The sequence below is a fragment of the Phocoena sinus genome, chromosome 16, assembly GCF_008692025.1.
Source record: "Phocoena sinus isolate mPhoSin1 chromosome 16, mPhoSin1.pri, whole genome shotgun sequence".
Taxonomy (NCBI): domain Eukaryota; kingdom Metazoa; phylum Chordata; class Mammalia; order Artiodactyla; family Phocoenidae; genus Phocoena; species Phocoena sinus.
In genome coordinates, this window is record NC_045778.1 from 77,148,068 (window position 1) to 77,292,246 (window position 144,179).

Consider the following 144,179-nt stretch of genomic DNA (forward strand, 5'->3'; position numbering starts at 1 on the left):
CTAGAAGAATAAGGCATCAGCTGGGACACTAGGACTCCTCTGACATCATCCAACCCCTACCGGGCCCCCAAGAAGCCCAGCGGTCCCAACTCACCCTAAACTGGATGAGAAACCGCAGCCCCAAGAGGGAAACGCTTCCCCGTGGTTGGAGACAGTGGGACTCAGACGAAGAACTCCTCTTCCTTAAAAAGAGGCACCGAGATGGACCAGCCAACACCCTTTGCCAGTGCCCTCTCCAACTTCCCACGCATTTGCTTTCTAAATTTGGAACAATCCATGTGCTCCAAACCCAGTCTCCAAGACACCACCACCTAAAACCCTCACACACACATACCACCTGGGCCGTGGCTATCTAAGGGAGGCCAGCCACCCCGCTACTCAGGGACTCTGACCGGCTATGGCTTGGTTTGAACAGATGGAAGAACAGGTGGTGCAGGGGGTGTGGTCTGCGTGTCTACGCTGGGCTGTCTGCACTCTGCATCTCCAAGGTTAATATCCACCTTCTTCCAAAGGCCGTGGGTGTTTACAAGCTTCTGCTCCCACCTGATACCCAAATCTTCATGTCCTCTGGGGAGCACCCCTCGGGCTGAACCTTCAGCTACTTCAGGGCAAGAGCAGGCTTTCTTGGAAACATGCATCCAGGGTTGACAACCTCCTCAAGGGCTCTGAGCAGGGGCGCCCCCTCTCCATCTCCCCTGGGAGCCCTGCTGTCCCCACGGGGCTGGCCGAGGCTGCTGTCTCCCTGAGAAAGGTGCTTAGTGGTAAAAGATATACGAAGCACATTAGAATTTTCAAGAGTTTATTTGAGCATACATTGATTAAAATCAAAGGGGGTTAGGAGCGCTCCACGGACAGGAGCAAGGGAGGTTTTCATAGAGAAGATGTGGAAACAAAGCAAGGAAGTAATGCGACTGGCTACAGCCTGCCTTATCGGCGAAAAGCTAGTCGGCTGTTTGGGGTTGGCTGTGCTACGTCTCATCTTCTCCTATTCGAGTGCATTGTCCCCGGCTTAGGTTTCGGCCAGCTTACCTGGGCTACCGGTCTAACGGCCTCCTTGTTTAATTACTTTACATCAGTGACATGAACCTTTAATTCCTCACTCTAACCCTCAAATGGTCAGGACCTGTGAGTGGATGTCATGATAAAAGAACTGTGAAGAAATCGCAGAGATTTCTTTTTATCATTACAACACCGTGAAACAAGTTGCAGTATGAGCCCCTCTTCCGTTTGTAGGTAGAGAAACGGGGGTCCTGATCTGCCCGAGCACCCCGCCCCGCCCACCTCCCCGCGCATGCGTGAGTGTCACGTTCCTGACCTGCGCTCACGGGCACCGGCCACCAGCGCTGGTTCCACTTTCTAGTCTGAGGTGAGCCTCTGCGACCGGCAGAGCCCTCGCGTCACCCCTCCCCCAGCCCATGGCACCCATGACCCCAAGGTGTCCCTACGATGAATGACTCAAGCAGGGAAGGTAGGGATCTGTTTCTCCCCCCTTGTCCCACAGCCACCCCAAACAGTGGCTTCTCTCCACCCCAGGCTTCCTTTTCAAGAGGGTCGGAGCTCCTGCCGTGGCTTCCGGATTAACCAGAGGCTTCCTGCGGGCCTGCGTCCGTCGGGTGCTTTGCCACTTGCACGGAAATCGGTACCAGAGATGGGGGCCGAGTCAGCAACGGAATAGAAGGAAGCCCCTGGGACCGCAGATGGGTCTCCGGAGGCCCCGGTGAAGCCCCCAGCCCCACAAGGGGCTGGGAATCCAGGCCAAATCCCTCCCCCCACCCCAGGCCTGTTTCCTCCCTGTTAAATGGAAAGCCAGACCAAATCACGTCCACCTCTCTGCGTCTAGCCTTCTCTTTGTAATTAATATTTCAACTGATCACATGAGTCAGAGGAACCTAAACAGAATGAAGATGATGAAGCCAGAAAGGTTTGGTACTGGAACTCACACAGTGCACACACCATGGGATCATTCCCCCATAAAAAACCGATTGAAACGTGGTCCGACTCAGCAGAGGCCAGCCCGTATTGTTTAAGCAGAGAGGGAACGGGAGCTGCTTCCAGTGAACTTTGTTGGAAAGAATGGCCTGCCCAGGATGAGGTGGGGTGGGTCGGGTCTCAGGGGTAAACACCGGCTGGGGGACTAAAGGGGCCTCGTGCAGGGTCCAGTTTGGGTCCATTGACCCAAACGGAGGACGCTGGTGCCCAGGCCCCGCCCACCTCTGGACACGGCTGAGCCCCGGAGGAACGTCCCCTGTCAGTGCCCAGTCCATCAGGGCGGGCAGTGGGGAGGCTTCCCATCTCCCGGTAGCTCTCAGTAGCTTTGCATATCTCTGGGGACTTCTGGACCGATCCAGACCTATATACAATTTCAGGGTCTCCTTACTTTGCCAGCGTCTGGGACTGAAATTCAACCTCTAAGCATTTAAAAGAAACAAGAAGAAAACTCAATCCCCTTTCCTTCCATAGCACGCTGGGACAGAGCTTTGCGGTTTCAAATCTCCTCCAAGAAAATACAGCAACTGCGGTGGATGGAGAAGCCCAGAGAGCCAGGAGGGCGGCAAGTGTTGCCGCCTCTGCCTGCGGACTGGCAAAGCCCAGGCACAAGCGGGTTTCTGGTTGTTGCGTGGGTCAACCCTGGCTCAAAGTGTCAAGTGGAAAAACAGAATGTTCCACAGTTTGAGAAGACTTTGTATCTATTGTGAATGAAAAACGTTGCCCGCCATATCAGTAAACAAGGGCTGCTGCAGCCATCAAGCCACTGCCGCTGCCCCGAACGGTGAGCCCTCAGGGGACTCAGGATGGGAAAGAACAGAATACTGGCCCCAGACAGCTAAGGTGCACATCGAGGAAATGATTTCAGTGAGCCCAGACGCTTGCATCTTCCCACACAGGAAAGTGTTAAATTCATTAACTTGAGATGTCTGGTTTTCTTTTAATTATCAGCACTCTTTTGATGTTTCGACTACCCGGTATTTGTTGCAAAATCCCCTATATATCCTGGCTCTTCCCTTACCTCTTCGGAGCAGTCCCTCTGAGCGATGTAAGAGGCTGTGTCCTGGGCTTAAGTCCTCAGTTTGGGCTGCCAAATAAAACATAGTTCTCAACTTTTAGGCTGTGCTGTTTTTTCAGTCGACACTATCCATCCACCTCTCACAGATTACATAACAGATACTCTTCTAAGCATTTCTCAAATGTTAACTGATTTAGTCCCATTTTACAGATGAGAAAATCAAGGTGTGGGGAGCTGAGGTCCCTTTGCTACTGGTGGAGCCAGGAGTTGAGCCCAGGCAGGTCTAGAGTGAAGGCTCTGCCCTCTGTGCCAGGCTGTCTAGGCAGCTGGGGGCTGGAGCCGAGGTGGGCAGGGCTGGCTCAGGGCTGCCACATGGGCTCAGCGCCTGGAGCTGGCTAAGAGACACAGACACAGCGGCGACCAAGTGATTTGGCCTAGAAGGACAGCAGGAGGGAGGGAAGGAGGGAACAAGCCCTCTCACAAGACTCCAGTCCAGTACCCCAGGCCCCAAGAGCCAGGCCAGCCAGGACCGGGTGGTGGTATTGGACAGGCACTGTAGGAAGGGAGGGGGACCTGGCTGAGAACTGCCAGAGAAGATTTTCTCTTTGACGGGGAGCAAGTCTTTGGAGAGAGATTCCGGCATCCTTGGACCCTGCCTGGGAAGCAGCTGCCTCTCATTCCCAGCAACTCCAGCACGTTCCCAGGTTCAGCCTGCCCTCTGCTGGGCCTGTTGGGGGACGAGAAAACAGAGCATCCTCGGGTGACTTCTCAGAGGCCCATGCTCGTAAACTGAGTGATAATTCACAGAATTGCAGGACGGTACTGCTTACACGTTTATCATCATTCTAACTACTTATTTGGGCTGAGAACTTTTAGTTTATTCCGCTTGTCAGGGAAACCATTGCTTGAATTGTATAAAATGTGTGAATGGCACATTTCTGTCACAGCTGGGGTCAGGGAGGGGAGTGTTGAGGGGCAGGGGTTAGAGCATTGGGCTCCAGGTCACCTCCCCACCCCCAGCATGTCGGGGCCATTCAAATTTACATGGAAGCAAGGGTATTGCTCTGCTTTCAAAGTTAGAGCCACTTGACCCCCTGCTGGCAGGTCCTTAATAAGGGACCTTGTGATGGAAGACGTGGTCCAGGCTCCAGGGCCATTGACACCCAAGACCTAAGAGCCCAAAACACTTGACTGGGGGCTTAGCTGAACCCTGGGGAGTTAGGAACAAGGGTGACAGTGTGTTAAGGCAACAGCATGTTGCTAGTTGAGAGAGATTTTCCGCCCTGGTCATGTCATTGTTTAAGCCTGGCTCCATCTTTTCCAAGCTCTATAAACCCACTCTGATCCCACAGGAGAGTTACAGAGGATCAGAAGTCCAGCTGACTTGCCTCTTTTCGTGACCCAAACTTAATCACCAATGAAATCTCAGCTTCCAGACAGACTGGCTTCCAATCAGCTGCTAATATTTGAGTAACTGTGGAAGAAAGTCTAACTTGGCATTCCCTCGGCGAGGACCCTGGGTATTCGTTTTCTAAACCTAGACTTAATTTGACAGTCAAGTCCCTGTTTACCTAAAAGCAGCGAACAGAATCCCATCACCTCGGGCTCATGTCAGGAGGGACCCTGTGTCTCAGCTCTAGAGATGCTTTCTCCTTCCATGGTCCCTGTCTCCTCCTGGCTCACGTCACACCTTTGCTTAAACTCACCCATCATCTATTCCAGTGAACAGAAAGAAAATTCCAGTTCCTTTTGTGACCAACCAGGCCTCATGTTCATCCAACATTCAGCAACACCTTCTGAGCCCCAGCCATGTGCCGGGTGCTGACCTGGGGGCTTTGCAATAGGAGATGTCAGGGAGCGACAGTCCAAACTCCCCCCTCCATGGAGCTATTTAGTGGGAGATGGGAAAACAGTAAGCCAACTTCATGAGTAAATGATGAGCATGCAGAAGGTGAGAAGTGCTTGGACATAAAGAAGCAGAGGGATGCAGCACTATTTACGATAGCCAGGACATGGAAGCAACCTAAATGTCCATCAACAGGTGAATGGATAAAGAAGATGTGGTACATATATACAATGGAATACTACTCAGCCATAAAAGGGATGAAATTGTGCCATTTGCAGAGAAGTGGCTGCACCTAGAGACTGTCATACATAGTAAAGTAAGTCAGAAAGAGAAAAACAAATATTGTATAACATCGCTCACGTGTGGAATCTAGAAAAATGGTACAGGTGAACTTCTTCGCAAAGCAGAAATAGAGACAGATGTAGAGAACAAACTTACGGATACCAAGGGGGGCAGGGGGGGTGGGATGAACTGGGAGATTGGGATTGACATATGTACACTACTATATATAAAATAGATAACTAGTGAGAACCTACTGTATAGTACAGGGAACTCTGCTCTGTGGTGACCTAAATGGGAAGGAAATCCAAAAAAGAGGGGATATATGTATACGTATAACTGATTCACTTTGCTGTACAGCAGAAACCAACACAATATTGTAAAGCAACTATACTCCAATAAAAAGTATAAAAAATTAAAATAAAATTTAAAATAATACAATTTAAAAATTAAAAAAAAAAAAAGCAGAGGGAGAGAGACCCAGAATGCCAGGGGATGGCCATCAGGGGGCCTTGCTGCCAGGTGACGGGGCACATAGCGGTGCAGAGACCCCGAGATGTGGACAGCCCTGGGGACTGAGGACCAGCCAGAGCGCCCGTGGGCCTGGGTGAGGGCGTGAGGGGACATGGCAGGAGCCAAGGTCGCAGAGGATGACAGCAGGCCGTGCAGGGCCCCGGGGGCCACAGGAAGGACTCAGCAATCGTCCAGGCGAGGGGGAGTCTCGTCAGGGTTCCAGCAAAGTGACAGCCCCCAGCTCACCTCTGCCAGGCTCCCTCTGGCTGCTGATTGTAAAGACACAGGGGTGGGTGCTGAGGGCAGGGAGACCACTGCCCAGCTACTGGGGAGCAGCGTGGACGTGATGAGAGGGGGTCAGAGTCTGGGCTTAGTTGAGGGATGTGCCCACGGGATCCCCGGCCAGAGGGGTGTGGCGTGGGAGAGAGCCTAGGACGGTTCCCGGCTGGGGGCCTGGGCCACGGGAAGGACAGAGGGGCTGGCCCCTGAGGCAGGGAACGTGGTAGGCTGGCAGGTTTTCGGAGTGGGTGATGGGGAAGGTCAGGAAGCTGAAGTGCCCACTGGACCCCTGCGGAGGAGGTGGCCGCTCTGGAGAGAAGTCCGCCCCCCACCCGACACGTGGCCTGAAGGTTAAGTGTCAGCCCAGGCGACGTCCACTCCTCTCCCTCCCCTCACCCTGAGCCTGGCCACCCACACGTCCTTTATCACTGCAAACGTTCAAGCTCACTTCCCGCCCTGGCCTCCCATCCAGGAGCCCCCCATCTACCCGTGCTCTCCCGAGGCACCCTGTCTCCCAGCTGCCGTAGCACCCGGTAGCCCTTGACATGACCCTGAGTGCTTACACGGTGGTGCCCAGCACCCGCCCCCAGGACAGCATCGGCTCCCAGAAGACAGACACTGGTCTCGCTACGTTCCCGCCGCCCGTGGACACTCAGTGGCTGAACACAGCCCCCCGGCCCCCCCACAGGCCTCTCTTTGCCCTCTTCCCCTCCGCCAGAGCATCCCGGAGGTGACCTGGGCCCCCACGGTGAAGCCCAGGGACCCAGCTGGTCACCGCTGCTTTGGGGGATCCTAATGAAAAGGGGCCTCCTTCCCGCACGCTGCAGGACCCTGCCCCGGGGGCCTTGGGGTAGAAGACCTCGCCATACACACTCACACGCACATTCACACACACACACTCACAGGATTTAACTCTTTTTTTCCTCCTCCCCCTCCCTTTCTCAGCCCTGGCCCGAGGGTTTGCTGGGGGGAAGGGACTGGAGAGGCCTAAAAACCCAGCTCTACCCGTGTGCATTTTTTAAACGTAAAGAAGTATGTTAAGTATCAATTATGAACTTGATGTGTGATGGGGAGTGACGCTGACACTTCTTTAAACAGTGGAACCACTGAACAGGGACACAGCAGAGGATACAAGCTTGGCCTTTGGGAAGTGTGTCCTGTCCAGATCCCCGAGCCAATCCCACAAATCTCTCAAATTGTCAGGAAGACATTGAAAATGATGACAAACACAATAGGAACAGTGCAAACGTATACAAATATATTTTGGGAGTGAGGGGTGGTAAGGATGTTCTGAATTTCAGCATCCCATTGTCACTGCAAACCCCTGACGAGGGAATACCACAGTGCTCAGGGCTCCGGGCTCAGGGCAGGAAGCTTGGCCACCAGCTCTCTCCTCGCAGACCGCTTCCCAGGCCCCTGAGGTCTGTTCTCTGCGGAGAGGGAGCCAGCTCGGCGCATGGGGTGCTGCTTCATCTTTTCTCCTGGAAAGGACGGTCAAACTGTTTGGGTGCTATATTTAAATATTTAAATAAATGTTCCCTAATTCCCAGCCTAGGAAGCAGGCTCAGGGCAGAAGGGGAGGGGGGCTTCTGTGCCACCATCCCCCCAGGCTTCCCCGCCTTGCCTCGCACTGGAGACACAGTGGTGAGGACAGGGGCCTGAAGATGCTGGGCACCGAGGGATGTGCATGTACCACCATCAGCTGCAACCAGGGAGGTGCCTGCCTTGTCTGAGAACCCTGCCCTTTGCCCTGCTGGTCTGTGTTTATGGAAAGCTTTCCATCAAGTCCTTGTCCCTCCGCATACACTCAGGTCATACAGATTTCCGTCCAGGTGTCGGATGGGAAGTGGCAGCAACGAGAAGAGGGACTCTCTCCCCGTGCTCTTCAGGGACCAGGCTTGTCCCCCAAACGCTGCAGGTGCCCCCAGCCATGGGGGCTGCTGGGAGGCCTTGCCCCTCGAGTCCCAACCCACAGCCAGCCAGGTGAGCAGGACCCAGCAGAGGGACAGAACAGGAGTCCATGGCTCTCCACTGTCCTGCAGTTCCAGCCACCAGGCCAACCGGGTGACCGGACCAAGGGGGTTTCCAGAATGCAGGACTTTCAGTGCTGAATTCAAGAAAGTCCTGGGAAACTGGGACACGTAGGTCACCCTAGGGCCGACCTAGCCTCCATCCACCCCAAATGTAACTCTCCAGAGATTTTGTTTCTCTTGGTCTCTCTTTGTGTGACTCTTTCTGGATCCCGGCGAACTCTACTGGGGCAAGAATATGCTTTTGATTCTTATAAGCCCAGAGCCACTTATAAATTCCTTATAATTTGGCCAGTGGTTGCTCCAATTTAGCTCCTGGCACCAGGCCTGTTCAGCTCCTTGAAGTTCAAGGTTACTGCCGACAGAAGGACGAAGGAGGCCCTGTGCCTTCTGCCTGGGTTTTTGGCAAGCTCTCAGCGCTTCTCCTGAGTGCACCAGGCCTGGTCATCTTCCACAAGGATGGTCGCTGCCTTTGTCTTCAGCTCCTTGCCTGATGCTCTCGGTGAAGTTGACATGCTCAGTTCAGGAGCACACGTCCCCCGTTCAAGTTCAAGTTCAAGTTCAGCTGTTGAACATCCTTCTCTCTGCTCCTCCTAGGAGGTCTGGAAGGGGAGTTCCTGTTGATCAAAGAACATGTTGTTGCGTAAATTTCTGAATTTTTTGTTTATTCCCAGCCAAAGGCTCTTGAAGTTAAAAGCCAGGATTTTGCCACCTGCACACTTTCCTTTGTGACCTGCCCCCGGGGCAATGTGGGCCTCCTGACCAGCAGCCCAGTTCAAGGGTTTGGGGGTTAGAAAGAGCCCATCTGTTCATGTATCACAGGTCATCCTGCTGGCATGACACAGGAGGGCTCTGATCTGTCTGCTCCCCTGGCTAACTGGATGATTTCTGTGTCTTCTCCTCCCTGAAACAGATGAAATGCAGTGATGTCTCCATTCCTCACCTTTCCTGTACCCCACCCTTTGCCATGACACTTTCAGGGCCCCCCATTGTGGGCCTGGCATCCTGCCCCAGAGATTTCAGTCTCTACCCCGTGACTTGCTTTTACCAATGGGATTTTAGCAAACGTGACAAAAGCAGAAGCTTGAAGAAACACTTGCATCTCTCCCTCACCCCCTTTCGCTCCTCAGCCTTTTCCACAAGAACATGCCCAGGACAGCCTGCCAGAGGGTGGGCCATGTGGGGTAAAGCCAAGGTCACCAGTTGTCCCAGCTGTGTCCACCCTGGGTCTACCAACCTGCAGCCAACTGGCAGACATGTGGGTGAGCCCAGCCACAACCAGAAGAACCGTCTGGCAGAGCCCAGCCTAAGTCACTGACCCCCAGACTGATAACCTGCTAAATCAATGCTAACAGTGTGACACTGAGGTTTGGTAAGGTTTTTGTTATGCAGCATCGTCGTGGCAAGTGATGAAAGATTCACTCCAACTCCAGCTGCCAGAGGAAGCTTTCAGTTTCTCTGAAGTCTCAGGACCCAGCATGGGGCCGGGTATGGTTTGAGGCTGAAGGTGGAGATGGAAAGAGCCTGGGGTCGGGCAGACCAGAGTGTGGACCTCAGGTATGACTGTAGCAAGTTAGTTAACCCCTCTCTAGACTGGGGGCGCTACTGATACTACTGATCCTAAAATTCTAATAGCTACAATGTATTGTGTACAATGTATTGTGCAGTTATGCCTCTGGAATAACGGTAAGAGCTTTACCGTTGGATTTTCACCACAACCCTGTCACCATATGTCTGTTTTTCAGAGGAAGAAACTGGGGCTCTATGTGGTGAATTGGTTGGGCCAGGGGCACACAGCACATGCTATACTAAGTTTTGTTTTATGTGTGTTTTGCCTTGAGCAGCATATAGAATTGTCTATATAATATGACTCAACAAATCAAAAGTGTAGAAAAATAAGATTGGAAAAAAATATGACGATAGCAGTTGCCACAGAGTGCAAGGGCTTTTTTTTTTAATTTTAGTTTATTCATTCATTTATTAAACAAATGTGTTTTTTAATTTTTTTAAATTTATTTATGGCTGTGTTGGGTCTTCGTTTCTGTGTGAGGGCTTTCTCTAGTTGTGGCAAGCGGGGTCCACTCTTCATCGCCGTGCGTGGGCCTCTCACTATCGCGGCCTCTCTTGTTCTCTGTGGAGCACAGGCTCCAGACGCGCAGGCTCAGCGGCCATGGCTCACGGGCCCAGTTGCTCCGTGGCATGCGGGATCTTCCCAGACCAGGGCTCGAACCCGTGTCCCCTGCATTCGCAGGCAGATTCTCAACCACTGTGCCACCAGGGAAGCCCAAACCAATGTTTTTTTAAACACCTGTTTCTTCTAGGCATTGGGTCTGTGGCAATGAACAAATATATATATATGTGTGTGTGTGTGTGTGTGTGTGTGTGTGTGTGTGTGTGTATATGCATACATGTGTTTATAATATATGTATAGTGTTATATGTATAGTGCTGGGTGTAAATGCCCTCTAGAAACTCCCACGGGCCAATACTTAAAGGGATTTGTTGGATAAATAGCATAACTCCCTGACTCGATGAATGCAAAACGCTGAGCTTTGTGTTCTACGCCAGGGTCCAGAGTTTCCAACATGAGCAAGCTTCATTGGCTGAGTACAAGGTCTTGACATATTTTTCTTTATTTTTGTATTAACTTAAAATATTTAATAAATGTGTATTATCTTTTTAATAAGACATATCATTTTTAAACATTTCTCTTCACACGTGCTTAACTGTGTATTCTGTACCACGTGACCAACGACAGTATGTCCTTCATATTTTCTAATTGTAATCAGTATAAGGTCCTTTGGCTCAACCAACTGGAAGACTAGTTATTATGGATGACTTCCTCCTAAAAATATATAGAAATGCTGGTAAAATATGTATTAGTTAGGATAGGAAAGGTTGGGGTAACATATAGACCCCAAAATATAAAATGGTTGAAACATAATACAAAGGGACTCCTGTTTCTTGGAGATCTTGCAGAGGACCAATACGGAGGACAACAAGAAGGCTGATGACACACCAAAAAACATTTGTTTGAAGGCACTGGAGAAGCAATCAAGCCTAAAAGGCCAAGGTCCTGCACTGGCACCTTGAACAAGGTTCATTTGCTGAGTATTAGGTCTTGAAATTTTTTTCTTTATTTTTGTATTAAACTTAAAATTTTTAATAAATGTGTACTTTTCTACTCAGGGCACTTGGGAATCCTGGACAGAGCAAGAGGCAAGGGGTCCAGGTTAGAGCTACCAGGGGAATCAAGGAAACTAACAAAGATGCTGATAGGCTTATGGACCTGGAAAGACAAAAATGAGATTCTTGAGGGGTGGCAGTGGGGCAAAGAACTAAGCCCAGCTCTCAGTCAATTTCCCCCTCAAAATATCTGAAGATTTCTGAAGCTGAACAAGATGAAAACTAGAAAGGTAAACACAGAGCCTGAAAAGTAAGTGAAGTTTTTAAATTTTCTCACTGTGCTGAGGACACAAGGACTAGAGTTCAGGACCTATCATGGGGCAAGAGCCCTGATGAACACACCTTAAAACCATGCTGTAGGAGCAGACATGAGCAGAGGTGTTCCAATCCTGCCACCCAGCCCTGAGTAGCAGTACTTGAATAGCATCCACTCAGTTCCTGATTGGATTAAGATGACTAAGCCCCACCCCTACACACACAGTTTATCCACCCATCAGAGAAAAGGATGAATGATGCCCAGAATTCAATGAAAAATTACTAGGCATGCCAAGGAACAGGACCAAATGGCCAAATACCAGGGGGAAAGGGAAGGGGAGCAGACAACATAAAACAGGTACAACAAATAGAAAGCAAATAGTAAAAGTGTAGCTATAAATCCAAATATATTAATCGTTACATTAAATGTAAATGGACTAAATACTCCAAATAAGACTAAAGCTTCACATCAGATTTTTAAAACTTGTTTATATTTTGGTTACAAGAGATCTACCTCAAAAACAAGCAAAAAATAGTGAAAGTAAAGGTTGGGGAAAAAAACTATGCCAGATAAGCACTAAACCAAAAGGAGAAAGAGACAAATCTATAATAATGTTAGAAGACATTAGCACATGCCTCTCAATAAAAATAGGAAAGCAATAAGGTTATAAGTATGAACAGCACAATTAGCTTGAACTATATTACATCCAACAATGACAGAATACGCACTCTTTAAATGCACAAATATTTAAGAAAATGAACCATATGTTGGGTCACAAAGCCAACCTCACAAATTTTAAAGGATTTACATCATTCAGAGATGTCTTCTGACCACTGCAAAATTAATGTAGGAATTAATAACAAAAGTTGACTAGAAAATTCCCATCTCTGCCCTGCTAGCCATCTCTGCACACCCAAAACCTGTCAATTTCTTTCTAATTCATAGGCAAGTTTGAAAGAAGGAAAGAGGGCACTTCTTGAGCCAGAAATAAAGTAGGAACCACAAGCCAGAAGGATCATTCATGAGCCAACACCACAGAAGCCCAGGGAGGGGTCAAATATAAGTATGTGTCCTAAGGGCTAGGGGCTGGGTTTTAACACTCAGGGAAGAGAGGAAATACATCCCTGACATAGAAGAGGCAGAGGTGAACTGGGTACTCTGAATAAAGTCAGGTCCCTGGAAGACTGGCCCTTCCTTATAAGAAAGACTCAGAAAATACAAGCGCAATCTCGGGAGCAAAGCTTGACTCTGCTCAGAAAAGATGAGGGTGCATAAAAGTTCCCATTAAAATTGGGAGCTCCAAAATATTGGCTCTCAACTGAAAGCAGATATGAGGACCAATGCTGTTTTAGTTAATGTTAGACCACCACACTGTAGGAAACAAATAAGTATCAGATAATAACCATGCTCTCACTGGGCTTTTCAGTGATTTTACACATTATGCACAAATGGAAAATGGGATAAATTGTGCCGGATTTTTTCCAGAATAAAACATTTTTTGGAGAATAAAACAAACAAAAACAAAACAAAACGGAAGCTCCAAACCCACCCCACCCAACCAGATGGACAGTTTTAATTTATACTTCCCATAAAACAAGGACATCCCAAACCAAAAAGTTATTGCAAAATTTGTTTTTAGAGAAATGATCCCTTGGATCCAGACCAAAGCAAAGATAAAATCCTTTCCTGGAAATACCTCCCATCCCAGGGCATGTGGGCCTCCCCTAGAAAAGAAATGGTAATACACCCCAAGAAAAACTCAAAATAATTTTTTAAAATCACAAAATACACAAGGAAACAATTCACAAGGGAAAGTCAGCAGATTAAAAAATAAACAGAATGATTAATCCCCCAAGCACTTATAATAACAGTTCAAATGAAATAATAAATCATGTTTAAAATGATTAAAGACATAAAGAAGGAATTAAAAACCATATTTAAGGGACTTCCCTGGTGGTCTAGTGGTTGCGACTTTGCCTTCCAATGCAGGGGGTGCGGGCTCGATCCCTGATTGGGGAGCTAAGATCCCACAGGCCTCATGGCCAAAAAACCAAAAGCATAAAACAGAAGCAATATTGTAACAAATTCAATAAAGACTTTAAAAATGGTCCACATCAAAAAAATCTTTTAAAAAAATCTAAAAAACAAGGTTCTATGAAAAAATAACAGATGGACTTGAAAATGAACCAAATTGACATTCTACAATTGAAAATCACCCCCAAAAAAAGTCACTTAAAAATTTAAAAATTAATAGTTTAGAGAGCAGAATTGGTGATGTAGAGAAATAGAAAGATTTGGTGAACTGAGACATAACTGGAAGGAAATTTCACAGAATGCAGTGCGGGTATAAAGAGGTTAAACATCCGAAAGAGACTGACAGGTGGGAGAATGAGTGAGAAGGGCCAGGGTAGAATCCAGTGGGGGCTCTGAGGGAGCTGGGGGACACTGAACGTGCCCCGCCCGACATCAATTCTCCATCCAGCTCATAGCAGCCTGCCCATCCCTTGGCTGGAGGGGGGCACGTGACAAGTCCTGGCCACTGAAACATGAGCAGCCTGGACAGGGTCACCTCACAGCTGAGGCAGGGGCTGAGAAAGTCACATGTTCCAGAAGGGGCAGCCCCCAGCTGGGGAGGAAGAAGCCCCCCCTGGAGCTTCTGGGATGGAGGAGCCCGAGGAAGAGAGCTGTGAAGAAGCAGAGTGAGGGCTACAACTGTGGCAGGTGCTAATAAAGTGGGCTGGTTCTCTTTGCTTGTTACCCAGTCCTGAACACCCTGGCAGGGCGAGCACAGCGATGTATCCGGGTTACGCTAAGCATGGCTTGCCATCGAGACCCTGGACCTTCTCAGAGCTGCCCCGTGGCAGCAGCTCCAGACCTGCCTGTTGGAACCACAGCCCCAGCCCAGTACAGCCTCACCCCGTCCGGCACGCACGTCACTGCTGGAGGAAGAGCAAGCCGGAAGGAAGGAGGAGAAGGGACGGAGAGAGGAGAGAGCAGAAACAGCTGGAAGGCAAATGGGACAGGGGAGAGGTCAGGTCTGCCTGGTGGACTAGGTCAAGAAGAGGAGGACCGGGCTTCTCTGGTGGCGCAGTGGTTGAAAGTCCGCCTGCCAATGCAGGGGACACGGGTTCGAGCCCTGGTCTGGGAGGATCCCACATGCCGCGGAGCAACTGGGCCCGTGAGCCACAACTACTGAGCCTGCGCGTCCAGAGCCTGTGCTCTGCAACAAGAGAGGCCGCGATAGTGAGAGGCCCGCGCACCGCGATGAAGAGTGGCCCCTGCTCGCCGCAACTAGAGAAAGCTCTCGCACAGAAACGAAGACCCAACACAGCCAAAAATAAATAAAATTAATTAATTAAAAAAAATAAAAAAGAAGAGGAGGACCCACTGCCACGTGGAGGTCCCAGACCTCAGCTCGTCTACACTAAGGCAGGATGGGGGTCAGCACAGGACACCTCGGGAGAGGGTGTCCCCTAGGACCCCTGAGCTCCTCCCCCACATCTGGGAAGGACAAGGGTAACAGAGGAGCCTGCCTGCGTAGGGCTGAGAGGCCACAGAGCACTGATTATGGAGGTGGGGCCTGGAGCCGGGAGCCAGGAGGGCCATCTTGCAGGCAGGAGAGAGGAGAGCCCAGGAAGGAGGTGATGCTGGGAGGAGTGGAGAAGGCAGAACAGGGACGGGTGAGGGTGGAGCTCTGCAGGTCTGCAGGCAGAAGCTTCAAGCCCAGCCCCTTCCCGTCACCAATACTCCCACATCTGAGGTCCCCCTGGGGCGGGTGAGGGCTCCCCCAGGGCCCTCTTGAGCCATGCACAGTCCTAGGAGGGTGTCCGAGACCCAGGTTCAGGTCAGCTCAGGACAGGGTATTAGGAAGGGTGGCATAGAGGACGAGGGTTGAGAAGGGGAGGCCTACGCATGGGAAGGATCAAGATGGAGAGAGGCTGGGGAGGTGCCTGACCACTACCAGTCCTAAAGGGGCAGAAGGGTCTCAACTCAGCCCACTAGGAGCTGTGCTCTGGCCGCGCCAGATAGAGCGGCGGGAGCACCTGACGGAGAGCCAGGCTGGCCCTCTCCCAGCCGTCCTTTCCCTGCAGGCGCTGTGGGTGTGATCCTACACGGCCTGCAGGCCACTCGGTGGAGGTCGGGGCGGGGGGAGTGCCTGGAGACCAAGAAGCACATGTGAACACCTCTGGGGGCTCCTACGACCATCCTTCTCGCCACATAATGGCACCTCCAGAACAAGGCTCCTGGTTGGCTGATCTGAGACCACAGTCCTTCCACCCTTGGACGCCCTCTTATTAGGGTTACTGCTAGTCCCCAGGAGCTCCCTGGCCCAGGTGAGCGTTGAGCAAGAAGACAGTGGAGGGTCAAGCGGGCCGTCCAGATTGGTGATGTGCATCTGCCAGGGCTGGCTGAGACAGGCCCCCTGGGTGCAGTGCCTAGAGAGGACACACGGGGGCAGCACAGGGCTGTGTTTCGGTGCCTTCTGCTCCCAGGGCAGCCATCCTGGAATCCCAGAAGAGTTGGGCGGGGGGGGCTTGCCATCGCGGCCCAACCCCTTCTCCAGACTCTTCCTCTGCAAAACACCTTGGGCTCGTAAGCAGCTTGGGGAAAGGCGACAAAGAGAAGGGCAGATCTGAAAGGGCCCCTTGAAATCCTCCAGGCCCCCACCCTGCTCAGTAGCTGGGGAAACAGGCTCAGAGAAGTTAAGTCACTGGCTCAGTGTCATCCAGATCCCTAGCTCCCAGGTCAGTTCTCTCTCTAGGCACTCACTGCCTCCCTCTTGGGGACATCACTCCACGGCTGGGGTAACTGCGGGTGGGGGAAGGAACAGCCTGTGTGCCCCCAGGATTTGCTGTCTGGGTGCGAGATGAAAACACAGAAATGACTGCAGAGTCACGTAGAAAGTAATCAACACCACACAAGATGGGAGAGAGACTAAGAAGGGGAAGAGGCCTCAAGCAGGTCAGGAGGTGGGAGGCAGGAGGCAAGGTGGAATCCAGGAGGCCAGCATGGAGGAGGAGGTAACACTTGCCCTTGGCCCTGGGGTGGGATAAGAAGCTGGCTCAGTTGAACAGTGGGGAGGGTGGGCCCTCCTGGTGGTGCATTGGCTTGAGCAAAGGCACGGAGGCAGAAAACGTGGAGCAGAGGAGAAGCATGTGCTCTCTTAGGGGAAGTAGGAGATTAGAGGCCAGAGAAGTTCGCCTGCATCCTGAGGTCTTGTGCAGGCTGCCTGGGTTGCTGCCTTTAGAACTGGAGGCTGGCCTGGCCGTGGAATTTTCCTGAATTCCACTATGTTGAAAGTGTAGAAAACGGCAGTTCTGCAGATTATCTCACGTGGAGGCGGGAGTAAACAAAAGATCTCCATGGTGACCGTGGCCCCTCATTTGGGATGTCCAGCTGCCCCTCGGAGATGTGGAGGGCAGCTGCCACTCCCCATTCCTCAACCACGGCTCCAACCCACAGCAGCAGCAGCGGCGGCTGGCCACGGGGGGCCACAGGGGTCCCCTGAACAACCTCAGAACTGGCAGGATGGGACCAGCCCGGGATTCCCGGGCTCTGAGAAAGCCTCAGACGGTGAGACGGAAGGGCCCTTGGAGCAGCTGGTCCCACCTGTTCAACCTCCCAAAAAGTCAGGGGCTCCTCCTGAGGGTCAGCACACACGCAGCTCAGCTTCCTCCCATCCAGGTGGACACAGGACACAGAAGGGATGCAGTAAGAGGGCGGCAGAGGCCAGGATCGAGTCCCTGCCCAAGGGCCCCTGCAAGACTGGGCACCGACGGGGTGCCGGGAGGTGGGGTGGGGTGCTGTCTCGGTCAGTTCTGCTGCTTCCACAAGAAAATGACCTTGAAGAGGCCACCTGGCCCTGACCTCGTCCCCAGTGCGTGTGTCGGCCTCCCAGCCCAGACCGTCCCGAAGGTTCCAGCAGCCCCCTGATTTCACCTGAGGCTCTGCCTCCTTAGAAACTCAGAGACTTCAGGGACTCAGAGGTGAGAAGTGCAGGTGAAGACTCGGGCCCTGGAGATCAATAGCCCTGAGATCAAGGACTAACTCTGCTCCTTAGGGGCTGGGGGCCTGGGGCTCGTTGTTTGGCCCCTCTGAGCCTCAGTTCCCCCACCTGTGCAATGACAGAACCAGAAGAAAGATAGGACCTCTCTCCTAGGGTGGTGGTGAGGATCTAAGGCAACACGTGGAGCTGCACTGAGCCCGGGGCCTGGCGCTCAGCATGTGCTCAGTAAACAGCTAGCACCCGTATTACTACTGTCACCACTTACACCGTAGATACCTCTTATCCAGCCCCCCCACTGACAGATGCCTGCCTCCTCGTCCCCTAGGCACCCTTGCTGATGTTCAGGGCATGCTCAGTGCTCTCCAGTCGATTCTGAGTTTATTACAAGTCAGTTATGTTTGTTCCCAAGTCTTTCTTATGCCAGTTGTGCTTGATATTAGAAATATGTGATTTAATAAATATTGAAACCAGCAGTTCTCAAACTGTTAAGAATGAAGACTCCTTTACACTCTCAAAAATTATTGAAGATTCCCAAAGAGCTTTTGTTTAGGTGGTTCACACCTATCAGTATTTACTATATTAGAAATTAAAGCTGAAAGAATTTCAAAGCCCAAGCACAGTCCACCAGGCATCAGAGTGGGCCTCAGCCGCTGGAAATTATCACTTGTACATCATGAGGAAATGAGGGGATAAAGGGCGAATGAGGTCTTGGTGTGGGCATGCAGAGTCTTAGTTTTGACTGGTGGATCTCCCCAAAGGGCCTCGAGGGTCACCCTCATCCTTGGACCACACTTTGAGAACAACTGATGGAAACAAATGAAATACAAGTACAAAACATGAGCCAATCTCTAGAAACCAGGTCAGAAGCTTCGGAAAGTCCCAGCACACGAGGGAAATAACCACATATACGACGGAAGACCGTTTTCAGAGGCTTCGCAAAGGCCTTCCTGTTCTCAGGCCCCTTTAGAGAACCGAAACCGGAAGCCAGCGCTGATGCCTCGTGATGCAGTTTCAGCCATAAAGATGACCCAAAACTCCAACGGGCAGACTTATGTTTGGGCCAAAGGCTTTGGCCCTTTTATCAAAAGACAGACAAATTAGTGTACTTTAAATATTTTAAGTAAAAATAAAAGGTTTAAGAAATGTATGCGTGGTTAAGTAGGATTTACAGATGCTCTGAGAAGTCTGGCCCAACCCAGCCCGTCCTCCCCAACGCGGACACCAGCTGCACGCCTCAGCCTGGCCTCTGGCCATGTGGCCTTTGGCCTTCCCACCTCCCGTTTCACGCAGACTGGGCTCCACGAATACGTGGTGAAAGAACCAGTGAAAGAATCACTGAATGAGCAGACGACCAGCCCCCACCCACCCTAATGCCTGGCCCAGCGCCTTGTGCAAAGGAGATGTTCAGAAAACCCTTGCTAAAAAAATGAAATTTTGACTCTTTGCAGACTTTCTAGCTGAGTATGTCCCCTGGTGCCTTTGAGGCCCACAGGAGGGGCTGAGCCCAGGGTCAGACCATCCACTTCTGATGTGACTCTGAAGCCCCCCGCTACAGCCAGCCCGAGGTCCTGTGAGGCCAGCCTGGTCCTGTGAGTGGAAGGCTTAGCCGGCCAGGGCAGGGAGGACGCCTCTGGCAGCAGAACTCTCAGCTGCGAGACTTTTCCGGCAAAACAAAGCCATGTTTATTTCCCTTTGTTTTCCCTAGAAGCCCCAGTCACCACCTAGATCCCTGGATGGGCAGGTCTGCGGAAACCTCTGCCCCAGAAGACCCAGGAACTGCTGCCCCATCCTTAAGGGGAGATGAGATGAGAGCTGACAGGTGAAATGCAGACAGGCTGCTGGGGATGGGAGCCTGATGGGGGAGTGGGGGGGATGTCCGCTGTAGGACCATGGTTAAAATCATTGACTATGAAGTTAAAAAGTGAAAAATCTGAGTTGACATTCTGCTCTTTCTGGAGATCGGAGCTGTGTGACCTCAGGCAGGTGTGTAGCCTCTCTGATCGTCACTTTATACTTTCATGTACCATTGCCTCGTTAACTCTCAACACCCATTCATGAGGCCCATAGACCTGCAGATGTGGAAGGGACCCACAGTGGCCCCAAGGTTATGGGATGGACACAACCCAGGCCTTGAACCCAGCTCATCTGGCTCAAGGCCCAAGGCTCACCCCTTCCCCACACTGTCCTGGGGGAACCGAGTTTGATGGGTGCAAGTCAGACTGTCCCTTTTAGGAGAAGACTGGTGAAGAAAGATGGCTCATGACTCCAGGAGAAGATGCTGGAAGTCTCCCCATCTCGATTCCCTGGACCCAGCCTTTCTCGGCTCTGTGAGAAGGGACTTGTTCAGGGAGCTGAAGTGCTGGGTCCCCACTACCACCTCAACGTGAGGCCTTGGGAAAGTCTTGAGACTCAGAGAGGCCCAGGCTTTGGACTCACCTACTTCTAGATCTGACCGGGGCCTGATCTCAAAGGGGCTGCTCAGAGCACACAGAGCCGGGGGTGCACCAGAAAGCCCCAGGAGCCCCAGCGGCCTCCGTGTTCCCTGTGCCACTGTACCCATGGGGTCCTCCACCGTGGGAAGGGAAGACCCCTTCCTACTCTCCTCTGTGCCCCAGACTCGGAGCTGGGCACCCACAGAGCAGGGCGGTCACACGGGATGGACCACCCTACTCCTTGCTTCGCCCCAAGCGTGCGGGTAATGAGCACAGGTGCAGTTTGGGTGGGTCCTGGGCCCCTGGCAGGAAGACTCGGACACTCCCAGGTGGTGGCCGAGGAGAAACTGTTCTTCCTCAGGGGCCTGCTGCAGTCACTGAGATGCCACCACTTCCGCCTCTGTGGCGTCCTCGTCACCTGCAGGCTCTCAGGACAGCAACCTGCAGGCCTAAGAGACCCAGGACCGCCCAGCCTCCGCCCTGCCACTCAGAACCTGAGCAGGGGCAGTTCTGCAAAGGATGGGAACCCCGAGGGGGAGGGGCGGGAGGGCTAGAGACAAGGGCCAGGCTGACGGCGCGGGGCTTCAGGAGCAGGGACAGGGTCGAGGTCGCGGAGTCAAGGCCAGCTCGGGGGCCATCAGGCACGAGCACTGAAAGTGAGGTTGGAGGTTGCCTTCCAAAGGCATCCCTGGAACATGGGGCCACGAGGCCACTGGCCCCTGAGGCTCTCTCAGGGGCCAGCAAACATTCTAACCATATTTGTAGTTTTCACAAGCTGCTCCCTTGGGAGCATAACTCACTCAGAAACAGCTGACCTGGAGAAACTCGAAACTGCCCATGTGGCTTCTGTGGGTCTCCTGAGGGAGAAAAAACCCTATCCGGGCCTGGGGCCACCACTTGGCTCACTCGGGAGAAGCATACAAAACGACAACTTGCCGTTCACCCTGACCCCCTCACTCCAGTCACAAGGTCCTGCCTGGACAGGAAGATTCGCCATCTCAGAACAGATGTGTCGGGAAGCTCAGCCCTCTGCTAGGCACTCAGACCTGCGTGGGCCCCTCAAGGCACAGCCGAAAGGGACAGACCAGTGGGCACCCACTCCATCCTCTGACTGCCGACCAGCCTACTGGACCCACCCCCCTATTGCTGGCTGAATAACGGCTCCCAAAGATGTCTGCATTCTAATTCCTGGAACCTATAAATGTTACGTTATCTGGCAAAAGGGGCTTTGCAGATGTGACCTTGAGATGGGGAGATGATCCTGCATTAGCATCCTATGGACCCAGAGTCATGGCAAGGGTCCTTGCAAGAGGCCAGAGGGGGAGAAGCAGAGAAGGTGACAAGACGAGGGAAAGAGTGTCAGAGAGAGTCTCAAGGTGGAGGAAGGGGCCACGTGCCAAGGAATGCAGGCGGCCTCTAGCAGCTGGAAAAGGTAAGGAAACGGATTCTCCCCAGAGCCTCCAGGAAGCACCAGTCCTGCCCACCGACATCTTGACTTGAGCCCCGTGAGACTGAGCTTGGATCTCTGAGCCCCAGGCCTGTGAGGTAATGGCCTTGTGGTGTTAGGTTAAGCCACGCGGTCTGATGTAACTGCTGCAGCTAACGTAGCTCTGCAGGCAGCCCTGCCAGGTGAAGCTCTGGGAAAGTGAGGTCTTTAGCCTAGAGTCTCAACAGGATCTGCCCACAGGGAGAGGATTCTGGAGCAACAGAAAAATACCCGCCCACACACAAGGCCTCTCACCGCTTGACGAGGCCCAGGTTCCTCCAGCAGTGCGTGGCCTTTGCTTCAATTCCCAAACGGAGTCATCTGGGGAGAGGTTATTCCGAGGGGAGGTTTACACGAAGACGGAGGTTATCCTCGTCAGAACGGTCCCTGAGAGCTGGTTCCCGAGTCAGGGCGGGAGGTGGTCCCACAGCAGAGAGGGTTTTGGACAGGCCCCGGGGGAGGGAGTTGTGCCATCAGCCCTCCAGACTCACCCGTCTGTCCCGACCCCCGTCTCCCACCGGCCGCTTCTCCTCCCAGGCACAGCATCTTCCCTGCTGAGTGAAGCCGTCCCTGGCTTTGCCATCAAGAGCTGGGGTCCTCCTCATTTCCAGGTCTGGACCCACCAGCCCCTCTTCCCCCAGCACACAACCCATGGGGGGCAGTGCTGGGGAGACACTCGCCCAGGGTGAGTCTTCCCAGAATTCGGGGACCAACCCAGGCTCCCCGCTGCCCCCAGGATGGCCCCGGCTTCCAGAGCCCCGAACTTGAGAGGACCTCATCTCTCAGGCTTGTCCTGGCTGCACTGGGGGCCTTGAGCGTCCAGTGACAATGCCGTGCACCCAGTGACACCAGGGGTCTCAAACTCGCAGCCCCCAGGGGCCAGGTAGGCCCCGGGAATGAGGGCAGCAGCCTGCTGGGAGTCCGGGGGTCACCCAACCATCAAATCTAAATGTCTGAGGATGACGTTAGGTCCGTCTGTGGGTAGGGCTGGACCTCGCCGCCCTGACTCACGCCCCTGGCTGGCCTCACAAGGGCGTCCGTGGTAACGTCTGACCTCTCCCGCCTGCTCTACTCTCTCGCACCGTCACCACGTGCGGCGGGTCCCCTGCGTACCGGGTGCACATCACACGCAGGTGAGACACAGAACTGCTCCCGTGGTTCATTCACGCACAGTGGACACGGCGGAAACCCCCCCCCCAAGTGCTCTGACGGCTTATGAGGAAGGGCATGCACCCCCGGGTCCCAGTCACAGGGGTCCACATTTAATTATGTTCAGTATTAATAAACGTACAGCATAACAGTGGTTCATTAACATACCTTACGCGACTAAGGGAGTACAATTTGATACAACCCGATGCACAGCTTTGGGGACACAAAGGAACTTCCAGACCGGGTCGTGAGAAATCCTCCATTTCGCTTTGGTTTGGGATGACAGGCTCGAGGACCACGGCTCGAAAGGGCAGCTGTGCTGTCACCAAGAGTGGGGCCTCGAGTGAGAGAGAACAGAGGAAAGCAAAGGAACAGACAGACAGCCCTTTGGAGAAAGGCCCCTGGAGAAACCGGGTCTGCACGGCGCTGATCGGCACCAAGGGATCGTCTATAAAAAGATCTGTATAGTAAACCAAATAATATTGGAAATAAGACTTTCAGTAGTGCTTCTGTAAGAAGCAGAATTACGTTACACGTTCACATGCACAGGGGTGCGTAAGAAAAGTCCTTGTAATTACAGTCGGGGCCGAAGAGCAAAAATCTGGGCTGAAAGTGACAAGCGAACTGCAAGAGAAATCAATCCGTGAAGGGGTGTGTCCAGAGCGGAGAAAGCTGACCAGTAACAGAACTGAAGGGAGCCCACTCAGAAACGCACACACACACACCCACGCACACCGCACCTGCACGGCAAATAAATACACACGCACATGCGAGTGACGTCCCCTACGGCACCTTGTGCTCAGGCCAGGTTTGCCTGCTGGCTGCTGCTCCGAGGGCCACCAGGAGAGAAATGGGGGCCTGTCCCTGAAAGCGGGTGTTCAGGCCCATGGCTCCTTCACAGCAGAAACAGCCCGGCCGTGCCATTCAGAGCCCTCCATACGCCTTCAAATGGGCCGAGCACCCCATCTCCAACGGCACTAGGGCTGAACAGCTCAGCAAATCCTCACTCCCACGACTGGCGGCTGGGCGTGCAGGCATTTGCATTCTCTGGCTGGTGTGCATCCGGGACCTCGACTTGGGGACCTCTGCTTCGCAGAAGCGTCCCTTGACGACCACGTGCAAAGCTTGGTTGGGGTCCCGCCTGGGGCTGCGTGCAAGGACTGTGTTCAATCTTTCCCATCACCTCCAAGTAACAGCAAGACCTTCAGCCCATCCAACAGTAAACCAGGATGCCAAGTGGCCCAGGAAGTTCTGTCAAGGACACAGCTCCCGGCATTCTCGTTCCAAATCCCAGCACAGCATGTCTGGCCCAGGCATAGCTCACGTGCTGTGCTTCCGAATCAGAAAAAAGCATCCTGCAGTTCGTTGAGTGAGGAAGGACCTCTGTCCACACACGGCGGAGAATGTGCTAACAAGTTCACTTGGGAGGAAAGGCAGAGCAGCGGAGCCTGTCGCACCCACAACTAAAACCTCAAACGGCTGCGGTTCTCTGAGGACCTCAGATGCACGGCGACGGCCAAGATGCCCAGATTTTCCATCAGTTCCTTCGAGGTGCTCAGTCTGGCATTAACAGCAAAACTTTCCCTTCCGATTTTAAACTGAAGTTATATTCCAATTAGAAACTGAAAAAACCCTTGAGAAAACATCTAAAGGGCCAGAAAAGAAAGCTCCAGCCAGTGAAACGTAGAAAGTGGTTTGTTTTAAATGTGTTCGTTTTCTGTTAAACATAAGTGAAGTCCACAAGGCCAGAAGGGGAGGAGGTCCCAGACACGAATGTGCTACCAAAAATCGACTTTTGTCTTTGTTCTCGTCAACAGTGAAGTTAACAGGGTTTAAATCTGAAGAGACGGAAGGGCTGACTTTGGGGTAAAAGGGAAAAAAAAATGAGAGCCTCCATTCTCTGCCAAAATGAGGTTAGTGATCCAAACAGAGGGTTTCGAAGCTGAATGTATAGTGTACGTCTGGCCAGCCCCGGGGCGGGACCTCCACCCAGAATTGTCAAAGCCCAGACTCCACGCTTCCCTCCCGGCACCCAGCCCAGCGTCCGCCGGCCTCACCCCGGACCCCAGCCACTCTCGGAGCAGAAGGGGACCCTTTCCCAAGTGGAATTTCCAACAGCCTCCATCCGAGGCTCGGTGAAGGCTCCATCGCCGGGCTGTTTAACATCACAAAGGAAACTCTGAATTGGTTTCCATAAACGTGGGCCGGGGAGGGGTTTTCTCCAGGCTCTGAGCGAAAGGGTTCCCCACCAAGAGAGATTTTCAAAGCATGGAAATCATGGTGGCAGCGGGAACCCGGCGTCACGTCTTCTTCCACAGGAAGGCCTCGTCGGCGAGGACCTGCGCCAGCCGGGCGTTAAAAGGCCCGTAGAAGTCCCGCAGGAGCCTCTGTGTGACCGGCCACATGGGCCCCAGGTTCCGGTCCTCGGGACGCCGCGCGTTGGATGCGGGGCTCTTGGTCATCAAGGCTTCTTGTTTCTCACTTAAGGGCCCTGGAACACAAAGGAAAGAGCCTATGAGGCAGGAGGCAAAAGAAACTTTGAGAAAATCCCAGCCGTGCTTCCTGTTGAGACAGGAGTTTCCCATAAGAATGTGTTTGGAGGTTCAAATTCTTTGGCTGGATCCATTTCTGAGTTGCTGAGGGTGGAAGGTGGAAATTCCAGTGCGAAAGAGCAGAGATTCTGTGGTCCGGTGTGTTACCCCACCCTTGGAAGCAAGGCTGGGGCTCTGGGGCGCAGTTTCATTTCCAACTGCCCGTAAACGGGAGCCAGCCTGTCCTTGGGTAACTGGGCGACCTGCCACACACAGTCCCTGCACGTAGCCTCTCCTGCTCACCAGCCACTGGAAGTCTGCCCCCACTGCTTCTACTTCAGGCCGATGCAAAGGGCCTCCTGATGGGGCCGTATTTCACCCTGTGTGTCGTGCTGTCAATGGCCACGGGGGAAGGGGAGAGGCCACCTGTGCCCAGAGACCCCCACTGGCTGAACCTCCACCTGCAGCAGGCACATCCATGGGGAGAGGCCTCGTGCTGCCCCCTGAGGCTGCCACTTCCACCCTCAGCCCTCGGGACCGCAAGCCTCTCACTCGCTTAACCCCCAGGACCACTGCTCAGCCTCTGTGTCCCGGGTCCTCGCGATCAGTCTGAAGTCCTGAGCCCATGCACAGAAAAACGACATCCCAGTGTCCTCGGGTTACGTGACAGGGAAGGGACAGAACTGGCCTTACTGTCCATCTTAGGGATTAAAGACAAGCTCATGAATGTGACAGAGTCTACAGGTGGCCAAATCAAAGAAAAATGGTTCTAGGCCTTAAAAGGAAAAAGTAATCACACTCCATCACGTTACAAGCTCTCCAAGGAAAGGAAAAAGAAAATCAAATGACAAAAGGGTCCCGAGTCCCAGTGGTGGGCAAACAGATTTCAGGAAAAGTTCAATTAACAAAATTCCCAGGCAAGCTCGTGAGACAGGGCCGTGGGGGCTTCTGGGAGGAATGTGCAGGATGCTCCAGCCTCTCCAGTGGTCCTGGGTGCCACCTACGGGGGAGCACCCTGCACCCACGTACACTCCTCTACCAGCCGTCACCGTGGCCAGCAACTTGGCCTGCTGCCACAAAGTGCCCCTTGGGACTCAGGGGGATGGTCTCCTCTGGCTGGGGGCAGGCTCCCCTCCCTAGAGGCCCAGGAGCCCAAACCCAGCCACAGGGCTGTGCCTCCAGGGGTTCCCAGCAAAGCTGAGACAAGCACGGACCTGTCCATCCCCCCCGACCCCCAGGCCCTGAGGCCTCTGCGAGACGGTCCCAGGAGCCCAGACACCCTGTCCATCCTTAAGGCGCAGCTCACACCCTCCCTTCCAGGATCGCTTCAGCGGCTGGGCCCCCAAGTCACGTGTACGGACCCACCGTGAGATCGCTAACCTCCCCCATGTCACTCTACCAGTTACTCGGTTATTCGAGCCTCGGCTTCCTCCTCTCCCTCCAGTGAGGGAGCTCCCAGACGAGAGGCCATCTCTTCCTCCCCAGAGACGGCTCCCCACACCATGCGCAAGGCCCCGTGTGCACGTGGTGCTTGACAAACAGGTACTAACTGGCCTCCCGGCTCAGCCCCGCCCTGCTCGGCTCAGGGGTCTGCGTGGGACGCGGGGAGCGCCTCACAGAGCCGGTGTCCTCGGAGCTCGCGCCCTGCTCCGTGGGCCTCCAGTGCGACATTCATACCGAGGCTGAGAAACTGGAAGACCCTGTGCATGGTGTACTTGACGTTAGAGGCGTGGTCTTCCAGGCGGAGAATGAGGAACTGTTCTTTATTAAAGACCGTGAGCCAGTCCAGAAGGTACACGGCGTACAGCCCGACCTGCAGCCTCACCTAGGACCGAAGAAGGCAGGCGTTAGTTCAGGGGTAATTCCTCCGACACCAAAGGCGCTTTTCCAAACGTATTACACACGTCATTATAAACCAACAGTGAAGAGTTGTCCCAGCGAACAACTGCCTTCAGAAGTTGGATTTTTTTTTTTTTTTTTGGCGGTACGCGGGCCTCTCACTGCCGTGGCCTCTCCCGTTGCGGAGCACAGGCTCCGGACACTCAGGCTCAGCGGCCATGGCTCACGGGCCCAGCCGCTCCGGGGCATGTGGGATCTTCCCGGACCGGGGCACGAACCCGCGTCCCCCGCATCGGCAGGCGGACTCTCAACCACTGTGCCACCAGGGAAGCCCCAGAGGTTGGATTTTAAATGTCACGTGTTCTTGCTTCTCCATGATGGGTTTGGTGCCCCCCGCACAAAGGATTCCCACCCTCAGGGTCCCATGCCATCCTCAGGTCAACCCCGCAGGTAGCTCCACACCACTTCATAGTGAGGAGTAGGGAGAACGGAGAGGCCAAGGTCATACCCACCGATGGCGCAAATGTTCTTTGCACATATCCCGGCTGCCTCAGCTCCTGTGCCCAGCGCAGCACAGCCGTGAGAAACGGCGGCAAATGCTCCAGCAACAAGCCCCGAGAGGGAACAGCCAGACGCCTGGCGCCACACGGACGTCCATGACCTTGAGTGTGTGAGCACACCCCAATATAAGCAGAGCTGTACGAAGCCATCCCTTTCCGCCTACGCATCGGGGTCCATCCTCCTCCTGTACCTTGTCTCATGCCAAGCTGCAAGTATGCGTGGTGAAGCGTGAACCTGACCACAGAGAGGTCTGGCCCTTGTCCTCGGCTCCTGGAAGGTGATCTCTAGGCCACCTGGAATGTCCTGCCTGGTAAGGGTATCTTGCTGGCCTCGGGGGGTCTGGCCACTGGACAGTCTAACAGTGTGAGTTATGATGCGGGCTCTGGGCCATGCAGTACCGGCCTGACCTCCAGGAGGGACTGGACAATAAAGGTCGGTCAGGCAGGTACTACGTGAGGGAGCCTCAAGAAGTGCTTGGGACACCAGAGGCTTGGGTGGGCTTCCCTGGATGGCAACACTCTGCGTGGATCATCGCACGTGCTTCCTCCCTTGGCTGAGTTTAGTCTGTGACCCTTCCCTGCTGTAAACCGCAACCTCGAGTATAACAGCCATCAGCGTGTCTTGTGATTCCTTCTAGTGAATTACTGAACCCGACAGTGGTTTGGGGGACTGCACCCAGCTTGCACATGGAGTCAGAAGGAAGAGAGTCTTGGGGACTGCTCCCTCTAACTTCAAAGTGGGCTCTAAACTCTTGGCAAGGCTCCAAAAAGGAACAGGCCCTTCCCTTTCTGCTCGGAGGCCCCCCTTCTCCGGCACTCCCACCCCTGCCCCTACCCACCACGTCCTCTGGGACCCGGCTCCGTGTCCTGCCTCTGGCTCTGCCTCACTGTGGTCTTCCCAATTGCTTCTCATTTGCCCCCGTCTCGTCTCTGTTCAGGCCGCATCGGCGCCTGTCTGGCACTGTCACAGCCCCCTGACTGGCGCTCCCACCTCTAGTCTCTGAGCGTGAGCTTCCCACGCCAATGCCTGGCCTCGCCTGGCTCTCCACGTGGGGCAAGTCCCTGGTCTGACTGGACTCCCGGCCCACCCCCTCCCAGTGCCCAGTCTCAGTTCCTGCAGCCGACACTTTCACATCCTACTTCCTCTCCTTCCCAGCTTGACCTTGAGCTCCTCCAGGGCGGGGACCAGGCTCTTCCATCATCCCAGCCGCAAGTGGCCTGCGCCCAGCCACTCACACTGAACGCGGTGGCAACAATAAGACGCTGAAACTCTTGACAAAATAGGTACAGGCACTAGTTTCATCTCTTGCTAGTCTCACTCCATTTCATTGTTTTTCTAATTGTGTGGGAGGTGGTGGAGGAAGAAAAACAATTAGAGGGGAGAAGCTGTCTCCAAACTTCATTAGCTGTCTACAGCCCTCAGGTTGTCACTACCTTAGACACCAGCTCAGGAAAAGACGTCAAGCTGGACCAGAGCTAAAGAGAAGATGAGCACATGCCAGCCTCGGAAATAAATACACGCGTCGCCTCCAACACAGACAAACCGCTATGAGACCGTCTCCTTGTTAAGCCAGCGAGAGCTTTCTGGTTCTTTGTCAGCCTCGCAGGCCGGCCCCTCCCAGGGAGGACCAGCCTGATGAGCTTTATATCTTCCGGGGAACCCGCCTTTGCTACTCAGAACCTTCTAGAAGGAAAGGAGCTGGGAGTTTGCGGCAGGATGAGGGTGTTTTAAAGTAGCTGCAGAGGTCCCTGCACCTGTCCACGGGTGACAGTATTGCCCTGAAAGCGGGTCTGTGTCTTCGTGGGGAGAGCCCCCTCCCCTGGCCCAGGCCTCCAGCAGCTGAGTCTTCTCTCCCAGGAGGGCTGGTCCGGCAGCGGAGGGGCCGTTGGGGGCAGGCAGGGAACAAATCTGGGGGCTCTTCAGGGGAAGAGAGGTGGGGAAGCCTCCCCTGGCCCCCTGAACACTCCATCCTCTGGCTCACTCCAACCCCCAGCCCCCTTACCAGTTAAGGGAAGCGCCGCTCGCCTCGAGCGACAGTTTACAGTGTGCACAGCGTAAGTACCAACAAACCTAAGACAGCCACTCAACACTTCTTCCGCACCCTTCCCCAGTACCGGCCAGAGAATCAAAATGGAATGAACATAAAAAGGTTATTTAGGGGAAGTGCCCGGTACATTTAAAATTTTAAAACACCAGAGCGGAGAGAAGCCTTTGAGGTTACCTGCTTCAGCCGGCTCTTGATGGAAAAACCAACCAAGGCCCAGGGAGTGCGGGGTCCTGCCTGCCCAGGGTCAGCGGAGAAGACCCTCCAGAGCCTGGTCCTGAAGCCAGGTACTTGTGCTTGGGGCCTGTCCCCGCCCCGTGCTGGGAAACAGCTAAGGAGCCAGTGCAGAGTCTCCCCTGACAGGCACATGCCAAACCTCTCTGGTCCCCATTAGGGATTTGGTTGGAACTCTCTACTCAGCCTCTCCACTAGTTTCACAAACTCCCCGTTCATTCATTCTGCAAATAATCTAGTGCATCCTGCACGCCAGGTACCCTGGTACGCAACGGAGAGACGTTGCTATGTAACAGACGTGGCCCCTGGCCACGTGGCGCTTGTAATCTAGTGGAGACAGAGCCAAAATGGTGAAGAAACAATGATCTATAATCGCCAGTTGTGACACATGCTGTGGGGAAATGAATAGTGTGGAGAGAGAGAGAACAGAAGGTCAGATTGAAGCCAGACCCGAAAGGTGAGGAGTCCTGCAAAAACCAGGAGAAGCACGTGCCGGGGAGGGGAGTGTGGAAGGCTCTGGAACCAGGCTTCTCCAGGCCAAGCACAAAACATACCCACCTGGAGGGCTGTTAAACAGACTGGACTGATGGGCCCACCCCCAAAGTTCCTGATTCTGGGGTCTGAGGCTCGACCTGAGAGTTTGCATTTCTGACAAGTTCCCGGGGGGACAGATTTTCTTGGTCCAGGGAGCACACCTTGCAAAGCCCTGCTCTGAGGCACAAGGACCTAGCAGGAGAGAGCGTGGCTGGAGAGCAGCAGTGGACAGGGAGGCAGGGGAGGTGGCCTGGAGGAGGTGGACAGGTGGGCGGGGCGGGCTCGTGCGCTCAGGGGCCACAGGAAGGCAGGGAAGGTCTTAAGCGGGGTAGCGCCCCGCTCCACGTACGTATGAAAAAGATGGGCCTCCCCGCACTGTGGTTGAGCTGGGATTCACAGCTGGAGGGAAATTCGCTTCTCTCATCCCAGAAATGAAGGTTCACCCCGAGGAGGAGGGTTTCCGACCGCTCTTGCCTTCCTGGCTCTTCCCACTATGCAGGAGCTCTCCAGGGACCGAAGGGTCACGGCGATCCGCGTGACCTCACGGCCCCGCCATCCTGTCACTGATCCTGCCCTGGGGTCTCATTCTGACCAGAGATGCCTCGTCATCCTCAGCAATTCATGGAATTGAATTAAAAAGCACGTGCCTCCCGCCGGTTCAAACCCTCCTTTTTAGGAGCCAGCTAGGGAAGGTGGAAATGCCGTGAGCCTCATCAAAGGCCATGGGACCTGGGATTAAACCCTGAGCTTGCCCATCACAAGCTACGTGACTCTGGGTGGGAGAGTTAACCTCTGTGAGCCTCTGTGTCCTCATCTGTAAAATGGGCTTGGATTTCAGGGAAACGGAGAGGACCGAACAAGATGATGCCCTGCAAGGTGCCCCTCATCCTCTCTCTAGCAGGAAGGACAGAAGTTAATCACTGGGGACACCTCTAGACCCTGATCAGCCTGGAGACAGCACCAAAGGAGTCCACATGACAGACCTTGCTAAAACTAGCCCTTATTGACCACTGGCTCCCACCTACATCTGCCTTCCCACAATTTGCCACCCTAGAAAGTCAAAGTCCTTTTCCTTTGTCTTGTCATTTCTCTACATATTTATGGTTCTCTTGTTAAGACGCTATATAAGCCCGAGTTCTAACCAACCACCCATCCGAGTTACTCATCACCGGGGCTCCCGTGGAGATGTGCACGTGTGCATACACATGTGTTAATAAACTTCTGATTGCTTTTCTCTTGTTTATCTTCTGTCAGTCTAATTTACAGGGCCCCGGTCAATGAACCTGAGATGGGTAGAGGAAAAGGATTACCTTCTCGCCCCCTACATGCGAATGAACTACCACTCTCTAACCCTTACCACAGCCTAGTGAAGCAGTGCTATTACCCCATTTTATGATGAAGCAGCTGAGTCTCAGAGAAGCTAAGACAACTGCCCAGAGTCAGCTGCCCGAGTGGGAACTGAACACACACCACTCTCTGGCTCCAAAGGCCACTCCTTCTACCCCACACCCCCAGCCAGATTCTGTGTCGATCCTCTGTGTGCGTAGCAGGACAGCCTGGAATCCTACCTACGGCCTCTGTGCATCCTGCCAGATAAGATGGCCTAGATAATGAGGAAGAGGGGGTGAACCCTCTTGACTTTGAACCCCACCGCACCTGGGGGTTCCCAAGCCTCCACCTCAAGCAGATCTCACCACATGGCACGCTCAGCAGAGCAAGGCTGTGAACCAGGCTCCGGGGCAGGTGACATATTAGCTTCGCTGAAGAAGGCTTACCCACTGCGGCGAACCTGCTGAAAAGGCACTTAGGACAACCCCGGGTGCTGTGCAGCAGAAAACCATCCCTTAGCTAAACCGCGCTGGATTCACCATTAACAGCTTCTTGTGCTTTAAAAAAAAAAACGGGCAAGAAACGTACAGCTATATTCCTGAAGGCAAACCATCCCTTAGCTAAACCGCGCTGGATTCACCATTAACAGCTTCTTGTGCTTTAAAAGAAAAATGGGCAAGAAACGTACAGCTATATTCCTGAAGGCAAACCATCCCTTAGCTAAACCGTGCTGAATTCACCATCAACAGCTTCTTGTGCTTTAAAAGAAAAAAACGGGCAAGAAACGTACAGCTATATTCCTGAAGGCAAACAAGAACAAAGAAAAAAGGGATCAATGGAAAATATGTTTCCATTAAGACCCTGTCGGAGACACTGAAAGTCACTGGTGGGTAATTTTTTAAACCAACAAAACAATCCAGCATTGGAGAGAACGCTCTTAAGACAATCAGAGAGTCGGTCTGCCAATCCTAATTGCCGGGTGTGCTTTCCTAAATGCGCCCTCATTCTCTCGCAGAGGGAGGAGAGAGCATTGTAACTGGGAGATCGGCGCGGGAGAAAGCAGGGAGCCAGCTGAAAGGGTCCGTCAGCTTTTACAGTTTTTACATCCATGAATATTTGTTTTGCATTAGCCACCGCTCAAAGGCACGGGGAGAGGCATTTGCACATGAAAATGCTTCTCTGTTTATCTGCTAAGATCCCGATGCACAATGCCCTCGCATAATAACCGCCGAGCAGCCCCTCCGCGTACGCACAGGCATGGCGTTGTTAAGAGTGTTGTTGTAGACACAGGCGCGCAGTGAATAACCCAGCACGCAAGTTTCAAACAGCTGCAGCGCTTCTGTCACTTTCTCATGGAAGTCATCCGCAGATTTATTCGAACTTGCAAAGTAGAGATAGTCTGAGTACAACCTGTGAATAAAACAAATGGGTATCTTTTACCACCGGGAATGTGAAATCTCGACATCTGAGTGACAATGGAAATCTACAAGCAATTATATGGCCTCATTTGGTTCATTAAAACACAACCATTCCTCTCGCCACCCCCCGACCCCCCGCCCCACCGCCCCGGCAGAGAGCCACTTCCTACCACCCTGGACACCCTCACCCATCCCAGGGCCACCCGCTCTCCTGGCCCCAGACAAGCCACCCGTAGTTTCTGTGGTTTATTTTTTTTTTTTTTTGGTTCTTTCTAGGCGCCTCAGGCCGTGACTGTTTTCACAGTAACAGTGAACTTCAAAACACCAGAATACAAAGACCGTACAACAGCAGAGAGAGGCCGTGAAAATTTTACGTCCGCTCCGGTTCCTCTCTCCTCTGCCGGCGGCAGTAATAACGGAACAGCTGTCGCTCTCCCCGTATTACAATTCCGCGTGAAATTCCCAGCCCTTACCACAGACTCTGAACGTTAAAACAAAAATTATGAAACGTATCTTTCTAGGTTGATAGGGACCTATTTTTTAACACAGTGTAAAAATACCCCCATGTACGCATGCAGAGTCCACACACATGGATCTGTTCACACAAACCCCACCGCACGTATGTAACAGTGTTTTCACACAGGAGCAGACAGCGTCTCTCTTTGACCAAACTGTTCTCAGGTTCCTCTGAACCTTTTTCCCAACATGGCCTTGAGTTTTAGACTTCCTTGTGGGTCTCTGTATCGCCGAATTTCAACAAGAATCCTGCTAGGTCCGTTTAGCCAACCTCCCCCGCCCCCCGCCTTACCCCTGCTGTTTCTTCTTAGTAACTTCCCATCCACCGATCCACATCCTCCTTGGCTATAAATTCCCACTCTTCCTTGTATTTGGAGTTGGCCACGATCTCGTTCCCCTACTGCAAGACCCGACCACAGGGGTCCCTGCACCTATTGCTACAGCCCTGAATAAACTGCCTTTTACCATTCTTTAACACGAGTCAGAATAATTTTCTTTCTCTCTTTCTTTTCTGCAAATCTTCTGAAAATATACTTTACTGGACTTTCAACATTACAGATAGATACTTTCTTTTACCACGGGATAATTCTTTTCTTATATCAAATAAACAATAAGTAAAACAAAGCAAGTTACAGCACTGTAACGAGCGCAGCCTTGTTTTAACGTTTTTGGCCCCAGTTTCCCCTGTGGCCCCAACTTTTGATGCCCAGGCCCGCTCTCTCTCCCGTACTCTAAGTCATAGCGGGGACGCGGTGTCTAGCATTAAATTCATCTGTAAAACAGGAGTACTAATTGTGCTTTCCTCGTGGCGTATAAACAAGATAATCCATAGAAATCCCAGGGGTGACCCTCGTTATCAGCTTCTTATATATCCTTCCGGAAGTTTTCCGTGCACAAACATATATCTGCATATTTTGTAGTTTTTTAAAACATAGATGTATCAGGTCATATTGGATGGGATCAGTTAATGTATCTATTATTACGGCACTCCCCTATTTATTTAATTTGGGGGAATTTTGAACATCCGTAAAAGTAGATAAGATAGTACATACACAGCAGCCCAGTATAAACCTTATTCCATTGTCACCCAGTAATTTTTTCTTTCTTTGTTTTTTGGGGGGTGGGGCCATGCCACATGGCCTGCGGGATGTCAGTTCCCTGACTAGAGATTGAACCTGGGCCACAGCAGTGAAAGCACCAAATCCTAACCACTAGACCACCAGGGAACTCCCCAGTCTTCTTTTTTTTTTTTTTTTTTTGTGGTACGCGGGCCTCTCCCGTTGCACAGCACAGGCTCCGGACGCGCAGGATCAACGGCCATGGCTCACAGGCCCAGCCGCTCCGCGGCATGTGGGATCTTCCCAGACCGGGGCACGAACCTGTGTCCCCTGCATCGGCAGGCGGACTCTCAACCACTGTGCCACCAGGGAAGCCCCCCAGTCATTTTTTCTATTAACAGAACTTCTGAGTTCTGTTGTGAGTTTCCTATGCCCTTTTCTCCTCTGTTTCTGCAGGCAGAGAGGGTAAGTCTTTAACTTTTTTTGCTTTTCAAAAATCACCCCTTTGTTTCTGTCTTATGCCTTTTTCTTTTTTTTTTTTTTTTTTTTTTTTTTTTTTTTGCGGTATGTGGGCCTCTCACTGTTGTGGCCTCTCCCGCTGCGGAGCACAGCCTCCGGACGCGCAGGCTCAGCGGCCATGGCTCACGGGCCCAGCCGCTCCGCGGCATGTGGGATCTTCCCGGACCAGGGCACGAACCCGTGTCCCCTGCATCGGCAGGCGGACTCTCAACCACTGCGCCACCAGGGAAGCCCTCTTATGCCTTTTTCAATGCACACCCTCTAGGGCCCCCCACTGCTCTGCCCGACACCCTCACACTCAACCCCCAGCTGCCCAGACACCAGGCTGATTCAGACTGGCTCCCTGCTCTGTGGTGTCACGTTTCTCTCTTTCTCAGCTCCATACTTTCTATTCTGCCAACTTCTCCAACCTATAGCTTCCCTCTTTCCAGGGAAGGAAATTCAGCAAATCGTATTAGGTACCCACAGGTCTGGGGATTGTAGATGTGCACCGCTGATTGCACCCAGGGCTTCCGTCGTGGCACTCAGCCAACCTCACCCCTGCAGAGACGGCAGTACCTTTGGTGCACAGGTCAGCTGCAAACACTCCTTCCCCAGCACCCCTCACCTCTCGCTACAGCTGTAGGCGTTTCCAAAGATTTCCTAAAAAGAGCAGAGCTTCTCAGGGACCAGACTGTCTTCCCCTCTGGCGTTTGGCACAGTGCCTTCTACACGGCCCTTTAGAAATCATCCACTGCCAGTGTCCACAGAGGACACCTCTGAGAAGTCTTGAGATGTTTGGGATCTGCTCACAGATTGCCTAGAATCCGAACACACTGGAAAGTGTCCGTACATCTCAGCCTGGTCAGCCAAACCTCCAAAATGACTTGCTTCAAGACTAGTCGTTAGAGATGCTCAGGTGAGTAGATCCTCCCCCAGATCCATGTTCACCCAAATACAGGACCCAGATGACACTACATTTGTCCCCCCATTACAAGTGTCCCCCCACATTGGCTGTGCTGTTTTCCCCCTTCAAAAACAGGACCTCCATCAAGACAAACATGGCACCTGTCACTGCAGGGTCGGTCATAGGATAATCTAAAAGCTGATGGATAAACGCCAAAACCAGATTTGCATGGACCTCAAAGTGCAGTTGAGCTGTACGCAACCGGGCACCTTGTGGCAATGGGTCTGATGGAGGTTTCTTCTGGCTCACACATTTCCTGTGAGTACTGTCGATATTACGACTTTGCCCAAGAAAGACGCCTCTGAAGCTGTCATCAAAATCTGTGCCTAATTGGAAGTCCAAGTCCAGAGTTCTTACCAAGGACTCCCACACAGCTATCCAAATTTGTTGGCAGAATTGGAATTCTATCACGTAAACTGCCACTTAAGAACCCAACCCTCGGCTCAAGCCTTCCATGCTGTTTATTTTGTGGTAATAACATTTCTTATAGGCGTGGGGCTCATGAATAAAACAAGAGCCTCTAAACCTGGCTGAATTTTAAACACATAGTAACTTCATGAAGAATATTAACTTCATGAAGAAGCTTTCCATACAATTTTTAGAGATCAAGAAGTAATTCTAGGGGACAAACTGGGACGTGTTCAATGGTCCAACCAGGCCAGCCCAGGCCCAGCAGGGTGAAAATACTGATCGTCATCTGTTTGGGGTACAATGAAATGAACTCAGGACCCCACCTTCTGTGAATCAGGTTCATGGCCAGGCCCACCTCCTCGGGAGGGTGACGGGAGATTTCTCCTGCCCCTCAGTCCCCCAGAGACCCTGGATCTGCCCTCAGGGTGGGTGGTGGGCTTCCTAGAGCCCACACACATGCTGGGATGCATGTCTGTAACAAGTCCTTCATGCCCTATTTGAGCAGGGACCTCTCCCCTCCCCCTCTCCCATTTGGATTCTATAGATTTCCCAAAAGATATGCCCAAGTCCTAACCTCCAGTACCTGCAAATGGGATCTTATCTGGAAATAAGGTCTCTGCAGACCTAATTATGTTGAAGACCTCCAGATGAGATCATCCTGGATTTACGGTGGGCCCTAAATCCAAGCACCGGTGTCCCTATAAGAAGAGGCTTGGACAGGGACACATGTGAAGGCATGTGAAGGCATGTGAAGACAGAGGCAGAGACTGAAGTGTTACCTACAAGCCAAGGGATGTCAGGATTTCAGAAGCCACAGGAAGCTGGGGACCCATGGAATGGATTCTCCCTCAGAGCTTCCAGGAGGGGCTAACCTTGCCAGTACCTTGATTTTGACCTGTGCCCTCCAGAACCATGAGACAATAAGTTTCTGTTGTTTTAAGCCACTACATTTGTGATAATTTGTTACAAGAGCCCCTAAGAAACTAGTCCAGATTCTCAACCCTGATTCCCGAGGAGTCATTTTTGCCAGCCCTCTCTCCCACCCTGAGACCCTAGAAGAGTGACCTGTGTGTACGGGAGGACGATGGCCATGTGGACGATTGCCATGTGTCTTCAATGAACCATACTATGATTTCCCCACAACTACTCTCTAGAGAAGAGTCAGATAATGACCTTGGATTAGTGCAAAGCCACTTGGACGGGCTAAAACCATTCAGAAAACGTTGAGAAGGACAGCAAACATATCATGAATAAGTATCCAAACGGACCTCGAAACGCTAGAGTAGGCATGAAACGGAGGAGCACCCTAGGGTCCTCGCCCCCCGTGTCCTCCGCCTGCCTTTTGTCTGTGGAAAAACTGTAGCCGAAGAATAAGTTTAATCAGAGAAGTGAGAAAATGCAGAAACAAAGGAAAACAGTCAAAGGAGACCAAATAATAATAGTTTAGTCATTAAGCATAGTCAAGGACCTTTAGTTCCTCCTCAAGGGCTACAGATCATATTCTGAGCCACATCCTGCGAGCTGTCTTATAGATACTGGAACCCTCACCAGGTGGAGGAAATTAACTACATGGTGACCGGACTGTAGCCACGACATAAGCTGCCACAATTCCGAGAACTGGCCTCAAAGAAATGGAAACAAACCGACCCTGGAACTGAAGATTAACTCTACCTAAAACAATCGAGATGACGCTGGTCAGACCACCGACGACCGATTTCAAGATGACTGTCAGAGCTGGCTGTGCTGCTTCTGCACGCAGCCCCCTCCCTCCGTCTATAGAAGCTCTTGCCCCCTGATTGTTGGGGGAGGGGGAGTCAGCCTTTGGACAGGCGTCCGCCCTCCCCCACCCCGCTGGTTGCCGGCATTCAAAGTAAAGCAAACTTTCCCTTCCACCAACCTGGCCTCTTTACTGGCTTTCGAGCAGCGAGCAGCCAGACCCCCCCTTTCAGTTACAGGCACACTCATGTAACAAGTGGAAACGTAAAGAAATCAGCCTAAGTGTCCACATTTGAGTCTTTAAAACCAACTGTACAATGATGAAGTAGGGGAAAGAGGCCAACCTGGAAAATGCACAAGGGGTTTAGTTGACATAAGTATATAACGAATCCTCACAGAACTGCAGGGACACTGACGCGACTCCAGGATGCATTAACAAAGGTATGGCATTGAGAATGTGGGAGGGCGTTGCTTCCTCCACCCTGGCGGGTCCCAGCCCCAAAGGACACTTGCCTTCAGTGCTGGCTGACAAACAGTAAGGGGGAAGGGGCCGTTCCATCTGGAGAAGCAGGACTCAGCAAGAAGGGTGCCAGCTTCAACAGCTAAAAGGGTATTCGGAGCTGGGAGAAGACATGTCCCAGACTCCTGAAGGACCGACCCTAGGTAGAAGGGCCAGGAAGAAAGGCTGGTTTGATCCCGTCCAGCATGGCGGGAGCGGCCCCAGCGGCAAAGGTCAAGGCTGCAGGGGCTGAGAGCTCCTTGGCTGGTGAGGGCCAGCTGACCCTGATCCCTGCCCCCAGCCCTGAGTTTTGGTGCTGCCAACCCCCCTCCTGTGGGACCACCTCATCTTCTGACTCTCAAACCCTCCCAAACAGATGGGTGTTATATGTGGCCAGAACTGTTTCCAACAGCAATTCCAAATATAAGTCCAAAGACATTCCAGGCCTCTGTGCTGCGGTTATTTTGAAGGCCGCTGGGGTGGCCCTGGGACGGCAGGCCTGCTCATGGGGGCGAGACGCCTTTTCTGTCCGGGGCAGAGGTCCCGGGACCCCAGCATGGCTGGGAAGGGGAGTGGATGTGGCAGGGGCTCCCTCCACCTGGTGCCTCTGGAAGGGATCGCGTCTCTTCCCAAGGGAACAGAGGAGTGGCCATCAGTGAGCTTGCAGGTCTCAACATGTAAAATCTTGGTGGTTACCCAAGGTCACAGCTGAATGCACCCAACAGTGACAGGGCACTGCTCTGAGCCCAGGTGAGCAGAGATGGGTGTATTGATCATCCGGAAAACAGGGGCAACCACTACTCCGTGGGCCCCTCCTCCAGCCGGGCTCACTCGAGTGCTGTACAGGTTCAGCTCCCAGAATCCTCTTGGTGTCCACCCGCCGCGTGCCTGCTCGTGGCCACTGAGGGCTGCCCTCCCCCGGCCCTGTGCTCGGCACTGCACGTGCATCCTCCTTCCCTGTTCATAACCAGCCTTTGAGATGTGCACTGTCGTTACCAGTCTTACAGAGCTTCCTAAGGTCATGCTGCCCAGGAAGCCTCAGGGTTGGCCCCAAACCCACCCAGGCCTGCCTGACCCCAAAGCCCACTGACCCAGCAGGACCTGGCCCAGCCTCACAGTTTAGGGATGTAGCCAAGTCAGCAGCTGACTTGAGTGGGGCACTAGCCAGCTGATGCTCTGGGGGTTTTGTTTGTTTTTAAGATTTTATTGTTTTAGGTGCAGAGTGATTTGGTAGCAAGAGTCAGTTCTGTTACAGAACTACTCAGTAAGTTACAGGAGACTGAAGAGCAGTTGCACGTGTAATAGAGCAGCAAACATTCAGGACGAACAGGAGTGGCACTGGCGTGACCAGGAACAACATATGCGTTTACGGAGCACCGCACGGGCATCTAGAAATCACAGCAACAACAAACAGAGGTTCAGGTACCTGTCACAGTTTCCGTCCTCACTTCCTGACCTTTCATCACTTGGATAAGCTACCATTCATTGGTCACTGCAAATAGTTCATTCGATTTTACCCGTCTGGCTCTGAGAGGACAAGGTACATGTTGACCAGCCTTCCCTCAAGGCGGGGCCCCTGCAGGTTCCGGCTCGTGTGTTACTTGTTCAGTGAGACCACCCACTGCGGCGGGTTTCTCCTCCTTTTGTGATATTTTTGTTCATACTGTGTTTAAATTGAGAGGTAATCCACACACTGTAAAATTCACCCTTTTAAAGTGAACGATGTAGTCGTTTTCAGTAAATGCACAAACGTGCGCAAACACCAGCATCATCTAATTCCAGAACATTTTCATCACCCCAAAGGGACTGACGGCTTTCACCTGTCAGTCCCCAGAGGGCCTGGGTCAGAAGTCGCTCGGATCCTCCAGCCCAAGAGGCCCCCAGAAGCTCGAGCCTCAGGGTCAGGTCCGCCCAGCCAAGTGCAGGCTGTCGGAGGCCTGGAGCTTCGCCATCTCTCCTGGCTTCCGCTCACCCCTCGGCCGTCTCAGAGAGCCGTGCTTGGAGGAAAGACCCGGGGCAGATGCTGAAGCTGTGGATGGCTGGGGGCGGCCACGGCTGCTGGATGGGCTCACCCCAGGCCGTGCTCGCCCCGGCCTCCCTGTGCTCCCGGAGCACCTGCCGGCCAGCCACATACGTGTGAAAGGTCACATTTCATCACCAGCAGCCCCACAGAGTGGGCTCACTCACATCTTCTAATCCACCCCTTCCCCCGTGAGAGCACAGTGTTCCGCGGCTGTGGAGGGTCACATACACGTGGTTACCAAAGTGACAGCCAGAGCAGCCGGACATTACTCTCCATTTGCTGGCGTCCATATCCAAATCACTGATTGATCACTTCCCGACCTCCGACACGGTGTCACCAATAATGATTATATTTATTTTTCCTACAGGAAAAAGTACCCTTTAATGTAGCTGGGAAGGAGGCCCTTTCGTCCACTGAATCACACACCGTGAACATCTCATCACAAGGAACACTGAAGCAGGACTGGCCAGAGCAGCTTATTTGGAGGAAATGTCTCAAGTCACCCAGGCTGTGCCTGCGGGTGACACTGATGAAATTCATTTTCTGCCAGAGAAGAACATACAGGCTTGGGCCTAAAAAGGTCCAAAGGGATGCAAAGCTTCTGGTTCATGGGGGTTGCCTGGGCCAGGTCTTCTGCTCCCCTTGAGCACGAGAGGGGTTCTGGGTCACCCCCCACCACCACCACCACCGTTTCTCCCTGAGCATCCAATCACGGGGCCTTGGTGAACATCCACAGATGGAGGCAATGCCAACATCCTCTCTACCTACGAGCCCGGTATGTCTCACAAAGCACTTTCACTTGATGCACCCGTGATCCCGACACCAGGTGTCTCTACAGGTGAGGAAAGGCAGGCGCACAGAGGATGGGTGGGGTACCCCTGGGTAAGGCAGCAGCGAAGCCAGACCTAGATCCCCAGGTGGCGGACCTCATTGCAGAGCGATGGCCACCACTCCCCAGGCTGGCCAGGCCGTGACACGGGCCGCGTTCACTCATCAGCCCCGCACTCTGGGTAGCAGACGTCCCTGAACTCCACCTGGTGGCCCAGAGTCAGCGCTCCGTGCCCGCATCACCTTCCAATCTCTGCAGACCGAGGACAGCGCTCCTCGGCACACAGAGCCTCCCTCTGCAGACCATCCATGTGGGAACACTCAGGTCTGCCAATGACTTTGTAAACACTTCCCCCAAAATAAACAGCATTCCACACACAGGAATTTTCAGCACGATGGTTTTTCTCCCACCAACAAGATGCGGTCCCTCCCCAGGCGGTCCCTCCTGAACGGCTTTCAGAGAACAGGGCGCGTGGCCTCAGCCCGGAGCCGGCCAGCTCCCCCTCCCTGCCCTGGGCAGCTCACAGCGCAGCTCTATCGAAGTGACCTCACACCACTTCTAGGGCCCATACAAAGGTGTGTCAGTGACACCCAGACAGGCAGCTTCTCAGAAGCAAAATGCCTGAACCCATCAGGAAATTAACAAGCAGCTTAGGACGCTCCCCAACAGTCTTCCGCAAGACCGCTGCCTAGGATTCCTAACCCTCCAAGGCCTTAAAGCGGGAAGAGGGAAGAGAGCAGGACCTGGGGGGGCGGGGGAGTGGAAACTGATCTGTGGCTGTCGTCACGGCCTTTATACTCCAACGCCCCTACACTCCACAGCTACATCTCTTGCCCACAGGGGAGCTCTCCTAATCTCCATTTGAGACAGTTTACATTAAAAATCAATCTGTCGGTGCTAAAGAACAGCCTGCTTTTTAATCCTCGTGCAAATCTGTTATAGAGAACACATCTCACGGCCTTGGAGCGCCAGAGCTCCTCTTCTCCTGAGAACATGTCTCTGGCACTAAATCGGTGCTTCCAGAGACCTGGAGAAGTTGGGCTGTTTGGAGAAGGTTTTTGGCACCTGTTGAGTCACAATAGAGATTCTCGTCCGGAGTCAGAGGTCCACAGCAATCCCGAAGCTTCGATCCGGCTCAGCTCCCTCCTACGAGACCTGGTTATTGCCCTGGGTCAGCATCCTGATGCCACTGATACGGAGATAACTGAATGAGCAGAGTTCAGGCTTAGGTACCTACACAGACTGGCACCCTTACTGCTCACAGAACTTTGCAGAAGTGGGGAGCCATCCTGGTCCTGGCTGCAGTTCAGTCCCTTCACTGAAAAGCCCTGCCCCACCCGAGGTTCAACCTCCCCAGGTCAGACACAGCCAATGGCTGGTGGGTGGGAGATGCCTCGCGGAAGGGCCATCTCAGCTGCACAGCTCCCCGTGGGCTTGGCTGAGACCTCTGTTGTGACCCCTCCCTCTGTCAGTCCTGCCCTGTCGCCCCTCACAGGGGTTGTCCCGAAAGCACTCATAAACCTCCTGCACACAAAACGCTGTTTCAGAGTCTGCACCCCACTAACTGACCTACGGTAGAGGTGGAAAGCTTGGATCCTCGGTCAGACTGACATGGGATTGAGTCCCAGTCTGGCCACTTATTAACCAGGTGACGGGTGGATAGGTGACAACCCCACTGAGCCCACACACCTCACCTGTGACGCATCATGACAGCCCTCTCACCTGCTTGCAAAGTTCAAAGGAGGCGATGCCTGAAAAGGGCTTAGCACAGAGCCAGGGTGGAGTAAGTGCTCAATTAATGCTAGGTTCCCACCCCTCCACTGGATGAAGACTCCAGGAGGGCAGACAGGAAGGACTTTGCTCTCCAATCCATGCAGTGCATCCAGCACATCAAGGGTGTTCAATAAACGTCTCATGAGTACATGAGTGCTTAGTTTCGTTATTGTTATTATTTGCCACTAATGTGGCCTAACAATAATGGCTAATAATTATATAATATTTACCATTTGCCCAGCACTGTTTAAACATGCTACACGCATTAAGTCATTTAATTCTCACAACTCTAGAGGTAGGACTATTTTCCCCCATTTCACCGATGAGGAAATGAGGCACAGAGAGGTTGAGTAACTTGCCCAAGGTCACACAGCCAGTGAGTGGCAGAGCTGGGGTTCAAATACAGACCGTCTGGTCCCTGAGGCTGTCTCTCTACCACAATGATCTTGGGTCCTTGTTCACCACCCACACATGCCACCAGCCACTCTGGAGATGGAGTGAAATTCGTGAAAGGTTCAAGGTTCTAGTCCAAAGGTTCATCCCCACTCATTACTCTCTGTTTGAATGAACAACGGTACATAAATGGATGCATTTCATTTAGAGCTTCATTCCTTCCATCCCTAGTTTACCACCATAAGTAGAATAATTATTTAACCAGCCCAGTGAGTTGTTAAAAGAAATCAGTTTATAAAAGCACAGGAAGAAAAAAACTCCTTAGGTTCCAAGGCTCAAAACATTTGGGTCAAAATCAAGTTCTACTCTTAATGGAGCTGAGCTCTCCTTCCCTTCTGACTTACCTTCATTAACCGTGAAAACCAAAGGCTCCTGAGGTGGTCATTTCCATGCACTGTGGTAAGACTACACCCAGAATTAAGACCAAGACACAGAGACGGTAAAGTCCGGGACCGATGGCGCAGGACCACTCTCCGAACGCCTTCTGAATGAACTACATTGGAGACAACCACCTCTGCGTTAAGAGTCAGCCTCTGGGCTTCCCTGGTGGCGCAGTGGTTGAGAGTCCGCCTGCCGATGCAGGGGACACGGGTTCGTGCCCCGGTCTGGGAGGATCCCACATGCCGCGGAGCGGCTGGGCCCGTGAGCCATGGCCGCTGAGCCTGCGCGTCCGGAGCCTGTCCTCCGCAACGGGAGAGGCCACAACAGTGAGAGGCCCGCGTAACGCATAAAAAAAAAAAAAAAAAAAAAAAAAAAAAAAGAGTCAGCCTCTATCAACCGTCTCACAAATGAAGAGACAGGAGGCCAGTGTGAGCACTGTTGAAAAGAAGTCTTTTCCACTTAAGCACTGAACTAAATGAAGGAAAATCCTGCTTGTAATTGGTGGCTTCTTTTTAATTAACTGGGCCGATTTAGCCTAGTTAATTCAAATTAATGAACTTGAATTTTAAAGTATCGTTATCTCTAACATAGAGAAACTTGCAACAGGAATTCCTGGCTGGCCCTTTTGGCCCTTAAGAAACATCCCATCCGCTTTCCACTATTCTCTCTTCCCCTCCAGAAAAATAAATGGACTTGCTGTTTACAACCTCCTCTGGAAACTTTAAAGTGATTGATTTGATTTTGCTTACAATTCCAACATTTTCAAACCGTCTGCCTTTGATCAGTTATAGAATTAAAGGCTAAATGTCAATCTAAAACTAGAAATAAAGGTTTCTCCCCACTCCTCTCCGAGCCTATCTGTAGAAGGAAAGAACAATTTGGTCCAATCCCACTGGCAGCAAGGAACTCAGGGAATCTCCCACTTGCAGAAGTGCAAGGTCACGGAATGGCTGAAGTGGCTAACGGCACAGGACCCAGTTAGACTAATAGAAACCTGGGTCCCAAGTGTTTGTTTCTTCAAGAGTGACCTAACCACCCAGAATTTATCATCCTTTCTGGTTGGGATGGGAAATAAGCCAGTCATTTCAGGTTATGAGTCATGGGGTTCAAAAAAGAAGAAATTCCTATTGTTACATACTTTTATAAATGTTTAAAAAGCAATAGAACAGCTGCTACTGTCGGTAACCCACACAGAAAATACACACATGCACACACACTCCCCAACGCGTGTGCGGGCCCTGCCACTACACATGGTGCTACACTGGTACTTGCTCTTCTTCTGGCTCTAAGGGTGTGCTTCCCTGGAGGAACAGAGAGCAGCACGGGCAAAGGAGGTATGCAAGGTAACTTCCTTTTTTAAAAAAAATATTTATTTACTTATTTATTTATTTGGCTGCACTGGGTCTCAGTTGCGGCACGCGGGATCTTTTAGTTGCAGCGTGCGGGATCTTTTAGTTGCGGCATGTGGGATCCAGTTCCCTGACCAGGGATCGAACCCAGGCCCCCCTGCATTGGGATCGTGGAGTCTTAGCCACTGGACCGCCAGGGAAGTCCCGGGAGGCAACTTCTAAGATGGTCCCCAAGAGCCTCACTTCTTGGTATTCACTCCCTGTAATCTCCTCCCCTTGACTATGGCCTGGACTTCGTGACTTGCTTCTCATCAAGAGAACGTGGCAAGGGTGATGGGCTGTCACTCTGGTGCTCAGATTACCAAAGATGAAGGCTTCCAACTTGGTAGCAGCTCTCTCCTTTGCTGGCGCTGATGGAGCAAGCAACCTCTGATGTTGTTGAGGCCCAGTGGCAAGGTACTGAGGGAAGCCTCTAGCCGACGGCCAGTAAAGAACGGTGGCCCTCCTTCCAACAGCTCTTGAGGAACTGAATTCTGCTAACAACCACACAAGCTTGAAAGCAGATCCTTACCCAGTCAAGCCTTCAGATGAGGCCCTGCCCTGGTGACACACTGACTGCAACCTTGGGAGAGACCCTGAAGTAGAGGATCCAGGAAAGCTGTGCCGGGTTCCGACCCACAGAAGATAGTGTGAGGTAGTAAGTGTGTTGTTTTAAGCAGCCAAGTTTCTGGGCGATTTGTTACGCAGCAGTAGATGACAAATACAGCAGGCAACCCCATGACTGGGTCAGCTTCCTGATGAGGCTGTCACCATGGCAACCTGCCCTTCTCCTTGGCACCATCACATGCATCATGAGAGTCAATGTCTCGCTTTCCTGACAAAGTACAGCTCCCGGAGGACAGGCACCTACACGTCCGCTCAGCACCAAGCATGGTGCCCAGCATGTGACTGGGAATCGATGAACATTTTAACTGATGATCTCTTTCTGTTAAGTGAGCACCAGGAAGTTAAGAACCTTCAGTTTCTGGTATAAGTAGAGTATCTGTTCCTTAAAAAAAAAAAAAAAAAAAGGAAACAAGAGGACACCATGTTGGGCCCAAGAGCCTTCTAAAAGGGGGATTTGGGGCTGGGGTCTGAGAGGAGAGTCAGGCAGGTCCAGCTCCCCACTCAGTGCCTGAACCCAGGCAGCATGACGACCCTACCTATTAAAAGCTCACCTTTATGGTGCGTGTGTCCTCAGAGGTGGACTCAGGACTGTGGGGAGAAAGGGACACACTCAGGGAAGCTGGCCCCACTCTCCAAGAGAACACGCGGTCCTTCCCTTCGTGCTCTCCCTGCTCCCTACTCAGAACACTCCTTCCCCTTGACCACCTTGCTACTCTGTTCACTTGGCAAACTCCTACTCAGCCCTCAAAACCCCGCCTGGCCTCAGCTCCTCCAGAATGGCCTTTCTGGACCCCCGACTAGGAGCTCCTTCCCTCTTCGGTGCCACACTTCGCCCTCCCTCCCCACCCAGGCTGAACCGCAGATGGTAACGACCATGGCCACGCCTGTGAGCGCCCCATCCCCAAGGCTCCCACCTCTGTGCCCAGGGAGTGACAGAGGCTGAAGTTTCACCCTCTTGGCCCTCTGGAGTCAAGGCAGTGTGACCTCCCACAGAAGGAGGAACAGGGAGATGTGACAGGAAGACACTGGACGAGCAGCGAGCACCCCCGAGAGAGAATGTTCCGGCCTCGTGAACTACAGGAGGGGCGGCCCGGGTGCGGGGGGGCGGGGGCATGGCAGAGCAGCTGTGAAAACACCTCAGTGGGCAGCGTGGGGTCACTTAATCACCAGGCCTTTCAAGGCTGACGGTTATGTAATCTTGTCCACACAAGAATATGGCTGGTTTGTGTCAAGTGTTCTCAAGCCGTGGGGGACCAGCCCACGCTCTGAGCAGAAGGGTCAAATTCCTGCCTCCCGAGGTATGGGAACTAGCAGGCAGGACGTGGCAAGCTGCTCCGAGGTCAGGGCTGCCTCCTTAGCAGAGCGGATGGATTCCCGAGGCTGAAGGAGGTGCAGCATCGAGACAGGCCCCATGGTGCGACATAGGAGGGAGGGCTGCAGGGGTGGAGACGGAGCAAGGGCCATCCAGCTCTCTGACCAGATGACTGTGGTGCCCGGGGGCCGTTCAGAGACGCCACGATGGGGACAAGGAGGTAAATCAACAATTCGAAATGAAAGAAGCTGTAAGACTGAACATTCACACAGCTGCACATCACACACGCACGCACACACGTACTACACTTATTGACAAAGATACGTACTTTGGAAGAAACTAAGCAAAATAAAAATAATTACTATCTGGGTAGGAGATTATAGGTGTTTTTAAAATCGTCATCATCGGCAAGGCTACGGGGCCAGGAATGTATGCCATCCAAGGAAGGAACTGGCGGGTATTAGTGTCCTAGGGCTGCTGTAACACTACCACAAACTCGTGGCTTATTACAGCAGGAATTTATTCTCTCACAGTTCTGAAAGCCAGAAGTCTGAAATCCAGGTGTCGGCAGGGCCGGTTCGCTCTGCGGCTTCTGAGGAGAATCTGTTCTGGGCCTGTGTCCCACTGCTGGGGCTGCCGGCCTCCCCAGGCAGGCTCGGCTTCTGGCAGAATCACTCCAACCTCTGCCTGCATCGTCACATGTGTCCTCCCTGTGTCTGCAGGTCTCGGTGTCCAAATGTTCTCTTCTCATAAGGACACCAGCTCTTGGATTAGGGCCCACCCTCATCCAGTGTGACCCCATCTTAACCTGAGTCCGTCAGCAAAGACCCTATTTCCAAACAAGGTCACATTCACATACATCTTTGTGGGCGAGGGTGTAATTAATTAATTAAATCCATAACAAGAGGCATTTAGCTCAAAGGAAAATAAGACACAGGGCTGTGGCCGCCATCTTCAATATCTGGCAGGCTCTTCCATTTAGAAGGATTAGACATGGTCTGCGTAGGGAAGAAATGGGTCCGAAGTGTCGATGCTCCCAAAAGACAGACTTGTGCTCAAAACAGGAAGGATGCTCTCTCAGAGCTGTCTGAGCAGGACTGGCCATCCTGGGTGGGGAACTCCTGGACCATACTGGAGCCTCTTATCTCTGGTGTAGGGGTACTGCCGGGGCGGGGGGCGGGGCAGGGGTGGACTAAGTGATTTTAAAGTCCTGGCAGCCCTAAGACTCTGCCATCCGCACAGGTGTCGTCAGTGACCTCGGCATCACCCAGTGCCGGCCTGGCCACCCTCAGACAACCCTCGGTTCAATACCGTGCTAGCCTGGCCTCATCTGCACCGGGCACCTCCTGCCCTCTACAACAAAGCAGCTCTGTCAGTCGTTTTCTGCCTTTTGGTGTCTCAAGGAAAGGTGGAGCTTGCACATTCAGAGCCAACAGGATAAAGGCATCAATCAAGTCGGGAGACAAGGAATTCTAGGAGTTAAACCCTGCGGAGAACTTCGATATCCCCAATTCTAAGGGCATTTTTCATGGCCGGACATCACCCAAGGGGCATGTCCCGAGGTCAGATCGGCCGAGGCCGAAGGCCCATAGACCAGGGTCAAAATGGCTAAGAAAAAAGTCCTCAGTTTATTTAGATGCAGTGAAGATTGCCCCAAGAATAATGTTTACATAAGAAATAGCAGTAACATTGCAAGTTAAGCTTGTTTATTTAAAAAATAAAAAAAAGAAGCAGCAGCAAAATCTTGTTTCTGATGAGAAAGAAGACTGTTCTTCAGAACTGCCTTTTCTTTTCCCAGAACGAAAAATCTACACTGCTCACCTCTCCACAGGGTCCCTCAGCATGACGATCAGTTTCGCGTCTGGCTGAAAGGCGTGGATGAAGTCCTGGGTCAGAAAGGGGGGCTCACCATCCGTGCTGTTGTCGTAGAAGAACGTCCAGGCATTGTTATCCCACATGGTGGAGGCGCTGGCCTCCCCTGGAAACGGAACACGAGTGAGCAGTGCTGAGTTACGGGCTCCCACAGAGCAGCCTGAATTAGGGGCCAAACCTGGCTGTGATACCTTCTTAAACAGGTGTTAGCGGGTGAGCTGGTCTGCCACGCTGGCAGACGGGACTCCGGGAAAAGGAGGCTGATGACCACCCTCTGCCGCTGTGTCACCCCCTCCCCTCTGTGACCTCCATCTGGAGATCAAGGTGATCCACGCAACACTGAGCATCCCTCTTCCTCCCAGCTCCTCTCTCCAGGATGTGACGAAAAACCTCTACTAGCATCTGGCCTCCCAATTTCACGATGTTTAACTTGCTAACGGTGCATAGCTCTGTGGCATTTTAAGGGTCCGCTGAGACTGTACCAGACGGTTCCCTTCAGAACGTGTCAGGGATGAAGGAGAAGTTCGGGGATCCGAACTTCTGGGTTAATCATTTTGCTCCTTGAAATGGCTGTGGCGGCCTTTTTCACTGATCATTTACTTTTCTCCCTCTCAATGACAGTTATTGCTTCCGGCATTGTTTTTATCCTCATTTCTCATTAGGAAACTGCACGCAATCTGCATCAATCTTCCCTTGAAATCACAAGGGTCAGTCCCAGTGCACACTCTAAGACCAAACGAGAGGAAGGCTTTGCGGGAAGGCTCATGCGACCTCGGTCCTGCGTGCCCACCCACCCCGTCACCCTGCACACGGGTGGCGTTCACTCAGTGCTGACTGCGTGAACAGGAAGCCGGTTCTAGCCCCTGTTTGATCACAGTCTGTGTGAATGAAGCGTGTTAACGTTAAACACACATTCTAGGACAGGGGAGAGGACAAGACACAGACATTTCGACATTTATATCTCAGATAACTGAACCAACTCCCTGACTTTTTTTTTTCAGGACCGTCTTCAGAGATTTAGAAAGAAAAACAAATCAATCAACTAATTATACACTCGATTTCAAAACACTTTACATGGGATTATATGATACATCTCCGAGTCACTTATTCAGTGAAAATCTGAGCCAAAAGTCTCTTTGATCAGTGATGAGCACATCACAGCCATGCAGAGTGTTAGCAGGGCCCTATGTATTCTGTTGGATGTGCAATCATGTCCAGGTGAGCATTACTATTCTGATCTTTATTTCTATTTTTTTTAAAGAGATAATACCATAGAATACAGAAAAAACAAGTCAATCAGAAGTCCTTTGAAAATTCTACTGAAAATGAATAAGGGAATATTAGGACAAGGGAAGTATGTAAAACTAAGTTGGCACAAATTTTGTCAGTCCCATAAATGAACTGGTTCTATGCTTGTCCATCCACCCATCCATCTATCCATCTCCCTTCATTCATCCTTCATCCATCCAGGCAGAAAGCTCTGATTTGGTGTCTAATATGTGCCCGGCACTATGCTTGGCATTGGGGATAGATGCAGGAAACAAGACAGACCCTTCCCTCTCAAACCTCACAATCTAGGGGAAGATCAATAATTCAATAAACAATCAGAGCCCCACGTGAGCACTTTGACAGGGCAGAGCCGGGCGGCCATGAGAGCAGAGGCAGGGGCCTTTCTCTGCACTGGGGAGGGGTTCTCTGGCCTTTCCCCAGCCCAAAGAACCCAGCCACTTGAGTCCTTCATGACTCCAGCCATTAGCCCAGACCATCGAGAAAAGGCCCTCTCTGACCCATCAGCCAAGATGAAGGAAGACCAGTATGCTTCTGCCAAGGATCTAACGAAAGAAGCTGAAGCAGAGTTAAATCACATTTCAGGGCTGGGAAGAGCCCAGAACTGATCCGGCCCAACAAGTCCATTCTACAGATGAGCAGACTGAGTTCACGAACGCAAAGACCGACGTGTCACATGGCACAGAGCTGGCTGGTGGCACTATCAGAGCTGGATGCCGGCTTTCCATCTACCGTAAAATTCAATGAACTCTGCTTCAAGTGAACATCAGAGCTGTAGATATATTCCTTAGTTTTCATTTCTAAATCCAGAAGTAAATAAAATTAGGAAACCAAACTAAAGCCTTCCTTTTTCATTCATTATCTTAGGCTCTATTTCCGGACCCTAGGATGCATATTTTTAGCTCTTTCCTAGGAACATGAGATTTTCCCAGAGGCATATGGTATGGGAGTCACAGTCAAATATTAATTAAGGTTTGTAATTTGAGGTGTTAGAACTCAAGGCTGCAAGAAAATAGCTAGTAGCCAGTTCACACTGGGCCAGAGGGTGTGATCTCATCCGGCTCCTAGGACCTGATTTCTTTGAGTTAAAAATAAATAAATAAATTGGGGCTTAGGCATGTAAGCCTGTCCCCCTGGATATGGGAGTCAAGTAAAGATCCACCTTTCAAATGGTTGATTACAATTCCTTTTAGTCACTAATAGAGTCACCAAATTTAGAGAATCAAAATATAACAGATTTAGGAGAATACAAAAACAGATCACTGCCTCAGGTAATCAATTTAAGCAAAATATGTGATTCAATTTCTCCCTTTCAGAGGTGTAAGTGGATAAATGTCTTCTCCTAAGCTGAATCCAATAGAGAGAGTGAATAGGTATGTTTTTTATAAAACACTCTTGTGAATTTTTTTTAAATGGCTATTAATCAAACCACCTCATTTTGAATGTCTAAAGGCATCAGCTTGACAAGGCCTAAGCTTTTTCAACAGCAATTAGTCACCCACGATGCAATAGGGCGGTGTCTATTTCAGGAGAGGCCACCTCCGTCTTTGCAGGGTCCCAGCGGCCAGGGAGTACAAAAACCACAAGAATTAAACTGATGACTAACTGGTTCATTTTACATTCATGATCCCCCAACCAAACTTACTCAGGTGGGTGTACCATGAAAAGAAATCAAGCATGCAAGCTTAATTCAAGTAAACGCAAAGAAATGGCAACTTTTCCAAAAAGCCAGTTCCGGTGTGCTTGAGTCTCCACAGAACTAGAGAGTCTACTAAACATTTCTGCTTTATTGAAGTTGCACGAGCACTATGAACCTTTTGCACGGGGGTGAGAGTGATGGCTAGCGGGGAAGTGCATGCACGGCAGCCGCCGGCAGGCATCATGCAAATGCTCGCAGGTGCAGTGAAGCCCCGCCTGGCCCAGGGTAGAAGCAGGGGGGCCCTCGCGGAGTTACACGGAAGCCATACCGATAATGATTCTATTCATCTTGCTCTGTTCCTTTGCAGAGCTGGCCTGCAGTCCTTGATGAATCTGGTGTGCAGCCAGGTCAAAGAGGTCCAGATAATCTTCCACAGGATAGCGGTCCCGCAGACCATCTCTCAGGCGGACGATTCCTACGAGAACCAGGAAGCCGGAGTTAGGACAAAGCTGCCACGGCTGGGCTGATGGCTTCCGGGGAGTGACCACGGGGGATGGAAAGGTCCAAGGGCCCAGCTGCAGCAGCCAAGGCTCAGCCCAAGGAGCTGCAAGAGAGGGAGGGGCGTCTGTGAATGGGCCATGATCTTTTAACCCACGTGCACTTCGAGGGGTGGAATGCACCACCATCAAGCTGCACGGTAGCCACTGAAAGGCTGGCATGCCTGTTCAAGAACTAGAATCGAGTCTACTCGGAGGGACAGAGAGTCTGGGGCTGGTTAACATGTGCACCAGGTGAGGCCCCCCAGGGGTGGGGCAGCAGTCGTGTCAGGATACACACGCTGGATCAAAAGAAAAGGCAGCCCATCGGAGGGGCAGCATCCTTTGAAGCTCAGATGAGTCTTCTACACCAGGGCCGACCAGCATCTTCCTGAGGTTCTATTCCTTCAAGCAGTCTGTCCATCTGTCCAAACAATAAGGGGAATCGATGGTCCCCGGACGGACACCTGGGTTATTCTGGCATCAGCCACATGCAGCCTAGATTTTGCCCTTGCCTCAGAAGTGGGTACATTCCACTTGAAAATGTACTAACAACACACTGCCCTAAACCACAGCCACCAAGGTTAATGGAAAGTGGAGAGAGAGCATCCAGGGGCAAAACAGCAAGAGGTTCAAAGTGACACTGGAGGCCAGACACCAGAGGCCCACATGCCCCTGTGCCTCTCTCTCCTCTGCCAGTGGGAACCTGGTTTTCACGGGGGAAAATGGTGAGCTGCGTAGGGGAGGCCACTCTTCAGACGAGTAGAGAAACCCTGGCTCCCACAGCTGCCGCTGCCAAGCACAGAAGACACATGTACGCTTCTGTTCACTCCAGGAGGAACATCAAAGGGATTAAGTCAAATGCTTGTCGGGAAACACATTAAGAGTTGGTCTCAACTTAGGCTGTAATACGGAAAACGTTCAAAATTCCCTTCCAAGCCACCTAGGTCCTTTGCACGGAAACCACCCTCGACGGCTTCCCGAACTTCGGCATTTGTCATCCCTTACCTCCAGTGACCAAACGTCTCCTGGCAGAAGGGAAAAGGTTAAGGAGAGGAAACAGTGACCCAAGGGCGGATGGGTGGCTCGAGCACAAAGCAGCCTGCATGCCAACCCCGCGGGAAAGGGGTGGGGCGCTGTGAGCAGGGTCTCCCAGAATTATCTCCCTGGGGCTTTCATTCTGACCCTGCGAAGCCGAAGGGTCAGGTCAGAGAAAAGAAGCCCGAAGCAGCTCAACGACAGACTCAGGGCCCTGGGATGAACTGGCAGGAAGCGGAAGCCCCGCTCATGCAGCCGTCTTTCTCCCGCCACCTCCGGGGGTGGGCACGTGGGTGCCAGGCTCCAGCAGGAACAGCACGGAGCTGGGAGCTGGACGCACAGCCCCCGACAGACGTCCACCCGGCCAGCACTCACCACTCCCGGGTGCTGCGCGTGCCCTTCCGAACAAGAAGAGCTGCTGATCCTGACCCCTTGCCCTCGCCCTACCCACCGCCGGGGCTGCATACGCGCTCACCGGGTGGTCGGGAGCTGGGTGCTCGGTCCTGCTGGATGTCTGCCCGGGGATCCCTAAACCAGAGAATTGTCTGATCGCTGCATCTCGGCCTGTTTTCTCATCTCCCCGCCCTGCATCCCTCCTGGGGCCTCGCACAGCCCCGCTCGGGTCAGTCTCAGGGCTCCCACGCCAACCCTGACCGTGACCCCTTATCCCGACCCCCACGTGCGCGTAAGGAGCGACTGGATGAAGGAGGCAGATGCACCGGGCTTGGCGAGAGACCCCCACGTGCACCGTCGCCACGGGGACCGGGGGCCGCGCACGCACCGAAGCGCTTCCGGGTCCACCAGTGCGGCTCCTTGATGGCGGAGAACTTCACTTCCGGGTGCAGCCGCAGGCGGTCGTAGAGGTCGGTGGTGCCGCACTTGGGCTGCCCGATGATGTAGAAGTGCGGCAGGCAGCGGAGGCGGAAGTGCTTGCCGTGCGCGTGCGACAGGTGGCCCCAGAAGGCCTTGCGCAGGGCGTCGAAGGTGGAGCGGAAGCGCTTGGAGTAGAGCACGTAGGAGTTGGTCAGATAGGGGTCGGTGGTGTTCCTCCCCGTGAACTCCTCGTACCAACAGGGGCTCTTACTGTTGGGGAGGAATTTGTGCGGGATGACCGAAAACATCTGCAGTCGAAAAGACAAAAAGGGGGAGAGACGCACCGAGGGGAAAACATTAGCACAGGCACATTCTGTCCACAGTATGATCCTGTCCTGAGGCTTATTACAGCGTTCACATTGGAAGTATTATTGGATGACGGCTAAATACTAAAACAAAGCAAAACTTGATAAACAGCCAATGACCATGCTTTTCCTTAACCCCAGATAAAAATAAAATTTGGAGAGAATGAAAATAAAAGTTCAAACTCCATTCTACCATGATTTACCTTGCACGCACACACACACGCACGCACACACACAGCAATCTAACTAAATTAAAGAGTTGGAACTTTTGACTATGTAGCTGGATATTTAAATGGCCGTTAGAGGCAAACACTGTGATTAGGACAGACTAGAAACAAGATGACGGTAATCTACAAAAGCAACTTTAACTGCCAGGGCCACATTATAAGCAAAAAGTCCCGGAAAGGAATTATTAGGAGGGGCGTCCTTCAACACTGCTTGCTGCGCCATTCAGTACAGAATTCCCTTCTCTGGGCTGACAGCGCGGACACGGACCTCCCAGTGAGCTCTCATCCACAAGGCTGTCAAATTACCATTGCTACACTTGAGAAATTTTTGGTCATTTTCTTCCCAAAGGTGGTGACAGGAAAGGAAGCAGCAATTTTTAAAAAATGAGTCCACAGAAATGAGCGCCAGGCTACTCACGTGCAATTCCTGCTTCTTGAGATCTTCCACGTCTGGGAGCTGTCTGGTTGTGAACTCAATCCTGGCTGTGATGCTGTTGATAATTAATTTAATGCCTGGATCGTCCTTCACGTACGAAATATTATTTACAGAGGGCTGGTGATGATGCTCTTTTGTGTCACTCGGATTTTCACCATCCATCAAGCTGGGATTGCTGGGGAGGGCTCCGTAATGGAAAGGCGATGAGATCAGAAGCTCCTGGTGGACCCCAGAAAGGATGTAAGAAGCCATCACCAACGTCATTATTATCAATCCAAAAACGAGGCTGCATCGCTTCCCCTTCTTGAAGCGCAAAAACCCACTCCAGCTCTCATTCCCTTCAGCCCTCACTTCGAGGACGGCAAGCAAGTTCATCTGCTTACCGTCCACTCGAAACACAATTTTGTTTTCTCCTTTGCACATGGGGCACTCCTGGCGACTGCGATGGGGGCCTCCTCGGCAGCTGACCTGCTGTGTGTGTGCTTCGTCGGGCAACAGCTGGATGCAGCAATTAATGCAGTGCCTCATCGTAACGCCCTTGGGCTGCTGGCCCGCCGAGCCATGGGCGAGCCCCCAGGGAGTCCGGATGCCTGCAAGTGGTGCTGGAAAACTTCAAGGACGTCTCGTGATCACATACGATGGTTGAAAGGCACAAGCAACAGAAACAAATATAAAAATGATCAGGTGCTAAAACACCAGAGAACGAGGAAGCGTGTTCTTTGGTTCGACTCCGAAAGACAACACGAATGATCTCCAATTGTCATGGTCTGTAAGAGCCACTGCAATCCTGGAAAAAGCCACAAGGTCGGGAGCAATTCTTCCTGTCCTTCAGGTTTTTCCCATGGCACCAACTGAAGTGGAGGAGTTCTCACTGGAGAACATGGGAGCACCCAAGGGATTAGAAGATCTCATGGCCTCAGTGAAGGATGGATTGGCGCACCATCCACACAGAGTCCGTGAGGATTTCTTCTTTTACAGACTGTGTTCCTTTGAAATGTCTCCTCTTCAAAATCTTTAAGATGTCAGATCGCCTAAACAACAGAGAAAAGAGGTTGTATTACATTATGTGATGATAGCAATAACCCTGGGACCATCTTCCAAGGAGAGACGTTCACGCTTCTTTTCCACTTCTCAATTTTAGCCAAGCCGACTGGGGTCACAGCAAGTTACAGAAATTCATATAGGATAAAGGGAGAGGTTTCAGGTCTTTGGTGCTTGGCTTTGGAGCTCAGTCTCTGCCTCCAAATGTGGCCCCAACACCAGCGCCACCAGCACCATATTAAACACCTCCTACTTTGCACAACCCACATATTCTGTTATGCCTTTGCCTTGACACATCTAAGTGACTGGATCCCCCCGTCCCAGGACTTGCAGTCATTCTCAGATTCATGCACAGTCAGACTATGAATTTGAGGGATGAATTGAAATATCAGTGCTGTTAAGTCAACAAAAAATCCAAGAAGGCGGATGTTTAGGGTGGGAGCAGGCAGAGAAAATGGTTTTTACTCTCCCAGTAGCACCAATAGTCTCTTAACCTAGAGCTAACATTTATTACTAGTTTAGGACGCAAAAGTTAATGAAAATTTAGAAACACTGAAATGATTCTCTCCTTCAGTAGAATGTATCATATTAAAAAAATTTTTTGACTTTAAGTAATTAAGCCATTAAATCCAACGTGCAGTATTCCCCTGAGCAACAGAACACTTTAGACCCTAAAACAATTTTTCACTTTCATCATCCTGGGGAAAACATGACTCTTCAAAATCCATTAATAGAATCCTGCGGTTATAAAATGTATCATTGCCCAAATGACACTTCTTTGTGGATGTTGTAAAAAGAGCAAAAAAGGAGACCTACTTAGTTTGCAGCAGTGGTATAACAATGCTAGCTAGCTGTGTGACCTTGAGCCAGCCATATAACCTCTCTGAGCTCTGGTTTCCTCACCAGTCAAATCAGGATAAAAAGTACCTCCCTTTCAAGTGTGTAACAAGTAGTATATCAGCTGATGCACGTGAAGACTTTGCATAATGCCTACACGTATTTAGCATCCCATAAAAGGTAGATAACATGAATAATAATAGCATCATCAATGACTATTGCTCTTCTTTTTTAATTGTCAGTGAATGTCAAGAACATCTGAAGTGAATCAAGGATGGGTAATCCCACTCCAGTATTTTTCCTTAGCACCTCAGAATTACCCAAGGGTGGCAGACTCACCTCCAATTCTGCATACACACACCCCTCCAACAATCCTAGAGAAGGTGATATTAACTAACCCTGCGTTAAGCCCCCTCTCACGTTGGCTGAAAGGCTGAACAATCAGAACTCACCAGCAGAAATATTCCCTTCCCTTGGACCGAAAGGCCCATGTTTTGTCAAAACACAATGACCAAGAAATAGTCAAGCAGTTTCCTAAAACATCTTCCACAAGACGTCCTGCGTGTTGTCGACAGGTCGGTGCTTAAATGACCTGGAGAAAAGGTGAGATGGACCAAACTACACAGACTTCTTTAGAGTAGAACTTTTCACAGGAGAAGAATATAATACACAATGTTTCCAAAACATAATTGGCCAAAGAACTCTCACTACTGTCTCAAGGAAGCAGTTTGAGGAATGCTAGCAAGCAAGGGCTGAGATACGGGTCAGAGCAGTTCTGAGAAGAGCAGAGGAGCAGGGGCTGTGGGAGGGTTCGGCTGGAACCAGGCCAGTGCCTCGGGCCGCCACCCGCTCATCCCAGAGAGCAGTGGGAGGACGTGCCAGGAGCCTCAAGGCTCAAACCTCTGCCCCCAACTTGTTCAATCACCCCTGACCCATCACTGGGTATAAACAATTCTCCCCAACAGGAGAAACAACAGGGCAAGCTCCCCTACTTGGAAACCCACTCACTAAGCCAAGAAAACATTTTTCACACGCCCAAAACAAGGCCACGTGGGGTTAAAATGAGGCTCCAACCAGCATCGCAGCGGGGAGCCGGTCGCACCCTTCTGTCTCTCTGGCTACAGGAGGCCTAATTCAATTTTTTTCCAAACATGGTCTTTGAAGCTCCAAGACAAGAATGTACAAAATCTGGACCCAACAGGATGGGCAAAACATTCCTCAACAAGAACAAAGGTTTCCTTTGACAAGCAAAATAAACAAATAGACCTGAGTAGGCAGAGACTCGGACAGTCTCAAATGAGAGGCCTGGGACGTGGTGAGCCAGAGGATTTGTCCCCTGGGCAGGCTGCACCCTCCAGCCGGACCTCCCACTCCACATCTCACTTTTTTTTTTTTTTTAACATCTTTATTGGAATATAATTGCTTTACAATGGTGTGTTTCTGCTTTATAACAAAGTGAATCAGTTATACATATACATATGTTCCCATATCTCTCCCCTCTTGCATCTCCCTCCCTCCCACCCTCCCTACCCCACCCCTCTAGGTGGTCACAAAGCACCGAGCTGATCCCCCTGTGCTATGCGGCTGCTTCCCACTAGCTATCTACCTTACGTTTGGTAGTGTATATATGTCCATGCCTCTCTCTCGCTTTGTCCCAGCTTACCCTTCCCCCTCCCCATATCCTCAAGTCCATTCTCTAGTAGGTCTGTGTCTTTATTCCTGTCTTACCCCAGGTTCTTCATGCCACGTCTCACTTTTTAAATGTAAAACGGGGAGCAGAGAACTGGGGAGACAATTCCAGATGCCTTAAGGGCCTCAAAGAAACACTCTCCTATAATTCATTCATTCCTCCCTTCTGTGATTCACCAGATCCCTTCTGAAGGTAGACTGTGCACTGGGCACTGCCCGAGATGCAAGTCCAGGTGTGGAGGCCTGAAACCAGCATGTGATGGGGGCTGTGATGTCATAAAAAATACGTATTCGGTCTTTGTCCCCTGTTCCTGGCGCAGAGCTTCTAAAACCCTTGGAACTTCCTGAGTGATAGGGATGACAGGGACAACACCTTTTGTTATTCATAACAAGCCCCTTTCAAACACACCTCAGTTTATGCTTGTGAGGTGACTATTGCTGGGGCCCCCAGAGAGCTTCAGGATGGGGCTGGTAGCCAGAAAGACCAAACCTTGATTAGAAGCTTGGAACTTTCAGCCCTGCCTCTCCAGCCTCCAGGAAAGGGAGAAGGGCTGGAGATTGAGTTAATCACCAATGGCTAAAGATTTAATCACTTGTGCCTACACAACGGAACCTCCCATAAAACCCCCTAAATGACACAGGATTCCGAGAGCTTTCTAGTTGGTGAGCTCATGTCAGTGCTGGGCGGGTAGTGCAGCCAGAGAGGGCGTGGAAGGTCCAAGACCCTCCCCGCAGACTGCCCCGTGCATCTCCTCCATCTGGCTGTTCTTGTATTATCTCCTTTGTAACAGTCAGTAAGGCACTTTCCTGAGTTCTTTGCATCATTTTGGCAAATTATGGAACCTGAGGAGGGGACTGTGGGAACCTCTGAATTTGCAGCCAATTAGGACAGAAGTGTAGGTAGCCTGGGGACCCAAGACTTGTGACTGTGGCCTGAAGTGGAGGCAGTCTCAGAGGACTGAGCCCTTGACCCGTGAAGTCTGTGCTAATTCCAGGGAGTTACTGTAAGAATTCAACTGAATTGTAGGACACCCAGCTGGTGTCTTAAGAGTTGGAGATTTTGTTGGTGTGGGAAAAAACCCCGGGGGTGCTCTCTTGGAGGAAAAAAATGTAAAACTATCTTACACTTACAAATTCCATCAAAACATATGGCCAGCATATAGTATGTCAAATACTTGATTGAAAACAACAGCCAAGCCTTCCCTGGTGGCGCGGTGGTTGAGAATCCACCTGCCAATGCAGGAGATGCGGGTTCGAGCCCTGATCTGGGAAGATCCCACATGCCGCAGAGCAACTAAGCCCGTGCACCACAACTACTGAGCCCGTGCTCTTAGAGCCCGTGAGCCACAACTACTGAAGCCCGCACGCCTAGAGACTGTGCTCCGCAACAAGAGAAGCCACTGCAATGAGAAGCCTGCGCTCCGCAGCAAGGACCTGACACAGCCAAGAATAAAAAATAAATTTATTAAATAAATAAGTAAATATAAAAACAACAGCCATATAACCAGGTGAATACATTGCTGTGAGCCTTTGTAAGTGCAGGACCTGGAGCTTGGAGGCTTCCAGGCCACCCTTGTCAGCCTCGACAGCAATGGTGCTGGAGTGACCATGACAGGGAGGGCTTTTCTCCACCAGGAGTTAGGGGCTGCAGGGCAACAGACAATAAAAAGTCACAAATGAATAACACCATCTCAGATGCTAATAAAGGGTAGGAAGAAAATATAAAGGGAGAAAACAAGGAAACCCTTGAACAGGAGCTCTCAATGCCACACCAGGGCCAGATAATTCTTTGTTGTCAGGGGATGTTCTGTACACTGTAGGATGTTTAGCGGCATCCCTGGCCTCCATCCCCTGGGAGAGCTGATGCCTTAGAGGAAGGGGAGATAGAGTAGAGAGGATGGCCAGGGAAGACCTAACTCAGGAGGGGACCTCTGAATGATGAGAAGGAAGCCAGCTACGTGGAGATCAGGGAAGTAAAGACCCCATGAAGAAGAAAAGCTGGAGATCAAAGCCCATGGGGACCACCAGGAGAGCAGACCGCTGGGCTATGCGGCAGGTGCGGGCGGGGTAAACGGATGGGAGAAAAGGCAGGGGCAAGACTCTGGAAGGCTGGGTCAGGGCTAGGATTTGTCCAAACACAAAGTATTTGTATTTGCCCAAATACATAGATGCACACTACGTATGGTTTCAAAAAGATCTTTAAAATAAATATAACTATGAACTAACATAACTCGGTGAGGAAAAATCAAATTCATGTGACTGGATTGAAAGGAAAATGGATTGTTGCTTTCTTCCTGGATTGGCCTTTTCCATATGCCACCAATTATCCCAAGAACAGTCATTCCGAAATCTAACACCCAGGTTATTCTTTCTTAAGAAATGAGCAATGGATATCACTGCACTTCACCTGTCTGGAATGTCCACGTTTTGGTGCCAGTGGACTCAGATGAGAGGGGACCCTTGGCGCTCCCATTCAGGTATTAAACCAGAGTTCTCAGGTATACATTTCAGTGAGATTGCTCCCCAGCCTGGCCTCAGCACTGTGCCCTGTGCGTGCAGGCTGTAATTGTGGGAACCTAGTACCACTGTAAGAGATCACATAACTGGTCCCAAAATAGAAAGCGTTCAGTTACCCAGCCCTGGCTAGGATGGCCCCTATTAACCTAGGCACCCCGAGCATCATTAGCAAGCCGTTTATAACAAAGCTGTAATCGAGAGACCCAGATATACCACTTCAGATTAAGTAATTGAATGCCCCCTGAGTGTAAGATCGATAAAGGGCATCCAATTTCACCCTAGGAAAAACTTATTAAATTATTGTAGCTCTAAGCTGATATGGCAGAAGAAAGATGTACAAAACTTCCAAAGAAATCTGGATGAATTTAAATAAATAGCTTCATTTAGGTGGAACATTTACATCTGCCCTCTGGGAGTAGAGAGGAAAAAAATAGCTAATTACATTATTTTAGTTTAATGTTTTAAAGGAAAAAAATTGATGGGTCTTAATTAACCTTTACTAAAACACAAAGCCTTTTTCTCATCAGTATGTCTAACTGCTGACACTTCTCTTTGGGCTATGCATATGGAAATAAGTTTTTTTCAAGGAATATTAATCAACAAGTGACAAAAGGAACATCTTTCACATTTAGAGTTTGTCACTGGGACTGAGACGAAAGCTAACAAGACTGGAGGGTTCTAGACAAACAACAGATGATCAGCTTCAATCTCATACCTGGATTTTATGCCTTTGACCACATCACAGTCAGTGAACAGAATAAAGCTACATTCCTCAATTAACACTCATCAGCCGACAGCACAGTGGGAAGAATACAGCCAGCAGTCACGTGGTCCAGGATGCTGAAGTTGTGTCCGCCTAGTGACTGCAGACAAGTCCCTTAAGTGATCCGGGCCTCTGTATTCTCAAAAGTCCTTGACGATAGTAACAGATCACATACAGCGCTGGAGCCTGGGTGCTCACGCAGGGTTACCTGGCTTTGACCTTGAGCAAGTCTACTAAACCTCTCTCCTCCCGTTTCCTTGGATGGAAACTGGGAATAACCTTAGGGTCTATATCATAGCACTGCTGTGAGCATTACATGAAACAATTCACGTCAAGTGCGTAGAAGTGTCTGGCCCACAGTGCTAAATAAATGTTAGTTATTATTATATATACATAGTCCTGGCCCACAATAAGTATTGGATAAGTAGCAGTTTATTACTATTTATGGTAGATTGCATTTCGGTTCCAGTTTCTTCTCTCTCCCTATATTTACCACCTTCACCACATAAATGACATTGCAGTTCCTCCGATCAAAGGAGTGGAATACATTTCTCCAGCCTTTGGCTTGGGTTTGGAAACTGCTTTGGCCAATAGAATGAGGCAGCAGTGATAGCAGGCCAGTCCCAAGCCCAGGCCTTAAGAGGGGTCGAGTGTGTCCGCCTACCCTCTGCACCTTTACCCTCGCTGTGGGAAGAACACGGCAGCTTGGCCAGGAGGATGAGAGACACATGGACCAGAGCCGCCTGGCTGAGCCCAACCTGTAACAGCCAATACCCTACTGACCCCCAGCCAATCTCTACAGACATATGAGAAATAATAAACGGTTTCTGTTTTAAGTCATCGAGCCTTGTTTTCTTATGTGAGAAATGTTAACCGAAGTCAGATCCCAGGAAGAGGGCTGGGGTTGGCGGTGTGAACACAGCCTGAAGGGGGCTAGTGAACCACGGCTGGCCGGGAGGGAGTCCGGGAAACTGTCTGGACCTGCCGAAGAGGCAAGAGGCCATTGTTTCGGGGTGCGTGAGGAGAGGGGATTCAGAGCACCGCCTAAACGAGCTCCAGAGACGGGCGCGAGCCGCGGCTAACAGCGCGGACCCCAGAGACGGGCAGGAGACGCTAAGGCTGCTGCTGCTGCCACCACCAAGAAGCCTGTGTGCGAGCACAGGTCACTCTCCACACCCGCTTCCGTGGACCCTGTCCAGCCCGCCACTGCCAGGGTCCTGGGATCCAGGGACAACTTCCCCGGGAGAACGCACGGCGCGCCTCAAGCTGGTGCAGGCCCTCCCCGCACTCCGTACCCCTCCCTCCCCCTGGCCTGAGTGAGCCAGAGCCCCCTAATCAGCTGCTCCTTTAACCCTGTCTGGTCTGGGCGGGGAACAGACGCCCTCAGGCAACCCACACACAGAGGCGAAGTCAAATCCAAAGCTGAACCCCAGGAGCTGTGCGAACAAATAAGAGAAAGGGAAATCTCTCCCAGCAGCCTCAGGAGCAGTGGATTATATCTCCACAAACAACTTGATGTACCTGCATGTGTGGAATACATGAATAGACAAGGAATCATCCCAAATTGAGGAGGTGGACTTTGGGAGCAACTGTAGACTTGGGGTTTGCTTTCTGCACCTAATTTGTTTCTGGTTTTATGTCTATCTTAGTTTAGTATTTAGAGTTGATTATCATTGGTAGATTTGTTTATTGATTTGGTTGCTCTCTTCCTTTTCTTTATATATAGATATAGATTTTTTTCTTCCTTTTCTCTTTTTGTGAGTGTGTACGTGTTTGCTTCTTTGTGTGATTTTGTCTGTATAGCTTTGCTATAACCATTTGTCCGAGGGTTCTGTCTGTCCTTTTTTTTTTTTTTGAATATAGTTTTTAGCACTTGTTATCATTGGTGGATTTGTTTTTTGGTTTGGTTGCTTTCTTCTTTCTTTCTTTTCAATTTTTTTCTTTTTAATAATTTTTAAATTTTTTAATTTTAATAAATTTATTTTCTCTTCCTTCCTTCCTTCCCTTCTTTCTTTTTTTTCTCCCTTTTCTTCTGAGCCATGTGGCTGACAGGGTCTTGGTGCCCCAGCCAGGTGTCAGGCCTCTGCCTCTGACGTGGGAGAGCCGAGTTCAGGATATTGGTCGACCAGAGACCTCCCGGCTCCACATAATATCAAACGGCGAAACCTCTCCCAGAGATCTACATCTCAACACTAAGACCCAGCTCCACTCAATGACCAGCAAGCTACAGTGCTGGACACCCCATGTCAAACAACTAGCAAGACAGGAACACAACCCCACCCATTAGCAGAGAGGCTGCCTAAATTCATAATGAGGTCACAGACACCCCAAAACACACCACCAGATGCGGTCCTGCCCACCAAAAAGACAAGATACAGCCTCATCCACCAGAACACAGGCACCAGTCCCCTCCACCAGGAAGCCTACATAACCTACTGAACCAACCTTACTCACTGGGGGCAGACACCGAAAACAATGGGAACTACGAACCTGCAGCCTGCAAAAAGGAGACCCCAAACTTAGTAAGTTAAGCAAAATGAGAAGGCAGAGAAACACACAGCAGGTGAAGGAGCAAGGTAAAAACCCACCAGATTAAACAAATGAAGAGGAAATAGGCAGTCTACCTGAAAAAGAATTCAGAGTAATGATAGTAAAGATGATCCAAAATCTTGGAAATAGAATACAGAAAATACAAGAAACGTTTAACAAGGACCTAGAAGAACTAAAGAGCAAACAAACAATGATGAACAACACAATAAATGAAATTAAAAATTCTCTAGAAGGAATCAATAGCAGAATAACTGAGGCAGAAGAACAGATAAGTGAGCTGGAAGATAAAATAGTGGAAATAACTACCGCAGAGCAGAATAAAGAAAAAAGAATGAAAAGAATTGAGGACAGTCTCAGAGACCACTGGGACAACGTTAAACACACCAACATTAGAATTATACAGGTCCCAGAAGAAGAAGGGGGGGAAAAAAGGGACTGAGAAAATATTTGAAGAGCTTATAGTTGAAAACTTCCCTAATCCCTAATATAGGAAAGGAAATAGTCAATAAAGTCCAGGAAGTGCAGAGTCCCATACAGGATAAATCCAAGGAGAAACATGCCAAGACACATATTAATCAAACTATCAAAAATTAAATACAAAGAAAAAATATTAAAAGCAGCAAGGGAGCAACAACAAATAACATACAAGGGAATCCCCATAAGGTTAACAGCTGATCTTTCAAGAGAAACTCTGCAAGCCAGAAGGGAGTGTCAGGACACATTTAAAGTGATGAAAGGGAAAAACCTATAACCAAGATTACTCTACCCAGCAAGGATCTCATGCAAATTCAATGGAGAAATTAAAATCTTTACAGACAAGCAAAAGCTAAGAGAATTCAGCACCACCAAACCAGGTTTACAACAAATGCTAAAGGAACTTCTCTAGGCAGGAAACACAAAAGAAGGAAAAGACCTACAATAACAAACACAAAACAATTCATAAAATGGTAATAGGAAATACATATCGATAACTACCTTAAATGTAGATGGATTAAATGCTCCAACAAAAAGATATACACTGGCTGAATGGATACAAAAATAAGACCCATATATATGCTGTCTACAAGATACCCACTTCAGACCTAGGGACACATACAGATGGAAAGCAAGGGGATGGAAAAAGATATTCCATGCAAATGGAAATCAAAAGAAAGCTGGAGTAGCAATTCTCATACCAGACAAAATAGACTTTAAAATAAAGACTATTACAAGAGACAAAAGAAGGACACTACATAATGATCAAGGGATCAATCCAAGAAGAAGATATAACAATTGTAAATATTTATGCACCCAACATAGGAGCACCTCAATACATAAGGCAAATGCTAACAACCATAAAAGGGGAAATCGACAGTAACATAATCATGGTAGGGGACTTTAACACTCCACTCTCACCAATGGACAGATCATCCAAAATGAAAATAAATAAGGAAACACAAGCTTTAAATGATACATTAAACAAGATGGACTTCATTGATATTTATAGGACGTTTCATCCAAAAACAACAGAATACACTTTTTTCTCAAGTGCTCATGGAACATTCTCCAGGATAGATCATATCTTGGGTCACAAATCAAGCCTTGGTAAATTTAAGAAAATTGAAATCGTATCAAGTATCTTTTCCAACCACAACGCTATGAGACTACATATCAATTACAGGAAAAAATGTAGAAAATACAAACACATGGAGGCTAAACAATATGCTACTAAATAACTGAGAGACCACTGAAGAAATCAAAGAGGAAATCAAAAAATACCTAAAAACAAATGACAATGAAAACATGACAACCCAAAACCTATGGGATGCAGCAAAAGCAGTTCTAAGAGGGAAGTTTATAGCAATACAATCCTACTCAAGAAATAAGAAAGATCACAAATGAACAACCTAAACTTACACCTAAAGCGATTAGAGAAAGAAAAAGAAAAAAACCCAAAGTTAGCAGAAGGAAGAAATCATAATGATCAGATCAGAAATAAATGAAAAAGAAATGAAGGAAACAATAGCAATGATCAATAAAACTAAAAGCTGGTTCTTTGAGGACATAAACAAAATTGACAAACCATTAGCCAGACTCATCAAGAAAAAAAGGGAGAAGACTCAAATCAACAGAACTAGAAAGTAAACAGGAGAAGTAACAGCTGACACTGAAGAAATACAAAGGATCATGAGAGATTACTACAAGCAACTATATGCCAATAAAAAGGACAACCTGGAAGAAATGGACACATTCTTAGAAAAGCACAACCTTCCAAGACTGGACCAGGAAGAAATAGAAAATATAAACAGACCAATCACAAGCACTGAAATTGAAACTGTGATTAAAAATCTTCCAACAAACAAAAGCCCAGGACCAGATGGCTTCACAGGTGAATTCTATCAAACATTTAGAGAAGAGCTAAACCTATCCTTCTCAAACTCTTCCAAAATATAGCAGAGGGAAGAATACTCCCAAACTCATTCTATGAGGCCACCATCACCCTGATACCAAAACCAGACAAAGATGTCACAAAGAAAGAAAACTATAGGCCAAGATCACTGATGAACATAGATGCAAAAATCCTCAACAAAATACTAGTAAACAGAATCCAACAGCACATTAAAAGGATCATACACCATGATCAAGTGGGGTTTATCCCAGGAATGCAAGGATTCTTCAATATATGCAAATCAATCAATGTGATACACCATATTAACACACTGAAGGAGAAAAACCATATAATCATCTCAATAGATGCAGAGAAAGCTTTCAACAAAATTCAACACCCATTTATGATTAAAAAAAACTCTCCAGAAAGTAGACATAGAGGGAACTTACCTCAACATAATAAAGGCCATATATATATGACAAACCCACAGACAACATCGTTCTCAATGGTGAAAAACTGAAACCATTTCCTCTAAGATCAGGAACAAGACAAGGTTGTCCACTCTCACCACTATTATTCAACATAGTTTGGGAAGTTTTAGGCACAGAAATCAGAGAAGAAAAAGAAATAAAAGGAATCCAAATTGGAAAAGAAGAAGTAAAGCTGTCACTGTTTGCAGATGACATGATACCATACATAGAGAATCCTAAAGATGCTACCAGAAAACTACTAGAGCTAATCAATGAATTTGGTAAAGTAGCAGGATACAAAATTAACGCACAGAAATCTCTTGCATTCCTATACACAACAACAAAAAATCTGAAAGAGAAATTAAGGAAACACTCTCATTTACCACTGCAACAAAAAGAATGAAATACCTAGGAATAAACCTACCTAAGGAGACAAAAGACCTATATGCAGAAAACTATAAGACACTGATGAAAGAAATTAAAGTTGATACAAATAGATGGAGAAATATACCATGTTCCTGGATTTGAAGAATCAATATTGTGAAAATGACTATACTACCCAAAGCAATCTACAGATGCAGTACAATCCCTATCGAACTACCAATGGCATTTTTCGCAGAACTAGAACAAAAAATTTCACAGTTTGTATGGAAACACAAAAGACCTCGAATAGCCAAAGCAATCTTGAGAAAGAAAAACGGAGCTGGAGGAATCAGGCTCCCTGACTTCAGACTATACTACAAAGCTACAGTAATCAAGACAGTATGGTACTGGGACAAAAACAGAAATATAGATCAATGGAACAGGATAGAAAGCCCAGAGATAAGCCCACGCACGTATGGTCACCTCATCTTTGATAAAGGAGGCTAGAATATACAATGGAGAAAAGACAACCTCTTCAATAAGTTGTGCTGGGAAAACCAGACAGTTACATGTAAAAGAATGAAATTAGAACACTCCCTAACACGATACACAAAAATAAACTCAAACTGGATTAAAGACCTAAATGTAAGGCCAGACACTATAAAACTCTTAGAGGAAAACATAGGCACAGCACTCTATGACATAAATCTCAGCAAGATCCTTTTTGACCCACCTCCTAGAGAAATGGAAATAAAAATGAAAATAAACAAATGGGACCTAATGAAACTTAAAAGATTTTGCAAAGCAAAGGAAAACATAAAGAAGACAAAAAGACAACCCTCAGAATCGGAGAAAATATTTGCAAATGAAGCAACTGACAAAGGATTAATCTCTAAAATATATAAGCAGCTCATGCAGCTCAATATCAAAAAAACAAACAACCCAATCCAAAAAGGGGCAGAAGCCCTAAATAGACATTTCTCCAAAGAAGATATACAGGTTGCCAACAAACACATGAAAGGATGCTCAGCATCACTAATCATTAGAGAAATGCAAGTCAAAACTACAAAGAGGTATCACCTCACACCAGTCAGAATGGCCGTCATCAAAAAATCTACAAACAACAAATGCTGGAGAGGGTGTGGAGAAAAGGGAACCCTCTTGCACTGTTGGTGGGAATGTAAATTGATACAGCCACTATGGAGAACAGTATGGAGGTTCCTTAAAAAACTAAAAATAGAACTGAACTACCATACGACCCAGCAATCCCACTACTGGGTATATACCCTGAGAAAACCATAATTCAAAAAGAGTCATGTACCACAACGTTCATTGCAGCTCTATTTACAATAGCCAGGACATGGAAGCAACCTAAGTGTCCATCGACAGATGAATGGGTAAAGAAGATGTGGCACGTATATACAATGGAATATTACTCAGCCATAAAAAGAAATGAAATTGAGTTATTTGTGGTGAGGTGGATGGACCTAGAGTCTGTCATACAGAGTGAAGTTAAGTCAGAAAGAGAAAAACAAATACTATGTGCTAACACATATATATGGACTCTAAAAAAAAAAGGTTCTGATGAACCTAGGGGCAGGACAGGAATAAAGACACAGACGTAGAGAATGGACTTGAGGACATGGGGAGGGGGAGGGTAAGCTGGGAGACAAAGTGAGAGAGTGGCATGGACATATATACACTACCAAATGTAAAATAGATAGCTAGTAGGAAGCAGCCACATAGCACAGGGAGATCAGCTCTGTGCTTTGTGACCACCTAGAGGGGAGGGAGGGAGACACAAGAGGGAGGGGCTACAGGGATATATGCATATGTATAGCTGATTCACTTTGTTATACAGCAGAAACTAACACACCATTGTAAAGCAATTATACTCTAATTAAGATGTTAAAAAAATCTTATTAAAAAAAAGAAAAGAGAAAAATGTAGGGAGATTTAGTTACTCTTTAAGATGTTACTGGATAATGTAGGACTGATAGTGGGTGGTTATTTTCTGTTCCTATTAAGGGGAGAACAAGTGTAAATAAGCTTTATTATCAACCAAAATGATTAAATTTAAAAGAATCTCTTAACTCAAAAAAAAAAAAAGTTAACTGATACACTCTTCTACAGGTTACAAACAATAGATGTTACTAAATTAAGCTGCTATAATTATACATTTAAGAGTTCCAAAAAGTGTCTTTATCTGAGTAAAGTGAGCAATTCAGGTCAAAGCAATTCATCCAAAGACCCAGTGAATCAACTGAACCAATGCTGTGGCCTTGAAGAATGCTTTGGCTAACACCAGAAGCAGATATGCCAAAATAATGCTGGAAACCCAGATGGCAGCTGTTCCCAAATCAAGACAAAACTACCCAAATGTCACACATCAGGTTATTTTCTGGCAAAATGCGTATTTACAAGAACCACAGCTGTTATGTTTTAGTTATCAGATGACTGACCACATTTTCCCCAGTCCCTGATGAAGAACCTTCCTCCCTGCCTATTTTTAGAGTCACTATAATTTCCTCCTTGCTCCTCTCCTTGAGCAAGCCCTTCCTGCATCCTGTACTCATGGTTTCCTTGCCAGATTTCGTCTTTCCTGATGACTAAGACACCTTCTGCATGCTTTGTCTAAAACAGGGATTCTCAAACTGTGACCTGCAGGATCTTCCTGGCTCACTCAAAGTGTGTGCCATACAAAACACAGGCAGTTTTTTAAAGTTATTTTTAAAACATACTTGACATTAAGTTCATCATCAACATTTTATTTGTGAGTAATGACCACTTCACGTGCTTTACAGTCTAGAAGACACATTCTAAACTATTATTTCATTACATAGAATATATCTTTAAGAAACAGGCATTTTCTCTGAGACCAAATCTCCACAAATCTGCAGCCAGCTCCTCCTCTGCATCTGGCCTAGGGAACCAAATGATTTGCAACTTGGTAGACAGTTGGGATGTAGCAAAAACGTTCTCTGGGCAGTCCTAACAAAGCCTTACAGGAGTCAGACTGCCAAAGGTCTCAGGCAGACTTGCATTTCAATCCAACTAAAGTCTGTGCCAGCTTTATGATCTCAGGCAACTAACTTCACCATTCCGTGACTTTACTTCCTCATCTGTAAAATGGGAATAAAACTATCTCCTCCCAGCATGGATGTGAAGAGGAAATAATGTTCAGAAAAATGCTTAACCCGGCATCTAGCACACACCAAGCCACAATAAATGATATGCATTCTTTGTATTATTATAGGAGAGGCCCTCAGACCTTCATTCCAGGCTACCTGCTTTCAGTGTATATATAGTTCTAGCATAGATGTCTCATTTTCCTGTCTGCAACTAATCTGAAGTAATGAGGGAGAAGAGGCAGGTGGCAGCTACAGGCAGGCACACAGATGCAGGAAAAACAGCGAAGTTTTAATAGTAGAAACAAGATGTTAAAAAGCAGAGCTGACTGGGATCATTCAGGTGCCTCAATAACCAGGGTGGGGAGCCCTGGAGAGCCTGGGACAGCTGTGGGTGTACCCTGGGAAAAGCTTACCCCCCTCACAGTGATCATCTGTCTCCAACAAGGCAGCGCGCCACGGGGTGTGGCCCCTGAACTGAGATTCCCAAGCATGGTCCCCATCCAGACCTGACATTCACCTGGCTGGTAACCCTGGACAAGTCACTGCATCTCTGAACCTGTACCTTGTATGTAAAATATGGAGTCGGGACTACCTCTTTCAGCCCTAACACTCCTGAGTGGATGATTTGCAATTAACTCCTCCCTAATAAAAACCCAGTATCATCACCTACTATGTCTTCGGGCTGCTAAGAAGCCAACAGTTTTGCAGCAAGCACTGAAAAGCTGGTGCAGTACTTGCCTTATGCTAGGCAGAAAAGCTGGACAATTAACCCCCAAACACACAGTGCACTCTCCTTATTAGTAGCCCACACCGGCGAGCACACGTTTATCAAGCACCCACGGTGTGCAGGGCACTGTGTTTGTTGAAGCTACAAATATGAAAAATGCACAACCCAGGTCCTCTGTTAACATCCCATCTAACTCCAGAACAAAGGCTCCAGAAAAAAACCCACACTCAGAATCATAGATCCCTTTCAAGGGCAGCCCCAAAGCCCACCAGCCCCTGAGCATCTACAGAGCTGGGAAACCAGCGCTGGTTCAAAATGTACCCTAACAATGGAGCTGCCTCATTGACCCACGGGATATCCGACAGCTGAAGGCAGGAGGGCAAATGGGATCCTTTTAATATCCTCTGGGACGGCTCACTCTCCCATAGGGTAACCTGCTCCAGCACCCTCGTGCAACCACCAGATGTATGGATGACACCCAGCCAGTGCCCCAGTCTCTCTAAAATACACAGAACGACCAGCGACAGGGTGAACAAGGGGCTGTTTGCACGGTCACCCAGCAATCTCAATGGGCACGAGATTCTAAAGGTCTTTGTGACACAACCGACAACTTTCTTTTTCTGAAAGCAAATGGGAGGAGAAACTATTTCTAACCACTCATTTTATTATTTCCAGTAGTAACTGTAATGTAAATTGGTGCTGGATTTAGGTACTTGATTTTCCACTCAAGCCTGTACACCTATGGCAGTGGTTTTCCATTAGAGTAGAACCTACTTGAGACAAGCTTACCAGGTTGCTGTGAAACCCGCCCACCTACACGGCTCTCGGCAAGAAAGCAAGGACAGTCCTATAACATAGAGCATGTCAAGGAAGCAATGTGCGGTCTGTTTGAAGACATTTGAAATTAGAAATGAAATACCACTCTCTGTGCAGACGAGGATGTATACTTCTAAACATGGGCCCAGTTTAGGGTTTTAAGTGACTCCAGGGACGGTGAAAAGAGAAGGTGACAAATGTTGATCCAGCCCCTGCCACGCACAGAAGCACCACGCAAGGTCCTTTCTTGATGGCAGCCCTCTGAGGTCAGCACTGCGACCCCCAAGTTAAATGCAGGAAACTGAGGCACCACAGGGTTAAAAACGTCCCCGGAACCCCATGGCCAGCCAGTGGCAGAACCAAACTCCAACCACAGGTCTGTTTGGCTGCAAAGCCTATGATCCTTCCCCATACCACACCATTATGTAAGACGGCAGCTCCGGGAGAAACCTGCTCAGAACTCGAGGCTCAAAGTGCAGCAAGGTCAGCTTTCACCCAGCCCACCGGCCACCCTGTCTCCCAGGCAAGGAGGTGTGGCTGGAGCTGGGGACTGTCCGATTGGACTGTCAGCTCTACAAGGACAGGGTCAGTGATGCTCAGCCTGAAATCAAATCAGTGTAGGTACTACATTTCCTTGTACATCAACCATGACTGGCATGGGGGCGGATGCTCCCTGAATAGCTCTTAAATTAATGAGCGAAGGAGCAAACTCTTGGCAGAAATCCAGGACAGGGCTCTTGCCACTTAGTGACAACAATAAAAGTGACATGAGCTACATTTATTGAAGGCCTTCTGGTGTCCAGACACCAGGCTGGGATTTATATGCATAATCCTGTCTATACTTCATAATAATCTAAAGGAAAGCCCAACTAGTACTCCCATCTTACAGACGAATTTAATGCCATATACCACCTCCCCCCCGCCCCCATGACTCAGTATAGGACAGAGAGCAGGCCTGGGGATCAAAAGGCCTGGGTGGACCACCTGCCACACCTACTAACCAGCCACGTGACCATACGCAAACCCCTGCACCACTTAGACCCTCATCCTCTTTTTCTCAAAGTACGACACATCATCACAGAGTCCAGTGATCTCAGGAACACAGGTATCTGATAAATTCTCTTATTATTCTTTTTGCACACTTTCAAGGATTCAAACATCTGCAACAAAAAACCTTAACTACTGGGGGGGGAAAGTCACACATTTTCAGACTAGTATGTCCTTTTGGCTCTTGTGTAACTAGACCACAAAGATGAGAGGTAGATTCTAGCTGCCTTCCAACAATTCTTCCTTAACAAATGGGAAAATGAATGAAAAGGAGAAGTGGCTCCAAGTATAATGCAGAGACTAAGTATCAGGGCCAAAAGGACCAAGGGGCTCTGCCCCCCCCGCAACTTGGGTGCCCAGAACCCTCTCACCTGCTTTGATGTGACGTCAGGAAGAGTGAAAAGGCCGCCAAACATCAGAAGATGACCAATCCAAATGTCCTTCAGGACGGGCGGAGGAGACAGGTCTTGCCCAGACACGGAGCTCACTGTTCACAACCAACTGCGAATAATGATTTCGCAGCTGTACAAGGGACCTACAATGAATACATTAGAGGCGGCACAATTGAATGGGGAGCAGCTACACACTCCCCGCCAGATGGCCTTGCTGATCTGAATAGTTTTAAACATTGTTTTATTTCCAAAGATAAGCAAAATAAGAATCTGGTTAACCCTTGAACAAGAAGAGCCGCCTGAAAACACTTCTTTAGAATCTATGTCTTTTGGATGGAAAAAGTGAGCCATCTGACTGAACTGCAGTGTCCCCTGGAGGGTTTTAGAACAAGGTGAGGGTAAAATGGGATTTCTCCATAACATCCACTGTCTACCCACAGACAGGTCTAGCTCTTACGAGGTGTGGCAAGAGGCAAGGACAGCAACTCCAGCACCGACACCAGCTTGGGTGTGTAGACCCCAGGGTTGTGGGGAGGTGTGTGCCAGCCCCCCAGGGCTGTGCAGAGGTACTCCAGGAAGCTACGAGACAGTCTGAAGCTTCCACCTTTAAAATATTTAAGCATTTGAAACATTGTTTTTAAATCGTTATGCTCAGATACAGAACTAAGTGATACAAAATCTGTACAATGTTGCAGCTTGCTTAGGTGTATGCAAGCTGCTTGCCGGCAGCCTAGGGCACTCCAGGGAGAATTTATTATCTTCTGCCTGCAGGGTCTCCTGGAGGTGAGTTTGAGAAGCACTGATATAGGGCCGGGGCGGGGGTGGGGGTGGGGGAGAACTAACAAGAACTGAACACTTGTTCCACGGCAGGCACTATGCTGCCTCTCATCTACCCCGACTTTGAGGCGATGCTAAAAGTAGATGCAATTGCTCCATTTTGCAGGTGAGAAAACTGAGGCTCTGGGCAGCAAAGTGGCTTGTCCTAAATCACACAGCAAGTAAGTGGCAGATCTGGATTTAAACACAAGCTGAGGGACTTCCCTGGTGGCACAGTGGTTAAGAATCTGCCAGCCAGTGCAGGGGACACGGGTTCGAGCCCTGGTCCGGGAAGATCCCACATGCCGCGGAGCAACTAAGCCTGTGCGCCACAACTACTGAGCCTGCGCGCCTAGAGCCCGTGCTCTGCAACAAGAGAAGCTACCACAATGAGAAGCCCGCGCACTGCAAGGAAGAGTAGCCCGCCTTGCCGCAACTAGAGAAAGCCCACACGCAGCAACAAAGACCCAACACAGCCAAAAATAAATTTAGAAAAAAAACACAAGCTGAAGCCCAAACTGCCCCTCCCCGCAGGGAGGGTGGGACCCACATGCACGTTACAGTTTCCAATCACCTTGCTTCCAACTTTACTTACATAGTGTATTACTTTTATAACCACGAAGATGAGAAAGATGAAACAATGATAATAAATACTGACAAACAGGAATGGCAAATAGAAAATGGGCTGGTCGGTGCTTTGTGACCACCTAGAGGGGTGGGATAGGGACGGTGGGAGGGAGACGCAAGAGGAAGGGGATATGGGGATATATGTATATGTATAGCTGATTCAGTTTGTTATACAGCAGAAATGAACACAACAATGTAAAGCAATTATAGTCCAATAAAGATGTTAAAAAAAAAAAAAAAGAAAGCTAAAGAAAAGAAAATGGGCTGGGCCAAGCTCCCCAGGACACGAGTTCCCATCTCTGAACCTCAGTTTCCTCGTCTGTTGAAATGGGCGCACTCTTGCCTCTCTCTGCAGATCAGGTGGCACAAGGGATGGCAATGAGGCTGCAGGGCTATACGAGGCAAGGTGTCATGGCACAGAAGGGGTCTATGCAAACTGCCAAATGGGAAGTTACATCCAAGCCCCACTTTATCTCCTCACTTCTCAAGTTATCTCTGCATTAATATCCCCCCCCCCCACCGGATATACTATAATGCTTGACTGTTGTAAAAAAAACTCCAGTTCCCATTGAACTAAGAATGACATGTCTGGGAGTGAGTCCAGGAGGGACGTCTCCCTTGCCCTCTCTGACACAGCCATGGAAATCCTGGAGCCGACCACAGAATTCCCCAGAGTGGGCATCCATGTTTATAAACATGCACATTCCAAAAGAGTACCAAGGGACAACACGCAAAAAGGACCCTAGATGACAATTTCTCATGACTGTTTGTTGAGGCCAAATGAGCCTCTAAATCTTTTGACGCAGGATCCTGCTTCACACGGCTACACAGGGTGGGAATGGGCACGTTGCCACCATGGAAAGAGAAGCGTGGTGGTGGGGACCAAAGATGAAAGTCCATACCCCAGAAGTACGTGAACACGCACACACACGCACACCCCTGCCCATCTGGTTGCTGTGTGCCCTTGTGCAGACCACGTTACACTTCTGTGCCTCCGTTTGCTCATCTGTCAAATGGAGACAATGTGGTGCTACCTACCACCAGGGAGCTGTGCGGATCAAACGGGATGGCCCGTGCAAAATGCCTCTACAGTGCTGCCAACACCAACCCCCAACCCTAAACTCCATAAACAGCAACCAACCGCCACCACCTCCCCCATTTCTCTTCCTTCTGTCCCTCCAATCTCTGCAGACAGGATCTCAGCCCCGCAGTACGGACTCTCACCCGGGGTACAAAGACCCAGCCAAGCCTGGATGCAAAATAGGAAGAAGGAAAGTTGCAAAGGCTGTGTGTCAGCAACGTCTGATCGAGACTGACTGAAATAGGCCCTGTCCTGCAGTGACACGGCGACAAACACGCTGGTCCCACCAGGACACCGGGAGCCAAGGACTAGATTTTGGATGCAAGGAAAGACCCAGAGAAAAAAAAAATTTAAAAAATGGTTGTCTTAGCCAATATTTTATAACTGTAAATGGAACATAACCTTTTAAAAAAAGTAAATGGCAACCAAAATATATGCAGTCGTACCAGTTAAAATAATTGCAAAATAAAACTCCTTAGTATTCAATAAATAAATCATTTAAAATGGTAGTTTCAAACTCTCCTTCTAATAACTTCCTTGACACTTTTAGAAAAGAGACCCAGTTTCTGATAACCCCACTCAAATCTGAAATCCAGATTCCCAACCTCTGTAAAATAAATAGATCAAGTAAGTATTTATTTACAGACATATCACCCAAGACGCTAAACACAGATCAGTCTGTCGAAAAGGAGTTCTTTTCTCTTCTCCATTAAGTAGAGGCGCTCAAAGTGTTTGGTGGGGTGTGATTTCTTTCAAAAAACATCTCTCCAAGTTCTGATACTTGAAGCTGGAGAGGTGGACATTCAATAAACATTATAACAAAGGCATGCTCTCCAAGAAGAACCATGTTTCCCTGGAGTCCGCTAAGATGTTGCTTCAACAGAGCCCTCCACAGCTGCCCTGCTGATGGAGAGGACTAGCCTCTCCTTCTGCAACGAGGTAAAGCAGAGTGGGGACAGGAGAGCAAGCAATACTCGGTATGAAAGCAGACAGCTGGGCTGCACGAGCTGCCCTGCGAACTCAGTGCTACGTAAACAAGTAACCTCTTGGAATTAACCCCGGAAGAGTGGAATCTTTTCCATAAAGATCTGGAAAGCGTTCAGGCCTCATTCCAAAGGTTGGAACTTGTTTGCAGAGAGCAGACTTCTTCCTGGGCTAAAAAAGTCTCAAATTTTTAAAAACGGCCAAAAAAAAATCCCCGTAGCTGACTTTCTGTCAAGAACTGCTCTGGTTGGTTCAGATAAATATTTGGCCAAAGCACATAGATGTTCAGACCTAGAGTCAGCTCAGAGTCGATAAGAACTTCTCCCGACACAATCCGAGTGCCCACGTGACGACATGCCCATCCTTCCCAGGCCCAGCAGAGGCCATGGAGCCGCCAAACGAGCACTGGACGTGGTGTCCACGGGGACACATGGCGAGCAGAGCAGAAACACGCCTGACTCGATGGCTCTTACACCGCAAGGTCCTGAAACTAGGTGCCCGACTAGGTGACCTTGGGCCGGCCGCCTCACCTGCAGGCCACCTAAACTCCGAGCCCCAGTCAGCTGCCTCGCTGTGAATGGGGACATTCACCACCTGGGGAAAGAAGTGGGACTGGGCCCCGCACGGGTGCTCCCTCTGCTCCTCTGGTTTTGTTATCCCACTGCCTCTGTTTCTGTCTGTCTCCATCTGCATCCCCCAGCCTCCCTGGATAGCCACCATCACCACCAACACTGGTCTGCTTGACCTATGAACTCCCGCTCCCCGTTCCGATGTCAGTCAAGCTCCCCCCCTCCCCAGCCCCCAGACCAAGTCAGCCCCTGCCCTCAACTGCCAAACCCCTTCTACTTCTCATCTTCATGTGTGCTTACTGGGCTGATATCTGCCTTGACCACTGGGCTATAAGCTCCATGAAGGCAAGAGTGTCTCTTCTGTTGACTTTAATAAATATTTCCTAAAAAAGGAAATTAGAAAGGCAGGCAGGAAGCAGGTAACACTTACACAAATATAGCACAGTCATAAACAGAGAATTCCCAATGATGGGAAGGGGGGGGTCATGTTTAAAATAGGACTTTAAATTCTGTAGGTTTTTGAAGTCTGCCTCTCTAGAATTAGTCCCTATGGCACTGAAAACCCATTTCCTGGTATCTCTCGGGCCTGCAGTTGGCACTAGTTTCCATGGTGGGACTGTTTGGTGGGCTGGCCCCGGGCTCTGACATCCACAGAGCTGCCTCCACCCGCCCCTGGTTCTGCTAGAGCAGAAGCAAGGGCCTCCAAGGGCCCGGGACTGGATCTCACTCCCCCAAACCACAAGTGTACCTCCCTGCCTTTCTAAATTAGCTTTCATTCACAAGAAAACATCAAAATGATATGTCTTAGCAAATTACATGATTCTTATCTGTGGCAGGATGTTTTGTGTTTTTTCCGGTTTTTTTTTCCCATTTTGTTTTGTTTTTACTCATTTTCAGTTCTTACAACCCCTTTGGGCAAATTTCTGAACGCGCTCAGTCTACCCAGCTTCTCAGCACATGCCACAAAACCCCAGGACTGAGCTCAGAACAAAAGAAAAAAAAAAAAAATTCCCTCCTCCTTTTGGATCATTTTCATTCCTTTCCTGTAAAGGAAATCTGGAAATGTTTCAAAAACATCAAGTATTCAGAATCGACTAAAACTCCAAATTACCCTTCTCCCTTCTTTTTTCCTTCTCTTTTTCTTTCTTTTTTTTTGGTCTCCTCAGGTACTTCGCCCCATCTATATTTAAAAGAGGTAAAAATACCAATTACTATGTAATTAAATGAGTTCTTCATTAACTTGAAGGATTTACTGGTTTTTATGGGTGGGAGAAACCAGATTTTTAGGTTAAAATAATTATTCATGGCATTACAGAGTTCCAGGGCTGGAAAAGTTTAAGTGTCAACCAGTTCTGTTCCAGCAGGTTAGGATGGGCAGGGGGAAACTGATGCTTCTGGAGCCTCTGTAGTGAACCCTCAATAGGTCTGTCACTGCTTCTGCCTCTTTTTCCAGCCCTCACCCACTCCTCCTCCTATGAAATTGGCTGCAAGAAACAAGTTTACGTTCTCACAAAGCAATTTGGGCTTTTTTTTCCTGAATGTTCTTACCCTGGGATTATTTTCACTTTCTGATGACAAAACAGTTTATAACATTGCTGGACCGTCTTTGGTTAACTCAGTTCTTCTGAGGTTTTCACACCGTTTTTTGCAGTTGCAAAACCTTGAGCAGAAATGAATGATTATGAACAGACTCCAAAGATGCATTTCCCTATGAATGGCCAGTAGCATTCACTTTACAATGGAAAGGAGATGGAGGCATTTCAGTTTGGGGAGGAGGGGGCAGCCCTACCTGGACTGCCAATCACCTCCCTCCCAGAGAGGTGGGTCGACACAGTGGCAGCTCCTTCTCAGGGCTGCCTCTCCCGGGTCCCCTTCTGGTCCCCTCACAGCTTTCTGGGACCAGGCAGGGCCTTTTGGTGACAGCAGGATTGTGTGAGCACGTACCAGGGGTTCGACCTCCTCTTGCCCCATTCATCCCCACTCTCACTCAGATCTGAACCAAAAGGTGGCTTGTAGCCAGAGCAGAGGAGCTGTCTGCACATCCCAGAGTAACTGGCTGGGCTTCTCAAAGCATCAGTGGGTATGCAGACCCCACTCCCTAGTGATGTGACAACAGCACCCCACACGTCACATTCTGCACTTATTCCGGGGATACCATCATGTGTCAGGACTCTTGCAAGCAGCATTCTTGAAGTCTCTTTAAAATTCTCTTTGGGGATCTCAAAGAAGAAATTAGGGGGAAAATGTCAAAGGTAGCATGAAGCTCTTAGATATTTATCTTCTTTGGATATTTCTGGCCGGTAATTCACATTCACATCATTCAGTGAAACCACTGGCATCTTCACACTTGTCCTGACCCATCTGTTCAGTCATCAGTGCTGGGCCTTGAGGAGGGACGAAAGAAAGGGCAGACTTCCCTCCTGCCCTCTTAAGACCTGCAATCCAGTTAGGCATAGAAGTCACCAGAACAGAACCTCAGAACCAAAGCCAGGCACCTGAGAGATCATCTTTTTAAAAGTCTTCATTTCCCAGGTAAGGAAAGGTCAGTGAACCTGCCCCAAATCAAGCTGACTTTTAACAAACAGGGCATTTGGAGGAGGTTATGTGTTGGGCAATTAAACTTATAACTGGAAGCCTAATCCATCAACTACTTTGGGCAAACAAAGTTAGAAATATAAGGTAATATCGTTTCCCCAAGTAGAGCTGGGTTTTCAAATTTCATAAAAGGTTGTGTCCAAACATGTAAAATGAAAATGACGTATTGAAGCAATTATCCAGCTACTTAACGTCAAAACTCCCAGAACCTTTGCCTCAATTAGTGAAATAACTGAGGCAAAAAAATGAGCATATGGTTAATTCCAGGAAGAGCTGCCTCCAGACCTCACCTTCTCTGGGGGTCAGAGGCAGAGCCAAGGGGGTGGTGGAGACTACTCGCCACTCGTGAGCAGTTCCTGGGGAGCAGGCTGGTGGCTTCGAGCACGGGGGGCATCCAGGTGGCTAGGGTCCTCATCCTGGCTCCACGGCCTGACCCCAAGCGCACTCCAGTTCCCCATCTGATAAAACAAGATGATGATGATAATGTCTAGTCTAACAGAATTGTGGGAAGGGCTGCGACGATCCATGGAAAGCGCTGAGCAGGAAGCCTCGTACCCCGTAGGTGCTCACTATTAGTCCTATTACCACCTGCTTTGAGGGTTTGTGTTTAGTGAACATGTCGGTATGTCTTTGGTCTGGTCTGTGTCACGCAGTTGCATGTTTCATGTTGGCCTCTTCTAGAATGCCAGCTTGCTGAAAACAACTGATCCTTCATATTCTAATCTAGAAAAAGAAGATCAAAGCACATAAATTTTAATGTCTGCTAAGCCTGCTGAAAAAGAATTGCTTCGCTTTTACTAAAACTTCTGCTTTCATATCACCTGCCTTGATAGCCTTACTCTTAAATACAAAAAAAAAAAAAAATCAGAAAGAGAAAACAGTTATTCTTTTAAAAAGACCTTATCTTGTGAATAACTGCAAAGCATTCGCAAGAAACATAAATTCCATTTAATAAGAAATATAAATTCAATTCCATTCTAATAAGAAACATAAATTCAAACAATAAAAACAGGGTCGTTTTTATTTTAAATATTAGGTCTGATGGTATTTGGGGCCCCAAGCCCACAACGATGGCAGAGCAAGGAGATAATGCAAGCTAGGAAGAAAGTGTCTGAACAGGTCTGAACACGTCCCTCTCTGGGCTAAGCCGCGGGCAGATGTGAGTAGACACGACCAGTCAGGGTGGGGACTCTGCCTCTCAGTGGTGAGAAGATGTCCCTTGTCCCTGCATCCAGTTCATAATCATGCCCCACAGGCCCCTCCCATGGAGGCAGTGAGTTTGAAATTCGGGCTTCCCGGGGCGAAGGTGCAAACTCCCCAAACCAACACCTCACTTGCTTCCCCACATCCCATAGTATACTCCTACGTACATGGAGAACCGGGTTCAACCGAATCCTGCAAGTTTAGCTCTAGCACAAGTCAAGGCCACACAAACCATAAATACAGCCAAGAAATGCAACAGTCTTGTGAAGTTCAAGTTCATCCCTGCAGTCTTCAGACACCATCTGTGGTGCAGAGGGTGTGACCTTGCAGGAGTCACGAGGGCTGGTCCTCGGGAGTCTCTGGCAAGCTGAAGGGTGCCCCACCTCACACTGTGATGGAAGGAGAGACCCAAACAAGCAGGGTGCAGGACCTGCGGCCGGGGGGAGGGGGGAGGCTGAGAGGGCGGGGGAGCCGGGTATTCCCCCAGAGACCAACAGGACCGCACCACTCATGAGTTTACGGCTTCAGGTTGTAGAAATTTGAGTCACTGACTTTGAACACGTGAGGCAGAGCAGAGGACCAACACACCAAGACCAGCGTCCTGGCACGAGCTCCCACCAAGGGACACCTGAGCACAGAGGCCAGCCTGAGGCCCTCCCCAGCCCACCAGCTCATCCCTGCCTAACCAGACCCCATCCTCCCCGCTGAGGGGCACAGATTTCTCTCTCTCGGTCTTGACTTTGACATTTCCTGTTTCCCTAGGGTCTGATCAACCAGGATTTATGCATTAGGTCACATTAAGTGTGGGCTATAACAATCACGAAGAAGTCACCCCAAGACGGGCGTTCCCTGCATCTAAGCTCCGGCTGTACCCCCGTCAGCCATTGGACTCTGGCCACGTGGCCCCACCTGTTTCTGGGGACCACATGAAGATACTGGTGTCACCCAGGGTGCTGTCAGAGCAAATGGCAGACCACGGTGGAGGGAGGGCTTGGTAGAAAGGAGAGGTCTGTACAGACAGGGAGAGTTCTCTTTTCTCTGCATAAAAGTTATGGTGTCATCCAATAAACAGTTTTTAAAAGAGAAGAAGACCCTGCACTTGGAGTTTTAGACTAAACACAAGGTAGATCCAAAGTTCCTAACAACCTCCACATCCCGCACCCATCCACTGAGGTACACTCCAATCCCCTGACCCCTAAAGATCGTATTTTTTTTTCTTTATTTTTTGCGGTACGCGGGCCTCTCACTGCTGTAGGCTCTCCCGTTGCGGAGCACAGGCTCCGGACGCGCAGGCCCAGCGGCCGTGGCTCACGGGCCCAGCCGCTCCGCGGCATGTGGGATCTTCCCGGACCGGGGCACGAACCCACGTCCCCTGCACCGGCAGGCGGACTCTCAACCACTGAGCCACCAGGGAAGCCCCCCCTAAAGACCATATTTGACCCTCAGATGAAGACAGTACGGTCCAAGTTAACCCAGTCAACAAAGTTCATTCAACCCCTACTATGTGCTGGGCCCCAGTGCAGAGCCAGGGACTCGGCAGTGAACTGAACAAGGCCATGCCCAGCGGAGCCTGCAGGCCAGTGGTAGAAGCATCCGAAATCCCACGAAGACGACAAATATCAGATGGGCTGAGTGCCAGGGGTGAATACGGGCTGCTGACAGAATAATGTGCTCATCTCCGCATCACCACCCGCCACACTTCCACGGGACTCCCTCCGGGAACTCCCACTGTCCCCCAGAAATGGGGGTGGGGCGAGGAGGGAGGCAGAAATGAAATCTGATTCACTTTCTGGACCACATTTCTGTAGCTTAGAGTTTGGAGGGGCTCTCCATCCCGTTGGAGTAGAGATTTCGGTTAAATTTAATTTAAAAGTCAAGGCAAAATTCTCAACTTGGCTGGTGGCTGGTCATGGCCCATCCATGCGTGACTGCCTTGCAGATGGGCTCATTCATGTGCTAAGACTTTCTTCCTAGTCAGGGGCATCCGAGCAGATGCTCACTTCTAAAGGCACCACCAGAGAGAAGTGGCAGGAAGGATAGAGCCCCAGGACAGCTCTCCCTCTTGCTGGACAAGGCACCCTTGAGGTCAGGTGTGTAATCAACCCGAAACCCCACACCCAGATGAGCGAAACAGTGGGGGGACAGGAGGGGCGTCGCTCATCTTCTCCTGTTCCCTGGCCCTCTGGCTCAAATCCCAGGAGGGAAGGGGAGAATGCCCAGAGCAGTGGTGCCCAAGAAAGAGAACATGAGCCTCACACCCAAGTGTAAAGGTTCCATATGAAGTTCATTTCCATATATTTTATTCAACCCAATACATCCAAAATATTATCATTTCAACGTGTATACAGTATAACAGTTATTAATGATGTAGTTTACATTATTTTTTAACATCTTTATTGGAGCATAATTGCTTTACGATGGTGTGTTAGTTTCTGCTGTGTAACAAAGTGAATCAGCTATACATATACCTATATCCCCATATCTCCTCCCTCTTGCGTCTCCCTCCCACCCTCCCTATCCCACCTCTCTAGGTGGACACAAAGCACCGAGCTGATCTCCCTGTGCTATGCGGCTTACATTATTTTTTTTCATGCTAAGCCTTCAAAATGCAGTGTGTACTTTCTTTTTTTATTTATCTATCTATCTGTTTATTTATTTATTTACTTTTGGCTGCGTTGGGTCTTCGTTGCTGCACACGGGCTTTCTCTAGTTGCCGCGAGCAAGGGTTACCCTTCGTCGCGGTGTGCAGGCTTCTCATTGTGGTGGCTTCAGTAGTTGTGGCATGCCGGCTCAGTAGTTGGGGCTTGTGGGCTCTAGAGCACAGGCTCGGTAGTTGTGGCGCACGGGCTTAGTTGTTCCGCGGCATGTGGGAACTTCCTGGACCAGGGCTTGAACCCGTGTCCCCTGCATTGGCAGGTGGATTCTTAACCACTGTGCCACCAGGGAAGTCCTGTACTCCTTATAGCACATCTCAACTTGGATGCTAAATTTTCATTGGAAGTACTTGATCTGTATACAGATTTTATAAAATTTACAGTTGAAAATGGAGAGGTACATGCCCAAGATGCTCCAAACATTCTTAAAAGTTTTCCAATAACTGAACTGCGTATATGTTTTTAAATTTAAATTAACTAAAAGTAAATGCAATTCAAAATTTCGGTTCCTCGGTGGAACCGAAACTAGTCACATTTCAAGTGCCCACTGGCCACGTGTGGCTCATGTTACCAGCCCAGGCAGCACGGATACAGAGTATCTCCACTGTCCCAGAAATTTCTACTGCTCAGGACAGGGAGCTTCTTGAGGGTGAGGTCTGTTTCTTACTTCCTTCATTCCTCTCCTTACCTGGCCTCCCAACAAAAGGCACTGGGAAATCGCTGTTTCCCAAAATTGATGTAAGACTCCTAGGGTACTAGATAAAACACAGCTTCTGCAAGAGGGAGGAGACATGGGGATATATGTATATGTACAGCTGGTTCACTTTGTTATAAAGCAGAAACTAACACACCACTGTAAAGCAATTATACTCCAATAAAGATGTTAAAAAAAAAAACCCAAAACAACACAGCTTCCACCCCTGCCCCAGATCTTCAGAATCTACTGCAGGCAGGGGGAGGTAGGTGGGCAATCACCCCAGGTGACTTTTAAGCCTCAAGCCAATGGCCACAGATTTTCCTTCTTTCCAATACTCCCTTATCCAGCCACGGCCATTGTGTGAGTCGGGAATCTGATGGAGCCAGGGCAGCCCATACACCTTGGAACTCAGCCAGGGCTGGCCCTGCACTCAGGGACAGAGTCTTTTCTCCTTGAGTTTCCTGTGCGTATCAGGGACACCAACATGCCTATGCCCATAGCTCTTGTCAACACACAGGGACGCTCAGGAAATGTCAGCTGCCTCTTCTCACTGCTCTGGAGCCCCAGTCAGCCTGAACATCAGCCTTGGGGGAAGGAAAAGCTCTTTCCCCACCTTGAACGTGGGGTGGGAAAATCTGGCCGGTCAGGCTACACAAAAGGAGGGAGTGTGCAGAACCAGTTGGTTCTGGGACTGGATTGATTTGCAAATAAAATCTTTCTGCGTGGTGGTAGCCCCTTCCCCCGCCCCCTGCTCCAGGAGGGAGGAACCCCAGGCCAGCCACTTTCATCTCAAGGATCAGCCTGGAGGCTCTACTTCAGTACAAGCCGACACCCCGACGGGCAGTGACTAAATGCTGGATTCTGGGCTCTTCCCAGCCACCAACAAATCCCCATTCCCAAGTTCAGGCACAAAGACTGGCTCCAAGTGAAACGTGACCATGGGGTGCAGAATCCCAGTAGGCATAGACATCTCTCTGGGGCATCATAGGGATTCTCTACTCAGTTCCCAGTTTATCCATTCAATGCAAACCTGAGGAATAGTCAGCAGTTATCCCCCGGGGTTTTTTGGAGCGAGGAGCAGGGGGTAAACAGGAGTCAGTCTCACGGCATGTTTTTTTCCAGGCTCTTATTTCATCTTTCAGGAGACTCACACGCTGCTGGTGGGAATCGTATTTGATACAACAGCCTGGAAAACTAGCCACATCTACTGACGCTGAGCACACTGATTCCCAAAGACCAGCAATTCTACTCCTAGGTATGTGTCCAACAGAAATGATCCCAGTGCTGATCAAAGGCATGCACTAGAATTAGGATGCCTAGAGCCCCCGCTGTAAGGCCAAACTAAAGCCACAAGCAATACCAGGAAAGAATCTCACAAACGTAGTACTGAGTGCAAAAAACTAGACACGAAAGAGAACATTCCACATTGTTCCGTGGGGATCAGGAAGGTGATCTCCCCTGACTGGGCGCTTCTGGGGTGCTGCTGACACACTTGACCAAGGTGCCGGTTGCACAGGTGGGTTCTGTCTATGCAAATGTGTCGAGCTGTGAGCATCTGGTAGGTGCTCTCTAATTAGGTCTGTTACACACCATGGGGGGGGGGGGAAGTTCTTAAAGAAAAGAGCGTTAGAATGGGCCGTGGTAGGTTTCTGCCCCAGAAGAAGCAAAGGGCACGCAGGCAAGTTGACGCGGGCGTGAAAGCGCCCACATGCGTGCAATCCAGCTCTCTGGCCTTGCAAAGGGCAACGTCCTCCCATCAGACTGACCCCCTTCTCCTTTCAGAGGCACCAAACCAAAGTCACCTCCGCTCATAGCCACTCAGGGCTGATTTTACGACCCAGCTCACAGTCCAGAGGATAATGACCTCCAGTTCCCAGGTTCGAAGGGTTTCCAGGGTCTTAAAGGGCTCCATCCAGGGTGGACTTGGCAAGGAGGCCGACAAGCCCCGGTCCTTCAGGGCCACGTCACGCGGCCAGCTCAGCTTGGCAGCCACCTGCAGGCCGGGCACACCCCGGCAGGCGTGAGGTCTAAAGAGCAGGCTTAAAAGGGCTGTCTCTCATGTATTCTTTTTGCCACTTTCCATAGAAGACTTTCTGGGGCAGAAGCTGCTAGATCAACAGCAAACCCAAGCTTTCCTGCTGGGCCCCCAGGGAAAGGAACTCGCTCTTCGAGCCTGGGGAGGGTTGGAATCAATCTAGTGCCCAGGAACCAGAAGCCCACCACATTCTCAACTTCTTTTTTTTTTTTAGCTGCACTGCGCGGCTGTGGGATCTTAGTTCCCTGACCAGGGATCAAACCCATGCCCCGTGCAGTGGAAGCATGGAGCCCTAACCACTGGACCGCCAGGGAAGTCCCCACATTCTGAACCTTGAAGAGGAAGAACCCCAGGTCCTGGCACCTCCCTGGGATGCGTGTGCCTCAAGCTCACCACGACCACCCCGTCACTCACCCAGCATCACAGACTCTGCCCCTCCAGGAGGCCTTCTAGGACCTTCCCTCCCTCCCCTCTGGGCTCAGAGCTTCTTTGGCGCCCCACTCTCCTCCAAGTTTCCTCCATCATTCCCTGGAACTCTCTGACGTCTCCCTGGTCACGCTGGCTCAATGCACCAACAGGCACGCTCACATATCACCCCTGCCCCCCCTCATCTCCCCCGGCACCCATCACAGTTGAAATTAAATAATCATTTGACTCAGTTTTTGTACCTCGTCCACCCAATAGAACCCAAGCTCCATGAGGGCAGGGACCGGGCATGTCTTAGCCACCACCGGCTCCCAGCAGCCGATGTTTATTTCCTTGTCTGTGTCCATCTGTGGGTTAAGGCTCAGAGTGGGGACACCAAGGCATTCCCAACACTTGGCTGTCCATCCATCTTATTTCTCCCTCTCCTTGACATCTCCTGTAGAAAAGAGTGGTGTGCAGCCGTGGGGCAAGTCCTAGAATCAAATCTCAGCCCAGCCACTGCCAGCTGGTTGACCCTGGGCAAGTTACCAAACCTCTCTGAGCTTTGTCTACCCCTCAGGGCTGGAGGGGAGACTGACTTGGGTTAATCACTGACCACAGTGTCTCAAACATGATAGTATTATTTTCTTGTATCTTTACAGTTTCCTTCCATTTGAGGCCATTGTCCAAGAAGGCCAACTCGCAGGCCAGAACAGGGATCCAGCACCTGATTCGTTCATTCATTAACAGGTTCCACTCAGTGCAGCTGGCCTAGGCACGGGACACAGTGGGTGGACACCACAGACAAGATCCCAGCCGCTTCGGTGTTTGTCAGGTTTTGCAGAGGGGAGAGGTTGTTTGCACATTCATCTTTTCATGTTTCTCTCTCTCTCTCTCTCTCTCTCTTTTGGTTTATGCAACAAGATTTTTTCCCCAATAGCTTTAAACCCAACATATTATTTAAGTTATCTAAGACTCCTGCACCAGGTAATAAAAATATTATAGGTTTTTTTCCTATTATTTTTCTTTTCAAAATAAAAACAATGATTGCAGATGTCTTCACAGGGAAAATAAATAAAACCAGCTTTCGTCTGCACACCAAGGTATTATAACTTGTCATTTCCTGAGTAAGTTAAGTGCTGGCTGAGTGTAGCCTTGAAAGGGAGGACCTGATTCCGGACACCCAGGTACCACAGACAGTCTTGGGCTCAGCAAGGGCAGCTATGGCCTCCAGAACCACCCGATTCCTGAGCAGCAATCTCTCCCCAGCCAGGAGATGTATAAAAGACGGTTTCTTTCTTTCTTCAAGCATCACAGCCCCATTCAGACCCGTCAGCTTGAGACAACGAAAGGAGAGCACAGCATCCCGGCTCCGTTTGAGCTCACACCCCCAGAGACCTCTGTACAAACTGAGAACAAAAGGCGGGGAATCCAGTGGCAGTCCCCAGTAACTCCCCCGAGACGTGCCTCTGAAGAGCTTTCCTCAGGAATTCTGAGCAGAGCAACCCCCAAGCTCCTCCCCCAATAAAAAATAACTTTAATCCTCATTCAAGATCACCGGTTCCAATTTAAAACCTGCAAGTCCCGGCTCTCCTCTGCTGGAACCTCCCCTCTCTTTGGCAGGCAGCCCTGGATGCTACTTTCCGCTTCTCCACCGGCTTCTAAGTGGAAAGAGGCACCCGCTGAGCCTGTGCAAGTCCCAGCTCAACACGCGGGAGAGAACAAAGACTTAACACAAAGAAGAACTGGGCCTTCCAAGCCCTGCAGCCACTTGCTCCAGAGGAGGGATGCTTCAGGCGCTGGCGTCTGTTTCCTCGCCAAGATGCGCTGTCCGCCCCCTCCCACCCCCGACTTTGCACACTGGCTCTCTCTCCAGGGTTGGGAAAGGTCGAGGGTGACCTACAGTGGTCCTGAGATCCTGGACCTCTCCAGAGGCCTTCCACTCAGCTGGGAGGGCAGAGCCCAAGCAGTGGACACCAGAGATGAAAGCCAAGATAGGATGGAGCTGGCCCTCTAGGGACCGAGGCACAGGGTTACAAACAGAGACACACATTAACCATTGCGAGATGCTGGATTTTGTCAGCCTTTAATATTCTGCAGTGAAAAATCACTGGCTTTATACACACACATACACACACGCACACACACAAAATCTAGAAGGGTTTTGTATTCTTCTCCAAGCTGAGCTGTCAGACAGTAGGAATTTTGGTCCTTGTACCTGTCCATTCTGAAGAGTCCAAAAGTGGATTTTTCCAGATTCCTGACGCATGGAACCTGAGAAAGCCACATAAAATCCCACCAGCAGACCGGGACAACCCCTCCATGCACCGATTCAGCTCAGCAAATCTCTCCTAAGCACGTACAGGGGTCAAGAACCCCGCCAGAGCCCACAGAGCACACCTAGGTGACGTGGCCACAGCCCTGTCCTCCTGATGCTTACGATCTACTGTTCACACAAGTTGCTACAGGTCAAGGTGGTCTAGGATGAGCATGATACAAGATGCCCAGGGACAGCTCCAAGGGCTGCAACCCATGCAGTAACACAGGGCCCGGCGCCCACAAGGGCCCCACACTTCGTTTAATGCTCTACTGTCCCCATTTTGAAGTTCTTAATAATTTTTTCATAAGGGGCTTACATTTTCCTGTTGTACTAAGGCCTGCAAATTATAGAGCCAGTTCTGGAGATACCGAAAGAGTAATACAGTCAGGATTAAACGGAGAGAGAAATCACATCCAGAGAGCTTCTCTTATTCCTGGTACATGTAACAGCTAAAGTACAAATGAATACTTGGAAATGGCATTACACCCTCGGTTTACTCCCATCATTGGTTTAAGTAGAGATCTTTCCGGGGTCACCGCAGAATCAGAATCTTCCATACTATACCAAGAGGAAAGTTAGCAAAATCAGTTTCCATGAGCCTGTTTATCATAACTCTGGTCTATAACAGCATCTTTTCTAATGCAGCTTGGCCTGACGATTTTAAAACTACGGGGACCTTTCATTTATCAAGCTAATGTGATTACAAAGCCATCCCAGAGTCTAGCCATCTCAGAGGCACTCAAGTGGAGGCCCCGCCTGTGAAATTTATGACCCGAAGCTTATGCTCTTCCAGTCCCTTTAAATGGGAAAATCTTTACCTTAGTTGAGGGATGAACTCATTCCACAATCTGAAAAAAAAAAAAATTAAGCCCTTCCACAAGTGCTCTGCTCTGTTAGTTTTTACAACTCGTCCGCAGACAACGAGGTTTAAATACCATTTACCAACAAGCTTCATTTTAACCTTCCATTGCGGAGGATGCAAAATCAATTACGTATCTGCTGATAACGTCCTCGCATCACGTTCTGGTGGCATCTCACAATTAACGCAGTCCATGAGGCTGGCCGTAAGCAGCTTCACACAACACCTTCTGGTTATTACAAGCATCACTCTGACCCAGAGCTGAATGTAGGGGGTTCAGACACAGTACAATGCATGGGGATTTTGCGTCTTTACGAAATCAGTTTGTAGATGGTTTCATTAAAATACACCAGAGCATAATTCAATTGGAATTGAGGTTCCCATCAAACCAAATTAGGCAGCAGAAGTCTTCCCAATCTTAAAAGTCCCTACAAGGGACAGGGTAGAAATTTCACTCAGCTCTTTGGAGTGTTTCTCCCTCTACTAATATAACTGTTTTCACCAGTAAAACCAACTGCACTCAAAGATAGAAGAGACATGACATCTTCTCAGCCAAGCCCCTCGTATTGCAGGTGAGGAAAGAGGCTCAGAGAAGTCAAGTAAGCAGCCCCAGGACACAGAGCAGTCAGTGAGAACTGGGACCAGAGATGCAGTGGCCTGAAAAAATGAGGGCAGGGCTTCCCTGGTGGTGCAGTGGTTGAGAGTCCACCTGCCGATGCAGGGGACACAGGTTCGTGCCCTGGTCCGGGAAGATCCCACATGCCATGGAACGGCTGGGCCCGTGAGCCATGGCCGCTGAGCCTGTGCGTCCAGAGCCTGTGCTCTACAACGGGAGAGGCCACAACAGTGAGAGGCCCGCGTACCAAAAAAAAAAAAAAAAAAAAAAAAAAATGAGGGCAGCCCTACAAGGTAAGAGCCAGCAACCTCTAAAGTCAGACTGCCTGGGTTCAAGTCTCAATACTATCATTCATAAGCTACCAAAACCTGGGCAGGGTGACCCTCTCTAGACTCAGTTTTCACATCTGTAAAATGGGGGTGTTAATCGTGTCTGTTTCAAAGGTTGCTGAGAGTAAATGGAATAATGTAAAGTCTAGGACTAAGTACCCAAATGTGGGTTACTATTATCACAACTCAAGTTTCTCAATTCCCTGTCCTGTGTTCTATTTCACCAAACTGTTCTTTATATTATAGCTTCTTTACCTCTGAGAATCTCCCAGATCTAGGGAAGAAGGCTATCTGTGTGCACACCCCAGGGATGAGGCACCTACAAAGCACCAGGTGGGCACACGGACACATGAAATGCATACATTGTGGGTCTTCCAGAATTTGTTTTGATCTGATCAAAACTAATTTTAATTGATGGACAATTGGAAGGAGTCCAAAAACAATCTAAAAGATAAATGACAACACTGAAGTTCATGAAATTCTAAAATGCTTCCAAAGTGCTGTGGGTCCCTAGGTTTAATCAAATTAGATGGCAGCAGAATAAGGTCTGTAGCTCAGTGATGGTATTGTACCCATGTCAATTTCCTGGTTTTGATAATGTTCTATGGTTATGTAAGATGTTATCATTGGGGGAAGCTGGTTGAAGAGTACATAGGAACTCTGTATTATTTTTGCAACTTCTTGTGAGTCTAAAATTATTTCAAAATAAAAAGCAAAAATAAAATCATGAGGCAGAATCTAGGAGAGCCAAAAGATGAAGGGGACTCTTGGCAAGTCTTCAACATGTCCAAACATCTGGGGGTAGCCATGGGAGGGAGGAAGAACCTCCACGTGAGAGCATACAGGAGGAAGTCAAGTCCTGACGGAGGGATGGGACTCAGTAAAGGCCAGGGGAAGAAAGCAATGCTCACGGCAGGGGCTGCACCAGCACGGGAGTTTGCTATGCCCTGGTACCCCCTCCAAAGGGTCCCCTCTCCCCGAAGTGGGCTGCCTGGAGCTGTCACCAAATTCAAGTGAACAGCCAATGCTCACCTTTGGGATTTCACAGATTATTTCAGCCTTGTTTTTATGAGGGTGGTTTCAGCTGCCCACCCAAGACGTCCCCCCTCAAGCATGTGCTTACATAAAAATAACTGGGCTTCCCTGGTGGCCCAGTGGTTGAGAGTCCACCTGCCGATGCAGGGGACGCGGGTTCGTGCCCCGGTCCGGGAAGATCCCACGTGCCACGGAGCGGCTGGGTCCATGAGCCATGGCCGCTGAGGCTGCGCGTCCGGAGCCTGTGCTCCGCAACGGGAGAGGCCACAGCAGTGAGAGGCCCGCGTACCGCAAAAATAAATAAATAAATAAATAAAATAACTTCTGCTCTCAAACCCTAAGTGAGAGGACAAGGAGGATGGCGGTTTTCTTTGCTTCTCACTAGCCCTTCTTTTTGAAACCGCAGCAGCCATGGGCCAGCCGGCATGGGACAAGGGTTCTTCACCCAGAGATGAGACAGTGAGAAAGCGAAGCTGTAAAGGAAAATTCAGAGGATGTAGAACAGAAAACAACGGGCATCAACCCAAGGGTGCTATAAACCAAGTCCTCTGATCAGCTCTCCCAAGCCCACCTGATCCCATCCCACCAACTGATCCCCTCCTGGGATCTTGGCATCGGCTGTTCCCTCTGCCTGGGATGCTCTTCCCGAGCTGCAGACGGTGGTGCCTTCTTGTCATTCAAGAATCAGCTTAGATGTCACCTTTTTGGAAAGGCCTTCTCCGATCACCCAGTCACTTCCCATCCCATAGCAGTTATTATTGTCTGTTCTCTGATATTCGTGAACTCATCCATGAGAATATACACTCTGTGACTGCAGGGACCCTGTCCGTCTAATTACTGCTGGATTCCCAGCTCCTAGGACAGCATTGGGCACACAGTAGGTCCTCAATCACTGGAGGGTGGCTCTTAAAGGGGGTGCAGGGCTTCCCTGGTGGCGCAGTGGTTGGGACTCCGCCTGCCGATGCAGGGGACGCGGGTTTGTGCCCCGGTCCGGGAAGATCCCACGTGCCACGTAGCGGCTGGGCCCATGAGCCATGGCCGCTGAGGCTGCGCATCCGGAGCCTGTGCTCTGCAACGGGAGAGGCCACAGCAGTGAGAAGCCTGCATACCGCAAAAAAAAAAAAAAAAAAAAAAGCGGGTGCAGAGCCTGAGTCAGAAGAGTTGAAGATGAAGGGTCGGTCTCTCAAATGGTCTTCATTAATGAAGTTGAAGGATCAGGGGCAAGTCATTTCACCCCCCAGGTCTCGGTTTCTCCAGCTGGAAAAGGGGGGTAAGCAGGACAGGAAAACAACCCAAACGACCGGTAAGACCCTTGCTGTTTCCGCACCGTGGGTCGAGGTTTTCAATCAATCAATGTATTCTTGCCTTTCCTCCTTTCATCCATTTGTCCATCCCTCCAATCATTCTTTCCCATGGGCTGGGTCCTGGGAATATAACCTTGAGTGAGACACACCTCCTATCCTAAAGGAACAAATAACCTTCTAGTGGCAGAGAGGGAAAGGAGGTAATTCCTGCACTGACCAGCTAAGGGCCAAGGAGACTCCTGGGTCTCTGGCTGGGCCATTCATGCAGAGGAGGAAACCAGAGCTAAAATCCCACAGATGCTGCAGTGATGGAACAGGTATATTAGTTACATCCAGGGAATCTGATCAAGAAACCCAAAGAGAGTCACAGTTGGGGACAGACTGAGAACAGAAGAGGATCACTCCTGAGATTTCTGCAGATTACCTGTCCCCCATCTTTGCCACGGAAGGACTGGAAATCCTCCTCAGGAGAACAATTACAATCACTGCTACATTCCATCTTATTAACTAAAGAGCTTAACACACGCACCCACGTACGAACATGAGCACATGTGAGCACACGTGAGCACACACACACACAGATGCCCTGGGCCAACCCCTGAAGAACTCATGGAGGACTGGAGTATATGCATATTTCTTTCAAAACGCCCCACAGGAGTTCTGATGCGGCACCCTGGATTTAGAGTCAACGAGCCTCCTGCAGTTTCGTTCTCATCACAAGAAAAAAAAATTGCAACTACGTGAGGTGATGGATGTCAGCTAAACCTACTGTGGTGATCATTTTGCAATACAAACATGTATCAAATCATTATGTTGTACACTTTAATACAATGTTATATGTCAATTATATCTCAATGAAACTAGAAAAAAAAAGGAAAAAACAAAAAAACAAAAGCTAGTCTGGGGATTCAGCTCAACACCCCGAGACGCACCCCCAGCCCTTGCAACACACCCACCTGGGAAAGCTGTCTGCAGGTCCCGCACATTTCCTTCCTTGCTGTGGCCCAGCCTAACTCTTTCAAAAACAACTTCATAATGTACCCTGGAGTCACAATCACAGCCCCTTGTTTATGGGCTTGGCCAGATCAGACAAAATTTCATTCTCTGAATTGGTTCCTAATTTAATTACTCTCAGGATAAGCGCTGGCCTCCCGTAGCTGCAGGGGAGGGACTCAGAAGGCACTGGCGCCAGGAGCCACGAGCTGCAGTTCTCGTTTGGCAGCTGGTGGAGGATGAGTTGTTCTGGGGCCTTTGCAGATCAAAGGGGATTAGAATAGTGGGCTTGGGCCAGGCGGTCACCGTCTGTCCACCCAACCAGCCTGTGTTTATTGTCCCCAGCCAATCAAGAGGGTGACCTGCGGTTTTACTAAGCGCTCAGGGAAAACGTTCAGGGTAACTGGACTGACTCTGAAAACCCAGATTCAGTCCTGACTCTGTGTGGCCTCTCTGGGCTTCGGTTTCCCCATCTACAAAATGGGGCTGGACTATGTTTCCCTGAAGCCCTTTCCAAGCTCTAAAATCCAGACAGTTCAGGTGGGGATCAGTACCTCATCTGAGAATCAAGCCTTCTCTAGGGCCAGGGAAAAAGCATATAAAAAAGTAAATGAGGGCTTCCCTGGTGGCGCAGTGGTTGGGAGTCCACCTGCCGATGCAGGGGCACGCGGGTTCGTGCCCCGGTCTGGGAGGATCCCACATGCCGCGGAGCGGCTGGGCCCGTGAGCCATGGCCGCTGAGCCTGCGCGTCCGGAGCCTGTGCTCTGCAACGGGAGAGGCCACAGCAGTGAGAGGCCCGTGTACCACAAAAAAAAAAAAAAAAAAAGTAAATGAATCTTATTATTAAAAGCAAGTAAAAATACCTCATAAATTTTAATTCTAGAAATGGAAACATGTCCACACAAAAACTCATAAATGAATGTTTATAGCAGCACTATTCATAAGGGCCAACAGGTGGAGAACACCCAAATGTCTATCAACAGATGAATGGATAAATAAAATGTGGTCTATTCATACAATGGAATATTATTTGGCCATAAAAAGGAATGAAGTACTCATATAAGCTACCATATGGATGAACCATAAAACATTATGTTAAGTGAAAGAAACCAGACCCACACAAAAAACATATTATATGATTTCATTCACCTGAACTCCAGAATAGAGAAATCAATAGAGATAGAAAATAGATTCCTGGTTGCTTAAGGCTGGAGGGTGGGGGGTGAATGGAGAGATAGAGGGCTGATAGCTAATAGGTACATGGTTTCTTTTTGATACAATGAAGTGTTCTAAAATTACATGTGGTTCTGGTTGCACATGTCTGTGAACATACTAAAAACTACAGAATTGTATACTTTAAATGGGTGAATTTTATGTTATGTGAACTACATCTCGTTAAAGCTGTTTTATAAAAAGGACAGGTTGAATGGGCAAAAAAGTCTGTTGCATGAATTGGGAGATTGGGATTGACATATATACACTAATATGTATACAATAGATAGCTAATAAGAATCTGCTGTATAAAAAAATAAAATTCAAATTAAAAAAATCAGATGAGAACTTCGTAAAATAAATATATATACACACACACACACACACACACACACACACACACACACACGTCTCCCTAAACAATCCTGTACCTTCATAACTGATCCAAAGGTACACAAACCCCCACATACAGAAAAAGAGAAACTCCTGACTTAAAAGTGGGCAGACCTGCATTTTTCTATTGATTTGTTTCAGTTTTAACAGCCAAAAGCAAATTTATTTTCTACCATCTAAATGGCAACTGAGGTTTCATCTGCTTTCCAATACATCATTTTTATTCTCTGAGCCAAATTGTGATCAATGCAAAAGATCCATGGATTTTCAGCTGTCGACCCACGGGCAAAAGATTTTTTTTTTTCCTGGAAGCTATTTCCAATAAAGAGGCCACATTTGTTAAGCTCACTCTTCCCTTTTGTACATCTTTCCATATCTAATTTCTCACAGAAACTGCTACAGAGCAGGTAGAAACAGCTTTTCAAAGTTAGGGCAACACAGATATCAGGCTGATCCCACTTTCATCAATCGGAGCCTTCCTTCATCCTCTCATTTACCGCCGCTGATAACTTTCTTAGCCAAGTTCAATATGTCCTAAAAGCAGCTGTTTCCTCTGACTTTCAAAATAGTGCGCTTGGATTATTGGCCTGAAGTGGGGTTGGATGGGGCCTTCCTGGAACTATTATCTTTATAGAGAATTGTGACAGAATAAGGGACGGTCCCATCAGTGAAGGTCAGGCTACAGATGACCAAAGAAAAGGCAATCGTGAGCTTCCCACGGTTCAAGAACACCCAGGTACACAGGAAGATGGTCCTCCCAAAGGACTCACCATTTCTAAGCCCAGACGGTGTTTCTTTCAGACAAGAAATACTGATGGGTCAAAGTAAGAGACAAACAAGGGAAGTTTAGTGCTTAATGCTGGATGGTACACAGGCAGCGTGGGCCTCAACTCAGCTCTCCACGCCCCTCCCCTCAGACCACCACCCTGCTTTACTTCCTCCCCTGGGTGGGGTTCAGCATCCTGGGACCCCAAGCAGAAAGATGCTTGAAACTCCTATAGCCAAAACACCATGCCCTTTGCAAGACACAGAAGGAGTCCTGCTACCTCAAAACTGAGTCCCAGTCCTAAGGCAACAGTGTCCAGTGGGAGAGGAGGTGTTGGTCCCACCAGAGAGAAGGGCCCTGGGCTGGCTGGGATGCCAGACAAAGGAGGTCCTGGTAGCAGCCAAACAGAGGCCAGAGCTGGGGTCCCCGGCCCTGCCAAGACCCCCCTGGGTCCCCACTCATTTGTCCTTCACCCTGTGATGACAGGGAGGATTCCAGGCGGGGGATGAGCCTGGATTCAGGGCTGGCTTATGGACTAGGTTGGCCCTCTCCAACAGACCAGACATCCCCCCACTCTGTATTTGTTGAGATTCTGGAGAGAGGCTTTCCATCGAGGGCTGCCAACACAGAGTTTGGAGAATAAACCCACCCAACACACACACACACACACACACACACACACACACACACACACACAGTGCCAGGAGCAGAGGCCCTGGCCCAGCCCAACTGCAGCCCCCAATCTCTCATTCCAAAGAAGAGGGCGGAGACCAAATAAGTGGTGATATCCTGCCTCCAGCAAATGTCTGACAAATCTGCACTTTTCTTCATGGAAAATTAAAAAGCTAAACTGCCCCAAGAATCTGATGGAGGATGACAGCCTCCAGGGGCCCTCAGAGTTCATCCTTGAACCAGAAACGAGATGGCGGAAAGAACACCAATCCCCGCATTCTTCTCACATCTTCCTACGGCAACAGCAATTCTGAAATCAGGTGTCTGGTTACATGACCCAGAGATGAGCCAGCTGCGGCCAACTCCCACCTGGATGTCTAGGAAACTGAGGACGGAGAAGCCGGCCGGTCCAAAACCTCGCCCTGCCCCGGGGTGGTTGCAACTTAACAGACAGCGTGATCATAAGTGTCTGTCGGGAAACCCAGCTACTTGGCCCAATTCCCTGGGGCAACTCCGCTTTCTTGTAATCCTGGAGATCCCTTATGTGCACAAAGCAAATACGGTTCTGTGTGTGTACATTTGGAAGACTTTATATAAACAGGTTCATGAATCAGAGGCAGTAATCCTCTGTAGACCAATAGTCTGATTTTTGGTTTGGAAATTACGGTCCCTATAAATACATGCCGGGACATACTTTATATTTTTAATGCAAATATTTACATTCCAAACAAAGGAGCATGGAACTTAAAGACAAGCTATTTATACTGGCCATAAGAAACACTAACGGCCTCCACATTTCTTTCCTGAGTAAATGGCTCCTGACTTCTATTCCTGAAATACCAACCAAAATTCCATAACGTTTATCCCCAAGACTCTCAAGACACAAAAAACTGTGCTCACTACCTTTTTTTTTTTTTTTTTTTTTTTTTGGGTTTTGGGGGTCTCTCACTGTTGTGGCCTCTCCCATTGCGGAGCACAGGCTCCGGACGCGCAGGCTCAGCGGCCATGGCTCACGGGCCTAGCCGCTCCGCGGCATGCGGGATCCTCCCGGACCAGGGCACGAACCCGTGTCCCCTGCATCGGCAGGCGGACTCTCAACCACTGCGCCACCAGGGAAGCCCTCTCACTAACTTTTAATAGCCCAAAACTCTAGTGTCAGGAAATCCAAGGTTATTACATTAGGCTCTTGACTCCTGCAGAAGTTTAGCGACGAGCATTAACTCTCCTGCACCATAGGCTACCGAATTGGGGATACTTTTCTGTCCTCTGGGTGCACACCAGAGGCCCACATGAAATCCATCACAGCCCTTTCTCCAGGACTAGCTGGCTTCTGAGCATTCATTCAACTCGCGCGACTGAGTGGGCCCCCAGATAGCCTCATCACCCTTGAGGCTTGCTGGGCATGGGTGAGTGGACCACACCCAGGAAAACTAGAAAGAACGTGGTATAAAGTGGGTTGAGTTCAATAGCGTAGAATTGCAGACGCTCAGAGGAGGACGGTAACACCTGGATGGGAGGATATGGAGAGACGGTAAGAATTACTGGCAAAGCTTCCCGAAGGTGGTGATGGGAGGTGGGGCAGGGGGCTGATGAAGGTTCAGGCCGTGCAAAGAGGGGGCTGGATCCACAGTTCCCCCCTGGGATGAACCGGGAGGGAGAACCAAGAGGAGGCAGAAAAGGCTCTCCCACTCAGGCTACCAGGCTGTCAGCCAGCCAGTGGCTCTGGGGGCACCCCCGCCCCTTGTAAATTACATGTGTGTCACAAAGGTTAATCATTATCTCAATCTGGCTAATCACTGCCATGCTCTACAGATAACAAGGCCTGGTTAACAGGCTCACTTCCTAATCTCAGTGTCCCCCTCAATATCCTTATCAACTGCATATCTAATGCTGCCCTTATCAATTTATGCCTAATAGGTGCCACGTGCCAGCCCCAAACCCCTGCCCCCCCCCCCCGCCCCCGTGGGTCAGGCCCGGGGCTAAGTCCTTATTATTTGTTGTGTGTGGAGGTGGGGTGGGGGATGGGGGGGTATCTTCTTGCCCACTCAGGATGTTTCCTTCCTCGTGGAGAGAGCGCCACCTGTGTAACACCACCTGTGTCTACACCTGGTGGTGTCCATCCACCCCCGCATCCCAGGAGTGTGCAAGGAGGACCTAGACATAGGTAGCCTGGCCTTGCCTCTTCCCACACAGAGTAGGCACTGCCCCCTGCTGGCTGCCCTGTGGAGGAAGGGAGCCGGCCCAGGGAGAGGCTGCCGCTTTCCCGCTCGACCTGTGACTCAGGGGAGGTCAGCCGGCCTAACTGCCCACTTCTCACTTGAGGATTGCAATGCCCACGTGCCCACCGGTTCAATCACATTCTACTATGTCTACTTCAGTCGGGAACACACATTGCATTTTCACCTCCACCCATCTTTCTCCTCCCCTCTCTCTCTGTAGGTTCAGAACTTGGCCAGGAAAGAGGGGTTCAGTTTGGGGAGCTCCCTTGAACCCTAACTTGTACTACTGGTACTCAAACTACACTACAAGGACAAGGAAGAGATTATTAACCCCACTTTACAGGTGAGGAAACTGAGGCACAAGGAGATTAAACCACTTGTCCAGGGTCATGATCAAACGCAGGTCAACGGGGTGCCCAGGCTCACCCCACCACCTCCAAGGGCCTATACAGGATTCAACACCCAGGCTAAAAGAACAGCCGCATGGTGGGTACCAAACACCTGGTTGATTGGAAAATGAAGGTGCTGGCCAAACTTACTTCATCCAGCCCAAGTCAGTTAACGTGTGTCACGAAGGGCGGACAGAGCTGCCCAGACCCCTTTCAACAAGGGGTGAGAAAATAACACACCTTCACAGACCTCTCAGACTCTGAAATGCACCTTCTAACATCACAGCAAACGTGCCACGGGCCCCGGCCCTTGGGGCAGCTCCCTACAAGGGCACAGTAGAGCGGGACAGAACTTCCCCCAAGATCCAGGGCTGCCCCGAGAGGGACAGAATTGCCAACTCTCAGGTCCTTTCCCCCTCAGAGGCCACTCCACTATGTTTTCGACCACAGGGAGCAAAAAGGGCCAGCAAACACATACTCCATTTCAAGAGAAGACGTGAAACCACCAGGTTCCCGCATATCACTGGAAAAAACAATTGCGCCTGCCTTGTAATCTAATTATTTGCCCATGCTGGGGTATTTTCCAGGCACCTGGGTAACTAGGCTGCCTGTTTCAACATTTTTATCACAAACACGATTCTGGAAAGTGCCCAGGTTTCCATTATGATGATACTCTCTGCTTTTGAGGATCCACCAGCCTCACTTTCCTCAGAGACCTGAAAGGCCTGGACCAGGACAAACTCTAGGAATGTAGCATAGGTGTCAGGGAGAGCCTGCCCCGGCAAAAAGGCCCCCCACACACCTGCTCAGGACTCTCTGACGCTTACACTGGTGCTCAAGATGTAACATACATAAGCCAGCCACCCCAGCACATTTCCTGGTCTGCCCTGGGCTTAAGCGCATCCCATGGGAGCACGGCCAAACTGACCTACAGCCTGTCCACAGCGTTCCGCTGGAAGCATCCCAGAGGGCAACTGTGGATCCAGCCCCCTCTTTGCACAGATGAAGAAATAGCCCGGAGAGGTGAAGCAACCAGCCTGACTAGAATCCAAAGTGTCCTGGGGCTCCTGGCCTTACGGGGTGTCAGAGAAGCCCTCTGAGGTAGAATATGCTAGAATTCCACCCCCAACACACACCAAGAAATATACACATCTACATAAAAAACTGTACGCGCAATTTCAGAGAGATCAGAGACGTCCCCCGTCCCTGGTTATGAGCTCTAGAGCTAAAGAATACCACAAAAGCCGGTGTTTCTTAAGCACTTACTGTATGCCAGGCACCACTCCAAGTGCCCAGCAGGTATTGTCATGTATAGGACCCCAGCTCTCAGGCCAGGGGTGAAGTCGCCCCAGACCACTCCAATGTCAGAGTCGCTAACGCAGACTCCCGCCGCACTCTGGGCAGCACTGTGGAACTCTGACTTGCGCACGTTCTGCCTCGCCTACTGCTCTGAGCGCTGCCTCTCAGCTCCCACGCACCTGGCCCTGGGCCTGCACCTGGAAGGAGGCGTAAATGCTGCATGTAGCTGCTGCTGACGAAAGAGGCTGCTCGCGTTTCCTGTACATCCTTTTCGAAATCAGCAGAGACTGAGAACCCGCTTTCTTCTGCCACCTCCCCGCCCCTTACCACTTGCTGATTCACGCCCGCCTTCCCCTTCTAGAGCCAGGATTGTTTTTCTCCACCTCCAGCCCCATTTCCCTCCTTCCTCCACTGCCATTCCGTGCTCCTAGCTCCTGCACATCCGGATGACTGAGAGCTTCTTCCCTGTGATCTCCAAGAGCCTCCCTGCCCTCTGATTGAGACAAAGGGGGACACCTGTCTGACCTGGCCGGCACAGGGCCAGCTGGGAATCAGTAGGGGCCCAGCAAATGACAGCTGTTATGACCAAATGTCTTCCTCCCCAACCCCCGTACTTAAGAAATATATATATTCTGTATTGGCCCAAATCCACACAAAACCTTTACTTTTCTTCCTAGATATGGAGACTGGATACTCAGTAGACAACTCCCACCTCTATCCTTCATTTCATGCTGTGAAGACACGGGTCTACACATAAGTCATCTCGTCCCAGTGCTTCATTTTAAAGGATGAGCGTCTCAGGAAGGAAATCAGACCCCAGCACTTGAGAACAATAACGAAAGACCCTGTGCAAGTCAAAACAGTCTCCCAGTACGTCGTTAGCTAAGTGAGAAGACGGGCTCTGGATTCACAGCAAAGCAACACAGTTCCGGCGGAACTCAGTCGACATCACCTGAGCATCCTGACTTTCAGGTGGATGTACCGTTCTCACCAGTGGCTGCAAGTGTCGCTTCTAAATCACGTGCTGCTAAAGAGATGCCCAGTGACAGAGTGCTCACACGGTGACACTGCCAGGCCAGCTACGATTCAAACTAGTTTCCGTTTTTAGAATTTAAGGAAACTCCTCTCTCATACAAATGCATCCCAAATGACACCTGGCAATCCAGGGCCTGCTGAGACCTGGGGACCAGGACAGGGTCTGGATACAGGGACAGGAAGCAAGAACTCCCCACCACAGCGAAGGTCCATTCATCTAGGAGTTTCCAAGAGGCTCCAGCCCAGCAGGGTGGGATGAAAGAGCCGGCCCAGGAGCTGGAGAATCAGAGACCCGGGCTGACTTTCCACTTCTGGGCTGTGTGACTTCCGACCCACTGCTCCGAGCCTCAATTTCCACATCAGTAAAAGGAGACTCTCCTCCTATACAACCCACCTCTCACTTTCCTTGCCTTACTGTCCTGCCCACCTTTGAACGCAGCTCGCTGTTCATTTGTCCATCAGGTACAGGCATTTTTGCCTGCTCCCTTCCTCCGAGGGCTGGGACTCTATCTTATGGTGTACTATTTGATAATGAAATTATATGAAAAGTTTTAGGCAGGGTGTCTCTTTCCACATGACAAGAATTCATCGCTTTGCAAGGCAGAAATAGAGACACAGATGTAGAGAACAAATGTATACACACCAAGGGGGGGAAGGGAGTGGTGGTGGGATGAACTGGGAGATTGCGATTGACATATATACACTAATATGTATAAAATAGATAACTAATAAGAACCTGCTGTATAAGTAAATAAATAAATTAAATTAAAAACAAAAGAACTCATCAAATAGCTATTGAATGGATGCATGGCACACAGCACACGAAGCGGCCGGGCACGTGGCCACAGGCACATCGGGCTCCCGTCAATTCTCAGTCCCTCGGCCCCGGGGAGATGCGATCCCCACGCCCTGTCAGGTGTCACAGGTCTCTGACAGTGGGATGCCCTCCCCAGTACACAGACACGGGGCCAGACGTCAAGCTTCAGACCTGCTGGCAGAGTACTCACCCCACCCCCTACTTGTAGAACTGGAGCCCACACTTAAATGTCCAGGCTCGAGAATTCTCTTGAAAAGTAACAAGACCTGTCAAGTCGATTTTTTTTCCCCCCAACCGGCTGGAGCTGAGCCAAAGCTGCCCTCCTTAGGTAGGGCATGTGCTCACCTGCCCAGGGCAGCTCCAGAGTGTCTCCCCTCTCCCCATCCCCTGGAGCTAGCCCGGACGTGGATGCTAGCCATGCCATCGGCAGATGCTAGGCGATGCTAGCCGGGCCACCTCCAGCCAGGCCCCAGGTGGCCTTGGATAACCACAGTCTAATCACAACCCAGCCCTAACCTAAAGCTTCTGCTAGTGCAGGCTCCAAGAGCCTGGGGCTCCCGTGGCCCAGCTGGTTGACTTGGAGTTTCTTTTCTGCTCTTTCTCCAGACACCAAGTAAGCAGAGTCCACTTCCCAGCCTCTCCCACACTTTCCTGTAAACATAGCCTCTTCCAGATGCAGGGATTAATCTTCTCTCCTTCAAGCCAGCGGAAAAGCAAATTCCTCACCTCTTCTGGTCAGGGGTAGCAGCAACAGAGGAGAAGAAAGGTGCAGACACAGAGGCCTCACGGCAGCCACAGTGACAGTGCTGGGATGCCTGGCCATCCAACCATCAGAGAAAAGCAAGGCTCACGTGGGATGCACTATGGACAAACCCGCCTCTCCACCTCCCACACACAATACCCTGGATCATTAACCCCGCTCACTGCAGTCATACAACACCCAGAGAGAAAAAACACAGAAACATTATTGAATTTCCTTCACAGGGCCCTAGAAATGGTTCTCCCGGGGAGCTGGACCTGGGAGGGAAGAAGAGCCCTGCAGCTCCACTTCTGGCTCAACTACGCACCTATGCACTGAGAGAGACCACGGCAAGCTGCTTCACCTGGCTGGCTCAGTTTCCCCATGCAGCAGGAGGCAAGGAAAACATTTTCCTGCCAGTCTTTCAGGAGTATTAGAGACAAAAACGTATTTGATTAGAAACTACCTCATAAAAAGGCATTTTATGCCCATGCTATTTTAAACAAAATCATATATGATTTGCACCTCAAGACGGCCTGATTCAACGCACAGTTGGTAAAATTAATAAGTGCCACGTTCTGGAAGGGAGGGTTCCTGATTTTGCACCATTTGGGAAGGGGGCGGGAGCAGGAAAGCTGGGCATGGAAAATGGTGTGCGAGGTTCTAGAGGAACTTGGGGCAAATCTCCAGGCCTCGGTTTCCACCTGGACGCCTCAGCGGGTGCACGTGCCCCCGGGCTGCTTTCTGCTCCAACAACGGCTGGCTGGCTGCCCTCTTAGGAACCGCAGTTGAGGAAAGAGGAGCTGGGGCCCTGCGAAGCCCTCGGCTCAGCCTCACAGAACAGCGCGCCACATCCCTTCCCGGGGCGTCCTACGGCTTCCTGGACATACAACTTCATTCCCCAGAACTCCGTGCCATCAACTCACCCAGCGTGAATGCAGCAAAGGGCCTCGGGGAACCGGAAACTGGGGGCCGGAGGAGCGAGTCCCAGCCCCAGGCTTTGCCGCCTCCTTCTCGAACCTCCCTGCTCGAGGCGCGGACGTCCAGCTGCCTACAGCCGGCACCCGAGCCCCAGGCTTCAGTCCACACCCGCCGCTCCAGCCCCGCGGGCCGACCCCGGGCGCTGGGCGGACGGGCAACGTGGGCACCAGGACCGCGACGGGGCGGTCGAGCAGCCGCGCCCAGGACCCTGGCGGCTCCAGATCCTAAACACACAAGCACACACAAGCGCGCGCGCCGGCCAATCCGTTCGCCCGGAGGAGTCGGAAGGCGCTTCCACAGCTCTTCATTCATTCCCCCAAAGGCGAGGTTCCCTTCTCCCGGGCGCCTCCATCCCAAGATCCTAGGGGGCTCCAAGGGGGCCAACTGCGCCACGAGCCGCCCGCCATCCGCCCACGGCCGCCAAGTCCTCTCCATCCGCACACACAGCCCAACAGACTCGGGCTCCATCACGATCGGCAGCGTCGCCCCCGCGTAGGGGCCGTTGCCACCCCGGCTCCCCACAGCTTCGTCACCCCACAGCCCCACCGCCCGGCCGCCCCGCCGCGCCACTCGGCTCAGACCTGCAGCGCTCGGCTCGCCGCGCCCAGGCCGGCCGGGGACGCCGCCGCCGCCGCCACCGCCACCGCAGCCGGGAAGCGCCGGCTACTCCGGAGTCACGCCGCCTCCTGAGCTGCAGCGGGGCGCTGGGAGGGAGCAGGGGGCTGGGAGGAAGGAAGAGGGAGCGGGGAGCAAAAGTTCAGGACGCCCCGGGCCTCGCCGCGCCCCCGTCTCCTCCCAGGCCCGCCCCCGCGGTCCCCCTCCCGGAACCCGGTCCCACAGGCTTCGGCGCCTGGGACACCCCCAACACACACCAAGCCTCCCCTCCCAGTGCGGCCGCAGGACTGGAGCCGGGGCGAGGAGGCGGTTCTGAACCCGAGTCCAGAAAAGAGTGGCAGATGCACACCTACCTGCCTCGGGCCGCGCCTGGAAACTTCCCAGAAGTGCGCCGGGAAGCGGAGCGCAAGGCTGGGGAATCCCCACCCCCACCCCCATCCCCACCCAAAGCGCGCTCTTAAGGAGAAAGCACCGATCTGTCGGTCCGTCGGTCCTCCGCCTGCAGCGCGCCGCCCCAATTCCGACTCCTGGGGTCGTTCTCCTGGACAGCCACCCCGTGCGTGCCCCGTGGCGTGCGCCCCCCGCCGGCCTCCGGCTGTCCGCAGCGCCACCACCCCGCCGCCGAGTCCCCCGTCCCCGAGCTCCGACCGCATTTTCCCGAGCCGGGGAGGGGGGCGTGCGACCCTTCCCGCGGGGTCCCCAGCGCGCGGGGTGCCCAGAGCACGGCCAGAACCGGCGGCGAGGGGACGCCCTCGGCTGGGGGCCACGGTTGGCTCGGGGAGACTGGGCCAAGGGTCGCGGGGCCCAAACCTGCCTCGGCTCCGCGCGCTCGCAAGTTCATTGTCTGCCTGGGCCGTCGTCGCCGCCGCCGCTGCTGCCGCGCCGGGAGCGCCGCGGGGAGTGAGGCTGCGCGCAGCCTCCGCCAGGCCGGACTCCCTACGCCCAGCCCGGGCCGCCCCCGGCGCTGCCCGGCCAGAACGCGGAGGGGCGCCGGAGCCAGACACCACCCGCCGCTCGTCGCCGCCCCCGCCGCCGCGCCTGGCACCCAACTTGTACCTGAGAAGCCCGAGTCCAGCCCGGGAGCCTCTTCGGCTCCGGCTCCGCGGGAGCGCGCCCAGCCCCGCGCCTCGAGCCCCTCATCCAGGGCGCGTCAACCTGACTACCCGAGCGCGGGGAGGAAAAGTTTGGGAGTGACGTGCGGATGGCGAATGAAACATCCGAAAAGAACCCTCCCCCCGCCCCATGTCGCGCTGACACACATCAGCTCGAGTCTGGAATGTGAGAAAAAGGCGTGTGCGCCGAGCGGTGGGTTTGGTTCCCGCCCCCTCTCCTTCCAAGTAAACACGGCTTGTGCGATGCGGTGATTCCAAATAGAAAGCAAACCGAAACCCCTAAAGTCTGCCAATGACACCCTGCCAGAGACATTTTTAACGAACTTGGCGGTCTGGAGCCAGCCCATACGTTGATATTCAAGGCCACGGCGCTGGTGGGTTCCTAGCCCTCTGTTGTATTTTTGCATCCCGAGAAGGCTCTCCCGGGCTCTTCGGCCCAGCCTATTTGCTTCCACGGTGAGGGAAGGCTCAGCGGGACCCCGAGCCCGGCCGACCGCAGTGGCCCAGGGGGTGGCAGCTCCAGGAAACCACCTGGGCTGCCCGAGGTCAAGGAAGCGGCACCAGTGGTCGACTCCCGGCTCTTGAATGGAGATACCGTCAGTTAAAGAAAAGACACTTTGAATTCTGGAAGACTCGACTCAAGCCCAGCCTCTCAGGAAACAGGTCCAAGGGACAGAAAAAAAAAAATCCTTGTTCTCAGTCACATAGCCTTTTGCCTGCCCGTGTCCCCATGGCTACAGTCCAGCATCTTGTCCTCAAAGCAACAAAGCAACCAAGAGTGGAGCTAAAATGCTCCATAAGTGTCAAGCGCTGGCCCACCGCTGAGGGATGTGTCCTGAGGGTGCCTTTTCCCCCTTTCCTCTCTTTCTGGAAATACGTGACTTTGATCGCTTGAGGCTTTATTTCACCCCCCCACCCCCGAAACTATAACCCACCCTGAGGTCATAAACTTCGGCTCAGCATCCACGGCAACTAATGCAGAGGTCACAATCAGAGGATTATAACTGCAGATGGAAAGCTGGGATGAGAGGGGAATTCTTCAAAACGGTATCTTGTTTTCCTGCAAATAATGCCTCTTACATAAAATCTACGAAGAAAGATTAATGCAGCAAAGAGACCAGCCTTAGAATCTCAGACTAGATTGCTTTTTCCATATAGACTCCACTTGGTGGTTTTTGTTCATTATTATTTTTTTAAACAAAAAGCTTTTTCTGAAAATACAATGAGCTGCTTTTTGCAGGGTTCACAATTCCCAATAGATGATGAGGCCATTTTTCAAGGTCTTACCCACGTTGTGGCTTTGGGGCTTATTTATTAGTTCCCAAGAAAAGCCAGCCTTTCAGTAAGGTTTATATACTCAAGTAATTGCCTCGGGGGACACAGTGAAGGGTGCTGTTAAAGAAGGTTGGTTGTGCATGCTTCTGCAAGGAAGGCCCTGGGCCAGGCAGCTGTCAGACCAGAGTGTGCAATGGGTTTAAACAAACACAGGGAAGGTTCTGTGGAAACACGGAGGAGGAAATCCCCTCCTGTAAGCGTGTGTGGAACCTTATTCCACAGCCACACATACCTCGTCTTTCCTCTCCTCCCTCCAAGTAAACACACCACTCCGTTGTGGAGACAGCGCAGGGCCCACCCAGATCTCACTTTCAGATTCAGGTGTCAGAAATCTCAGTTGACTCAGAGCAAACTGTTTTTAAGTAAAATCACGGTGCCGCTTTGATATAATTCCACCAGGGACTTTCTAAAGGTATTTATATACGTGCCTGAGATTAACTGGATGGCAATTTTTCCCCTCAACATTAATTGCAAAAAAATCACCCAAGAATTGCCCTTGAGTCTTTTATTCTGGAGAGTTGAGAGAATACCCAAAGACCAGACGTGTGAGTGACTGGGTGGGTGAGTAGATGGATGGGTAACTGTGAGAGAGGCTGGTGCCAACGTGATATTGGCAACTAATGGGTAAAAACAAGTAATTTAAGAAAACGAATATCCCCTCACCATATGCACACGTAGGCCTCCATAATTCTGGAATTAAATTGTCTGGCTTCAACCCCTACTGCTGACACCAACAAGCTGAGTGACCTTGGGCAAGTCACTTCTTTCTCTGCATCAGTCTGGGGCCTATAATAGCCCCTACAAGCAGTAAATTGAATTATTGACCCCATGGGGGTATTACGCTTCTACATCTTTGTCACAGCCTCATAGCACATGGAATGTGCTTCCCCATCCCTTGACTTTGGACTTGATCATATGACTTGCTTTAGACAATGAGATTTTGAAGGATGTGACTGAATCAGAGGCTTGACATGTGTTGCAGGGCTGGGCTTGCTCTCCTGTGCTTTGGATCCATAGTGAGAAGAACACATCCTGAGAAGCTGCTGCCTCTTCCAGCAAGGCTCCAGAATAAATACACGTGGAGCAGACCTGAACTCAACTTGCAGCCTGGAGCCAAGTGACCCAGCCTGGATTCAGAACTGACATACAAACACATGAACAAGGGGGAAATGCTTGTTGCAAGCTATTGAATGTTGGAAATTTTGTTACATAGCATTATTGTGGAAGTGGCTGACTGATACATTCCCTCAGTGGGCTGGTGTGAAGACTAATGATACAGTGTTTGAAAAACATTAAGCATAATTCTTAGGACCTAGTAAGAGCTCAGAAATATTAGTTATTATTTAATCAATATTACTGAAAGTGGTTTTGCATATAATAGCCACATAAGAACTGTTATTGAACTGGTTAATTGAATTAATGGACAAGTATTACTTGAGTAAAGATTCTACGAGAATGCAAGCACATCAGGAAATTGGAAGACCAGGGACCTGCCATGATCCCCAAGTTACATTCATTCATTCATTCATTCAGCAGACACTCCCTGAACCTCTGCTCTGTGCCACACACTAGAGTGAATGTTGGAGCCACTAAGAAGATTAAGTCTCCAAACCCTGCTAAGGATGGAGATCTACAGATCCCCACCATGTGACCAACACTGCTGAGTACTTCCCCGTGCTACGTCATTTGACCTTCACAACAGCCTTGTGAGCCAATATTATTTAATCCCCATTTTTCAGATGAGGAGACTGAGGCTCAGGAAAAAAAACAACATAGGAAAAGACCAAAGCCCACTCCTATACCTTTAGTGTGCTCTCGTGCCAGTGAATTCAAGTTCATGGTGGGCACACCCTTCAGGTAAGCGCGGTGAGAATAAAGAAGTAAACACAGCTGTGTCAATCTCCAGGCGTCTTATGTGCAACTTGCTTAAGAAATACTGAAGCTTGGGGGACCCAAGTTCTGCTTCTGCCATCAGCTGTCTGGAAGCCCTTGAGCCCCTCTCTGACCCTCAGTTTCCCCACCTGGAGGGGAGAAGGACCTTGAACGCTGCGGCTTTGGCATCTTCTAAAGCTGTCGATTCAAGAGGCATTGCTGTTGGAAGTTCATTTTAAAGGGATTAGGGATGGGAATCACAGTGCAAGGAACTCGCCCAGTAATTTGAAAGTGGGGACAACAGACCACTTAAGGGTAAAGGAGATAAGGTCGGACCATGGGCACTGCTCATTACAAGCCCCAACTCAACAGCCACAACCTTGCCTTTGGTCATTCCACCATGTGAGCATCGAGACCAGAGCATTTGGGGTCTTCCAAGAAACTTCTGTCAGAATGGAATGCCCCCTCTTAGATGTCAGAGGACTTAGCTTTCAGCTAACGCCTTACTTTTCAGTTAACACTTTAGCAGAGACTGGGATGAAGTTCAATTCACATTCAGCTTATTCCCCAACTCGCGGTTGTTTCCAAGGGGGCAGCATTGGGGGGTGGGGACTGCCAGAGTCAGAGTTCCTGTGCTGGGAAGGGCTGCACCTGAGGGCCATGGGGCCCCTGGGGATCAGTGCACAGGCTCTCCAATTTGTTTCGTTGGACCCGGCTTCAGATCTCTGCCACCAGCAACGACCTGCTTCCAGCCCTGTGACTTTGACGAATTTAGACTGCTCAGTAACCTGAAGTGCATTTCAATTTCATAAATTTAAAAATACTGTGGTTAGACAGATCCCTTCTGCAGTAATGCATCCATTAAGTGCACTTGAAGCCAATTTTGGTATGCTAATCCATCACAAATCAACGTGAAATTTAGGTTCTTGTGAAAATTTCCTACACTCGATCCAAAACCTCAACCAGATTTAGGATAATAACAAATTCCTTAAAGCTGCAGACTTCAACTCTGTATTGAAACTTCAGTGAAGAGAGCAGTGGAGCCAGTTTTAAACAAACGTAGGAATGGGTGTGTTTACACGAGCGCTGCCTATTCTAACGGGGTCCCCCCCGGGGGTCAGTTCACTTACTCTAAAGATGCTGCCACAGCTGGAAGGTTTTAGAACTCTATCCTGAGTTCCCTCCAGGGAAATCTGTAAGCCCTTTGAGGACAAGAACAGGGTCAGGTAAGTCTCTGTATTCCCAGCCCCTAGCTCAGAGCCTGGCACAACGGACATATCCAGTGAATGACCCAGTTGGAACTTCCTGGCTTGATTAGCGACTTGTCCACCAAATTATTTTCTAAAATCAAATGCCTTCCCCACCAATGAAGACTGGAGATCCGAAAAGCACAGGCAGAAACCTCTGAAGGAAAATCACATAAAGACTCTAAGTGGTTTTAGTGATGACAGCATCATCACCTCTTCATCCTCCACAAGTGAGCATATGGCCAGTAACTGGTGATAAAAAGAACCTACAGGTGATGAAAGAGACATAACATCGTTGTTATCACCACCTAAGACTGTTGCTACCAACTGTTGGTGGGCATCGCCTATTAACTGGCTGTTTTTAGCTGCATAATAGAAATTTCGCCAATAAGATAAAGTTTACAGCTGGTAGCATTTTCACTTACTCGCTTCTGTCATAAATTCTCCAACCCACCCAACAGCAAGAATGAGCTGTTGACTTAGTAAATTTAGAGCAGCATTGCCTGCCCTAGCTGTGAAATACCTGAGCCTTCTAAACACGTTTCATTTTCCTGGTTGAGCATTTAATGCAGTCACATGTTACAAAGCCCTGCTTGGGAGGATGAGGGGAATGACACACCCACACGCAGAGGCTCCAAGCAGCTGTTGGTGATTTGCACCCCTTTCCTGCCCAGCTTTGCTGCTGGGTTCAACGCAGACCTGCTTCACCCCTCACAACCCCTGGCTCTCTGAATGTCCCCACCACACACCCGCCCAGGTGCCTGAGGCAGAGGCCCCAGGGTCATCCTTAGCTCTTGACTCTGTTACCCCCAGCTGTCATTAGCCACCGTCATCTTCTCAACCCTGCCGATCTTAGAAGCCTGGGATGTTTTTAAAATGCAGATTCCTGGACCTCAGTACCAGAGATTCCATCTCAGCGGGTCTGGGGTGAGGCCCCAGGATCTAAAACTCTGGGGGTGGTATCTGGGGATCCGTATGTTTAACAACCCTCCGCCACTCCGTACCCGCTGAAGTCTGGGAACCACTAGTTTGGACACATCTCGCCTCTCCCTTGGGTCTGTTGCAGTAGCCTTTAGCTACACTCTCTGCTTCCTTTCCTGACCTCCACTAACTGGTTCTTTCTACACGCATAGCCAGCATCTTTCCGACACACAAATCTGAGCATGTCAGCCCCCATAATAAAACACCTGTAATACCTCCACTGCACCCAAAGGTGAGTCCAGTCCACATTGCCAGGCAGGGTCCAAGGCCCCGCAGCTGTGCCTCTGTCTCCCTTCCCAGCTCTCACACACCCATCAGCACCTTTCCCACTGCTTCCCAAAGTGGCTCAGGGACAACAGATATGGTCGTTCTGAGATGAGTTCTGGGACAATGGCATCATGAAACATTCCCAGGGACTTTCTGCTCTTGGATGGAGGGTTAACTAGAGAAAAGTTGCTTCCTTAGAAGTTTCTTTGATGACATTAAAACCCAGTGTGCGTGTGGCCCCTTCTCCTCCCCAGACCTTACATCCCTGCCCATGACATGGGGGTGGAACTGGATTATCTCTTGGGACCAAGTTCTCTCCAAAGTGTCATTAGAATCTTGATTACCCATCATGAGAAGTGACAGAAGGTGATCTGTTCACTATCTACATCAGTCTTCTGTAGCTGTGTAACAAATTACCCCAAACCCAGTGTCTTAAAACAACACCTACTGACCACATCACTGTTCTGTGGGTCAGATGTCTGGTGGGTTCTCTGCTTCAGGTCTCACCAGAATAAAATCAAGGGGACAGCAAGCCTGGGTTCCTATCTGCAGGTCCTGCGGAGAAAGGGCTTCCAAGCCCATTCAGATTGTTAGCTGGATTCATTTCTTTGTGGTTACTGAGACCCTCGCTTCCTTGCTCGGTGTTGGCTTGGGTTTAGTCTCTACTCTCAGAGGTCACCCTCATTTCTCCTCACGTGGCCTCCTCCACCTGTGAAACAGCAACAGCATTTCAAGTCCTTCTTGCTCTTGGGACCCCTTTGCCTTCTCTTCTGCCTCTTCAGGGCTTCTGTGATTACATTGAGCCCACCAAGGAGAATCCAAGATATTCCTAATGCAGGATAATCTCCTCATCTTAAGGTCGACCGATTAGTAACCTTAACTACAACTGCAAGGTCCCTTTTGCCACGTAACCTACACGTTCAGAGGCATAACACTGGGAGCAAAGGTGATGGGGGTCATTTAAAATTCAGCCTACCACACATCAGTGTCAGGAAATCTAAAAGTCTAGAGGCTCTTGCCCGCATCACTTCTGCAGGGAACATTTCCCGAGTGGGTCCAGGGACACCAGTCATGAGCTCCCAGAACAGCAGCCCTGCCCTCTAGAGGCTCACAATCTAAAAGGGCACAGACAGGGAGAACCAAGTGTCAAGGCTGTGCCAGCGCTGGGGCAGGGGCCCGGGGGGTGGGGGTGGGGCAGCTTTCTCATGCACTCAATAAGAAGCTGGCCAGCGTAAGCGTCCCCAACCCCCAGTCATCCAGGGAGCTCTCAGATTTTGCTTCATCTGGAGCGGTGATTCACTTACCACATTCTTTCAATACGCTCACATAGAAGCAATTTACATACTGAAATATATACAGATGAAGCTGTAAGGTGGCTGGGAGTTGCTTCAGTAATGGGGTGTGGGAAGAGTGTGGGGCACAGAGAAATGGCAGTGGCCACGGGCTGGTGATGGTTGGAGCTGGAAGGTGGGGTGTTGGGCACCCATCTCTATTTCTGGTCTGTGTTCGGAAAGCCCCACAGTAAAAAGAATTTAAAATATATACTTATAAAAGATGAGTTATTTCCTTATGAATGGAAAAACCACTATCATTCACCATAAAAATTTGTCAAAAATTAAATATAATTTAAAACACACACACACACACACACACACACACACACACACACACACACACACAAAGTGGTTAAATTCCAGCCAGGTACTGAGAGGTGTTTTCTCCCTGTTAATACTCGCTGTTAGGAAAGTTAGCAAGTGTCAGAGTTTAAGGACTGGGACGCAGTGAGCGTTCTCACTGGGATAGTTTTTAAGAGGACTTAACAATTTTCTTTAAATCCTTCTGATATAACTTTCCCAGTAAGCGTCTCCATTATATTTAATGCCTGGTCCGTGTATCCCCCGAAGTCCCCTGTGGTCTGGACAAGCTCTTGAGGCCCCTCTGGACCCTGTGGTGTCCCAGACTGTGACTGTGTGTGTGCAGAGAGGGCGTGTGGACAGGGAGGGGTCAGAGGGTGGAGAGGAACAGCCCAGGCCACCAGGGAGAGTCCCCTTAGGTGAAGAAAGCTTGGGCTCCGAGTTTGCCCTCCTCTGACCTTGGCACCTGAACCTCTTCTCCAAATCTCACTCCCCTCCCCACCCAAGACTCAAGACCCAAAGCATTTCTCATACCCCAACCCCAACCGCAAGCTGGCCCTAGGAAAGAGCCTGGGGGCCTCCACACCTTAAATGAATGTCTAACGAAGGCCATTCTCCCATCCCCAGGTCTCAGAGGAGACTGCAGGTAGCTTTTTTATCTAAGTCTCAGGCATCCTGAACATTTGAGGAGGTTGAGATGGGAGGTTCTCAGCCAAGGCATGACTTGAAGGCCTAACCCATGGGCCGCATCAGTGGAACTAAGAAGAGGCTGGATCACGGCAAGTCCCTCCATCCAGAATTGAGCTGTGGACCCTTCTGGTCAACCGTGAGGTAGGCCTGCTGACTTCCTGGCACTTTGCAGTGACCTGCTCTCCAACCCACCCCAGTTTCCCAAGGACATGGGCAGAGCAAGGAGTTGTGCCAACTGTCTGGCTATCCCGTGGCCACAGGGGAGGGAAAGGGAGAGAGTAGGACCAGTCCCTCTCCGGGAATACAGGGTGCTCTCCCGGCCTCACGGCTGGACACAGACAGGGGAAGAGGATGTTTCTTGCACACCTGTCTGTTGCCAGGCACTCTGCTGGGGGCCGTGCACGTTCCTTCCAGCCGAGACACTGTTGAGGGGACGAGAGGTGGGCAATGGGGGAGGGTGGGGTCTGGGGCACTGTGGAGCACACACCCCCATCCAAGGAGACAGCTGGGTCTCAGCCCCTGCTAGACAGGGCATGGGAGCCAGAAATCTGAGTTTTATTGTGAAATAGCACAATTTTAAAGGTGATCTCGGATTGGCAACTAAATCAGAGAAGAAAATTATATGGAACAGTGGGGACCAACCCATTCAGATTGCGGGAGAGATGTCCACAGGCTACCACTTCCGTAGCTCTGTACCAATGGCTCCTGACACTTCAGCAAACTGTTTCTGTGAAGGTCTGGGAGGGCCTAAGAGGTTATCATCCCATCTTACAGGTCAGAAAACTGAGGCTCAGATAGTTGCCCAAAGGCGCACAGCTTTGCAAATAGCAGAGCAGGAGATGGGGTGGGGCCCATTGCCCCTTGAATCAGTGCTCTGTTCGGGGTACCCCCCGCCCAACTCAGAAATGGACCAGATGTCACCTGAGAGTCCCATCCAGAAGGTTAGCTCTGAAAAGGCTGGAGCACTCAGTCAGGGGTCTCCTCCAGGAACCTCAGGGGCCACCAGTCACCTCACTCCCGGTTTGCATAATTACACACCAGTGGCACACACCAATGACTGTAAGCGTTCTCAGACGACAATGCCACGATTATAAGCCTCAGAGCCGTTTGTCATTTCTCGTGTATTCCCTTTTTTTGCCTGGCCAAGCCAGCCCGTATCATGGTAGTTGTGATGTATCTGGCCTCTGGTTGGCCCGCAGGAGGGAGAATTCTGGGAGGAAGGAGTCAAGCAGTGAGAAGGGTCTGGACCCAGAGACCCGTGTGCGCTACAGCATAGGCAGGCCTGCTGTCCCTCTTTCCTGAGCCGTGAGGACCCACTGTCTTTGCGCCCAGGTGAGGGAGGAACTATTTTTTTCCACAGGTGCCCGCTGGGGGCTGCGTCGGAGATAAGCCGCCTTCTCCGTTCACTGATCTCCCCGCAAGGCCGGGTCTCTGTGAGTCCTGGGTGTCCTGTCATGGGGCTCCCCTGAAACCAGCCTCATGCCGGGCTTCCCTCCTGCTTCACAGGGGCCCAGGACCCCCGAAGTCCACTCTGTCGATGCTCACCTCAGAAGGAGCCGAGGGGTGCTTCTCCCCCTTCAGGAACCAGGATGCAGACATTTGTACAATGCATCTTGTCATTCAGACTGAGTCATCCCTCCTCAGGCCGTGATCAGGGCCTACAGCTGCTGGTCTGTTGGGGTTGGTGTAAAAACAATTATTTCTTCTTTCAGTTCAGCCGGAGAGCTAAGCTGGTATTTCAGGAGTCAAGGAGTCAAATATTCATAGAAATGACTGCATGATTCTTATTTGGAATATTAATTATGTGACGGGAACAACAGAACCAGTTTTTGTCTTTTTTTTTTCTGTTAAGCCTCAGTGAAGGAGCCGTCCCCAGACTGCTAAAAGCCTAACGCAAATAGACAGGGTCCCACAAGCAGCTGCCTGACCTCCGTCGGGACTTGCCCCTGGTAGAGGCCACGGTAACAATAGAACCAAAAAAAAAAAAAAAAAAAAAAAATCATACCTGGAGTACCTCTAGGGCTTTACAATTTACAGACACTTTTGCATTCGTCCAGTCCTTTGGGCCCCTGTACCTAACTCTTAAAGATCTATATGTGACATATTAATGCACCATTTTATAAAGAAGCAGTAGTCTCAGAAAGAGAAAGGGTCTTGCCCAAGGACTCAGCTGAGAAGTCCTAACTGTAAAGGAAGGATTCAATCCAAGGCCAAAGCTTTCCCTACTAAACCCTCTTCACTCAGCAGAAAAATCTCAGCCTCATCGTGGCCCTGAGGAAAGTACATTATTCCATCCATTTTGTACATAAGGAAACTGTAACTGAGAGAGCTTCACCGTGGGCCCTTTCCCAAACCCCCTGTAACATTCACCCACCCATCCTTTCACCCTAAGGAGGCTCCTGCCACCCTAGGACCCTGACCCATTTTTCCCGGGATAAGGGACCCACAAGGGTGATGGCATTCAAGGGTGTTTTTTAGTTCTGTTTCTCTCCAGCTCAGTATTTAAAAAATATCAACCCACCAGAACCACAGAACACAAGGCTTTCTGCACCTTGGCTAATTTCCTGCTGACTCAACCAGGCTGGGAAAGAGGCAATAGTGGTAACTTCTCTGGCCATGTGTGAAAAATATTTATTGTTGAATAGTCCTCTGTTTAATGAAAGGTGGTCAGGCCTCTCTACAGGGCAGAGAAGCTCCCGCAAGTGTGGCTATCCTTCCCAAGCCTGTCACTTTCGTGCGGGAGGATTCAGGTGGAGCTGCTTTCTCTCTCGTTCCAGCAGGGTTTTCCTCTTCTCTCTGCAGAGGCCGGGTGCAGCCACAATTTACAGAAGCCAGAGCAGAAGTTCCGGTTCCTATTTTCACCCCAATATGCTTTTCCTCGGTGAACCTGGCAAATACATGACCTGACCCCTCTGCACCTCCGTTTACCCATCTGTGAAATGGCTAGAATAAAATGCAGGTATTGATTGATTTGTAAAGAGCCTACCTCTGATTCATCTTCAAATAACCTCCATGTTCAGGGCCAGGGGCCTCCTCCCTGGAGGCTGAACGTGGCTCTATGTTGACTTTAAAAGAGCCTTTGAAATGCCAGAGAAAACGGCAAAGGACATCAGAGCACACAAAAGCCACCTCTCCTATTCAGTAATGCTCGAGGCTTTTGATGATGCTTATGTGAGTAGCTCCTGTCTGCGGAGGACTGGGTGAGAGAGCCAGTTTCAGAAGGGAGCCTTTTACAGTATAGTGGATTCCAAATCCCAAAGACCAAAGACGGGGGGTTAATCATGTTTCAATTACCTCAACAGTTGCAAAGACTGATATCGATGTGATGTGTCCCGGCCATCCTCTGTGTTAAAGGTGTACTTCCATATGCCATAATTAGCATCTCGATTTTTGCCCCCCAACCCCTCCTGACCCGCCCCGGGATCGGATGTGTTCAGCCTGGGAATTGATCACCAGCTTCAGAACTTCAGCAGCTGAGATGACGCATGGTGCTTTTTAGCACCACCCCCGCCCCCACCTTGGTTCTTCCAGGGCTGGCTGGTTTCCCTGTATCCTCCAAGCACGCCCAGCAGGGGACTGTGGATGGAGGGCAGGTGACAGGCGGTGCTTGGTGTGGGACCCTGGAGATGGGCAGGACGGCTGTGCTCTGTGCATTGATTGCTCTTTAGCCCAGGCCTCTCTCCCAAGCTCTGTATGTCCCGTGGCCGGGACAGAGGTACCAGACTTCATCTTCTGGTGCCCAGCTGCCCCAGTCTCCCTGATCTGGTCTCAGGGAATGGCAGTCCCCCAGGCGAGGAGGCTGGGAATTGCCCTTCATCCCTTCTTCCCCGCTTCCCACGGGTCTCTTGATTCTGCTTGTTGATGGCTCAAGGTGCTGTCTCCTCCTCCCGCCTCATTGCCATGGGCCCGCCTCAGGCCTCCACTCCCCTTGCCCAGATCCCTGCCTCCCAGTGGGTCTCCTTGCCTCCACCCCGCGCCAAGCCCCCACCTTCCTTGCTCTCCTAACCGCAGGAGCCCTGATCTACCCTCAGTTTTGAGCACTGTTCTTCTTGTCCCTGGACCCTCCCTCCACCTGAGGTGCTCTTCCCGCCCACACCCTCTGCATGGCTTCCCCCATTTCCCAGCCCTCCCTGCAGTTCGATGGGATCACACGAGCTCTGGTCAGGGGACTGCCAGTAGGATGACATGTGTCATTTCCAGTTGAAGCACAGAAAAGCAGGTGGGAACTCTCCCTGTGCTGTCTGGGGAGGGGGTGGACCCCGCAGGCCAAAGCAGCCTCCATCACTGAGTCACCATAAGGTGGACACCTGATGTCCAGTCTCTCAACATACATGGCCTGTGTGTGAACAAGAAACAAATCGTATGTGTCAGCCCCCTGAGACGTAAGTGTTGCAGTGACTGTAGCAGAGGCCTCGCCCACCCAGATTCATGGCCTGGGGAACTCCCTTCCCTCTTCCACACACTCAAGAGCCACCCCCTCTAGAAGCCAGTGGAACTCAGATCCCCAGCCTATGCTTCTACAGTGTCCTGTGATTTACCCAAAGGGAGGAACTTTGTCATCACCGTCATTGTGGTCCCTGTCACCATCACCATCATCATCACCGTTCATCATCTCTTGATGACTGTCTAAATGCTGTACGCACACACCACATCTCATCTAATCCTCAGGATCAAGTATATACTATTTCTTCTTCCCATTTTGCAGACCAGGAAACTGAGGCTCAGAGAGGTTACGTGGCTTGTTTAGTTGCCCAGGTGCCAAGGGACGGTCTGTCCAAGCCCGCAGCTGGACCCCTTCGTTATCCGCTTCTCTACGCCCTGCCCTCAGCACAGATTCCAGCACACGGTGGGTGCTCGCTGAAGTTCGTTGAATGAATTCACGAATGATGCTTGCTTTCTGGCCTTCCTTTTACGTAGTAGACCTCAGGGGAGAGGTGGGGCTGCAAGTGGCAAGTTACGCCCAGAAAGATCCCCACCACGCCCCCTCCCTCCAGGGCAGCTCACACCAAACATTTTCTCTCGACTCAGTTTGCAGAAGACTTTCGTGTGTGATGGAGTCTGGTTTTTTGTTTTGTTCTGTTTTGGTTTTGAAAGGACACTGTGAAAGGATGGGATAGACACAGTCCTCATCATTTGCTTCTACTCTGACACTGGGATTCAGAGGCCTTGGCCCCTCCAGTCCTAGAATAGCTCCCTGGCCACCACCCCCAAATTTGCACAGCCCTCCCCTAGTGTAAAGCACTTTTCAAGCATCTTACGTCATTTGATTCTGAGATACAGACTTATTATCCCCATTCCCTAGGTGAGAACACTGAGACCCAGAGATGTTGGGCAATTACCCCTACCCAGCCAGCTCCTGAGAAGCCCACCTGCAGTTTGAGCTCAGGTCCCTCTGGCATCAGAGGCCACGTGATCTCCCGGCCCCATGTTGCCTCTGCTCTGGGGCGCAGAGGAGGAATGCTGGGCTGGGCCCCGAGGCCAGTCGTCATGACCACTGGGAGGAGGGGAGAGAGAGGGGCTTGCAGGCAGCCATGGTAGCCTGTCTCTGGTGTCACACTTAGCACAAGGGAGCCATTAGGCTGGTTGTCTTCCTTCCTGGGGAAAAAGAAAATCAAACCCAAGGTAACAAGTGAGAAGACTGTTTGAAAGACCCCAGGGAGGCCAGTTCCTGGAGGGGGCTTGGAGGCTGGGAGAAGAGCTGCCAGGTGAACAGACAGTTTGGATTTTGTGCTTTAATGGCTGGCTGTGTGATGCCAGGCTCTGGGAGAAGAGAGAGGCTCAGGGCTGCCCAGCGGGCAGGGACATCTTACAACGGCTGTGCTCAGCTGCCCAGTCGCTTGGCCTCCAGGAATCAGCTGAAAGTCGTTGTTTGTCTCTTTCCACCAGCCTGGCCTGATTTGAGACCCACTGAGACAGCCAATTGGATTCTAATTCACTCCCCATGATTGGCTCGTGGTCTGTCTGGGGGATGAGAAAATCCACAACCAAAGGCCGTCGAAAGAGACAGAAGAAGAAAGGGTCCTTCTTTTTTCTTGGGACAATGGGATGCCCAGAGCATCTGTGACTGTCTCGCTTCCAGCCTGAGGACAAATCCATCATGCAGGATTGGGTAGAGCTGATGGGATCGGGGGAAATGAGGTCAGAGCCCTGACGTCCCATCCAGAGCATGCCCCGCTCTGGACTTCTGGATTATGAGATGACAAATGTCCTTACAGTTGAAACCAGTTTGAATTAGGGCCTCTTGTTCCTTACAGCAAAATCATCCGAAATGGATACGCCAGGAGTCTGGGTCTTATCCTGGAGGCCATGGAGAACAGGTGGAAAGTCTGGTGGTGGATGGATGGGTGGGGGACTGATGTGTTAACACAGGGGTCCCCAACCCCCGGGCCACGGACGGGTACCGGTGCGCGGCCTGTTAGGAACTGGGCCGCACAGCAGGAGGTGAGCGGCGGGTGAGCGAGTGAAGCTTCATCTGTATTTACAGCCGCTCCCCGTGGCTCCCCATCGCTGGCATTACCGCCTGAACCATCAACCTGCCCCGCCCTGTCCGTGGAAAAACTGTCTTCCACGAAACCCGTCCCTGGTGCCAAAAAGGTCGGGGACCGCTGTGTTAACAGACGGTTAACAAAAAGCGAGAGGCTGCCCTAAAGGATACAGGGTCTTACAAAGGGGGCTTCGGGAGTTAGGAGCAGGAAGGACTGGCATCTGGAAGGAGCGAGAAGCCACCAGTCCACGCCACACCCCACCTGGGAAAGAACCTTTACCGGGCATGGGAAGTTCACCCACCCTGCCACTGGGAATGTACCACAGCCTAGAAGGTCACCAGACATCCATCGTGATAGGGCACCCACCAGAGGCACAATGCCCATCACCTCTCCGCCCACAGAGACGGCGCTGTGCCTGCCGTGTCAACACGCGGTCATTGGAGAACATCTTTAATTGAAAACACGACCACGTAATCACAGCCATCACCTCCTAATTCCCTTTACCATTAAACAATGGGAGAACCTCAGATCAGAAGCCCGGGAAGCGCCAGTGTGGGGGTCTTCAGAGAAGAGAATGGATCAAATTAGTTAGTGATGAATCACTCAGCCTGAGACTGTCGCCTGCTGCATCCTAAATGCTCATTAAATGCTTGGTGAATTGACCACAGGATGCGCAGGGCATTCACCAGATGTTTGTGTGGAGTTAACCCCAAATCTCTTGGAAGTCTTTGCTGGGGAGTCACGTGGAATCACTCACCCCTGGGTTTACATCATGGCTCTGCCATTTCTCGGCTGGGTGACCACGAGGCCATCACTTTACTTCTCTGCACCTCGGTTTCCCCAAACACTTTTGTGCAAGTGTTAGATCCTCTCCAGGTAGAGAGGAGGAACTGAAGGCAGAGGATTAAAGTGGGGTGGAGGGAGGGGGGACGTGAGGGGAAGAACAAAGCTGGAGGCGGGGACTCGCTGGCTTATAATTAGAAATGAACATTTTTCTATTCTCAGCCTCCTAAAATTTTATTCTCTTCCATAGATTCACTATTACACCTTTGAGTTCAGCTTAAATAGACTGTTTTGAAAATGTGTTCCCTGTTGGCCCAGCTGAGCTGCAGCCCTCCTGAATCCACACCACCACAACCTGGAGAAGGTAGTGCTCCAATGGACCCGCAAGGCTTCAGCACCCTTCTGCTCAGCCGGCCATAGAGAGAGCCTGCCCACTTACCTCGGACTTCAAACCTTTAAGGCTCATAGGTCCTTATATCCTTTCTGAAAAGGGTTCGTGGGTTCATTTTTCCATCAGCTTTCAAATCTGCCACAGCATCTCCAGGACCGCAGCCTATGCAGCCAGCATTATAGATTACAGATGAACCCAAGGTGTGGGACTTTCACACACCTGTGCATGGGAAAGCCTGGGAGTGCAGAAATTACATTGGTTCCAGTGGAAACAGAATCTTCCTGTCCAAGAAGTCCACGCAAAAGATGCCTTTGTTCTAGAACATTGTCTACATTTCTCCCTCTGACCTGATTGCCCTGTAGCTTCCCTTACTCTGTTGTATGTAAATGGTGCTCTGAGATCACCGTCCCTACTAACGTATGAATAATCTTCACATTCCATTGATTGCCATCATTGGTGACTCCCCTTCCACCGTAATTCCTGCAGACTTAAGAACAGAAGGTGATGTGAACACAGAAAATGAGGGGGCAGAGGGATAGAGAGAGCAGAATCCAACAATAAACCTTTGTTCCACCCCTCCCCCCTACCACACACAGCCTCCATCCTGGGGAGGGCCTGGCCAGAGCTGGACAAGATGTCGGGGACCTCACCAAGCAGGCAGGACACCAACCCTTGTGACAGCAGGGAAACTGAGAGAGAGGCCAGCCCTGGGACTGGGCCTGCACCTCAGAGGGGAGGGAAGATGCCACCAACTCCTCTGGAGGTGCTCCTGGGAGGATGCCAGGTCCGTGGGCTCTGGGGGGCTTCTAGGACGTACCATCTAGTGGATGGTTAAGAGTCTCATATCCCATCTCAGGCCCTGGAAAGTCTGGTCGGAAGGCTCAGGACAAAGCAGTGACTCATGTTCCTAATAACACGAACGTCGCTCACAGTGCCACTGGGTAGGGTTTCCTAGGACTAACTACCTGCACCCTGGAAGGTGACATGGAGATGGATGGCCAGAAAAAGCCATGTAGATTTCAGTGTCTTTTTAAAGACTGTATGTAAAGAATGCAGGCAGCGGTTTCTGATGGAGATGGAAGTAGAACGTTTCCCTCTGGTTTTGAAAGTACCAGAAACGAATAGCCTCCTGAAGCCTGAAGAATGCTCTGCTGGGCCATATTGATCATCTTTGGGGCCAGAAATTGTTCTGCAGTTGTTCCTGATTGAAAGGTTTTCTATTAATTCCTACTGGCAGGCAGAATAAGAAATATCGAGTACCTAATTGCCTTCGAAATAATTACACCCCCAAATGTAATATCTTAACCAACGCATCATGCAGTCGATGTTTTGCTGAACTAGAGAGGTTTGGGAGGCAATGGAAGGTCAGCCCTGGATGGGGGGAGGGGAGCGCTAAGGCACTGGGTGGTGGGGTTAACGCAGGTCACCTGCAGCTTGAGTCCTGGCTTCCACGTGCAAAGCTGGTGGCTCCCATCTGCAAAGCTGGTGGCTCCCACCAGGACATTAGAGACGCAGAAGCAGGGGCCCTTTGCTGGAGGCAGCTGTGGGGTAAAGGAGAAAGCATTAAACTAGGAGTCAAAGACATGAGCTGGACCAGCCACCATCCTGACCCAGCAACCTGGGGGAAGCTAGTCAACCCCTATGTTTCTGTCTCCTCTTCTGCAAAATGAGATCGACCGAAACCAACCTCAGGGCGGGTTGTGAAAATCCCTTGCGATAACTCACCAATGTAGGTGGAAACTTGTTGTCATCTACAATTCATCCATTCATTTATTTTAAAAATATTTATCTAGCCCCTGCTCTAGACCAGCACTGCTCTAGGTAGTAAGGTGACAGCCATGAATAAAGTAGACCAAATCCCTGCCTTCAGGAAGATTAGCTCTAGGGAGGTGGCTAAGATTCAGTAGCATATGCTAGTGACACGTGTAAGGAGAAAAAACCAATCAGGGAGGGAAGAAGTAACGGGTTGGGCAGAGAGAAATTGGCAACAGCGAGTATAGACGATATTCTCCAGGAGCATAGCTGTGAAAGGAAGGAGCAGAATGGAGTGGCAGATGGAGGGGAAGTGGGGTACAAGGGAGAAGCACAGCATGGTACGATGTTGATGAGGGTGAACCCATAGAGAAAGGAAGCCTTGATGTGGGAGGAGGGGAAATTGCTAGAGCAGTGTCTTTAGAGCAAGAGAGGTAAGATGGGCTCTGGTGCCTGATGGCCGGACCCAGATGTGGTCCGTCCACATTGCAAGGAGAGAAGACAAAGATTGTGAAGGCAGAGAAGCAGGTGGGTGGGGAGCTTGTGGACAGTCTCCTAGGTTGCTCTAATTTTTTCTTTGAAGCAAGTGCATGGCCATCAACAGAGAGATGTGATGGGGCTGCAATCTGCCCCTCAGTCCATACGCTGAGCACTTCCAGGGTTTCCTAAGGATGGAGAGGGCTTGCTTCTCAGACAGCGATCCTGACTCCCTTCCCAGTACACCTAGGGATGTAAAAGATGCCACGTGTTTTGCAACTTCTCAACCGAGTCGCAGGGGTGAGGACACCTTCCTGCCAACACTATTTCCTCCATCCCAGGTCGCAGACTGGAGCACAGCACAGCATAGCTGCACCCTTCTTTCTTCTGGCGGGAACCCTGCTCGCACTGCTAATTCGATCACCTTTAGCACATCACTTTCAGAGCATTGGTGTGGAATATTTTAAGTGACTGTTCTAGTTGCCCCTAGCTCAGCACCCTGAATACTAAAAAAAAATAAAAAATTTTTAAAAAGCCCTAATGGTCATACGTTCCACAGAGAATTTGAAAAAAGAATAGAAAATGAGATACCACTTTTTTTTTTTTTTTTGGCGCTACGCGGGCCTCTCACTGTTGTGACCTCTCCCGTCGCGGAGCACAGGCTCCAGACGCGCAGGCTCAGCGGCCATGGCTCACGGGCCCAGTCGCTCCGCGGCATTTGGGATCTTCCCGGACCGGGGCACGAACCCACGTCCCCTGCATCGGCAGGCGGACTCTCAACCACTGCGCCACCAGGGAAGCCCCGAGGTACCACTTTTTAATAACCACTCCATGTTATCCTAAAGACACCTTCCGTTTGGAATTTCCCTTCAGCCTGAAGACTAGGTGGTGGAGGCTCTGGAAGGGGGTTGGGCCAGGCCTGGAGGGAGGCCTGTGGCTTCTGAGAGTCCGGCTCAGGCTTGTCTTCAGATAACAGACTTGGCTCCGATCCACGCTTGTTAAAATCAACACCCTTTTGTAAAGATTCTTCAGGGCTGAGAGGTGGAGGACCGCAGAGGAAGATCCATTTTCCACTGTGCTCAGCAGTGGCAGCTTCAGAAGCAGCCCCTGGGACGGACGTCAGCCCAGAGCACCAGCTGGAGAGGCCCAGGCTCGGGAAGGAGGCCTCGCCCTCCCCTGTCTCAGACCCCAGGCCCAGCCGAGAAAGAGGCTGCGGGGGACACACCTCTTCCCGTAACTAGCACCGCTGGTGAGGCGAGGGTCCTTCAGCAGCGGGCCTGTGCCAGCATCTGTGAGCACGGCCCAGGGCAAGGGCACGGAAGTCCTTTGGGACACACCTGGCAGGACAGCATGCGGCCGGGTGCTGACCAAGGTCTGAGTGAACACGGCCGCCCAAAAGCAGCCAGCCTCAATACCAGCAAGTGTCCCCCGACGTCTCCCTACCCTTCGCCCCTATTTTGGCCCCTTGGCAGCTTTCGGCACCAGTGGTCACCCTCCTCCTGGAAGTCTCCTCTCTCCCTCTCTGCCTGGTTCTGCGCCAACAGCTCGGGCCCTTCCCTGTCTTACGGCTCCTCCCCAACGTGCTTTTTAAAAGATTTCTCCTGCAGCCCCTTCTCTGCTCTCCGTGTGATTCCAGTCACCCCCCTGATCCTCATTTATTCAGTTAACAAATACTTGGGCACCCAGTGTGTGTCAGGCTGACAGAGGCGACCAGACACCAGCATGGCATTTTCATGGAGGAGGTCGAGGGTAAGAAAGAAAACATGTGGATCAGGAAAGCTCCAGCCTCCAAAGTCTAAACTCTTTCCCCAGTTCTCCCCAAGTGGAGAATCTGGGACAGAATGTCAGGATCCCAGGGCTCCAGCCTCGCTCAGCTCTGAGACCCTGAGCGAGACACGTAGCCTCTGTGGGCCTCAGTTTCCCCATCTGTAGGACGGCAAAGTTAGACTATGATCTAGTCTCTAGATCGGCCCTGTCCAGCAGAATTTTCTGTGATGACAGGCACATCCTATCCAGCGCTGCTGTCCTATCCCGCTGTCACTAGTCACGTGGGAGTATGGAACACTGAGGAACTGAAATTTTAATTTTATTTAACTTTCATCCATTTGAATCAGCACGTGTGGCTAGCGGCTGCTGTAAGGAACAGCACAACCCTCGCTGCCCTTGACCTTCATCGATAATTTTATAAAAGCTTTAGCCGATATCTCAATAAAGTTACCTACAAATTCTCTGAGTTGTTGGGCAAAATAAAGAAACAGGACCATCAGAGGTGAAAATAATTCTGACTTTCAAATACCTTGTTTCTCCTTCCTGAGGCAAAGCCCCCACCCCCAGGTGAGACCCGGAGGAGAACCCTCGCCCTCATCTAGGCCCATGCTTCTCCGCACCGGCTGTGCGTTCGGATCCGCTGGCGGAAATTTTTCAAAAGCGCAAATAACCGGGTCCCACCTCAAACAAATTGCGTCAGAATCTCTGGGCCTGGGGCTGGGCGTTGGTCGTGTTTTTAAAGCTCCCTGGTGGGGAATTCCGTGGCAGTCCAGTGGTTAGGACTCCACGCTTTCACTGCCGAGGGAGTGGGTTCACTCCCTGGTCAGGGGTGATGTGTGGCCACTGTCGGGTCCCACAGCCCTGCTGAATGGATAGGAACACTGAGGTCGAGAGGAGAGAGCACGCTGTCCAGGTCACACTGTGAGTTCATCTCAGAGCCTGAGCTGGACCCCAGCTCCCCAAGCTGTCGGGGCCAGGCAGGCCTTGATGCAGGGCTGGCGGCACCAGACACGGGGACCAGCATGCAGGACCCACAAAGAGGGCCGACCTCCCAAAATCTCCCAGTGGCTGAGCCGTGGCTCCAGGTGGGATCCTGTCCTCCCGTGTCCTCTTAATTTCCCAGCAGTGGGGTGAGTCCACCAGAGCACATGACACTCTAGAGCCAACTGCCTTCCCCACTGGAGTACATCATTACGACTGGGCCCACGAAGTTGAGAAAGATGACTCTCCCACTGTCGCGTTGTAAAATAAGCAGTTTTCTGATCCTGAGGAAACAGATTCACATCTAAGCTCATTCCAGACGCAGAGGGACCCTGCGTCACACTGGTCCCCTCCAGCTTTGCCTGAAGGGAGGGAGGAAGGCGAGGCTGGGGTGGGAGGTGGGGAAGAGGGGAAGCAGCGTATGCCAGAACAAGGTCCCCTTCAAACCGTAGGATGGTCCCCAGTGCAGCGCTGGGTCTGCTCAGCCTGCCGGACCCCTGGGCAGGGCCCGCTCCCTCTGAGCCACTTGGGCGGGATGAGGATTTTTAGCCAACTTGGGTGCCCAGGTTCCCTTCTGGAGCAGAGAACCAGCCACCTCTCCACCTGACTCAGGGCTTCCTCGGCCTGGGAGCCTTGTCCCCTCCCTGAACCTTTGGCACAGCTGCCGGCACAGCAGTGGGCTCGCGCCCAGCTCCTGGTCTGTGCATGTTTCTTTTGCTAGTTTTGTTTATTTCCTGGCCTGGCCTGGTGACCCAGCCACCGCAGACCTGGGCTCAAATCTTGGCTTCCCCACTTAATAGCTGTGTCACATCCTATCTGAGCTTCGACTTCCTCATCTATAAAATGGAACCTGCCTGCCGGGTGCAGGAGAGGAAAGGGCTAGGTAGGCACAGTCCTAGGCACACGGGAGAGCTCCACAAGTGTTGGTGGCGTTCCCTGCTCCCCCCGCCCCCTCGCCACCTGCCAATCGTCAGCCTCCCCAGGACGTGGGTCCAGGTCTTATTTTTCTTTGTTTTTCCCCGAGCATTGCTCAGTGGCTGGTGAAGGGCTGGGGGCGTGGGCATTCTGCAAACACATGTTTAATGCATTATAAACACCCAGAAGGCGAGAACATAGGATGACCTCCCCTCCTAGCCTCTCCCCCAGGAATCAGAATTTACAACCGTGGTCCCCTCACTGATAAAGCTGAGAAACAGAGCATCTTGCAGCCATTTCCTCGGTTACACACACACACACACACACACACACACACACACACACACACACACACGGCATCAAGCACATCCTCTTCAAACAATAGGAGGAAATGAGGCGGGACTGGAACGCTGCCGGAATAGTGCGGAATCATTCAGCAGCCTTGCGTTTAAGATGCTGCTGGTGTGAAGAGGCGGTAGCCCTGGAGCGGGCTGGCTTGACAGCGAAGAAAAACAGGATATAGTGTGTGTGTGTGGGGGGGGGGGGGGCACCTGTGGGATGATCTCCATCCGTGGATGCAGATGGAACAAAGGCCATGGCAGCCTGGGGTGCTTTCTGACCCCCAGGAGTTCTCCAGGCAGCAGGGACACCCCCAAGGACAGGAAGACAGAGTCCAGCTGAGATAGAAGATGTTAGGAATTCTGTAGAAGACACCGGATGCCCAGGACTCAAGAATATTCTCTCGGGAAAGCTGGTTTCCATTTCTCTCACAGAGAAGCCTGGCATTTTGATATGGTCTCTGATAGGAAAAAAGATACAAGGTTTGGGAACTGTTGATTAGTAGAGAAAATCCTGGGATCGTGAATCCTAATCCTTGCCCTGCTATTGCCTTGGTTAAGAGCAAAACCTGCACAGAGAGCTTGGAAAGGGAGTTTATTTTAAGGTTCTGCAGAATTCAGGAATTCAAAGTCTCTGTGTCTGTCTGCATCTCTCTATCTCTGTCCTCTCTATCTGTCTCTGTCTCTCTTCCCTGGACCCCATGGTCTCCCTCCTCTCCAGGCCTCTCTTTTTCCATCTGCCACAGTACATGTGATCTTGCAGTTTTAATGGCCACGACACACTGACTAGCCTCTGAGTTGCCCGGTCTAGTCCTTCAGTTAGTAAATATCTACAAGGTGCCTACTGTTTGCCAGGTGCTGTGAAGTGCCAGGACACAGGACGAGCAGGGCACATTGACCCTCATGAGCTGACATTGTCAATCCATTCCTCTAGGGAAATAATTTGATTGGTCAGTGGCCTTGGGTCACTGTCATCCCTGTCCAATCAGCTACAGCAAGAAGTCACATGACACCAAAACGACTCAGCTCCTGTAGACTACATTTCCCAGGCTGCCCTGCCATGGGTGTGCCCGTGTGTCCCCATTACTGCCTTCCCATCAGAGGGATGTGAGTAGAGGGATGTGCACCCTCCCAAGCCTGGCCTTCAAAGGTTTCCATGCTCCATGTGTCCCCCACACTCTTTCCTCTTCCAGCCCACTGGAATGGAGACGACCCCCAATTAGACCACAGATGTGCTTGAAGATGATATTGAAGGTGACCGAGGCACAGGATAGAAGGAGTCAGGATGGAGTCATCACTGGGAAGATTGCTGCAGGGGTGTTTGCATAGATTGTTACAGGACCAGGAACAAACTGTACTTGTGTTGAACCCGTGAACTTTGGGGGTTGTTTGTTATAAGAGTAGCATAATCTAACACAGTGGGTTCTCAACTTTGTCTTGAGACTAAAATCACGTATGGAGCTTATTTGACATCCAGGTGCTTGAACTCTACCTGTATGTGCTGGTTCATTAGATCGGGTGTGTGTGACCTGGGTGCGCACATTGTGAAAAAGCATCTGAGGTGATTCTGATACAAACTCTGCTTACAATCCACTAGCATCTAGGCAGAATTTACAGACTTTTATGGAAAATGAGACCCGGAAAGGTCACAGAGCTAGTCAGACTTTGGTCTCCTAATGCCTAATTGGGTCTGTGACAGATCTCCCCACATCCACAAATTCCTTGCAACGTTCGTAAACCTCCGATGCTACTGTTGGGACATTAGCAGAGATGTCTCTTTGTTGATCGGGATTGAATGCAACTGAGTTGTGTAAATATATTTTGAGAAAACTGTTACCTTATTTGGGGTCAAAACAGTCTGTTTATTTGCTTACGTCTTTTCCACTTCCAATGCCCTAGCCCACCTTTGAGACAGCCAAGTTCCCCTTCTCTGTAGAGCAGTGCCTGGGTGTTTACCTGCCTGGTTGGCACCTCTTTTTCACTTATTTGGTGCTCAGGAACCACACACACACAGACCACACACAATACACCCACACACACACCACATACACACCACACAGGTACACACATACACACACCACACCACACCCAAACCACATACACATCACATCACACACACCACACCACACGTACATCACACACACACACACACACACACATATATACACATACCACATACACGCAGACCACACCACACACACACACATTCTCGCACTCGTCCAGCCTGGTTGGAGAATGTACATCAACTAAGTCAAATATCCCAGGTCAGTGAGATTCACCCTCAGATGTGAAGTTTTAAAATTTCAATCACTTTGGTCAAAAACCTCGATTAGAATTTTTATGTGCTTCTTGGATTCTGACATCAGTAGATGGCTACAGTTTTCTTGGTGATTTAAGATTATCACGTGAGCATGTGTTCATACAGAGAGGCCTGCATCATCTCTTGTGCCTCTGCAGGGGTCTTTTCTCTGGTCCTCCGGCTGCCGTCCAACGGCCCCGCTCGGGCTGGCACATGCACTTCTGCTCCAACCTGGGCCTCCCTGGAAGCCCAGGGGCAGAGGGAAGAGCCTCAGAGTGAAGAGCCTGGCTCCTCAGAGCCTCCCTCCCTCCCATCTGCATGCCCAGCTCAGACCTCAGGTTTGTTCTAGACCCGCGTTTGCTCAAAGTCTGATTTCCGGGTTGGTGGAGTATTAAAACACTTACGTGCAGTCCATTAACTTACCCTGGTGATAGGCTAACTAGTCTTGGTTATACACTAACTTGACCTTGGAGTATACTAACTAGTCCTACTAACACTGACTTAACCTGGTTATACATTGACTAGACCTGATTATACACTAACTTCCCTGGTTAAAAACTAACTAGTCCTAGTTGAACTCTAACTTGCCCTGGTTGACATGCACCTTTGTGCATTGTTTGTCTCATGTCCGTCTCCCAAATCAACCCTTAGCTGTGGGATCTGAGCAGACCTCAACCACCTGAGAGTTGGCCCTTCCCGCCTCCACACTGGCTCAGCACCCAGTGGGTCCTGCCACCTAGTAGGTGTCTCCTAACACTCGTGAACACAGCTCCAGGTCCAGCCCAGGGCAAATACTGCCAGACTCTGTGTTAACATTTCTGAAAATACAATCCTGGCTGCAAGCCAGCGAATGCTTAAGGAGCAGCCGCCACCTCTGGGAACATTGTGCTAGTGAGGGCATTTGGATTCATTAGATCTCAGCATTTACTAAGGGAAAAAGACTTACCTTCGAGGGCTCTGAAGAAAATTCCATTCCATATTTTAAAGTCACAGCCTAGATTTTTAATTTCTTAATGGATTTATAACAGAAGAAAAATTACCTCTTAATATGGTATTCTTTCCAGATGCCAAATCTATTCTCATTTTGAGTTTGGTTGTACAGCCTTTTAGCTACCGAGCCCTGGTCTTCCTCTGGCCTCTGAGCTGCATGCTTTCACAGAAAGCTTCTTCCTCAGAGTGAGCTAATCAGGCAGTGCATGTGCCCTAGACCTCCTGCCAAGGTCCCTGAGGGTGCCTCTCCATCACTCACACGCATAGCCAGCAAGTGCCCTGGATGGCAGTAGATGCCAGCCATCAGGGGTTTAGATCCTCTGGAAAGAGACTGAGACCTCCTTGTTCCCTCTCTGGTGAAGGATAAAGAACCAGAGGGAGGCCCATAGGCAGCCTTGGAGGGTGAATTGGATGCAAAGCCCAGAACAGACTTCAAAGCTCTTCTCCACCACTTTTCATCACCCAATGTTTGCTGGGCATCGTGGCCTGGTGTTACTGGGCACAGGGTCTAACCCTGCCTCCCGGCCCCAGGCCCCTTGTGGTGGTGGACAGGAAGGAGCAGTGGAGAGAGGGTGTTTACCCAGTGACTTCTCTACGGCCAGCACTGTGCCAAGTAGTTTCAGATGCCATCGATTCTTGTAAGAATGGAATTTGTTCAGCTGTACCCCCAGAGCCACACAACTGGAGAGAAGTTTCCCCCAAAGAAAGGGGTATAGCGTTCTGAGCAGACCCAAACATAAACACACACTGTATCTTCCTCTCTAAAATATGTTGTGTACAATTCAGAGAGGTACAGAGGTCACCATATGGCTTGTGTATTAGTCCGCTCAGGCTACCATAACAAAATACCACGCCCAAGGGAGCTTAAACATCTGCTGACAGGGTTGGTTTCTGGTGAGAACTCTTCCTAACTGCAGACGGTCACCATCTCTCTGTGTCCTCACATGGCAGAGAGGGAGCCATCTCTCTGGTGTCCCTTCTTATAAGGGCACTAATCCCATTGTGGGGGCCCCACCTTCATGAAGTCATCTGACCCTAATTACCTCCCAAAGGCTCTATCTCCAAATATCACCACAGGGAATAAGGCTTCAGCACAGGAACTGGGAGGGACACAAACATTCAGTCCATAATAGCTGGCAAGTGGCGGAACCCAGACCATGCTCTACATTTCCCACTGTGATAGCTCAGTAGTCCTGGGAAAGACCAAAGTTGGCCCCCCTCTCAGAGAATCCCCTAACCCTCACTCTTGCCCCTACCCAGGCAAGCACAAAACCCCTCTGCTGCTGCTTTCCACAGGTCCTATTTTTTAGAAATTTTCATTTTGCTCCCATTCTAAAGGATTTGAGCCTTCCCTTGCCGGAGCTGGTCACCTGGCCGTCAAGCCCTTGGACCTGGGACCCCAACAAAGGCGACATGCAAGCACCCCAGCGACCACCCACCTGGAGGCTGAGAGCATTCTTGCCCTACTGTTCTGCCAGGTGGCCCCTCTTGATTGCCAGGGAGCACACACACTGCCCTGTCACCAGCCTACCAGCCTTCCCTGGGGCCCTGACAGTGAAGCCTGAGGCACCCTGGCCCCAGGGACTCTGTGTCCTCAGCCAGGCTATCAGAGCTTTCTCTCAGGTAAGTGACCAAGCTGGTAGTGAGCAAGTGAGTCAGGGCCAGGCTGCCTCACCTTCCCCTGAACCTCACCCCAGGAGACCTATACAGCGGTACAGCTGCCTGCAGAGATAAACATTAAGCCTTTGAATGATGTATCCAATCTGCACAGTGTATATTAGCAGACCACAGAGGGCACCTCCCTGGGGGCAAGCATCACCCTACCCTACCCCGCTGCTCCAGCCCTGGAATGATGGCTGTAGCCACCATTCTGTCCCCTCACCTGGCAGGGCTCTGGTGTCTGTGGATTTAGCAGCAACTTTGGCCAGAAGTAGTTTGGGGCACTCCGGGGCTCCCTGACACCTGGATGCCAGGCTGGACACTGGCCCCCACAAGGGCCGGGAGGAAAGGCACTGCAGGGCCAGCCTCAGCACCACGGCCAGGAGGTGAGAGCAGTAGACAAGGCCTGGGGTCCTGGCTGCCCTGAAAGGTCTGGCTGGGTGGGAGCAGCAGGTCTTCAACTCCCAGGTTTGTGAAGGCACAAAACCTAGAGGGGCACTTCTCTCACCCCACTTTTCCCAAGCAGCCCCTTGGGGCACCCCCTGTGTTTCACCACATCTCACACACCCCCTCCCACTGCTGTGTGACCTTGGATCAGTCACATCCCCTTCTGTGCATTGTCATCGGTAAATTGAGGGCATGGATTAGACTCTCTCCAAGGGTTTTCCAGCACGAACCTTCCAAACATCCAACCCGTGGGGCCCAGCACGTGTGAGAACACAGGCACTTCCTCCTCTGCTTCCACACGTTAATATTTTGCATAGATTTCCCAACAATTATTTTCCCTTTTAACCCTCGGCACTTGAGCGATTTTTCTCTTCACTCCCAAGTCACTCCCGAGGGGAGGCACAGCCGGGATGGCCTCCTGGAGATGAGCCACATTCCATTCCCTCTCCCAGCGGGTCGTGGTCCCTCCCCACCACTCCCAGCAGAGCCGACTCCCGCCAACACGGCCCATGTATAATCGATGAGCCCCATACTCTCCGCGTGGAGCCCTGAGACGCCCACGGCCATAATGCAGGATGTTAAAAGCTTCCTGGGAAGCCTTGCTCTGGTTTCCAAGAGGGGTAATTAATGTAATAAAGGGGTTTCCAATTGTGATTCTTGCTGCAACTTTGATTTCCCCTGCAAATCCTCTTGAGATGTTTCCAGAAGCGCCCAGGCCTTTAGTATCTGTTTCCTCGAAGGACTTCCGTCCACTCACATCTGTTCCTTTCATCATTAAAAAAAGAGGCCAGTGCCGCTGGGGTCCAGGCCTTTGTGCCAGGGCACGAGGAGTTAAGGGGACAGCCGTCACCAAGGAGCAGACCGCACTCGAGGGCCCTGCCTTCGTTCCCTCGGGTGCCAGGCCACCATTTCTCAGCCTCTACTCTCTGCTTTTAAACAGTGGTTCTTGCTCTCCAAAGGAGGACCTGTTTGTAACTAGATTTCCTGATTCCAAGGGTTCTAGAGGGGCAGCGGGGCTGACCCTCACTGTCCGGGAGCTTGACCTGGAACACAGACCTTAACCCAGTGCCGGCAGCATCCTGGGCCTCCCAGCAGCCTTGAGAAGCAGGTTGTCAGCCCCGCTGCAGTTTACAGGTGTCCCCTCTGAACCCAGAGAGCTTAGGGACCCTGCCTGGTGTCCCAGGCATGCGCAGGAATGGCAGGACCTGGGCTCAAGCTCTCCTGATGCTGTCCCCTTCCCCTGCCCCAAAGCCGCCAAGCTCTGTGAGCAGACTCACGCCGTGCTGAGCACCTCCTTTCCCTGCAGGACATTTGAGAGAGGTGGCCGCTCTCTCCTCACTTCCGGGGCGGAAGCTGGGGGCTCTGGAGGGCTTCCTCCCTGGAAGTAGAAGGATGGAGAAAAGGAGGGCTTGACAGCTTCATGCACACATGCCTGCGCACGCGGGCACACACACAACAGCCCTGGGTTTCAGATGCACAGGGACCTCAGAATCCTAGACTAGCCTGCTGGGGTCGGAGAGACATTTAAGGGACTTTGGAAAACAACTCTGCTGTCAGGCAGGCCAGGCCAGGGCGGGGCTGGCCACGGGCAGTGGGGAAGACCTAAGGGTTGCCAAGACATTGATCAGGCTCCAGCCAAGACGGTGGCAACTCAGCGAAGGGTCCAGGATAGGGCTAAAACCAGGAGCGCTGAGCAGGGAAACTGAGGCAGCCATCCCGGAATGCAGAGCATACTGTTACCTTAGGGTGGGGAAAGGCTGTGTGACTCTGTGTGCAGTTTCCCAGGGCCCGTGGCCAGCACATCCTAAGCCAGGCCAGTTACACTCTCCCATCTGCTGCCCCGCTGTCTGGGGGCCCCAGGGGACCAGCGTCAGGAGGGCAGGGGACCAGCAGGGAGAAAGCACCTCTCCATCTTCGCCTTCCCCTCTTTGGCTTCCCAGTTTCCCTTTCACACCTCTTCACGCCTCTCCCAGCCCCCCTGTGCTCCCTGGGCTTCAGATCACAGGCAGAAATTCTCTGTGCTGTTAGTCCCTGGAGGACTGAAATGAACCCTTAAAATAGGAAATAAGGAGAAGAGATGGGAGCCTGGAAGTCATGAGCAAAGGAAGGAGAAGATAAGGATGCAAGCATAGCAGCTCAAAAAATTAAATCAGGAAAAACTCTTGAAATAACACCATTGGTAGCATTTTACTCAGCACCTTGAACTTCCCTGCAGACCCTTGGGAAGAAGCCATTCCTTTCTTTTTTCTGCTGTTACTTTGCCAAATCTCTCCGGAGTCACCGATATTTCTAGTTAGCCTCGAGCTCAAACTTGGACATTAACATGAGCTCATGCATTTTTCTTAAAACAAGAGCAAGCCAAAATCGAGAATTTGAAATTCAGCTGCCGTGTGATCATTTTTCCTGCCCCATGTGGTTCAAGGGGTTGACGTTTCCTTTCATTCACTGCACAAATGTTGATGGCACGCCCACTACATCCCTGGCTTGGTCTTGAAGGTAATGGCACCATTTAAACTTGCTGGAATATTTTTACATATTTTTAACATTAGTAAACTTCCCAAACCACCAGTCAGGCTAATCCCACCATTTGTCATCTCAGAAGAAAGAGCAAAACCATTGTTCCAATAAGAATTACCTGGACGGGGCTCCCCTCGTGGCGCGGTGGTTAAGAAGCTGCCTGCCAATGCAGGGACACGGGTTCGAGCCCTGGGCCGGGGAGATCCCACATGCCGCGGAGCAACTAAGCCCGTGCGCCACAACTACTGAAGCTCATACTCCACAACAAGGGAAGCCACTGCAATCCTGCACACAGCAACGAACAGTAGCCCCCACTCGCCACAATTAGAGAGAACCAGGGCGCAGCAACGAAGACCCAACACAGCCAAAAATAAATAAATAAATTTATTTAAAAAAAAAAGAATTGCCTGGACGGAGCCAGGCTGGTAAGAAAGAGGATGGGGCAGTGGTACCTGCAGTTATCTGGGCAGGGGCAGGGGTGGTGGGAGAACAAAGTGGTGACCCCCCCAGCCAGCAGCCCAGCAGGCCTGCCGAGACTGTCGGAGTCGTGAGGGCCCAGGCACGGGGCACCGGGTGCCCCATGGAGGATCTGGCTGCAAGGGCAGGTGGGCACTGAGTGCCTTACCCTCCAGGTAGCCAAGTGGGATCCTTTCTGCGAGAGGAGAGACTGCCTCCCCCCACACTTGGGCAGCATCTCCTAGGCCCCATCACAGGGAAAGTCAAGTTCTAAGGCGGGCACTTACCCTTCAACCAGAACTTCATAATCTCAGCAGTACGGGCAGACCTCGACATTGCCTGTTCGGTTCGAGACCACCACAATAAAACAAATATTGCAAAAAAGATATGATGTAAATTTTTTTGGTTTCCTACTGCATACGGAAGTTATGTTTACACTATACTGTAGTGTATTAAGTGTGCAGTAGTAATATGTCTAAAGAAACCAACGAATGCATCTTAATTTAAAAATACTTGATTGCTAAAGAATGCCAACCGTCATCTGAACCTTCAGAAATTCTTCAGCTTTCTGCTGGTGGAGGGTCTGAAATATTGTAAGAATCACAAAGATGTGACACAGAGACACAAAGTGAGCAAATGCCGTTGGGAAAATGGCACCGATAGACTTGCCTGACGCAGGGTTGCCACAAACCTTCAGTTTATAGAAAGCGCAATATCTACAAGCACAATAAAACGAGGTCTGCCTGCGATCACTTTTTAACGCCCTTTTGTAAATTCATGGCTGCAAGAAAAATTTTTATTCTACTCCTGGGCTTTAAAAGCAAAATAAAGAAAGCACATACTTGACAAATACTGTTTCGTGAAAAGTAAAGCAAGATGGCAGAACTTGAAGAAGAATCACAAGGAGACAGGAAGGGTCCTGGACCAGGAATCGGGGCCTGGCCTCTGCCCTCAGCTCTGCTTCCAACCAGCCAGGGAACCTTAACAACCTCAATTCCATTTTTAGATTTTTCTTTTGCATTTGCTTACACGTAAGTCATACAATTCACCGAGCCCCTTACTCGACGTGTAGCCAGTTCTGGCCACTGAGGCTCCAGCTGTGACTGAGACCCAGTCCCTGCCACCTGTTTTCCCCCCTCCCACCCCCCCCCACCCCGTGCTGGTTATAGCGCGGGGTTCTATCTGCTACTGTGGAGGGCACGTGTGCTGGGGCGGCGGCCTTGAGGGCAGCACCCACAGCTGTCCCGGACCACAGAGAGACTGGGACAGATAAAGCTGGACGCACTGAGACCAGAGATGGGATCCCTGTGGATTCCAAACGCAAAATGACAAGAAGGTGATGTCTGATCTCAAGGCAGTGAGGATGGAGAAGAGGATGCAGGGCTAGACACGTAATCGAATTCTCCGGGCCTCGGTTTCCCCATCAGCGCTGTGGGGTAACTCTGTCTGCCAAGCCCTAACCAGGACAGCCAGCTGAAGGGCAGTGAAGATCAAAGACGAGAACTGATCTGATACCGTTTGATTCCACTTATACAAGGTACCTAGAAGAGTCAAATTCATAGAGTCAGAAAGTCCGTTGGTAGATGCCAGGGGACCGGGGGATGGGGGCGGGTGGGGAGGGGAAATGGGGAGTTAGTATTTAATGGGAGCAGAGTCTCAGTTTAGGAAGGTGAAAAATTCGGGAGATGGGTGATGGTGAGGGTCGCACAACAATGTGTGTGTACTTAGTGCCACTGAACCGTACAGTCAACTATGGTTAAAATAGGATGTTTTATATTATGTGACTTTTACCGCAATAAAAAAGCATTAAAAAAAAAAAAAGAACTGATTTGAAAGCTATCAAGTAGCTTGATAGCTCGACACTTGATACTTGACATTGGCCCAGCAGTGCCGAGCCCCATGAGGGAGTGAAGATAAAACCCTGATTCTGCGTAGAAGAACAGAATTTTGTGTGTTTGACTTTCGCTTATGAAGCCTATTTTATAAAGCTCTTTAAGGAGTCAAAAGCTCTGGCTAAATTTAGGCAGAAGAAAAAGGCAGGTGGCTAAAGCCTCCTAAAGAGGTCAGTTGTTGGTGATTGCAAGGTAGAAGGGAGAAAACGTAGAAAAAGTAAGAAAAGGGGCAGTCATGGGCTCTCTTTCGTAATTTTTTAGGAAAACTGCCTCTTGTTATGACCTTGCTTGCTGTTCACTTGCTGATTTACCAGCCAAGCCCAGGGAGGCCAGAGCCCCGGGGGGCACCCCACAGCCGGCGTGGAGGGCTACAGTGACCCCCACAGAAGGTAGGCAGTGAAGGTCCCTCCTGCCAGAGGATCCAAACAGATGGGCGCTGCTGACCACGGCTTTTATCCCAGCATCCCAGGGCATTCCTGTGGCCCCGAATGGCTCCTGTAGCCATCAGGGCCTGTGCCCAAAGTTGGGTTTTGACTGAGCACCGACAGTTGGTAACTAGAGTATTTGAGAAAGTACCTGCTTGATCCTATACGTCTGTAGTAATTTGACTTCTGTCCGAAATTGTCAATTACTTTCTTTGCTCGCAGTAGCTGGAGATTCCGTCTTAATTTTTGTTTTGACAGAGGAGCTATTTTCAATATCTCACACTTACTGAACCTTATCTGGAAGAAATTAACAGGTTTCTAAGTCTTAGAAACACATACTTACAAGGTGTAGGTAAATATTAGAACAAGACGTTGCCGTTGCATATTTTAAAAGCTTGTTTATCAGACTCCTCCAAAGCATCAGCCAAACGATGCAGACACCCAAGCACACGAACACATTCTGACCCATCTGAAGAGGCTGCGTGAAGCAAACCGGCAGCAAATGTCACTTGGACACTGCTAGGAAACGAAGAAACATGGACCTGCCCAGGTAATCCCAAATGCTGTCACTCGTTTTTGGGTTTTTTTGTTTTTTTGCGGCACACGGGCCTCTCACTGCTGTGGCCTCTCCCGTTGCGGAGCACAGGCTCCGGACGCGCAGGCTCAGCGGCCATGGCTCACGGGCCCAGCTGCTCCGCGGCATGTGGGATCTTCCCGGACTGGAGCACGAACCCGTGTCCCCTGGATCGGCAGGTGGACTCTCAACCACTGTGCCACCAGGGAAGCCCGGCTGTCACTGTTTTGATGACACATCTCAGGGGAGGACATTTTTCTCCTTCTCAGTGTGCAAATCATCCCATTAGTCCTATCAAACTCCCTGAGACAAGGTAGCAAGGGCTTCTGCAATTTAAACAGCTGGATGGCTGGGGAGTCTCCCCAGAGACTCTGAGTCAGTTGGAAGCAGGGTTTGGATGCTGGGTGATGTCTGCAGGGGCTGTCTCCTTAACAGGCGTGGCTTGTGTCCTGCCGTCCGCAAGGAACCCTGCAGATGGGCCCGTGGGCTCACCCGCCAGTGGAGTCTGGTCACTGCTCAAATCCATATCCAAGGCCCTGGACCAAGGAGGACCCAGGCCACTCACACCGCGCCCACCTTTCCATCCCAGGGGATGCGGCACACCCCGGCTGTGCACCACTGACTGGAGGCACAACACCTGATCTGCTTCCACTCCACACACCAGCCTCTCTGTGCTGAGGCTGCTGGGAGCCTGGACTCTGTTTTGAAAGAGAAAAAAACCCTAGTCTGTCTCCCCTTCTAGATCATGACCCTTCAAGGGGAGGTCTCCCTCACAACCTGAAGCCCATCAACTTGAATAGAGGTCAGCTATTTGCTTTATAAACTTCGGTCCGTCCAGCCAGCTAATAATGTAAGTTTCCAAAGGTCTTTCAACTCTTACACTTGATTTCCTGTACCTAACAGTTAAACACATGTGTGTTGGGCGTCTGCAATGTGCCAGGCCCAATGCTGGGTCAGGGATACCCAAATGAGTGATTCATGGTATCTTCCTTCAAGGAGTCAGCGTCTAGAGGAAAAGACAGGAGGTGAACTGACTGTTTCAAAGTGATGCTCTGCTCAGCCGTCTCCTCCTCACTTTTCAAGCCCCAACTTCAATACCACCCCTTCAAAAGGTCTTTATTCCCTTAGCACCTGATTCAATGCAGGCTTCCCCACTCTATCAAAGCACCTATCATCAACAGCTATAATTTTTACTTATTTGATTTTCACTTATTTATTATTTGTCTCCCCACTAAAATATAAACGCGAAAGCAAGAACGTTGTCTATTCAGTTGTCCATTTTAATCCTAGTATCCAGCACCTAGTATTTACTCAATAAATACTTCTTAAATGAAGGAACGTGTAGTGGTATCTCTGACCACTGTGTCCAGCTTGTGGCCCCTCCTGCCTTGGCACTCCTGGGACTGTTTCTGTGCTGTTTTGGTTTTTTCCTCCAGTATATCTTATAATTTGATTCATTTATTTTGTTTATTGCCTGCCTCCTCCTATGAGAATATATATTCTGTAAGAACGGTGCTTTTGCCTGTTTTGTTTACTATTGTTTCCTTGCATCTAGAACAGTACCTATAGTACACACTCAATAAATGTTTTTTCAGTGAATGAATGTCACTGCTATATGGGAGTTAACGGAGGGTAACTTAGTCCATATGGGCAGGGGGTGGTCACAGAAGGCTTCCTGCAGGATATGACATGTGAAATCAATCTTAAGTCCTAATGAATTAACTCACCAAAATGGACTCCAGAGGAAATAGAAAACCTGAGCAGTTCTACGACCACTAAGTAAATTGTATTCACTGAAAAACTGCGAGGTCCGGATGGTTTTATAGGAGAATTCTACCAAACTTCTAACCTTATTTAAACTCTTCCAGAGATTAGAAAAGGAGAAACCAGTTTGTGAAGCTAGAATAACCTTGATAATAAAACCAGGGAACGGCAGTATGAGAAGGGAAATCACTAGCTAACATTTCTCACAAGTTTACAGGCAAAAGTCCTAACAGGATATTAACAATCCAAATCTATCAAAGTCTGTAAAATAATAATGTGCGATCATCAAGTTGGGTTTATCCTAGGAATGTAAAGATAATTTATTAGCAAATTATTGCAATATAGGAAATTTCACTATATTAAGGGATTAAAGAAAAATTATATCGTAATCTCATTGAGAACAGAAAAAGACATTAGATCAAATTTAACACTCATTCATGACAAAAATTCTTAGCAATCTAGAAAAAGACAGTAATTTACTTTAACCTGATAGAATACATTTTAAAATCTATATAAACATCCCATTTGACAGTAAAGCATTTAAAAACATTCCTTTTAAAATGATGAATGAGACAAGTCTATGATCACTGCTTTTATTCAACAGAAAAATTTGACTATAAGAGTAAAGGATTGACTTGGATAAATGGTGCTGGGAAAATTGATTATGGAAAAAAATGGATCCCTGCCTCAGATTATATGGAAACAAACATAAATAATAAAAGGAAAAATAGAAGTTGACTAAATTAAAAAAAAAACTTCTGTTAAACTTCTATTAACTTCTGTTAAGTTTCTGTTAAAACTTCTGTTAAGATACCATAAACAGAAAAATGCAAACCACAAACAGGGAAAAGATATTTGCTATCTATACCCAAAAAAAGATTATTATCCAGAATGTATTTTTTAAATTCCTCAAAACATTAAAGAAAAAACTATTAGAGGAAAAAAATGAAACATGAACAGAAGTTACCAACGGGCATTTCACAGAAGGGGGAACGTAACAATCCACTTACAATCAGGGAATGCCAAATCAAAACCACAATGAGGGCTTCCCTGGTGGCGCAGTGGTTAAGAGTCCGCCTGCCAGTGCAGGGGACACGGGTTCGAGCCCTGGTCTGGGAGGATCCCACGTGCCGCGGAGCAACTAGGCCCGTGCGCCACAACTGCTGAGCCTGTGCTCTGGAGTCCGTGAGCCACAACTGCTGAGCTCACACGCCTGGGGCCCGTGCTCTGCAACAGGAGAAACCACCGCAATGAGAAGCCCGCACACCGCAACAGAGTGGCCCCCGCTCGCTGCAACTAGGGAAAGCCCACGCACAGTAGCGGGGACCCAACACAGCCAAAAATAAATAAATAAAATAAATAAATTTATTAAAAGAAGAAAAAAAAACCACAATGAGATTTCATTTCATACCCACTTGTCAAAATCTTTCAAATGTGTCATTAGAAAGTTCAGGCAACCTTGTAGACTAGAGGGAATTTTCTTTATATACCACTGGTGAGCGTATAAACTGCCTCAATAATTTAGCAAATTATTTGGCA

At 50.3% G+C, this 144,179-nt stretch overlaps 1 protein-coding gene across 8 annotated transcripts; it reads right to left on the reverse strand.

Annotated features, from left to right (window-relative positions):
- Positions 1-7,157: 7,157 nt before the first annotated feature.
- On the reverse strand, positions 7,158-107,792 carry CHST15 (carbohydrate sulfotransferase 15). 8 transcript variants are annotated; one of them, XM_032609214.1, is made up of 9 exons: positions 107,647-107,792; positions 55,603-56,651; positions 54,561-54,900; positions 52,534-52,680; positions 49,229-49,385; positions 32,792-32,948; positions 26,675-26,822; positions 21,573-24,957; positions 7,158-8,568 (listed from the first exon to the last, which is right to left on the reverse strand). In XM_032609214.1, the coding sequence occupies exons 2-8, from the start codon at positions 56,146-56,148 to the stop codon at positions 24,767-24,769; spliced, it is 1,686 nt and encodes a 561-aa protein (XP_032465105.1). In that variant the 5' UTR covers positions 56,149-56,651; positions 107,647-107,792; the 3' UTR covers positions 7,158-8,568; positions 21,573-24,766. The 8 variants fall into 8 exon arrangements, with proteins under 8 accessions (XP_032465105.1, XP_032465111.1, XP_032465112.1 ...); XM_032609220.1 differs by lacking the exon at positions 107,647-107,792 and adding an exon at positions 106,557-106,707 and having other exon boundaries at positions 23,259-24,957; XM_032609221.1 differs by lacking the exon at positions 107,647-107,792 and adding an exon at positions 106,557-106,707 and having other exon boundaries at positions 23,234-24,957.
- Positions 107,793-144,179: the final 36,387 nt, after the last annotated feature.

What these genes read in the sequence shown, in the direction of transcription:
- CHST15 (XM_032609214.1), bottom strand. Translation starts at nt 56,148, where the DNA reads ATGAGGCACTGCATTAATTGCTGCATCCAGCTGTTGCCCGACGAAGCA. An exon ending in GATGAATAGAATCATTATCG is followed by an intron (nt 49,386 to 52,533) that starts GTATGGCTTCCG and finishes TTCCGTTTCCAG; the next exon opens with GGGAGGCCAGCGCCTCCACC. An exon ending in CTGAGGGACCCTGTGGAGAG is followed by an intron (nt 32,949 to 49,228) that starts GTGAGCAGTGTA and finishes TTTTATTCACAG; the next exon opens with GTTGTACTCAGACTATCTCT.